Raw genomic sequence first — 144179 nt, forward strand, 5'->3', positions numbered from 1 at the left:
GTTAATGCTAGAGTCTTAAAGTAATTTCTGGATGGTGTTTTGATAGGGTTTTCAGCTGACCATGAAAGTGCCCTTTCTGTCTTTCTGCTATCTAGTAAGCGGACCTCGATTTTGCTAAACCTATTTTCATACTACGTTTGTCATTTCGTCTTAAATCACCGCCAATATATGTGGGGGCCTCTGTCTGCCTTTTGGGGAAATTTCTCTAGAGGTGAGCCAGGACTGTATTTTCCTCTGCCAGGATTAGTTAGTTCTCCGGCTGGCGCTGGGCATCTAGGGATAAAAAAAACGTAGGCATGCTACCCGGCTACTTCTAGTTGTGCGGCAGGTTTTAGTTCATGGTCACTATAGTTTCCATCTTCCAAGAGCTAGTTCTCATATATGCTGGGCTATGTTCTCTCGCCATTGAGAATCATGACAGTTTGACCGGCCCAAAAAGGGTTAAATTACTGCTGAGAAAGGAAAAAAAAAAAAAGAAGTCTGCTACAATTTTTTTTTTTTTTTCCCCTCTAGTTCTGAGTGTGCTCATAATTGAATCACTTGCTAGTCTGCCTATACTGCAGCCTCCCTCTCTTTCTCTCCTTCTAATCCTTGAATGGCTCTGTGTTCACCTGTTTGAAATGGATCTTCAGAGTGTAGCTACAGGTTTGAATAATCTTGCCACGAAAGTACAAAATTTGCAAGATTTTGTTGTTTATGCACCTATGTCTGAGCCTAGAATTCCTTTGCCCGAATTCTTCTCAGGGAATAGATCTCACTTTCAAAATTTTAAAAATAATTGCAAATTGTTTTTGTCCCTGAGGTCTCGCTCTGCCGGAGACCCTGCACAGCAGGTCAGGATTGTAATTTCCTTGCTCCGGGGCGACCCTCAAGACTGGGCTTTTGCATTGGCACCAGGGGATCCTGCGTTGCTCAATGTGGATGCGTTTTTTCTGGCCTTGGGGTTGCTTTATGAGGAACCTCATTTAGAGCTCCAGGCGGAAAAGGCCTTGATGTCCCTATCTCAGGGGCAAGATGAAGCTGAAATATACTGCCAAAAATTCCGCAAATGGTCTGTGCTTACTCAGTGGAATGAGTGCGCCCTGGCGGCGATTTTCAGAGAAGGTCTCTCTGATGCCATTAAGGATGTTATGGTGGGGTTCCCTGTGCCTGCGGGTCTGAATGAGTCCATGACGATGGCTATTCAGATCGATAGGCGTCTGCGGGAGCGCAAACCTGTGCACCATTTGGCGGTGTCTACTGAGAAAACGCCAGAAAATATGCAATGTGATAGAATTCTGTCCAGAAGCGAGCGGCAGAATTTTAGACGAAAAAATGGGTTGTGCTTCTATTGTGGTGATTCAACTCATGTTATATCAGCATGCTCTAAGCGTACTAAGAAGCCTGACAAGTCTGTTTCAATTAGCACTTTACAGTCTAAGTTTATTCTATCTGTGACCCTGATTTGTTCTTTATCATCTATTACCGCGGACGCCTATGTCGACTCTGGCGCCGCTTTGAGTCTTATGGATTGGTCCTTTGCCAAACGCTGTGGGTATGATTTGGAGCCATTGGAGGCTCCGATACCTCTGAAAGGGATTGACTCCACCCCATTGGCTAGTAATAAACCACAATACTGGACACAAGTGACTATGCGTGTTAATCCGGATCACCAGGAGATTATTCGCTTTCTGGTGCTGTATAATCTACATGATGTTTTGGTGCTAGGATTGCCATGGCTGCAATCTCATAACCCAGTCCTCGACTGGAAAGCTATGTCTGTGTTAAGCTGGGGATGTAAAGGGACTCATGGGGACGTACCTTTGGTTTCCATTTCATCATCTATTCCCTCTGAGATTCCTGAATTCTTGTCTGACTTTCGTGACGTTTTTGAAGAACCCAAGCTTGGTTCACTACCTCCGCACCGGGAGTGCGATTGTGCCATAGACTTGATTCCGGGTAGTAAATACCCTAAGGGTCGTTTATTTAATCTGTCTGTGCCTGAACACGCTGCTATGCGAGAATATATAAAGGAGTCCTTGGAAAAGGGACATATTCGTCCTTCGTCATCTCCCTTAGGAGCCGGTTTTTTCTTTGTGTCTAAGAAAGACGGCTCTTTGAGGCCGTGTATTGATTATCGACTTATGAATAAAATCACGGTTAAATATCAATATCCGTTACCACTGCTTACTGATTTGTTTGCTCGTATAAAGGGGGCCAAGTGGTTCTCTAAGATTGATCTCCGTGGGGCGTATAATTTGGTGCGAATCAAGCAAGGGGATGAGTGGAAAACCGCATTTAATACGCCCGAGGGCCATTTTGAGTATTTGGTGATGCCTTTTGGTCTTTCAAATGCCCCTTCAGTCTTCCAGTCCTTTATGCATGACATTTTCCGCGATTATTTGGATACATTTATGATTGTGTATCTGGATGATATTCTGATTTTTTCGGATGACTGGGACTCTCATGTCCAGCAGGTCAGGAGGGTTTTTCAGGTTTTGCGGTCTAATTCCTTGTGTGTGAAGGGTTCTAAATGCGTTTTTGGGGTTCAAAAGATTTCCTTCTTGGGATACATTTTTTCCCCCTCTTCCATCGAGATGGATCCTGTCAAGGTTCAGGCTATTTGTGATTGGACGCAACCCTCTTCTCTTAAGAGTCTGCAGAAATTTTTGGGCTTTGCTAACTTTTATCGCCGATTTATTGCTGGTTTTTCTGATATTGTTAAACCATTGACTGATTTGACTAAGAAGGGTGCTGATGTTGCTGATTGGTCCCCTGATGCTGTGGAGGCCTTTCGGGAGCTTAAGCGCCGCTTTTCTTCCGCCCCAGTGTTACGTCAGCCTGATGTTGCTCTTCCTTTTCAGGTTGAGGTCGACGCTTCTGAAATCGGAGCTGGGGCGGTGTTGTCGCAGAGAAGTTCCGACTGCTCCGTGATGAGACCTTGTGCTTTTTTTTCCCGTAAATTTTCGCCCGCCGAGCGGAATTATGATATTGGGAATCGGGAGCTTTTGGCCATGAAGTGGGCTTTTGAGGAGTGGCGTCACTGGCTTGAGGGGGCCAGACATCAGGTGGTGGTATTGACTGACCACAAAAATTTAATTTACCTTGAGTCTGCCAGGCGCCTGAATCCTAGACAGGCGCGCTGGTCGTTGTTTTTCTCTCGGTTTAATTTTGTGGTGTCATACCTACCGGGTTCTAAGAATGTTAAGGCGGATGCCCTTTCTAGGAGTTTTGAGCCTGACTCCCCTGGTAATTCTGAGCCCACAGGTATCCTTAAGGATGGAGTGATATTGTCTGCCGTTTCTCCAGACCTGCGGCGGGCCTTGCAGGAGTTTCAGGCGGATAGACCTGATCGTTGCCCACCTGGTAGACTGTTTGTTCCTGATGATTGGACCAGTAGAGTCATCTCTGAGGTTCATTCTTCTGCGTTGGCAGGTCATCCTGGAATTTTTGGTACCAGGGATTTGGTGGCAAGGTCCTTCTGGTGGCCTTCCCTGTCACGAGATGTGCGAGGCTTTGTGCAGTCTTGTGACGTTTGTGCTCGGGCCAAGCCTTGTTGTTCTCGGGCTAGTGGATTGTTGTTACCCTTGCCTATCCCGAAGAGACCTTGGACGCACATCTCGATGGATTTTATTTCGGATCTGCCTGTTTCTCAGAAGATGTCTGTCATCTGGGTGTCATCCGTTTCTCTAAGATGGTCCATCTGGTTCCCTTGCCTAAGTTGCCTTCTTCTTCCGAGTTGGTTCCTCTGTTTTTTCAAAATGTTGTTCGTTTGCATGGTATTCCGGAGAATATCGTTTCTGACAGAGGGACCCAATTCGTGTCTAGATTTTGGCGGGCATTCTGTGCTAGGATGGGCATAGATTTGTCTTTTTCGTCTGCTTTCCATCCTCAGACTAATGGCCAGACCGAGCGGACTAATCAGACCTTGGAGACATATTTGAGGTGTTTTGTGTCTGCGGATCAGGATGATTGGGTTGCTTTTTTGCCTTTGGCGGAGTTCGCCCTCAATAATCGGGCCAGCTCTGCCACCTTGGTGTCCCCGTTTTTCTGTAATTCGGGGTTTCATCCTCGATTTTCCTCCGGTCAAGTGGAATCTTCGGATTGTCCTGGAGTGGATGCTGTGGTGGAGAGGTTGCATCAGATTTGGGGGCAGGTGGTGGACAATTTGAAGTTGTCCCAGGAGAAGACTCAGCTTTTTGCCAACCGCCGTCGTCGTGTTGGTCCTCGGCTCTGTGTTGGGGACTTGGTGTGGTTGTCTTCTCGTTTTGTCCCTATGAGGGTCTCTTCTCCTAAGTTTAAGCCTCGGTTCATCGGCCCGTACAAGATATTGGAGATTCTTAACCCTGTGTCCTTCCGTTTGGACCTCCCTGCATCCTTTTCTATTCATAATGTTTTTCATCGGTCATTATTGCGCAGGTATGAGGTACCGGTTGTGCCTTCCGTTGAGCCTCCTGCTCCGGTGTTGGTTGAGGGTGAGTTGGAGTACGTTGTGGAAAAGATCTTAGACTCTCGTGTTTCCAGACGGAAACTCCAGTATCTGGTCAAATGGAAGGGATACGGTCAGGAGGATAATTCTTGGGTCACTGCCTCTGATGTTCATGCCTCCGATCTTGTCCGTGCCTTTCATAGGGCTCATTCTGATCGCCCTGGTGGTTCTGGTGAGGGTTCGGTGCCCCCTCCTTGAGGGGGGGGTACTGTTGTGAAATTGGATTCTGGGCTCCCCCGGTGGCCACTGGTGGAATTGAACTTGTGTGCATCATCCCCTCTGTTCACCTGCTCCCATCAGGATGTGGGAGTCGCTATATAACCTTGCTCCTCTGTCAGTTTCATGCCGGTCAACAATGTAATCAGAAGCCTTTCTGTGCATGTTCCTGCTACCAGACAACTCTCAGCTAAGTTGGACTTTTGTCCTTGTTTGTTTTTGCTTTTTTGTTCCAGTTCACAGCTGCTGTTTCGTTACTGTGTCTGGAAAGCTTTTGTGATCGGAAATTGCCACTCTGGTGTTATGAGTTAATGCTAGAGTCTTAAAGTAATTTCTGGATGGTGTTTTGATAGGGTTTTCAGCTGACCATGAAAGTGCCCTTTCTGTCTTTCTGCTATCTAGTAAGCGGACCTCGATTTTGCTAAACCTATTTTCATACTACGTTTGTCATTTCGTCTTAAATCACCGCCAATATATGTGGGGGCCTCTGTCTGCCTTTTGGGGAAATTTCTCTAGAGGTGAGCCAGGACTGTATTTTCCTCTGCCAGGATTAGTTAGTTCTCCGGCTGGCGCTGGGCATCTAGGGATAAAAAAAACGTAGGCATGCTACCCGGCTACTTCTAGTTGTGCGGCAGGTTTTAGTTCATGGTCACTATAGTTTCCATCTTCCAAGAGCTAGTTCTCATATATGCTGGGCTATGTTCTCTCGCCATTGAGAATCATGACACTGCTCCGGCTTTAAAAGCTGTTTTCCTACTCCCAGATAAGGAAGCCTTCGAGGCCTTGTGTAGGCAGACGATGACGCTGGCTCAACACCTGCAGCCTTAGGTGCTATTTTGCTTTTCCCACTACCACCAGATGCTCCACCACCACCACCACCATCAGTACCAGCTGGCAACGACCGCCCACAGCCTCTTCCACCAGACTTCCTCATTTTTGGGAAAATGTAACCAAAATAACAACCGTTATATGGTACAGTAAAACAAGGTAGAAGGTGTGTATAAACTTGTTGAGAATTTAAATCTCCCTTTTTATTTTGGGGAGACAGCACCACAACTCAGGCCCAGTGTATAACATAACACAATGTAAGTGGCAGAACGTGGCTGGCTGATATATGACAAACTAACAGAACTGACGTATATCCACTTTGTGACAATTTGAATCTCACTTTTTTTGGGGGGGAGACTGAACCCAAACTGAGGCACAGTGTATAAAACAACGCAATGTGAGTGGCAGCAAGTGGCTGGCTGATATACGACAAACTAAGAGGACTGAGGTATATCCACTTTGTAAGAATTTGAATCTCACTTTTTTGGGGGGGAGACTGAACCCAAACTCAGGCCCAGTGTATAACACAACACAATGTAAGTGGCAGAACGTGGCTGGCTGATATATGAAAAAATACAAGGACTGTAGTACAATTTCAATCTCCCTACAATGATCTCAGGACAAGTATGGCAGCAATAAAAAGGACTGCTGCACACAAAAGTGTGGACAAATAAACTAGATAACTGTGCAGAAAAGAGCAACAGGATTTTTCCTTTTAAAAAAGCAGTTGGTTTGCACAGCAGCGTGCAAACAGCAATGCAGCTATCAGGGAGCCTTATAAGGCAGCCTAATAAGCTACAGAGCTGATGCACAAAGATATAGCCTCCACTGTCCCTGTCCCTGCAAAAGAAAGGTGGTGTTGGACAGTGGAAATCGCTACAGCACAAGCAGTTTGGGGGTTAATCTCCCCTCCCTAACTATATCCCTTCTTCTGATGAAGCTGCAGCAACCTCTCTCTATGCTAAGATCGGCAGAAGTAAGATGGCGGTCGGCGTGCACGCCCCTTTATACCCCCTGTGACGCCGCAGAAAGCAAGCCAATCACTGTCATGCCCTTCTCTAAGATGGTGGGGACCGAGACCTATGTCATCACGCTGCCCACACTCTGCATCCTCCTTCATTGGCTGAGAAATGGCGCTGAATGCGTCATACAAAACGCGACTTTGGCGCGGAGATCGTCGACCCCACACTAGGATCGGGTCGGGTTTCATGAAACCCAACTTAGTCGAAAGTCGGCGATTTTTGAATTTGTCCGATCCGTTTCGCTCAACCCTAGTAGGGAGGAATGGGTTAAAATTCCTCCACTTGACATGCAGAGCTGAAACCTTTTGTTAGAGAGGAATGGGCTAATATTCCTCCATTTGATATACAGGACTAATCAACAATTATCGGAAACATTCTGATGCAGTTATTGCTGCACAAGGGGGTCACTGATGATCCTGAATGCAAAGGTTCACATGCGTTTGCTATGCACAGATGTGATATTGGATCATTTTCTTCTAGAAAAAAATGAGAACATCTAATATTTTTAACTCATTTGCGTGATCTGGTTCTTTTTATCTTCTATTAGGACATGTGAGAAAATCTAATGTGTGGTTTTAGATCGCATTTATGCAGAAATATGGAAAATTCTGAAGAATTCACAAACTTTCAAGCACCACTGTATGACTTGAGACATTATAGCAAACCATTGGGAGGAAAGAAAAATTATATTGTTTTGTAGCTTACATCTGATTGCCTAGATTGGACATAATGGTAGAAAACTCTCAATAATGAAAAGCAATATACCTGTGAATTTCCTGCCGGTACCCCCATTTAGCCCATCCAAACAAAGCTATGTTTCATTTGGCAGTGAAACAGTTAAGCCAATCGGCAGGGAAATGGTAGCTGGATCAGAGTTGCATGCCTCCGGGCTTGTATCACTTCCAAAACCATTATCTTGTTGGTACATGTTACTGACAGAGGGTTTTTTCTCCTTCGGTGTGGTTATGAAATTAAACAAGGATCTGAAATAATAAAATAAAATGTTTTACAGCTTTATGGCTGTTTACAGCTGTTTTGGGTGAGTCAGACCTGCATGTAAGAGGCTCGAAGGAGCTGGTGAGGAATCTTCCGCACCTCAGGTTTTTTTACCCACTGCGATAAGGAATTTTCCATGCTGCGAAATGACCTTCTGTGCAGATAATACTGTCGAGCCAGTCTCTTCCATGTCAGGGTAACGAGGAGACGTATCTCTAATATTGGTCTGGACCGCGCCGACAAAGAGAAGGTCCTTTTTGTATTAATCTGGAAGCTCTTCGCAAGGAGTCGAAGTTAATTATCAGTATTCACCAGATGCAAAATGCAGCCCCATGAATAATGCAACAAGGTCTTAAGGCGCGTGTTCTGTGGGTGCAAGGGCCGCGTGTGGGAGACGACTTGCTAAGGGTTTAACCATATCACATCCAGGCAAGCAAACTTTGCGTTTGGTCAAAGCTGCCAATAGACCTTTTAGGCCTAATGCACAGGAGAGCAAGTCCTGATGAACCACCAATTACACAATGTGGGCAAAAGTATTGGGACTCCTCCACAGAAACTTTTAATGACATCCCATTCTATAGGCATTAATATAGAATCAGTCCTCATTGTGTAATTGAAACAGCTTCTGCTCTTCTTGGAAGCCTACAGGATTTTGGAGGTGTTTATGGGGTATTAGTCCATTCATCCAGAAGGGCATTTGACAGGTCAGACCCTGATGTTGGAGGAAAGAGTTGGATCATAATCTCTGTAAATGGAAAAGAGCAGGGGTCCTAGGACTGAACCTTGCGAGACTTGTCCAGTCTGTTAGGTATGACAAGATGCAGGATAGGGCCAAGTCTGTGATGCCAAGGGATGAGAGGGTCTGTAATAATAGGGAATGGTCCACTGTGTCAAAGGCAGAGGACAGGTCCACGAGGAGGAGGACAGAGTAGTGTCGCTTGGCCTTGGCGGTTAATAGGTCACTGGTGACCTTAGTTAGGGCAGTTTCAGTGGAATAGTGTGACCGGAAGCCAGACTGTAAGCAGTCGAAGAGGGAGCAAGAAGAAAGGTGGGAGGACAGTTCAAGATGGACTTGTTGTTCCAGTAGTTTTGAGGCATAGGGGAGAAGTGATATAGGGCGATAGCTAGATGCAGAGGACGGGACAAGAGAGGGATTTTTGAGGATAGGTGTGATTGAGGCATGTTTAAAGCTTGAAGGGAAAACACCAGTTGTTAGTGATATGTTGAAGAGATGGGTTAGGGTTGGGATGAAAAACTGTGGTGAGGTTTGGGATGAAGTGGGAATGGGATCGGGTCAAGTTCACAGGTGGTGAGATGCGATCTTGAAAGTAGAGTGGAGAGTCGATCTTCTGTAATGGTGAAGAAGTTTGTTTTGGAGGAGGAGGGCTGAACAGTTGGGAGGAAGGGCTTTGGGGGTTGTTGACCAAAACTGTCTCTGATGTTATCAATCTTCTGCTTGAAAAATGAGGCAAAGTCTTCAGCTGAGATGAGTGAAGACGGAGGGGGTGCTGGGGCCGGAGGAGAGAATTGAAAGTGTTGAATAACTGTTTAGGGTTGTGAGACAGGGAGAATATGAGAGATGAGAAGTAGGTTTGTTTTGCTGCAGCGAGTGTGGTCTTGAAAGTAGTGAGGGACTGTTTGAATGCAATGAAGTGCTCATTGGAGTGGGATCTTTTCCATCTCCGCTCAGCAGCCCTGGAAGCTCGCCTCAGTTCTTTGGTCCGGCTGGTATGCCATGGATGTCTGTTGATTTTGCAAGCTTTGTTATGGGTGAGAGGGGCAAGAGATTCCAGAGCTACAGCTATTGTGATGTTATTTAAAGCAGAAGTGGAATCCACATAGTGTAGCGAACTTATGCCTGTAAGAGGGAGAAGGCATTCAGACAGTGAGTGTTTATCAAGGTGTTTAAGATTTCTGCAAGGGTGTGCAAGTTTGTGGGGTGGGGATTGTGGACAAGGAGTGGAGAGGTAAGAGAATGTGAGTAGATTGTGGTCCGAAAGAGGGAGAGGCGAGTTAGAAAGGTTAGATAGGGAGCAGAGGTGGGCAAAGATGAGGTCCAATGTGTGGCCATCTTTGTGAGTGGCTGCAGAAGACCATTGAGAGAGGCCGATGGAGGAAGTGAGAGATAGAAGCTTAGTGGCAGCTGAGAGGGAAGTGTCAATGGGAATGTTGAAGTTGCTCATGATGATAGTGGGGATGTCCGCGGAAAGGAAATGAAATAGCCAAGTGGTGAAGTGGTCAAAGAAGGTGGTGGCTGGCCCTGGGGGGCAGCAAATGACATCCAGTTGGAGGTTGGAGGGGGAATAGATGTGCACCTCAAAGGAAGGGAGGGTAACATAGGTTAGCAGTAGGATTGAGGTGAAGTAGCAGTTGGGGTGAAGTAGCAGTTATCCGACAGGAGAAAACCAACTCCTCCACCATGCTTGCTGCTGGGGCAGGGAGTGCGGGAAAGGTGGAATCCACCATACGAGAGTGCAGCAGGAGAGGCTGTGGCAGAGGGGGTATGCCAGGTTTTGGTGATGGAGGAAAGTTTGTGAGTAATGAAAAGATCATGGATGTGGGAAAGTTTGTTGCAGACAGAGCAAGCGTTCCATAGTGCTCCTGTTAGTGGGACTGGGGAAGCGGGGTCTGGGCGAATGGGTATAAGGTTAGAGAGGTTACAGAAAGTTGTGATAGAGCGTGGATGGGAGGTAGAAATGACTGTGGGAATGTGGTGAGGAGGACCAGGATTTGGAGCAATATCACCGGCAGTGAGGAGCAGAGAAAGTGTTAGCAGGTGGGAGCAGGAAAGAGCATGAGGGGGCTGTCTGTGTTTAGAGACAGAGGATTGTATGTTGAGGAACAGTTCAGAGGAGGAGGTGAGATGGATGGGGAGGATTGAAGAAGAGATGACCAGTTCCTTACTAGGTGTAGAGATTAAGGGGGTTAGTAGAAAGTGAAGAATTATAGGGGTGAGAGTGAAAACAAACAGAAACATTGTTCACAGTGACTGTATCCAGTTACCTTCAGTTACCTTCTGATTCAATTCTGGAATTACACTTCTTTGATACACTTCTGTGATACAGTAGGCAGGCTGACTCAGTTCTGATGACCCATCACACATTCTGTTTAGCTAGTGGCACTGGCGCCAAATAGGTTACTAATAGAGATGAGCGAACCTGAAGTTAAAAGTTCGGGGTTTGTACCGGTGCTAAACGCCAAACATGGAAGTCCATTGCAATGTTCTGAGTTTCGGGGGAAGAGAGAGAGAGATTTTTTTCTAGCTCCAATGTTCGAGTACCCATTTTTTTCAATGGGGTTTGGGTTCTGGTTGAAGTTCAGGTACAGTTCTGGTACCCAGACCAAACATTAAACTAAGGTTTGGTCAAGTACCAGAACCCAAACTTCCACGGGTCTGCTCATCCCTAGTTACTAATAACACCCCACGAGTCTCAATCCTTGCAAACAAATAGAGTTTCTTTTGCCAAAGGTGGTCAAATCTGGCAGAGTAAATAATTAACGAATCATATGGGATTAATGCAGCCTGCCAGCGCTTGCTACAGTACGTAGTATTTTATATGCTCCGATCTGACTATTCTGCATCTTTGTCTTGGCATCAGTCACGTACTTCGCTTGTGCCCAGTGCTGCCACAGCGTAATATTCAAGAGGCTTTCCCTTGCATCAGTGCACAGTGGAAGCCCGCATTAACAAACAGCAGAGGTAATGGAATTAATACAGTATATTATGTATTTTTGCTTAGAGTATATGGCTACGGAGAGTGCGGCATCTCGCCAGGTGGCACCTTGGCTCTTATAGTCTGCAGCAATCAGTTAAAACACAGGGGCAAGCTCATTTTCCACACAATCAAAGCCACAGCCGCTCATGCCGAGGCTGAGATCTGGGATGTGCTCGGTTCTGTGGGATTAGTGAACTGCTACAGTCAGGATTTCCTGATTTACAGTTTCTTCTCCACGCTCCCCTCCATATTCCGAGAGGGATTTCTGCTTAGAAACGCATTGTGCCTATGTTTATGCTAAGCTTTAAAAAAAAAGCCAACTACATTTAAGTAATTCATGAGGTAAGTGAGTATTTATGCAAATGGGGTCGATATATATTCTCCGGCATAATACATTACATAAATATGAATACAAAATGCTCATTTATGAGGTAAATACAGGTAATGAAATCCATAAATTATCCCTAATAATACAGAGTGCGGATCTTCAAAGGCACCAAGGCTTTAACTTTACTCGTCAAGACATTTAAAATAGGCGATCAATTAATTTCGGTTCAATTATTGCTCCGGTTATATGGCTTATAATTTAGGGACGCCTAATCATCGGTCTTTTCTTCGGGCCGGTTGCCCATACTCCTTTGCGGTTCATTTGTCTAACTTTGTAAAACAGCATTGGGATAATATGTGGGAACGTCACAATTGTGGATTCAATGGTACGGAGACGACCTACATGTTTACTCCTTACAGGTGTCTTATCTCAGTACTGAATGAATAAGTCAGTTGCATACTAAGAAATGAACTGTGAATTTGGACAGGACTGCTGATAACTCATTCCCGCCAACTATGAAGGACAGAAAAGATGAATACTTGGAGCAGCCTTTTAAGGCTTCCACTCAGTATGACAATGTCCTCCCACACAATATGATGTCCTATATGTGTCCCCACACAAATACAGTATATGCATCCACTTTGTCCCCTTTTACACAGTATGATGCCCCTTTCTGCACAGCTTGGTGCCCGCATAGTCCTTTCACGCTATGATATTTCTAATGCTCCCAGACAATATGATGCCCCTTCTTGCACAGCATGGTGCCCCTATAGTCCCTTCACACTATGATACTGTACCTCTAATGCTCCCACACAGTACGATGTCCCCTGTGCCTCCATACATTATAGTATCAATACAGTCTCTCCACACAGTATGATTCCCCAGTGTCCCCCCTCCACAATATGATGTCCCCAGTGCCCCCACACATTATAGCGCCAACACCGTCCCTCCACACAGTATGATTCCCCAGTGTCCTCCCACAATATGATTCCCCTTCTTGCACAGCTTGGTGCCCCCATAGTCCCTTCACACTATGATACCTCTAATGCTCCCACACAGTATGATGTCCCCTGTGCCTCCATACATTATAGTATCAATACAGTCCCTCGACACAGTATGATTCCCCAGTGTACCCCCTTCCACAATATGATGTCCCCAGTGCCCCCACACATTATAGTGCCAACACTGTCCCTCCACACAGTATGATTCCACAGTGTCCCCCCACAATATGATGTCTCCTGTGTCCCCACACATTATAGTGCCAACACCGTCCCTCCACACAGTATGATTCCCCAGTGTCCACCCACAATATGATGTCCCTAGTGCCCCCACACATTATAGTGCCAACACCGTCACTCCACACAGTATGATTCCCCAGTGTCCCCCCCCACAATGTGATGTCCCCAGTGCCACCAAGCTGTATAGTATCCCTACAGTCCATCTACACAAAATGATGCCCTCACAGTGCCCATCCCTCCAACCAATAATGCCCCCCACACAGTATCATGTCCCTGAAGAGGCTCATCACACTATATAATGCCCAATTATGACCTCAGATAGTATGATGCCTTCTACACAGTATGATACCCCCCACAGTATGATGCCCCCACAGAACCCCTCCACACAGTATGATGCCCCCACAGAACCCCTCCACACAGTATGATGTCCCCACAATGTCCCACATAGTACAATGCCCCCACAGTGCCTCACATGCCGACTATCTCCCGGGATAGTAGGACAGCCTCCAAATTCAGGAGAGATGGGAGTCATGGATACTATTTACAATGATGAGGCTATGCAGGGTTAAATAAAAACAAAAATCATCTCTGCTACATTGGTACAGTAACCAGAGACAGCAGTGACTGAGCATAACCCGGCACATCAGAAAGTGTCATATTTGACTGGGTCACGGTGCCACAGCATCGCATTTCCATACTGTACAATGTGCTCTGAGAAGATGCCCTTTTCACAGTTTTGATCTAAGCTTTAAGAGCAGAGAAATATTGCACAACGGATTTCAGGTGTAGCAGTGTTGAGTTTGTCAGTTGGTGCAATTGTATATATATATGACGATACAGTACGTGTGTTCTTTCTACATCAAGAAGTGCAATAATGAAGTAATCGTTCTGTAACGAGGTGCCGTAGCCACTGTTTAGGATGGTTACTGAAATTTCAAGGCAGTCCCGGCAAATTCAGTATAGCTGGCGAGTATCTGATAGCAACCAATCAGAGCTCAGATTTCATCTCATAAACAGCGCTGGGCAAATGAAAGCTGAACTCTGATTGGTTGCTATGGGCAATAAAAGACAATGTTTACTTTAGGCAGATTGATGAGGCCCAATGTGTATTGTTGACTTATTGTGGCCGTTAGTCCCACGCTATGACCTTCATGTCGGGCAACTGAAGTCGCCTACATGACTATACCAAGGCAAAAAACGTGACCGCAACTTATGAACGCGGCTTTATGGAGGCTTGTTAATTTAACCATGTTTGGGAGGGAGTGAGGGGAACGTCAGCTGCCATGAGGAGAAATATCATTTGGTATAGGGATGTAAATCACATTATTATTACATGGAAACAAAAGACATTTAAAGGGAAAGTGTCAATAGAAAATGACCTATGGCTTCAGATTTTTATTTTTTATGCCAAGTGTATCTTTTAAAAATAACATTTTTTTTTATTTTTTATTTTTTTTATACCACTATTTATATGTATATATATACTGTATGTATATATATATACATATATATACACTCACCGGCCACTTTATTAGGTACACCATGCTAGTAACGGGTTGGACCCCCTTTTGCCTTCAGAACTGCCTCAATTCTTCGTGGCATAGATTCAACAAGGTGCTGGAAGCATTCCTCAGAGATTTTGGTCCATATTGACATGATGGCATCACACAGTTGCCGCAGATTTGTCGGCTGCACATCCCAAAGATGCTCCATACAAGGCAGGATGGATCCATGCTTTCATGTTGTTTACGCCAAATTCTGACCCTACCATCCGAATGTCGCAGCAGAAATCGAGACTCATCAGACCAAGCAACGTTTTTCCAATCTTCTACTGTCCAATTTCGATGAGCTTGTACAAATTGTAGCCTCAGTTTCCTGTTCTTAGCTGAAAGGAGTGGTACCCGGTGTGGTCTTCTGCTGCTGTAGCCCATCTGCCTCAAAGTTCGACGCACTGTGCGTTCAGAGATGCTCTTAGGCCTACCTTGGTTGTAACGGGTGGCGATTTGAGTCACTGTTGCCTTTCTATCAGCTCGAACCAGTCTGCCCATTCTCCTCTGACCTCTGGCATCAACAAGGCATTTCCGCCCACAGAACTGCCGCTCACTGGATTTTTTTTCTTTTTCGGACCATTCTCTGTAAACCCTAGAGATGGTTGTGCGTGAAAATCCCAGTAGATCAGCAGTTTCTGAAATACTCAGACCAGCCCTTCTGGCACCAACAACCATGCCACGTTCAAAGGCACTCAAATCACCTTTCTTCCCCATACTGATGCTCGGTTTGAACTGCAGGAGATTGTCTTGACCATGTCTACATGCCTAAATGCACTGAGTTGCCGCCATGTGATTGGCTGATTAGAAATTAAGTGTTAACAAGAAGTTGGACAGGTGTACCTAATAAAGTGGCCGGTGAGTGTATATATATATATACAGACCGAAAGTTTGGACACACCTTCTCATTTAAAGATTTTTCTGTATTTTCATGACTATGACAATTGTAAATTCACACTGAAGGCACCAGAACTATGAATTAACACATGTGGAATTATATACTTAACAAAAAAAAGTGTGAAACAACTGAAATTATGTCTTATACTCTAGGTTCTTCAAAGTAGCCACCTTTTGCTTTGATGACTGCTTTGCACACTCTTGGCATTCTCTTGATGAGCTTCAAGAGGTAGTCACCGGGAATGGTTTTCTCTTCACAGGTGTGCCCTATCAGGTTTAATATGTGGGATTTCTTGCCTTATAAATGGGGTTGGGACCATCAGTTGTGTTGTGCAGAAATCTGGTGGATACACAGCTGATAGTCCTACTGAATAGACTGTTAGAATTTGTTAACACAAATTAAATTAAAGCAAGAAAAAAACAGCTAAGTAAAGAAAAACGAGTGGCCATCATTACTTTAAGAAATGAAGGTCAGTCAGTCCAAAAAATTGGGCAAACTTTGAAAGTGTCCCCAAGTGCAGTGGCAAAAACCATCAAGCGCTACAAAGAAACTGGCTCACATGAGGACCACCCCAGGAAAGGAAGATTAAGAGTCACCTCTGCTTCTGAGGATAAGTTTATCCGAGTCACCCGTCAGAAATCGCAGGTTAACAGCAGCTCACATTAGAGACCAGGTCAGGGCCACACAGAGTTCTAGCTGCAGACACATCTCTACAACAACTGTTAAGAGGAGACTTTGTGCAGCAAGCCTTCATGGTAAAATAGCTGCTAGGAAACCACTGCTAAGGACAGGCAACAAGCAGAAGAGACTTGTTTGGGCTAAAGAACACAAGGAATGGACATTAGATCAGTGGAAATCTGTGCTTTGGTCTGATGAGTCCAAATTTGAGTTCTTTGGTTCCAACCACCGTGTCTTTGTGTGACACAGAAAAGTTGAAAGGATGGACTCTACATGCCTGGTTCCCACCGTGAAGCATGGAGGAGGAGGTGTGATAGTGTGGGGGTGCTTTGCTGGTGACACTGTTGGGGATTTACTCAAAATTGAAGGCATACTGAACCAGCATGGCTACCACAGCATCTTGCAGCGGTGTGCTATTCCATCCGGTTTGCGTTTAGTTGGACCATCATTTATATTTCAACAGGACAATGACCCCAAACACACCTCCAGGCTGTGTAAGGGCTATTTGACCAAGAAGGAGAGTGATGGGGTGCTACGCCAGATGACCTGGCCTCCACAGTCACCAGACCTGAACCCAGTCGAGATGGTTTGGGGTGAGCTGGACCACAGAGTGAAGGCAAAAGGGCCAACAAGTGCTAAGCATCTCTGGGAACTCCTTCAAGATTGTTAGAAGACCATTCCCGGTGACTACCTCTTGAAGCTCATCAAGAGAATGACAAGAGTGTGCAAAGCAGTCATCAAAGCAAAAGGTGGCTACTTTGAAGAACCTAGAATATAAGACATAATTTCAGTTGTTTCACACTTTTTTGTTAAGTATATAATTCCACATGTGTTAATTCACAATTTTGATGCCTTCAGTGTGAATGTACAATTTTCATAGTCATGAAAATACAGAAAAATCTTTAAATGAGAAGGTGTGACCAAACTTTTGGTCTGTACTGTATATATATATATATATATATATATATATATATATATATATATATATATATATATATATATATATATATATATTAAATCTAGCAATTTCACCTACTTCCTGTTCTTTACATAGACATTAGTAGCAATAGAATAACTCATATCCTGTTTATATAGAAATATAAACAGGGCATGCCTTAATCTAGACAACAGTTATTATGAAGCAAGGAGGAGAAAGTGAGCTGTGACATCACTTATTGTGAATGGTAAATTTTATCTTATCTACTGTAGATAGAGGTGTTATAAGTCATTGCACAGGAGGAGGAAGAGGTGAGCTGTGACATGTTACCAGGATGGGGCCCAGGCTAAGGGACATATACCAGGATGGGGGATATATATACCAGGATGGGGCCCAGGATAATGGACCAATATACCAGGATAAGGGACATATTACCAGGATGGGGCCTTGGATAAGGGACATATACCAGGACAAGGGACGTATTACCAGGACGGGGCCCAGGATAAGCAACATATTACCAGGATGGGGCCCAGGATGAGGTACATATATCAGGACAAGGGACATATTTCCAGGATAGGGCCAAGAATAAGGGTCATATACCAGGACAAGGAAGATATTACCAGGATAGAGCCAAGGCTAAGGGACATACCAGGACAAAGGACATATTAGCAGGATGGGGCCCAGAATGAAGGACATATACCAGGACAAGGGACATATTACCAGGATAGGGCCAAGGCTAAGGGACATATACCAGGACAAGGGACATATTACCAGGATAGGGCCAAGGCTAATGGACATATACCAGGACAAGGGACATATTACCAGGACGGGGCCCGGGATAAGCAACATATTACCAGGATGGGGCCCAGGATGAGGGACATATATAAGGACAAGGGACATTTTTCCAGGCTAGGGCCATGAATAAGGGTCATATACCAGGACAAGGAAGATATTACCAGGATGGGGCCAAGGATAAGGGACATATTACCAGGATGGGGCCCTGAATAAGGGACATATACCAGGACAAGGGACATATAACCAGGATGGGGCCTAGAATGAAGGACATACACTCACCGGCCACTTTATTAGGTACACCTGTCCAACTTCTTGTTAACACTTAATTTCTAATCAGCCAATCACATGGCGGCAACTCAGTGCATTTAGGCATGTAGACATGGTCAAGACAATCTCCTGCAGTTCAAACCGAGCATCAGTATGGGGAAGAAAGGTGATTTGAGTGCCTTTGAACGTGGCATGGTTGTTGGTGCCAGAAGGGCTGGTCTGAGTATTTCAGAAACTGCTGATCTACTGGGATTTTCACGCACAACCATCTCTAGGGTTTACAGAGAATGGTCCGAAAAAGAAAAAAAATCCAGTGAGCGGCAGTTCTGTGGGCGGAAATGCCTTGTTGATGCCAGAGGTCAGAGTGCTCTAGTGAACATGATTTTAACATCCGTGCAAGTGAACTTATGTCACGGTTCCTGGCAAGGGGGTACAGTAGGCGTGTCCTGAAAAAGGCCTACCATCGGGCCAAACATGCTGACCGTGATAGTCTCCTTTATAGGAGTGATTCTGTGAAATCTAGCAGGGGTGACCAAATTAGATTTATAACTTCTTTTAGTTCTCAGCACGCCGATATGCGTGTGGCGATGAAGAGGGCCTGGCCTATTTTACAGGCCGACCCTATTCTTAAGAAATTTCTCCCTAAATATCCGCTTATGACATTCCGGCGTGCGAGAAATCTAAGAGATCGGCTTACCCATAGCCACTATGTTGGGCAGACTGTGCCGACGTTCTTCAGCGGCACTGCCGCACGGGGTGGTTGTATTCCCTGTGGCAGGTGTGTTGCGTGCCCCAATGTCGAGCGTTGTTCATCGTTCTCTAACTCTGACGGTAGCAGGGACTTTAGTATAAGGAAACGTATAACATGTACATCTAGATACGTTATTTATTATGCTACTTGTCCTTGTGGCCTTATATATGTTGGTTTAACCACAAGACAGTTAAAAGTCAGGGTTAGAGAACATGTTCTCGGCATTGAGGCGGCAGCTACATGTACTGATGGTACCATCCTTAAAACACTGCCAAGACATTTTAGGGACTTCCACTCCTGTGACGCAGCATCGCTGAGGGTGCGCGGGATAGATCTGCTCAACATTAATATCCGTGGAGGTGGTTTGTCCAAACGCCTTGCTCAACTCGAGTCAAGGTGGATTTGGACATTACGTACGGTCTCCCCTGATGGTTTAAATGAGAACATCTCATATGCCCCATTTTTGTGATCTGCGCATGTCTGTGCATCACCATACTAGGTGCGCTCCTTACGTTGATGTTTCTTTTAATTTTAGTTGTATATTAATTTGTCTTATTCGTTTTTAGCCTACGTATATGACGATTTGCTGTTATCGTGTGCCTATACGATGTTGCTGACTGAGTGCTCCGTGTCAATATTGTGAACTTGTTGCTACACTAACACTATTTGCTGCTATTATGAGTCTATACGATGCTGCTGATTGAGTGCTTCGTGTCAACAATTGGAGTTTTTGTTATACTAATACTATATGTGTGTTGTTTTGTTCCTACAGTTATGTTGTAGTTTGTGTGCTTTTTACAGAGAGGGTTACATGCGGGTACACCATGTACGTATTTAATTATATGTGCGGGAGTGTTTTTTGTTTCTAGTTGATCTATTAGATTGTATTTTTTATGTATTTATGCACTTATATATTTTTGTTCTATTTATTTATGGGTTTATTATTAGATTATTGCATGTATATGTTATGGGTTTATACATTGTTATATGATGTTTCTTTCTAATTATCTTTTTACTTATATGGTGAGATATGTGGACATTTATATGTATATATGTGTATATATGTGTGTATGTATATATATATATATATATGTGTATAGGTATGGGTGTGCCCGCATAATAAGCATCCACTGTTTAATTGCGCCCTGCTTGTTTATATATTTTTTTCCATACTTATGTATTTAGCGGCGCTGTGCTGAGGGTTTCTTCATGCACATGCGCCTTGGCTGCTGGTGAGCGTCCGACCTGCGGCTTGCCGTCCGTCATCGGTCACGTGGGGCCCCACGTACTTCCGGTGTCGGCGGCCATGTTGGAGGTGGCGTACGCTGGCCGCAGTTTTCTAAGGGCTGTAGGCGTTGATTACACATTTCCGGGTTCCAGTCGGCAATGTTTAAATACTCGTATTTATGTATTATTTGTACCCCCTGACGAAGGAGCGGTGCGCTCCGAAACGCGCGTTGGGGTCAGGCCTGCCTGTTCGTTCCCTGGACCACCTTGTTTGCTGTAAGTACACCGCTGCACTGTGCCGGGATGTTAGCGTTTCCTACATGAGGGCACTTGCCCTATATATATGGAATACATTGCTGTCCCCTATACTGGAAAGCTCTTCTCTAGCCTATTGCTAGTTCAGCATTGTGGTTCACGGACCGTTCTCAGGCCTGTTTTTTGCCATCATCATTGGTGCGTACTGGTATTTCCCCTCTGTACACCTGTTCGTGTCTGGTAATTTTATCTTTTGTATTCAATAAAGCATGTATTTTATGGGACCATATGGCTGCTTGTGTTTCTGTTTTTGTCTTTATATATTGATTGGCAGCTGGTCCCTATTATCCATATTAAGCATATATTTATTTGTAGAATGTGTTGATATTGTAAAACTTCTCTAAATATGCTGGCTTTAATATTTTCATGCAGAGGTCAGAGGAGAATGGGCAGACTGGTTCGAGCTGATAGAAAGGCAACAGTGACTCAAATCGCCACCCGTTACAACCAAGGTAGGCCTAAGAGCATCTCTGAACGCACAGTGCGTCGAACTTTGAGGCAGATGGGCTACAGCAGCAGAAGACCACACCGGGTACCACTCCTTTCAGCTAAGAACAGGAAACTGAGGCTACAATTTGTACAAGCTCATCGAAATTGGACAGTAGAAGATTGGAAAAACGTTGCTTGGTCTGATGAGTCTCGATTTCTGCTGCGACATTCGGATGGCAGGGTCAGAATTTGGCGTAAACAACATGAAAGCATGGATCCATCCTGCCTTGTATGGAGCATCTTTGGGATGTGCAGCCGACAAATCTGCGGCAACTGTGTGATGCCATCATGTCAATATGGACCAAAATCTCTGAGGAATGCTTCCAGCACCTTGTTGAATCTATGCCACGAAGAATTGAGGCAGTTCTGAAGGCAAAAGGGGGTCCAACCCGTTACTAGCATGGTGTACCTAATAAAGTGGCCGGTGAGTGTATACCAGGACAAGGGAAATATTACCAGGATAGGGCCAATGCTAAGGGACATATACCAGGACAAGGGACATATTACCAGGATAGGGCCAAGGCTAAGGGACATATACCAGGACAAAGGACATATTACCAGGATGGGGCCAAGGATAAGGGACATTTTACCAGGATGAGGTCAGGATAAGGGAAATATACCAGCAGTAACATACTCCATGATCGTATGCAGGGTTGGACTGGCCCACCAGAATTCTGGAGAATCCCCCGGTGGGGCCTGGCTTTTCTATCAGGAGAGTTCATAGTGCATACCTTGCAGTTGCTTTAAGGCTCTTGAGTAGGGGAGGACGGTGGGGCCACAGCAGGGTATTTAAAACCAGGCATTAGGCAATTATCTAAATCTTTTTCCTGGTGAAAAAAGCCAAAATTTATCTCCAAGGTCTAAGAGTCTGAAGTTATACATCTGTAACTTGAATATTTTGGAATTTAGGTACCTGAATTATCGAGATGGGGAAGCAAAAAATGAAATAATAAAAATGAAATCAATGCAGTAAATTATGTAAATATAAAAAAGTCAAATATTTTAGCAAATAAAAAAATACTCATATTTAAGGAAAACAAAAAATATCATAAGACAAACATCCAAATCAAATTAGAATATAAAATATAATTTATTTTCTACTAAGAATCAGCAAACGAAATGCTTTCGGGGAGTCGCTTCATCCGATAGATCCATCCAGTGTTACAGTAGGAGCATCTGTGCTCGGCCTCGTGGGAGAAGGCTTGCCTTTTAGTGCAATGAGTTGAAGATTTCTCAATCAAGAGTGTTGTGTGCCAGAGATGGTTATTCTGTAAATGGTTGTATACATTGTAATTAATGACATTTGCCTCTCTCCCCAGTTAGTTAAATAAGACGTCTCTCGAGTGGGTCTCTATGGCTCAGCTCTTTACTCCAGGGACGAAGGTAACAAAGACTATCACAATAGAGTTGGCAATTAAAGTGCATCCAATGCTTATTGTCATTAAATGTAGAAAGGACCAAGATAGATTGCACAGAGATGGGGAAGAGGCAATAGGTAACATAATAAAAAGTCCAAAATGTTGCAAAAAGATGCTTTTGATAATGTCAAGATTAGGAGTTTCTCCTTAGTGGTAGCTAAGAATTAATGGCGGACCGATATTACTATGACTGTGCCAGTGTACTATTCATTTCATAAGCACCATGTTTATAATGTGAGCTGGTGTTTTCCAACATGGAACCCTAACGTCATTTCAACCAGTGGCATAACTTGAAGTTTATGGGCCCCAATGCAAAAGCTCCCACAATTATTGCAAGTCTATAATAGCATTGGTCTTTTTGTATTGGCCAAATGGACTTTTCTGGCTCCTTCCTAGGCTACAGGGTCCAGGTTTGATTGTAACCCTTTCACCTATTGTAGATACGCCCTTGGTTGCAATCTATTCAGTAGTTTCCTAGAAAACATCAGAATCACTTGTTTTTCCTTTAACAGTAGGGACGGCTGCATATGGCTCAATTCAGGGGCAGACATAACATTGGTACAACCTGCGCAGCCGCACAGGGACCCAAGCGGTAATAGGGCCCAATTCCATCTCCAATGCTGGTGGAATTGTGCATTATGATGAGCTATTGAATTGCAAAGGGGCCATATATTATTCTTGCCCCGGGGCCTTCTACTGACTGTGTCTCAATGTATGGAAGGAGGAAAAACAGTCAACAATTCTCAGACAGAATACTGAAAGATTGATTGCTTTACCCACCCCAACAGCAGTGTCCTTTTTTTTATTGAGGGGGTGTTCCTAAAGTTTAAAAAGTTTGGAGGTCACCCAAAATGTTATCCTATGCATAGCAAAGATGGTCCACCCACATAATCATGCCCCATACATTAATTATATCCCCCAATGTGGCCCCGTTATGGTAATAATGTCTCCCTATTTGGCCCCATACACTAATTTACTCCTATGTATCCCATATGCAGTAATAATGTCAATCTATGGGTCCCCCATATAGTAATAACATCTTCCTATATGGCCTCCATGCAGTAATAATGTGACCAACATAGCAATAATGTCCCCTTATGTGGCACCCAAATCGTAATAATGTCCCCCTATGTGACCCCATAAATTAATAATATCACCCTAGGTGGCCCTATTATAGTAATAATGTCCCCCTATGTGGCCCCATACATTAATTCCTCCTATGTAGCCCACATATTGCAATAATGTCCCTCTATATGGCCCCCATACATTAATTTCCTACTATGTAGCCCACATATAGTAATAATGTCTTCCTATATGTCCCCCATATAGTGATACTGTCCCCCTATGTGGCTCCCATATAGTAATGCATATATTGCCTACATACTTTAATAATGCTCTACTATGTGGCCCCCCATATAGCAAAATTGCCCCCTATGTGGCCCCCATCTACAAGTACTGCCTCTAATATGCTGCTCACACTACTGTTTAGGGCTCATTCTCACATGCGAGAAACTCGGATGAGTCTCGCAAGTCAATACCCGGTGCTGCACCTGGCACTCGGATCGGAGTGTGCGGCCGCGTAGCAATACATGCAGCCGCATGCTCCGCTCCTGAGTGCCAGGTGCAGTGCCGGGTATTGACGTGCGAGACTCATCCGAGTTTCTCGCATGTGAGTATGAGCCTTTAGAAAACAACCAAATCTCTCACCTGTCCCCGCATCCATGTTGAACGGTTCTATCTTCCTCCTGCGCCCGGATGGCTCCCTCCAGTTGCTACATCCACTTCTTGGAAATAGACAATACCTGCATGTGTTGTGGCTGTCGAAGAGTCACGAGACATGCAGCCGTGGGGACTCGAACATATTATTCGAACATGCTGACAACACGAGGCACCCGAGCATGCTCCGATAACACCTTATCCGAGCACGTTCGCTCATCACTAGTGCCAAACCTATCACACATACTGCACCACCATTTCTTTCTTTTTTTTTTTTTTTTGCTGTATTGTATTCACAGTACCTGAGCAAATTACAATATTATTTGTTCTAACTGTTCTAAGTTTTCATTTTTCTTCCATTTTTTATTTCTTATTCTTATTTATAATTTTTAGTTGTTTTGTCAAACACAACAATATAATGAAAATATAAAAAGGAATAACATTTGTGATCAAAATTAATTAAATAATTAAAAAAAATTAGAAAATAACTTAAATATATAATTTAAATACAAAAAATGAAACAAATACAAAAAAGAAATAAACAAATTAAATAAAGAATCCATTCTTGAATAAATAAAAGTAAGAAAAGAAATAATATTACACAAGTAAAAATAAATAAGTCATTTAAACATATTAATTAAATACATTAAAAGTTTTGCTAATCTATATTAGGTTTTATATATAATCAATGTTATTTTGTATTTTCTTGAGATAGCCTACAAAATAACAAAATATTCAATCAAGTTTTATATATAGTTAACCCCTTTCTGACATCAGGTTTAATAATACGCCGATGTTGGACTCCCTCCCTTTGATGTTGGCTCCGGCGCTGAGCCCACATCTCTTTCGGCACATGTCAGCTGTTTTGAATAAATAAAATACATAAATAACAGCTGACATGTGCTTCTAAAAGCTGCGGGTGGAATCGCGATCCACCCGCAGCTGTTAGTTAAATGCCACTATCAAACTCTGACAGCGACATTTAACACGCTTCCGGCAACCTGAGATCACGAAAAATGAAGACGCTACGGGTAACGGAAAATAGCGCAGATTTTTTTTTTTTACAAACTTTGGAATTTCTTTTTACCACTTATGTAAAAAAGAACCTAGACAACTTTGGAGTCTATGAACTCGTAATGACGTGGAGAATCATAATGGCAGGTCAGTTTTAGCATTTAGTGAACACTCTAAAAAAAAATTAAAAAACAACTGTGGGATTGCACTTTTTTTGCAGTTTCACCGCACTTGGATTTTTTTTTCCCATTTTCCAGTACATGACATGTTAAAACCAATGATGTTGTTCAAAAGTACAACTCGTCCCGCAAAAAAAAAGCCATATTGACCACAAAATAAAAAAGTCATGGCTCTGGGAAGAAGGGAAGCAAAAATGAAAAAAAAAAAAAACGCTAAAATGAAAATACCTCCAGGGATTAAGAGGTTAATGTTATTATTATTATTATTATTATTATTATTATTATTATTATTATTATTATTATTATCTGGAGATAGTAGACAAATATTCAAACAACTTTTATGTATAATGTTATTTTTTTTATTATCTGGAGATAGTATAGAAAATATTCAAACAAGTTTTAGATGTAGTTAATATTATTTTTTTTGTTATTATCCGGAAGTAGCATACAAAATATTCAATCCTGTTAATAAATTGTGCAGGATATCTCAGCACGGTGGTAAGAGTAGAACGTTTCCATTTGAGAGGGTCTTCAATAATTCATTTACTGGTTAGGATAACCCAAAACATCAATACGTTCTCTACCCACTTCAGTTCCTTCCTCTTTCCCCTGGAGGAATAAATATTCACAGCTTAAAGACACTGTCCTACCTATTAACATCCCCCCCTTCATCCCATTACAGGCCCCACTATCAGGGGTCCCTATTTGTTTCGAGCCCATCCTACGGGATTGCAATCCATTTAAGCCGAGGTCACTGTTAAACCACCAGTCATTTTCCTAAACCTGTCGAAATTATTCTAGGAAATTTGACATGAGAAAACCTCGCAGGTAGAACTGACAGATCTTGTTAAGGCAAAGAGTGTGACGACGGAAACCTCAAGATTAGGAGGGAGGATGAATTGAGCCTTAGTCATAAAAAAAAATGCAAATTGATATATTGAAGAAGTCACAAGTGCATTTCTGAGGGTGCTTTTAAGGTGCTTTTAGCTGCATCTGGTTTTTGTTAGGATACAATTAGGATTAGTGTTTTTACTTCAGTAAATACATCTTCAGGCTCAAGAGCAATTTACCATGTTCTACATGAAATGGGTAATTTAAATGTATGTTGTACTAGGGTAGGATTTTCATGCAATCATCGCTGGATATTTTACTCTTCACTGCACTCAAATTGAAGGTTAAATGCGGTTTTTAAATATGTAACGGTTTTCTCGAAACCAAAAAGCAGAAGGATTATTCTACACCGGCTGATCGGAGGGTGGCCGTGCACACGCGATTTACATTGTCTGTACCTACAGATTGCTATATGTCTTATCTGTTTATGTTGTATTATGAAGGACAATCAGGGTTGTAGTAGATTGTTCTACTCTCTAGTAGTAGTTGTCTACTCTGTAGTGGAGTTCTAGTTCTCTTCACCTCTAAAGAGACAATTTGCTTATTTAATTTCCCAAAGGAGCCTTCATGGCTTATGAGTCTCCTCACTCTGACATGCCAGGCTTGGTTTGTCACTAAGGAGAAACCTTACCCCTTAGACACCAGTCCACAGCTTCTCACCTAGCCAAATCAGATGTCATACTTTGCACTGATGAGGAGCAACATACCGAAACACCGTGTTTGCAGATTGAGATTCTGATTTTGGATTTTATCCTAAGTCATGTGACAAGGCTCGCTAAAGCGTCGATAGTGACTATCCTACTTCTATTAGGTGGCGCTAGAGTTCTAGTCCTCTTCCTCTCTGAAGAGGCAATTTGCATATTTAATTGACCAGAGGAGCATGCATTTCTTATAAGTCTCCTCATTCTGACATGCCAGGCCTTGCTTGTCCCTCTCCACAAGGAGAAACGTTACCCCTTAGACACCATCCAGATTCTCTCACCTAACCAAATCAGATCCCACACTTTGCACTGATGAGGGGCAGTACCCCAAAACACTGTGTCTGCAAGTTGAAATTTTGGTTTGGCTTTTATCCTAAGTCATGTGACAAGGCTCATTAAAGCATTGATAGTGACTTTTAGGATTGTTGCGTCCAATAGGTGGTGCTAGAGTTTTAGTTCTCTTCTGCTCTCGAGAGTCAATTCACATGGGGAACATACACTACATGGACAAACTTATTGGGACACCTACAGAAGCTTGTATTCTAAATCCATAGACATTAATATGAAGTTGATCCTCACTTTACAACTAGAAAAGCTTTTACTCTCCTAGGAAGACTCACATGGGAAGACTTTCTACAAGATTTTGGAGGTGTTTGTGAGAATTTTTGCTCCATCATCCAGAAGAGGATTTGTGAGGTCAGACACTGATGTTGGAGGAATCTCCGATTTAGTTCATTCCAAAGGTGTTGAATGAGACTGAGCTCCGGGCTCTGAGCAGCTGGTCATGTTCTTCCAAACCAAACTTACCAACCACTACCACCATGTCTTTTTGAACCTTTGTGCACTGTCCACGGTCGTGAGGAACAGAAAATAGCCTTCCTGAAACTGTCACTATAAAGTTGTAACCTACAATAGTCTAAAAATGTCTTGTTATTTTAACACATTAATATTTCCCTTCACTGGAACTAAGGGGCTCAGGCCAACCCATGAAAAACATCCCCATTATCTGTTCTCCAACAAACTATATAGGTGGCACAAGGCAGTCAGGCAGGTAACGTTCTCCTGGCATTCACCAACCCAGGCTTGTCCATCACATGTCAAATAGAGAAGTGTGATCTGTCACTGCACAGAACATGCTTCCTGCAAAGTCCAGTGGTGGCAACTTTACTGCACTCAGCCCTGTGCTTGGTGATGTAAGGCTGCATGCGGCTGTTCGTCCATGAAGCTCGCGGCGGGACAAGGACTTTCTTAGGATGCTGTTCCCTCCTGAACGGTCTAGGGGAGTAGAGCCATCTGGTTCTGTTCCGGTCTGAACAACCCCTGCCTCTCTTCTTTCAGGAGGGGGGCCAACAGTCCATGGCTCCCAGTTCTTGCTTGGGTGGGAACTCAGACAGGTGTTGGGAGTAAGATTGGGTCTCCTTTGGTTTCGGCTAGAGGAGGCCCTCCCTCTGACCTTCTGGCTCAGAGGGATGGGGGAAGAGTTTTGGTGGCCCTTCTCCCTACGGAGTGGGCTGCGATAGACATCATCTTTGTGTTGTTTTTTTTTTTTTTGTGGCACTGTTCACATTTCCAGAGCACTTGGGTGAAGAGAGTTTTAAAAAAAAAAAAACAGAATATGTCATATATCTGTGTGTTCATCACCTACCTTCAGAACAGGGGTCTGTGAGAAATAATTTATAACTGCTCTCAGTGGGACCCTCCCCATCATACATCTCCCAGGATCGATCTCAGGCTTGTACTGGCCCACTGGAGAACAGGATAATCCTCCAGTGGGCCCCCTCTTGTATACTTGGCACAATATACTAGAATCACTAGGTACAAATGCGGCATCTTATTCATGTAACAGTCTACCCAGATCATTGTTATATAAATTTGTGATTGAGGATAATGTCACGTTTTCATGTAGCTGAAAAGTGGGGTCCTGGGGTTGATTACTAGTGGGCCTTTGGCACTGCAGTCTGTCACTCCACCCACGCATTTATTGACGCAGTTGCATCTCTCTCCCATATGGATCCATTGTAAAAAAAATAATAATAATAATATTGTGTAATATATGTTCAGATGAAATAAAAAAAAAAATGAAAAAGATATATATAAAAAATAAAATTATATAAAAAAATAAAAAGAATAAAAAAATATACAATGTGTCCATAAAGTCATGGTGCACTTTTGACCAATCGCAGGATCTATTTATAGTTTTACATTTTGTTGCCCTTTCTCTGGCCCAATTATATCAGACCTGTTCATGAGGAGAGATAGCAAGAACCAATCAAACAGCACAAACTCATTTAAGCTGTTGCTGAGCCTCCAGTCAGATTAACCCCTAATAAACTGAACTCTGATTAATACACTGCCAGGTCGGTGACATCATGCAACCACAAGCTGTGTGGTTTTTCCATGCCAGTCGAGATGTGGATGGTACAGAGGAAAGTTCAGTGTGTTCTGTGGCTCACTAAATTTGAATCCGTGACCAAAGTGCTACGCGAATATCGGCGCGTTTATAATGAAGCGCCACCACATAGGAATAGGGATAAGCAGTTAAAGGAAACCAGCAGTTTGGCGGAGAAACCCCGTGATAGACCCATATCTTGAAATGTTGGAATTGTATGTGTAACACCCCAGGTAACTGGTTGTTACAGTGATGTTACCTTCCTTTCGGGGAGGGTGATGTCACGCTTGGAGGCAAGGGAAATTCTTTCTATCAGGTAAGGCACTCACATTCAACACATCTGAATCTAGGCCAGGAAGGGGAGCTCAGGACCCGGATTCAGGGGAGCTTCCATAGACTTTATGTATCCTGGTCTGGAGGAGGAGTCAGCCAGTCTGAGAGAGGAGAAGGATGTCTGGAGCAGACGTAGGGGCAGAGCAGCCACATGGGAGCTGTGACCCCTGGAAAGGGAGATAACGTGAGGAGTTGAATAGTGGAGGAGCTTAGAGGGAAGAAGCACAAAGGAGGAAGAGGCTCAGCAGGGGAACAGCAGAAGGACACCCTGGGAGCTAGATAGCAGAAGCTGGGTACCGGGAGCCCAAGGTTGTGTTGTTCTCCAGGACACGCGACAGAACCAGAGGGCATAGGACTGTATGTCAATTGCCTTCACCGAGTCTGATGTGAAGCAGTAACTTGAGAGCCTGGGTCATGATAGAGATCCTATAAACAGGCTCGCACTGCCTATCGTACAGACATCTGTCTTAGGAAAGGAGAGAGAGGACTTTGCAACTAAGCTTCAAGCGGCAGGGACCTCGCCAACTAAAGTAGCGCAAGTAGGAAAGGCTTACGGATCTCACCTGGGAGAGGGATCTCTTGCCTCAAAGCCAGCCGGACCACAGCTACCTTGCACTTGGTACCCTGGACTGAGGACTGCTATCATCAGTAAACCAGGTAAAGACTGCAAACCTGTGTCCTTGTTCTTTACTATACCATCCACCACACCATCTGTGACTTACACCTGGGAAGCCCTGGGGATCCCGCTTCACCTGTGGGAAGCGTCACCATCTAGCCGCCATACCATCTCCCCAGAGCACCCCTTTAAGCGGCTTTGGTCCCAACTGACCGAACACCACATGTGGCGTCACGAACAATAGACTTTATTCACAATACCCTTTAAAAGACCTTTCCCCTTTAATTGGGTGCCCAGGGCCACGGACCGGGTCGCATCCACCGTGACATCCCCTTTAAGACCGGACCCGATGCAGAGTACCCCATATGCAGTGCCACAATTTCCAGAAAGTGTCATCTTTCAACAGGACAGCACTACTCCGCACTACGCCACCGTTGTGTTGTGAATTTGCTTTTTGCTCCCTCTAGTGGTTACTAGTTTTTTGACTCTGGTTTTTCTGTCATTCCTTTTATCCGCACCTGGGTCGTTAGTTAGGGGTGTTGCTATATAAGCTCCCTGGACCTTCAGTTCAATGCCTGGCAACGTAGTTATCAGAGCTAGTCTGCTGTGCTCTTGTCTACTGATCCTGGTTCCAGTTATATCAGCTAAGTCTGCCTTTTGCTTTTTGCTATTTGTTTTGGTTTTGTATTTTTGTCCAGCTTGTTCCAAAACTATATCCTGACCTTTGCTGGAAGCTCTAGGGGGGCTGGTGTTCTCCCCCCGGACCGTTAGACGGTTCGGGGGTTCTTGAATTTCCAGTGTGGATTTTGATAGGGTTTTTGTTGACCATATAAGTTACCTTTACTTTATTCTGCTATCAGTAAGCGGGCCTCTCTGTGCTAAACCTGGTTCATTTCTGTGTTTGTCATTTCCTCTTACCTCACCGTCATTATTTGTGGGGGGCTTCTATCCAGCTTTGGGGTCCCCTTCTCTGGAGGCAAGAAAGGTCTTTGTTTTCCTCTACTAGGGGTAGCTAGATTCTCCGGCTGGCGCGTGTCATCTAGAATCAACGTAGGAATGATCCCCGGCTACTTCTAGTGTTGGCGTTAGGAGTAGATATATGGTCAACCCAGTTACCACTGCCCTATGAGCTGGATTTTTGTATTCTGCAGACTTCCACGTTCCTCTGAGACCCTCGCCATTGGGGTCATAACAGTTTGCCAGGCCAGTATTAAATGTTTAATGCATTGCAGAAGAGGGATTATAAGAAAGAAGATTCTGAGTTTTTTTTTTTTTCTTCTTCCCCTTTACCTCAGAGTGGCTATGCTTGCTGCAGACATGAATGTCCAGACCTTGATTACAAGTGTGGACCAGCTGGCTACTCGTGTGCAGGGCATACAAGACTATGTTATCAGAAATCCTAGGTCAGAACCTAAAATACCGATTCCTGAACTGTTTTCCGGAGACAGGTTTAAGTTTAGGAATTTCGTGAATAATTGTAAATTGTTTTTGTCCCTGAGACCCTGTTCATCTGGAGATTCTGCTCAGCAAGTAAAAATTGTTATTTCGTTCTTACGGGGCGACCCTCAGGATTGGGCTTTTTCGCTGGCGCCAGGAGATCCGGCATTGGCTGATCTTGATGCGTTTTTTCTGGCGCTCGGTTTACTTTATGAGGAACCCAATCTTGAGATTCAGGCAGAAAAGGCCTTGCTGGCTATGTCTCAGGGGCAGGACGAGGCTGAAGTGTATTGCCAAAAATTTCGGAAATGGTCCGTGCTGACACATTGGAACGAGTGTGCACTGGCCGCTAATTTTAGAAATGGCCTTTCTGAAGCCATTAAGAATGTTATGGTGGGTTTTCCCATTCCCACAGGTCTGAATGATACTATGGCACTGGCTATTCAAATTGACCGGCGGTTGCGGGAGCGCAAAACCGCAAATTCCCTCATGGTGTTGTCTGAACAGACACCTGATTTAATGCAATGTGATAGAATCCTGACTAGAAATGAGCGGAAAATTCATAGACGCCGGAATGGCTTGTGCTACTACTGTGGTGATTCTACACATGTTATCTCAGCATGCTCTAAACGTATAGCTAAGGTTGTTAGTCCTGTCACCGTTGGTAATTTGCAACCTAAATTTATTCTGTCTGTAACTTTGATTTGCTCACTGTCATCTTATCCTGTCATGGCGTTTGTAGATTCAGGTGCTGCCCTGAGTCTCATGGATCTCTCATTTGCTAAGCGCTGTGGTTTTACTCTTGAACCATTAGAAAATCCTATTCCTCTTAGGGGTATTGATGCTACACCATTGGCTGCAAATAAACCGCAGTATTGGACACAGGTTACCATGTGCATGACTCCTGAACACCGCGAGGTGATACGTTTCCTGGTTTTACATAAAATGCATGATTTGGTTGTTTTAGGGCTGCCATGGTTACAGACCCATAATCCAGTCCTGGACTGGAAGGCTATGTCAGTCTCAAGTTGGGGCTGTCGTGGTATTCATGGGGATTCCCTGCCTGTGTCTATTGCTTCTTCTACGCCTTCGGAAGTTCCGGAGTTTTTGTCTGATTATCAGGACGTCTTCAGTGAGTCTGAGTCCAGTGCACTGCCTCCTCATAGGGACTGTGACTGTGCTATAGATTTGATCCCAGGCAGTAAATTTCCTAAGGGAAGACTGTTTAATCTGTCGGTACCTGAACATACCGCTATGCGTTCATATATCAAGGAGTCTCTGGAGAAAGGACATATTCGTCCGTCTTCTTCCCCTCTTGGTGCGGGATTCTTTTTTGTGGCAAAAAAGGACGGATCTTTGAGACCTTGTATTGATTATCGGCTTTTAAATAAGATCACTGTCAAATTTCAGTATCCTTTACCGCTGTTGTCTGACTTGTTTGCCCGGATTAAGGGTGCCAAGTGGTTCACCAAGATAGACCTTCATGGTGCGTACAACCTTGTGCGCATTAAGCAAGGTGATGAATGGAAAACCGCATTCAATACGCCCGAAGGTCATTTTGAGTACTTGGTGATGCCTTTTGGTCTCTCCAATGCGCCTTCAGTTTTTCAGTCCTTTATGCATGACATTTTCCGGAAGTATCTGGATAAATTTTTGATTGTTTATCTGGATGATATTTTGGTTTTTTCTGATAATTGGGATTCGCATGTGGAGCAGGTCAGGTTGGTCTTTAAAATTTTGCGTGAAAATTCTTTGTTTGTCAAGGGCTCAAAGTGTCTCTTTGGTGTACAGAAGGTTCCCTTTTTGGGGTTCATTTTTTCCCCTTCTGCTGTGGAGATGGACCCAGTCAAGGTCCGAGCTATTCTTGATTGGACTCAGCCCTCGTCAGTTAAGAGTCTTCAGAAGTTCTTGGGCTTCGCTAACTTCTACCGTCGTTTTATCGCTAATTTTTCTAGCATTGTGAAACCTTTGACGGATATGACCAAGAAGGGCTCCGATGTAGCTAACTGGGCTCCTGCTGCCGTGGAGGCTTTCCAGGAGTTGAAACGCCGGTTTACTTCGGCGCCTGTTTTGTGCCAGCCTGACGTCTCACTTCCCTTTCAGGTTGAGGTGGATGCTTCGGAGATTGGGGCAGGGGCCGTTTTGTCGCAGAGAGGCCCTGGTTGCTCTGTTATGAAACCTTGTGCCTTTTTCTCTAGGAAGTTTTCGCCTGCCGAGCGAAATTATGATGTGGGCAATCGGGAGTTGTTGGCCATGAAATGGGCATTTGAGGAGTGGCGTCATTGGCTCAAGGGTGCTAAGCATCGTGTGGTGGTCTTGACTGATCACAAAAATCTGATGTATCTCGAGTCTGCTAAACGCCTTAATCCGAGACAGGCCCGCTGGTCATTGTTTTTCTCCCGCTTTGATTTTGTTGTCTCGTATTTACCTGGTTCAAAGAATGTGAAGGCCGATGCTCTTTCTAGGAGCTTTGTGCCTGATGCTCCTGGAGTCGCTGATCCTGTTGGTATTCTTAAAGATGGAGTTATCTTGTCAGCTATTTCTCCGGATCTGCGACGTGTGTTGCAGAGATTTCAGGCTGATAGGCCTGAGTCTTGTCCACCTGACAGACTGTTTGTCCCGGATAAGTGGACCAGCAGAGTCATTTCCGAGGTTCATTCCTCGGTGTTGGCAGGTCACCCGGGAATTTTTGGCACCAGAGATCTGGTGGCCAGGTCCTTTTGGTGGCCTTCCTTGTCAAGGGATGTGCGGTCATTTGTGCAGTCCTGTGGGACTTGTGCTCGAGCTAAGCCTTGCTGTTCTCGTGCCAGCGGTTTGCTCTTGCCCTTGCCTGTCCCGAAGAGACCTTGGACACATATCTCCATGGATTTCATTTCTGTTCTTCCGCTATCTCAGGGCATGTCCGTTATCTGGGTGATATGTGATCGCTTCTCCAAGATGGTCCATTTGGTTCCTTTGCCTAAGCTGCCTTCCTCTTCCGATCTGGTTCCTGTGTTTTTCCAGAACGTGGTTCGTTTGCACGGCATCCCTGAGAATATTGTGTCTGACAGAGGATCCCAGTTCGTTTCCAGGTTCTGGCGATCCTTTTGTAGTAGGATGGGCATTGATTTGTCGTTTTCGTCTGCTTTCCATCCTCAGACTAATGGACAGACGGAGCGAACCAATCAGACTTTGGAGGCTTATTTGAGGTGTTTTGTCTCTGCTGATCAGGACGATTGGGTGACATTCTTGCCGTTGGCTGAGTTTGCCCTTAATAATCGGGCTAGTTCCGCCACCTTGGTTTCACCTTTTTTCTGCAACTCTGGTTTCCATCCTCGCTTTTCTTCGGGTCATATGGAGCCTTCTGACTATCCTGGGGTGGATTCTGTGGTGGATAGGTTGCAGCAGATCTGGAATCATGTGGTGGACAACTTGAAGTTGTCACAGGAGAAGGCTCAGCGCTTTGCCAACCGCCGCCGCGGTGTGGGTCCCCGACTACGCGTTGGGGATTTGGTATGGCTTTCTTCCCGCTTTGTTCCTATGAAGGTCTCCTCTCCCAAATTTAAACCTCGTTTTATTGGGCCTTACAAGATATTGGAAATCCTTAATCCTGTATCTTTTCGTCTGGATCTTCCTGTGTCGTTTGCTATTCACAATGTATTTCATAGGTCCTTGTTGCGGCGGTACATTGTGCCTGTAGTTCCTTCTGCTGAGCCTCCTGCTCCGGTGTTGGTTGAGGGCGAGTTGGAGTACGTGGTGGAGAAGATCTTGGATTCTCGCCTCTCCAGGCGGAGGCTTCAGTACCTGGTCAAGTGGAAGGGCTATGGTCAGGAGGATAATTCCTGGGTGGTCGCCTCTGATGTTCATGCGGCCGATTTAGTTCGTGCCTTTCATGCCGCTCATCCTGATCGCCCTGGTGGTCGTGGTGAGGGTTCGGTGACCCCTCACTAAGGGGGGGGTACTGTTGTGAATTTGCTTTTTGCTCCCTCTAGTGGTTACTAGTTTTTTGACTCTGGTTTTTCTGTCATTCCTTTTATCCGCACCTGGGTCGTTAGTTAGGGGTGTTGCTATATAAGCTCCCTGGACCTTCAGTTCAATGCCTGGCAACGTAGTTATCAGAGCTAGTCTGCTGTGCTCTTGTCTACTGATCCTGGTTCCAGTTATATCAGCTAAGTCTGCCTTTTGCTTTTTGCTATTTGTTTTGGTTTTGTATTTTTGTCCAGCTTGTTCCAAAACTATATCCTGACCTTTGCTGGAAGCTCTAGGGGGGCTGGTGTTCTCCCCCCGGACCGTTAGACGGTTCGGGGGTTCTTGAATTTCCAGTGTGGATTTTGATAGGGTTTTTGTTGACCATATAAGTTACCTTTACTTTATTCTGCTATCAGTAAGCGGGCCTCTCTGTGCTAAACCTGGTTCATTTCTGTGTTTGTCATTTCCTCTTACCTCACCGTCATTATTTGTGGGGGCTTCTATCCAGCTTTGGGGTCCCCTTCTCTGGAGGCAAGAAAGGTCTTTGTTTTCCTCTACTAGGGGTAGCTAGATTCTCCGGCTGGCGCGTGTCATCTAGAATCAACGTAGGAATGATCCCCGGCTACTTCTAGTGTTGGCGTTAGGAGTAGATATATGGTCAACCCAGTTACCACTGCCCTATGAGCTGGATTTTTGTATTCTGCAGACTTCCACGTTCCTCTGAGACCCTCGCCATTGGGGTCATAACACGTTGTTCGTGAGTTTCTGGATAGAACATTCAACTGGCGGTGGATAGGCAGGGGTTTTGTCAAGCCATGGCCACCATAATCCCTGGATCTGGTGCCCTTAGACTTTTACTTTTGGGGTTATGTGAAGCAACATGTGTACACTGAACGTATCAACGACATTAATAGCTTAAAACAAAGAATCACAGACGTTATTCACTCTGTTACCCCAGACGTCCTTACCCGTGTGTGGCAAGAACTTCACTATTGTTTGGATGTGTGTAGGGCAACAAATGGAGCCCACATCGAACTGCACTGAATATGTATGAAACTGGGAGAGTGTTTCTTATATTTGGAGCAGATTTCACATTTCTATTGTTTTTTTGCTGCTTTCCAGTGACTGGTCAAAAGTGCACCATGACTTTACGGACACACTGTATATAAAAAAAATAGAAAAAATATAAAAAGAATTAAAAATTATATATATATATATATATATATATATATATTTATTTATTTTAACCCCTTCCCGACCCATGACGCCACGTAGGCGTCATGAAAGTCGGTGCCAATCCGACCCATGACGCCTATGTGGCGTCATGGAATGATCGCGTCCCTGCAGATCGGGTGAAAGGGTTAACTCCAATTTCACCCGATCTGCAGGTACAGGGGGAGTGGTACTTCAGCCCAGGGGGGGTGGCTTCACCCCCCCCCCGTGGCTACGATCGCTCTGATTGGCTGTTGAAAGTGAAACAGCCAATCAGAGCGATTTGTAATATTTCACTATCAAAAGTGGTGAAATATTACAATCCAGCTATGGCCGATGCTGTAATATCATCGGCCATGGCTGGAAACCCTGATCTGTCCCCCCCACCACCACCGGTCTCCCCAGTCCTCCATCCTGTGCTCCGCTCCCCTCCGTCGTCCTGTCCGCTCCCCCGTCCTCCTGTCCGCTCCCCCCGTGCTCCGATCCCACCCCCCGTGCTCCGATCACCCCCCCGTGCTCCGATCCCCCCCCCTCATACTTACCGAGCCTCCCGGTGTCCGTCTGTCTCCTCCACGGGCGCCGCCATCTTCCAAAATGGCGGGCGCATGCGCAGTGCGCCCGCCGAATCTGCCGGCCGGCAGATTCGTTCCAGCTACATTTTGATCACTGTGATAAAACCTATCACAGTGATCAAAATAAAAAAAATAGTAAATGAAACCCCGCCTTTATCACCCCCATAGGTAGGGACAATAATAAAATAAAGAAAATATTTTTTTTTTCCACTAGGGTTAGAACTAGGGTTAGAACTAGGGTTAGGGATAGAGTTAGGGTTAGGGTTAGGGTTAGGGGTAGGGTTAGGGTTAGGGTTAGGGGTAGGGTTAGAACTAGGGTTAGCGTTAGAATTAGGCTATGTGCACACGGTGCGGATTTGGCTGCGGATCCACAGCGGATTGGCCACTGCGGATTCGTAGCAGTGTTCCATCAGGTTTACAGTACCATGTAAACCTATGGAAAACCAAATCCGCTGTGCCCATGGTGCAGAAAATACAGTGCGGAAATGCTGCGTTGTATTTTCTGCAGCATGTCAATTCTTTGTGCGGATTTCGCAGCGTTTTACACCTGTTCCTCAATAGGAATCCACAGGTGAAATCTGCATAAAAAACACTGGAAATCTGCGGTAAATCTGCAGGTAAAACGCAGTGCCTTTTACCTGCGGATTTTTCAAAAATGGTGCGGAAAAATCTCACACGAATCCGCAACGTGGGCACATAGCCTTAGGGTTGGAATTAGAGTTAGGGTTGGAATTAGGGCTACGGTTGGAAATAGGGTTAAGAATAGGCTTGTGGTTAGGGTTATGGTTAGGGGTGTGTTGGAGTTAAAGTTGTGGTTAGGGTTGGGGTTAGGGTTGTGATTAGTGTTAGGGTTGGGATTAGGGTTAGGTTTGTGGTTAGGGGTGTGTTGGGGTTAGGGTTGTGATTAGGGTTATGGCTAGAGTTGGTATTAGGGTTTGGGGTGTGTTGGGGTTAGTGTTGGAGTTAGAATTGAGGGGTTTCCACTGTTTAGCCACTGTTTAGGGGTCTCCAAACGCAACATGGCGCCACCATTGATTCCAGCCAATCTTGCGTTCAAAAAGTCATATGGTGCTCCCTCCCTTCCGAGCCCTGACGTGCACCCCAAACAGTGGTTTACCCCCACATATGGGGTACCAGCATACTCAGGACAAACTGGGCAACAATTATTGGGGTCCAATTTCTCCTGTTACCCTTGCGAAAATAAAAAATTGCTTGCTAAAACATAATTTTTGAGGAAAGAAAAATGATTTTTTTATTTTCACGGCTCTGCGTTGTAAACTTCTGTGAAGCACTTGGAGGTTCAAAGTGCTCACCACACATCTAGATTAGTTCATTGGGAGGTCTAGTTTCCAAAATGGGGTCACTTGTGGGGGTTTCTACTGTTTAGGCACATCAGGGGCTCTGCAAATGGAATGTGACACCCGCAGACCACTCCATCAAAGTCTGCATTTCAAAACATCACTACTTCCCTTCCGAGCCCCGACTTGTGCCCAAACAGTGGTTTACCCCCACATATGGGGTATCAGTGTACTCAGGACAAACTGGGCAACAATTATTGGGGTCCAATTTCTTCTGTTACCCTTGGGAAAATAAAAAATTGCTTGCTAAAACATAATTTTTGAGGAAAGAAAAATTATTTTTTATTTTCACGGCTCTGCGTTGTAAACTTCTGTGAAGCACTTAAGTGCTCACCACATATCTAGATAAGTTCCTTGTGGGGTCTAGTTTCCAAAATGGGGTCATTTGTGGGGGGTTTCTACTGTTTATCAGGGGCTCTGCAAACGTAACATGCTGCCCGCAGACGATTCCAACAAAGTCTGCATTCCAAAACGTCACTACTTCCCTCCCGAGGCCCGGCATGTGCCCAAACAGTGGTTTTCCCCCACATATGGGGTATCAGCGTACTCAGGAGAAACTGGACAACAACTCTTGGGGTGAAATTTCTCCTGTTACCCTTGGGAAAATTAAAAAATTCTGGGCTAAAAAAATATTTTTGAGGAAAGAAAACACATTTATTATTTTCACGGCTCTGCGTTATAAACTTCTGTGAAGCACTTGGGGGTTCAAAGTGCTCACCACACATCTAGATAAGTTCCCTTGGGGTTCTAATTTCCAAAATGGGGTTACTTGTGGGGAGTTTCTACTGTTTAGGCACATCAGGGGCTCTGCAAACGCAACGTGACGCCCGCAGAGCATTCCATCAAAGTCTGCATTTCAAAACGTCATTACTTCCCTTCCAAACCCCGACGTGTGCCCAAACAGTGGTTTACCCCCACATATGGGGTATCAGCGTACTCAAGAGAAACTGGACAACAACTTTTGGGGTCCAATTTCTCCTGTTACTCTTGGGAAAATTAAAAATTGTGGGCTAAAAAATCATTTTTGAGAAAAGAAAAATTATTTTTTATTTTCATGGCTCTGCGTTATAAACTTCTGTGAAGCACCTGGGGATTTAAAGTGCTCATTATGCATCTAGATAAGTTCCTTGGGGGGTCTAGTTTCCAAAATGGGGTCATTTGTGGGGGAGCTCCAATGTTTAGGCACACAGGGGCTCTCCAAACGCGACATGGTGTCCGCTAACGATTGGAGCTAATTTTCCATTCAAAAAGTCAAATGGTGCGCCTTCCCTTCCGAGCCTTGCCGTGCACCCAAACAGTGGTTTACCCCCACATATGAGGTATCGGCGTACTCAGGAGAAATTGCCCAACAAATTTTAGGATCCATTTTATCCTGTTGCCCATGTGAAAATGAAAAAATTGAGGCTAAAAGAAATTTTGTGTGAAAAAAAAGTACTTTTTCATTTTTACGGATCAATTTGTGAAGCACTTGAGGGTTTAAAGTGCTCACTATGCTTCTAGATAAGTTCCTTGGGGGGTCTAGTTTCCAAAATGGGGTCACTTGTGGGGGAGCTCCAATGTGTAGGCACACAGGGGCTTTCCAAACGCGACATGGTGTCCGCTAACGATGGAGATAATTTTTCATTCAAAAAGTCAAATGGCGCTCCTTCTCCCTTCTGAGCCTTACCATGTGCCCAAACAGTGGTTTACACCCACATGTGAGGTATCGGTGTACTCAGGAGAAATTTCCCAACATATTTTAGGTTCCATTTTATCCTGTTGCCCATGTGAAAATGAAAAAATTGAGGCTAAAATAATTTTTTTGTGAAAAAAAAGTACTTTTTCATTTTTACGGATCAATTTGTGAAGCACCTGGGGGTTTAAAGCGCTCACTATGCTTCTAGATAAGTTCCTTGGGGGGTCTAGTTTCCAAAATGGGGTCACTTGTGGGGGAGCTCCAATGTTTAGGCACACGGGGGCTCTCCAAACGCGACATGGTGTCCGCTAAAGATTGGAGCCAATTTTTCATTCAAAAAGTCAAATGGCGCTCCTTCCCTTCCAAGCCCTGCCGTGCGCCCAAACAGTGGTTTACCCCCACATATGAGTTATCAGTGTACTCAGGACAAATTGGACAACAACGTTCGTGGTCCAGTTTCTCCTTTTACCCTTGGGAAAATAAAAAAAATGTTGCTAAAAGATCATTTTTGTGACTACAAAGTTAAATGTTCATTTTTTCCTTCCATGTTGCTTCTGCTGCTGTGAAACACCTGAAGGGTTAATAAACTTCTTGAATGTGGTTTTGATCACCTTGAGGGGTGCAGTTTTTAGAATGGTGTCACTTTTGGGTATTTTCAGCCATATAGACCCCTCAAACTGGCTTCAAATGTGAGGTGGTCCCTAAAAAAAATGGTTTTGTAAATTTTGTTGTAAAAATGAGAAATCACTGGTCAAATTTTAACCCTTATAACTTCCTAGCAAAAAAAAATTTTGTTTCCAAAATTGTGCTGATGTAAAGTAGACATGTGGGAAATGTTATTTATTAACTATTTTGTGTCACATAACTCTCTGGTTTAACAGAATAAAAATTCAAAATGTGAAAATTGCGAAATTTTCAAAATTTTCGCCAAATTTCCGTTTTTTTAAAACAATCTCAGAACCGCTAGGATCCGTTGAAGCGTTCCTGAGTTATTACCTCATAAAGGGACACTGGTCAGAATTGCAAAAAACGGCCAGGTCATTAAGGTCAAAATAGGCTGGGTCATGAAGGGGTTAAAAAAAGCCAGCATGTATCACCTGTGCCAGTGAGGGCATTGTGGGAGTTGTAGTTTCCCAACAGCTGGAGAGGATCCAGGGGTTGGAGAGCAATGATGTAGTCAATGACCAAATATCCGTAAGGCGCCCAACTAATCTCTAATGTCTGTGGGCGTTCTTAAGTATTCCCCTTGGAGCTAATACAAATGGGAGCTATAATTTACAGTGCAGCCCTAGTACGGTAAGAGCAGCGCTCGTTATACTGGCGGGTGGGGGATGGGAAGACTGGATATAAATAGTGAAAGGCGCAATGAGAGAGAGCAATGTACAAGGAGTAGGTTTAATATATGACTAAATGACAGAAGTTAGGTTTCTCAGAATTACTTCTCGGATAAACAACTTTATGGCGGGGCACTTAATCTTACTTACCGGCGACATCTCATTTATTACAGAATTACAACTAACTTTAATGCAATTGATATCGCCATTAATTCACCTCCAAATCATCGGTGGCAGCTCGAGAGTCGCCGAGCCTATTATTTCTGGAACACAATGTATATGGGGTCTGGGAAAGAAGGAGCATCACTATAGGAAGTGCAGAGGAAGCTGTCGCACCTGGGAAGTGGGGTCCGAGGGGGCCCATAGTATAAGTGGCACATAAGTAGGGGGCCCTGCTGCAGATTTTGCATCCGTTTCCATAAGCTTCCTTGTATTGCATAATTGCATGTATAGCAATTCCCTTGCTTTATCGGACTGCAGCATTATTGCAAATGATCCAATGCAGGGCAGTATGCAGAGCGCCACTGATGGGCACAGTAGGTCCAGGCGGTTATAAAACGGTGAGAAATTAGTATTGGAAAATGAGCAGGGATTTTTCTGCATTTTAAGGGATTTTAATTTTTTCGATTACCTACTACAGTGAGGAAAATAAGTATATGATACACTGCCGATTTTTCAAGTTTCCCCAGCTACAAAGAATGGAGAGGACTGTACTTTTTATAGTAGGTACACTACTTCTGTGAGAGACAGAATCTAAAAATAAAATCAAGAAAATCACATTGTATGATTTTTACATAATTAATTTGCATTTTATTGCATGAAATAAGTATTTGATACATTAGAAAAACAGACCTTAATATTTGGTGCAGAAACCTTTGTTTGCAGTTACAGAGGTCAGACGTTTCCTGTAGTTCTTGACCAGGTTTCCACACACTGCAGTAGGGATTTTGGTCCCCTCCTCTATACAGATCTTCTCCAGATCTTTCAGGTTTTGTGGATGTCACTGGGCAACATTGATTTTCAGCTCCCTGCAAAGATTTTCTTTCGGGTTCAGGTCTGGAGACTGGCTAGACCACTGCAGGACCTTGTAATGCTTCTTATGGAGCCACTCCTTAGTTGCCCTGGCTATCTGTTTCGGGTCATTGTCATGCTGGAAGACCCAGCCACAGCCCATCTTCAATGCTCTTTCCAAGGGAAGGAGGTTGATAGCCAATATCTTGAAATACATGACCTCATCCATCCTCCCTTCAGTATGGTGCAGTTGTCCTGTCCCCTTTGGAGAACAGCACCCCCAAAGTATGATGTTTCTCCCACCATGCTTCACAGTTGGGACGGTGTTCTTGGAGTTGTACTCATCCTTCTTCTTCCTCAAAACACAGCAAGTGGTGTTGATACCAAAAAGTTCTATTTTGGTCTCATCTGACCACATGACTTTCTCCCATGCCTCCTCTGGATCATCCATATAGTCATTGGTGAACTTCACTTGGACATGTGCTGGTGTGAGCAGGGGGACCTTGCGTGACCTGCAGGATTTTAATCCATAACGGCGTAGTGTGTTACAAACAGTAATGTTTGAGACTGTGTTCCCAACTCTCTTCAGATCATTGACTAGGTCCTCCCTAGTTCTGGGCTGATTCCTGAGCTTTCTCAGAATCATCCTTACCCCACAAGTCGAGATCTTGCATGGAGTCCCAGACTGAGGAAGACTGACAGTCATCTTGTGTTTCTTCAATTTTCTAATAATTGTGCCAACAGTTGTTGCCTTCTCACCAAGCTGCTTTCCTATTGTCCTGTAGCCCATCCCAGCCTTGTGCAGGTCTACAATTTTAACCCTGGTGTCCTTAGACAGCTCTTTGGTCTTGGCCATGGTGGAGGGGTTTCAGTGTGATTGAGTATGTGGACAGGTGTCTTATATACAGTTGACAAGTTCAAATAAGTGAAATTAATACAGGTAATGAGTGCAGAGTAGGAGGACTTCTTAAAAAAAAAACTAACAGGTCTGTGAGATCCAGAATTCTTGCTCATTGGTCGGTGATCAAATACTTATTTCATGGAATAAAATGCAATTTAATTATGTAAAAATCATACACTGTGATTTTCTGATTTTTATTTTTAGATTCTGTCTCTCACAGTTGAAGTGTACCTACGATAAAAATCAGGCCCGGACTGGCCATCGGGCATTTCTGGCAAATGCCAGAAGGGCCGGTGGCAGTCGTGGGCAGCTCGCCAGCGCCGACTCCCCCGCCGCCGTCTCACCCCCCCGCCAGCACCGCCGCATTCAACTATACTGGCGTCTATGACGCCGGTACAGTTGAATGCAATGATGGAGGAGAGAGCGTCCGCTGTCGCTCCCTCTCCCATCATTCCCCGCTCTGCCTCTGACACTGCGGGTGCGTGATGACTTCATATCATCGCGCACCTGCTGTGTGACCGGGCAGACTGCAGCTGCTGAGACAGAAGCCGGGAGCAGCGCGGGGCACGAGGAGAGGTGAGGAGAGTGTTGTTTTTTTTAAAATACAGTACAGACCAAAAGTTTGGACACACCTTCTCATTTAAAGATTTTACTGTATTTTCATGACTATGAAAATTGTACATGCACACTGAAGGCATTAAAATTGTGAATGTACACATGTGGAATTATATACTTAACAAAAAAGTGTGAAACAACTGAAATTATGTCTTATATTCTAGGTTCTTCAAAGTAGCCACCTTTTGCTTTGATGACTGCTTTGCACACTCTTGGCGTTCTCTTGATGAGCTTCAAGAGGTAGTCACCAGGAATGGTTTTCACTTCACAGATGTGCCCTGTCAGGTTTAATAAGTGGGATTTCTTGCCTTATAAATGGAGTTGGGACCATCAGTTGTGTTGTGCAGAAGTCTGGTGGATACATAGCTGATAGTTCTACTGAATAGACTGTTAGAATTTTTATTATGGCAAGAAAAAAGCAGCTAAGCAAAGAAAAACGAGTGGCCATCATTACTTTAAGAAATGAGGGTCAGTCAGTCTGAAAAATTGGGAAAACTTTGAAAGTGTCCCCAAGTGCAGTGGCAAAAACCATCATGTGCTACAAAGAAACTGGCTCACATGAGGATGTCCCCAGGAAAGGAAGACCAAGAGTCACCTCTGCTTCTGAGGATAAGTTTATCCAAGACACCAGCCCCAGAAACCGCAGGTTAACAGCAGCTCAGATTAGAGACCAGATCAATACCACACAGAGCTGTAACAGCAGACACATCTCTACAACAACTATTAAGAGGAGACTTTGTTCAGCAGGCCTTCATGGTAAAATAGCTGCTAGGAAACCACTGCTAAGGACAAGCAACAAGCAGAAGAGACTTGTTTGGGCTAAAGAACACAAGGAATGGACATTAGATCAGTGGAAATTTGTGCTTTGGTCTGTTGAGTCCAAATTTGAGATCTTTGGTTCCAACCACCGTGTCTTTGTGCGACGCAGGAAAGGTGAACGGGTGGACTCTACATGCCTGGTTCCCACCGTGAAGCATGGAGGAGGTGTGATGGTGTGGGGGTGCTTTGCTGGGGACACTGTTGGGGATTTATTCAAGATTGAAGGCATACTGAACCAGCATGGCTACCACAGCATCTTGCAGCGTCATGCTATTCCATCCGCTTTGCGTTTAGTTGGACCATCATTTATTTTTCAACAGGACAATGACCCTAAACACACCTCCAGGCTGTGTAAGAGGTACTTGACCAAGAAGGAGAGTGATGGGATGCTACGCCAGATGACCTGGCCTCCACAGTCATCAGACCTGAACCCAATCGAGATGGTTTGGGGTGAGCTGGACCGCAGAGTGAAGGCAAAAGGGCCAACAAGTGCTAAGCATCTCTGGGAGTTCCTTCAAGATTGTTGGAAGACCATTCCCGGGGACTACCTCTTGAAGCTCATCAAGAGAATGACAAGAGTGTGCAAAGCAGTCATCAAAGCAAAAGGTGGCTACTTTGAAGAACCTAGAATATAAGACATAATTTCAGTTGTTTCACACTTTTTGGTTAAGTATATAATTCCACATGTGTTAGTTCATAGTTTTGATGCCTTCAGTGTGAATGTACAATTTTGGCTACGTTGACATTTGCGTTATGCGCCGCAGCGTCGGCGACGCAACGCACAACGCAAACAAAAACGCAGCAAAACGCATGCACAACGCTGCGTTTTGCGCCGCATGCGTCCTTTTTTTGATTGATTTTGGACGCAGCAAAAATGCAACTTGCTGCGTCCTCTGCGCCCGGACGCATGCGCCGCAGTGACGCATGCGGCGCAAAACGCAAGTGCGACGCATGTCCATGCGCCCCCATGTTAAATATAGGGGCGCATGACGCATGCGGCGACGCTGCGGCGCCAGACGCTGCGGCGCAGACCGCAAATGTGAACGTAGACTTTCATAGTCATGAAAATACAGTAAAATCTTTAAATGAGAAGGTGTGTCCAAACTTTTGGTCTGTACTGTATATCAATGAGTGATAACTGGATTGTGGGGCTAATGGGGGGGGGCTTTATTACATTCTATGGGGGCTGTGCTGTATTACATTCTATGGGGGCTGTGCTGTATTACATTCTATGGGGGGATTTATTGCATTCTATGGGGGCTGTGCTGCATTAAATTCTATGGGGGCTGTGCTGTATTACATTCTATGGAGGCTGTGCTGCATTACATTCTATGGGGGCTGTGCTGTATTACATTCTATGGGGGCTGTGCTGTATTACATTCTTTGGGGGCTGTGCTGTATTACATTCTATGGGGGCTGTGCTGTATTACATTCTATGGGGGCTGTACTGCATTACATTCTATGGGGGCTGCACTGCATTACATTCTATGGGGTCAGGCTGTATTACATTCTATGGGGGCTGTGCTGTATTACATTCTATGGGGGCTGCGCTGCATTACATTCTATGGGGGCTGCGCTGCATTACATTCTATGGGGGCTGCGCTGTATTACATTCTATGGGGGCTGTGCTGTATTACATTCTATGGGGGCTGTGCTGCATTGCATTCTATGGGGGCTGTGCTGTATTGCATTCTATGGGGACTGTGCTGCATTACATTCTATGGGGGCTGTGCTGTATTACATTCTATGGGGGCTGTGCTGTATTACATTCTATGGGGGCTGTGCTGCATTACATTCTATGGGGGCTGTGCTGCACTACATTCTATGCGGGTTGTGCTGCATTACATTCTATGGGGGCTGTGCTGCATTACATTCTATGGGGGCTGTGCTGCATTACATTCTATGGGGGCTGTGCTGCATTACTTTCTATGGGGACTGTGCTGTATTACATTCTATGGGGGCTGTGCTGCATTACATTCTATGGGGGCTGTGCTGCATTACATTCTATGGAGGCTGTTCTGCATTACATTCTATGGGGGCAGTGCTGTATTACATTCTATGGGGCTGTGCTGCATTACATTCTATGGGGGCTGGCTGCATTACATTCTATGGGGGCTGGCTGTATTACATTCTATGTGGGAGGGCTGTATTACATTCTATGGGGGAGGGCTGTATTACAGTCTATGTGGGAGGGCTGTATTACATTCTATGGGGGGCTGTATTACATTCTATGGGGGGCTGTATTATATTCTATGGAGGGGCTACATTATATTCTATGGGGGGCTGCATTATGCTCTATCAGGGGACTACCATATATTATATATATGCAGGGGCTGCATTATACTATATGAGGGGGCTGCATTATATTCTCTGGGGAGTTACATTATACTCATGGGGCTACAATATATTCTGTGGGGTGGCTGCATTATACTCTGGCGTGGCATCATTATACTATATGTGGGCTGCATTATACTGTATCGAGGACTATGGGGAATACATTATACTATATGAAGAACTATGGGGTGCATTATACTATGGGAAGTGAATTGTACTACATGGATGACAATGGTGGGGCATTATACTATATGGAGCACTATGAGGAATGTATTATACTATTTGGAGGACTGAGGAGTGTATTATACTATATGGAGGACTGTGGCAGTACATTATACTATATGGAGAACTGAGGAGTGTATTATACTATATGGGGGAATTGCAGTATATTTTAATATAGGGAGGACTATGAGGAGTGTATTATACTATATGGAGGACTTTGGGGAGTGTATTATACTATATGGAGGACTGAGGAGTGTATTATACTATATGGAGGACTGAGGAGTGTATTATACTATATGGAGAACTGAGGAGTGTATTATACTATATGGAGGACTGAGGTGCACATTATAATATATGGAGGACTATGGGGTGTATTATACTAAACAAGCAAAGTGTTGCCTATTCATCGAGTGATTGGATTGTTTATGTGGGAAGTGGAACAGAAATCCTTGTTCTCAGCAGCACATTGCCGGTGTAAACTGTAGTTGTGCTGCTGATAACATGATACTGTGTGGGGACAGATTGATCTAATTGTGATTGTTCTGTCCCCATCATTCTTTCTCAGTTGGTGTAAAGAGGCCGGGATACAAGCGAACAGCTTCACTATTGTCGATCACACTCGTTGAGTGGCCTGAGATCAGCGCATGTAAATACAGCAGAAATGCTTCGCAGGGAGACCAAGCAAGGATGAAGACAGTTGTAGTTAGCTTCCGGCGCCTGGGAATAGCGCTAACTCTACTGCTTTTCCCAGCCGCCAAAGCATTTAATTCTGGTGTGTGTAATGATTTTTAGGGTTGATGTCAGCTGCTATCAATCCCTGGTGTAAGTAAAGGAGAGGTGTCTATCAGACACCCCCACTACTAGCCCAGACCTGGCGAGACCCAGTGACTCTGAAGAGCGGTGACGGTAGTAACAATACCGCTCTTCACAGTCGCCGAGCTCAGCGCAAGACCCGGAATATCTGAAGAGCGGTGACATTACTGATGTCACCGCTCTTCAGAGTCACCGGGTCTCGTGCTGCGCAGTGGAACCAAAAGTGGCTGTAGGCAAAGTTTATGGAGCCTCAGAATGAGGTTCCACAGCCTTTGGTCGTCTCATCCCTCCAATATCGATTTGCCATTCAGTAGTCTAGGAAAGCTGGATGGAGTAAGCACTGTACTGGCACATGTGAACATCTGGTAGGGGCTTTCTGAGCTTAGATCTTAAAGGGATGGTTCTTTCACCTCTAGAGATATTTTTGTTCCTTAAATGTATGCATTTTTGGCTAAATATAATTTTGCATTTGGGTTTAATTAAAAATGTTGCCCCCTTTGGTCTTTAGTCTCTCCCCAAATATTGTAAAACCCCCTTTTAGGAATAAAGGTGCACTTTCACCTAGTTATTTCCATATATCCCATAGAGACTACTGCACGATGAGCATTAGAGACTTACTTCTTGGGATCAGGAAAGGTCCCAATGGTCAGACTTCCACTAATCAGGCATTTAAATGTTATTTGTAGGTGTTCTTTATGGACATTATAGGACCCCCATCCCCCACAGTAAAAGCTGCTTCTCCCATGCACATTACTGTACAGTGGAGTCTGGAAAAAGATCAAACGATCCCACCATTGGCCAATAGGTGGCACTGTGGAGTTTCCAATAAAGAAGTAAAGTCATTTTTTTTTCTCCTTTTTTCCTCTTCACATTCACTTTGTAAATCAGCCGCAAACAATACACAGACAATGTGAGGGAGTTTAGGGCCAAAGCTGTAAGGGCGGTCAGCACACGTGTAATACAGGGGACAGTTAACCTCTCATTCACCAGGCACCTGCTGACTCAAAAAAAATAATTATTATTTTATTTTTATAGCGCCAACATATTCCGCAGCTCTTTCCAATTAAGCGGGGGCATGTACGGACAATAAAGATGTAAATAAAATATATGACATGTAAAAGGGAACCCCGTCTAATAGATTTCCCATTGTTTATGAACAATATTCACGAGTTTCATTAATGTCAGGACAGGAAATCCAGCGTTCACCTTTGCCAGCCGAGTATTGACAACGTTATTGATCGCCACCAACACAACGCCTGATATTGCAATTTTCAGTAAAGAAAACGTTTAGTGACACAAAGAAGGTCAATCCGGAATCCAAGATGGTGTCAGAGGATGTTGGTTCTGCCATAAGGGAGAATAATGCTAATTACAGCCGAGCGGGAGCGTGGTGGGAACACCGCCCTCATACAGGAGCAAGTGTGGGCACAGGGGTGTGGGCTGCGGGAGCTGCAGAGTAAGGGTTAACCCTAGGGTGGGCACAGAACTCATGGACGGATGGATGGATAGAAATACAGATAGATAGATAGATAGATAGATAGATAGATAGATAGATAGATAGATAGATAGATAGATAGATAATAGATAGATAGATAGATAGATAGATAGATAGATAGAAAGATATAAATATAGATAGATAGATAGATAGATAGATAGATAGATAGATAGATAGATAGATAGATGATAGTTAATAGATAGATAATAGATAGATAGATAGATAGATAGATAGATAGATAGATAGATAGATAGATAGATAGATAGATAGAGGATGGATAGATAGATAATAGATAGATGATAGATAGATAGATAGATAGATAGATAGATAGATAGATAGAGGATGGATAGATAGATAATAGATAGATAGATAGATAGATAGATAGATAGATAGATATAATAGATACATAGATAATAGATAGATGATAGATAGATAAATAGATAGATAGATAGATAGATAGATGATAGTTAATAGATAGATAATAGATAGATATATAGATGATAGATAGACAGATAGATAATAGAGAGATAATAGATAGATAGATAGATAGATAGATAGATAATAGAGAGATAATAGATAGATAGATAGATAGATAGATAGATAGATAGATAGATAATAGATAGATATATAGATGATAGACAGATAGATAGATAGATAGATAGATAGATAGAGGATGGATAGATAGATGATAGATAGATAGATAGATAGATAGATAGATAGATAGATAGATAGATAGATAGATGATAGTTAATAGATAGATAATAGATAGATATATAGATGATAGATAGACAGATAGATAATAGAGAGATAATAGATAGATAGATAGATAGATAGATAGATAGACAGATAGATAATAGAGAGATAATAGATAGATAGATAGATAGATAGATAGATAGATAATAGATAGAAGATAGATAGATAGATAGATAGATAGATAGATAGATAATAGATAGATAGATAATAGATAGATATTTGGATATTTCCTTCGCACTCTTTGTGTACTGGGATGACCCCCAGCTAATTGTTGTAGATTCCCTGCAGTCCTAGGTAAGACTGTGCTCCCCCCATTAGTTTTGCCCCCCAGCTCTGGATATAATACCCATCTGATCTCGGCCCCTTGTATGTTGCCCCCCTGGCTGACGCTAGGAGGGTCTTGTTGTGTGGAGGAGTCTTCAGTTACTGTTTCTTGTCACGATTAAGTACAAAATAGTTAACTTAAATGTGAAAGTGCAAAGGGCAGAACCGAGCTCCAGCCGGACTGATCGGGTTACAGTGTGTGCGGAGAGGGGCAGGGAGGCTGCAGCCCCAGCACCGGAGCCCCCCACACTGCAGAGCATTGCCCCACAGCCATCACCCACTGTCTACAGCAGGACACTGGGGGGCTGCCCAGCTAGTTACCTGTGTGTCATATATATACATAGCGCCAACACACTCTGCAGCGCTGTACAGAGATTGGCATCCCTTCACCATCAATAATCATATCAATAATCAATATCTTATGAGTCCAATAATGCAGCATATAGCAGGAGGACTATGAAGCCTGTCATCCATAGAGGCTCAACATACAGAACACATCAAACACAGTGATATATATACACATGAGTGCAAACACTACACACAGGTATAGAGATGCAGCAGAGAAGCGACCATCACCGGGGGGAGCAGGTGTATGATGGACTCAGCTCTGCTACATCTACTCATATGTCCTACACATCTATTACCAGTCACATATACATCCATAGGTCTTAGATAATAGATAGATAGATAATAGATAGATAGATAGATAGATAGATAGATAGATAGATAGATAATAGATATTTCTGTGGCTGTGCTGTGTGCTCTCCTCGCCCCTCATGTGATGTATTCGAGCCCGCCGTGTGATGTAGCAGCGCTGGACGTGTGATGCAGCAGAGGCGGCCGTGTGATGAAGCAGAGCCGGCCGTGTGATGCAGCAGAGCCGGCCGTGTGATGCAGCAGAGCCGGCCGTGTGATGTAGCAGAGCCGGCCGTGTGATGTAGCAGAGCCGGCCGTGTGATGTAGCAATGCTGGCCGTGTGATGTATGGCCGTGTGATGTAGCAGAGCTGGCCGTGTGATGCAGCAGCGCCGGCCGTGTGATGTAGCAGAGCCGGCCGTGTGATGTAGCAGCACCGGACGTGTGATGTAGCAGCGCCGGACGTGTGATGTAGCAGAGCCGGCCGTGTGATGTAGCAGCGCCGGCCGTGTGATGCAGCAGCGCCGGCCGTGTGATGTAGCAGAGCCGGCCGTGTGATGTAGCAGCACCGGACGTGTGATGTAGCAGCGCCGGACGTGTGATGTAGCAGAGCCGGCCGTGTGATGTAGCAGCGCCGGACGTGTGATGTAGCAGCGCCGGCCGTGTGATGTAGCAGAGCCGGCCGTGTGATGGAGCAGCGCCGGACGTGTGATGGAGCAGCGCCGGACGTGTGATGCAGCAGAGCCGGCCGTGTGATGCAGCAGAGCCGGCCGTGTGATGCAGCAGAGCCGGCCGTGTGATGTAGCAGAGCCGGCCGTGTGATGTAGCAGAGCCGGCCGTGTGATGTAGCAATGCTGGCCGTGTGATGTATGGCCGTGTGATGCAGCAGCGCCGGCCGTGTGATGTAGCAGAGCCGGCCATGTGCTGTAGCAGTGGTGGCCGTGTGATGTAGCAGTGGCGTCCGTGTGATGTAGCAGAGCCGGCCGTGTGATGTAGCAGTGGCGGCCATGTGATGTAGCAGTGGCGGCCGTGTGATGTAGCAGAGCTGGCCGTGTGATGTAGCAGAGCCGGCCGTGTGATGTAGCAGTGGAGGCTGTGTGATGTAGCAGAGCTGGCCGTGAGATGTAGCAGAGCCGGCCGTGTGATGTAGCAGTGGCGGCTGTGTGATGTAGCAGAGCTGGCCGTGTGATGTAGCAGAGCCGGCCGTGTGATGCAGCAGAGCCGGCCGTGTGATGCAGCAGAGCCAACCGTGTGATGCAGCAGAGCCGGCCGTGTGATGTAGCAGAGCCGGCCGTGTGATGTAGCAGAGCCGGCCGTGTGATGTAGCAATGCTGGCCGTGTGATGTATGGCCGTGTGATGTAGCAGAGCTGGCCGTGTGATGTATGGCCGTGTGATGCAGCAGCGCCGGCCGTGTGATGTAGCAGAGCTGGCTGTGTGATGTAGCAGAGCCGGCCGTGTGCTGTAGCAGTGGTGGCCGTATGATGTAGCAGTGGCGGCTGTGTGATGTAGCAGAGCTGGCCGTGTGATGTAGCAGAGCCGGCCGTGTGATGTAGCAGTGGCGGCCGTGTGATGTAGCAGTGGCGGCCGTGTGATGTAGCAGTGGCGGCTGTGTGATGTAGCAGAGCTGGCCGTGTGATGTAGCAGGGCCGGCCGTGTGATGTAGCAGAGCTGGCCGTGTGATGTAGCAGAGCTGGCCGTGTGATGTAGCAGAGCTGGCCGTGTGATGTATGGCCGTGTGATGTAGCAGAGCTGGCCGTGTGATGTATGGCCGGGTGATGTAGCAGAGCCGGCCGTGTGATGTAGCAGAGCCGGCCGTGTGATGTATGGCCGTGTGATGTAGCAGAGCCGGCCGTGTGATGTAGCAGAGCCGGCCGTGTGATGTATGGCCGTGTGATGTAGCAGAGCCGGCCATGTGATGTATGGCCGTGTGATGTAGCAGAGCTGGCCGTGTGATGTAGCAGAGCTGGCCGTGTGATGTAGCAGGGCTGGCCGTGTGATGTATGGCCGTGTGATGTAGCAGAGCCGGTCGTATGATGTAGCAGAGCCTGCCGTGTGATGTAGCAGAGCCAGCCGTGTGATGTAGCAGAGCCGGCCGTGTGATGTATGGCCGTGTGATGTAGCAGAGCTGGCCGTGTGATGTAGCAGAGCCGGCCGTGTGATGTAGCAGAGCTGGCCGTGTGATGTATGGCCGTGTGATGTAGCAGAGCCGGCCGTGTGATGTAGCAGAGCCGGCCGTGTGATGTATGGCCGTGTGATGTAGCAGAGCCGGCCGTGTGATGTAGCAGAGATGGCCGTGTGATGTAGCAGAGCCGGCCGTGTGATGTAGCAGAGCCGGCCGTGTGATGTAGCAGAGCTGTGTGATGTAGCAGAGCCGGCCGTGTGATGTAGCAGAGCTGTGTGATGTAGCAGAGCCGTGTGATGTAGCAGAGCCGGCCGTGTGATGTAGCAGAGCTGTGTGATGTAGCAGAGCTGTGTGATGTAGCAGCGCCAGCCGTGTGATGTAGCAGAGCTGGCTGTGTGATGTAGCAGAGCTGTGTGATGTAGCAGCGCCAGCCGTGTGATGTAGCAGAGCTGGCCGTGTGATGTAGCAGAGCTGTGTGATGTAGCAGCGCCAGCCGTGTGATGTAGCAGAGCCGGCCGTGTGATGTAGCAGAGCTGTGTGATGTAGCAGAGCTGTGTGATGTAGCAGCGCCAGCCGTGTGATGTAGCAGAGCTGGCTGTGTGATGTAGCAGAGCTGTGTGATGTAGCAGCGCCAGCCGTGTGATGTAGCAGAGCTGGCCGTGTGATGTAGCAGAGCTGTGTGATGTAGCAGCGCCAGCCGTGTGATGTAGCAGAGCTGGCCGTGTGATGTAGCAGAGCTGTGTGATGTAGCAGCGCCAGCCGTGTGATGTAGCAGAGCTGGCCGTGTGATGTAGCAGAGCTGTGTGATGTAGCAGCGCCAGCCGTGTGATGTAGCAGCTCTGGCTGTGTGATGTAGCAGAGCTGGCTGTGTCCTGGGCCGCACTCTCCTCCCGCCATGTTCCCAGCGACAGCTCGGGATGACAGCAGTGTGATCCTCAGCAGGCACTTTCCTCCCGGCCTCGGATGATGGGAGTGCTGCTCCGCCTCCTCTCGCAGCGCTGGCTCCCTCCTCTACATCCATCCTCGCAGTCTTCCCTTCGCCGCAGCCGGGAGCGGAAGAGTTAAACCCCCCCGTCTGCTCCCGCCGGTAACCCTTTCGCTGCTGCGGCTCTTTCTCCCGCCCGTATCACATTATCCAGAACCGAAGCCTTGTTTACACGAGGAGCAGAAGAAAAAAAAGAAAAGCTCCCCGCTCCGCAAAGAGTTAACCGCGGCCGCCCCAGCTGACAGTCAGCTGATCGCCGGTGATTGACAGCTCCCCCCCTCCTTCTCCTGCTTGTAAAGTTTATATACTATTATGCTAATGAGGCCCGGGGATCCGCGCTCCCATTGGCCCGCCGTCCCCCGACCATTCGCCATTGGGCCGGTGACGTCAGAGCAGCTATAAAACGCAGCATTGCTTTTAAAGTGAATGATCCTTGAAAATCCCCGGTCTTCCTGACAGCGGTGCTCCCCTCTCCGGCTCCGGCTCCGCACTTTCTTCTATTTCTGGGACTTCTTTTTCCAAAAACAAAAAAACTTTTCAAGATGATTTGTTAAAGAGATCCCCTTTAAGAAAAAAAAAAAAAAAACAAACTTGTGGCCTGGCCGGGGGATGTGCACCGGGATTAGCGCTGGGGTGCACTAGTGATCTTCTTCCAAGCGACATTTTGGGGGCAAAGCTACCAAGCTGGCTCACCCAGTGGTGCCAGTCCCCAGCAGCCAGCCGAGCAGCCTGGTGTCCCCTCTGCAGCCCTTGTGGAGGACTGTGCCCAGCAGCAGGAGGATGGCATCAGAGCTGGCAATGAGCTCGTCCGACCTGCCCACCAGTCCCCTGGCCATGGAATATGTTAATGACTTCGATCTGATGAAGTTTGAAGTGAAAAAGGAACCGGTGGAGACCGATCGCATCATCAGCCAGTGCGGACGCCTGATCGCCGGGGGATCGCTGTCTTCCACCCCGATGAGCACGCCCTGCAGCTCGGTGCCCCCTTCCCCCAGTTTCTCAGCCCCCAGCCCCAGCTCCGGGAGTGATCAGAAGAGCCACCTGGAAGACTATTACTGGATGACCGGCTATCCCCAGCAGATCAACCCGGAGGCTTTGGGGTTCAGCCCTGAGGACGCTGTAGAAGCGCTGATCAGCAGCAGCGGTACTACACAGCACCAGCAGCAGCACCAGCAGCAGCACCCGCAGCACCAACAACAGCTCCAGGGCTACGATGGCTTTGCGAGGGGGCAGCAGTATGCATCCTCTGCTGGGATGCCCGGGGAAGACATGGGCTCTGCCGCTGCGGTGGTTTCTGCAGTCATAGCAGCTGCAGCAGCAGGGGGTGGCCACCACCACCATCACCACCACCACCATCCTGGAGGAGCACCCGGGGTGCAGCCTGCAGGAGGAGGAGGTGGTGGAGGAGGTGGCGGTGGAGGAAGCAGCAGCTCCCCAGCATCTTCTTCATCATCAGTGGTCGGGGGTCTGCACCAACAACCCCACCACCACCATCATCACCACCACCACCTGCACTTTGACGATCGCTTCTCGGATGAGCAGCTGGTCACCATGTCGGTGAGGGAGCTGAACCGACAGCTGAGGGGGGTGAGCAAGGAGGAGGTGATCCGGCTGAAGCAGAAGAGGAGGACCCTGAAGAACAGGGGGTATGCACAGTCCTGCAGGTTCAAGAGGGTGCAGCAGAGGCACGTCCTGGAGTCCGAGAAGAACCAGCTGCTGCAGCAGGTGGAGCACCTCAAGCAGGAGATCTCCAGGCTTCTCCGGGAGAGGGACGCCTACAAGGAGAAGTATGAGAAGCTTCTGGGAAGTGGCTTCAGAGAAAACGGATCCACCAACAGTGACAACCCTTCCTCTCCGGAGTATTTCATGTAAGTGTCAGCTCCTGACATTCACTTTTTCTTTCCTGCTCCAAACTTGTACCACCCAACTACTCTAGTTTAGGAGAAATGCTCTCCCACCTTCACAGAAAATGCTACCCAACTAAATGTAGACTTTGTTAAGGGGCATGCCACTTAACCCATGTTATTCCAGGGGAATTTTAAAAATAGACATACTTCCAGACATACCTGAGCTTGGAGTTCCCCAGTAGCCTTTGACCTAGAATATAGAAGTAGCTGTCATCTATCTCAAACCTTGCATTGGTGTCTTGATGGCCACTCCACTTGAGCCTGTTAGGACTTACCTAAGGATTTACTAGTTAGGACATGCCACCCTTTTCAAACTAGACTTTTGGTCTTGGTAGAGAACATGCCACCCAACTGACTTGTGGACCTAAGATTAATATGTCACTCAGTTATAGACATTCCAGCAAACCCATTGAGTATGGGAAGTTTTTAGTAGGACAGTTCACCTTATTTGAGAAGGGGACTTACCTGACGCTTTACTAGTTAGATCAAGATCATGCCAATCTTCTCACACTATCATTTGGTCTTGGTAGAGAAACATGCCACCCAATTATAGACATTCCAGCAAACCCATTGAGTGTGGGAAGTTTTTAGTAGGACAGATCACCTTATTTGAGGAGAAGGAGACTTACCTAAGGCTTTACTAGTTGGATCATGCCAACCTTCTCACACTATCATTTTGGTCTTGGTAGAGAAACATACCACCCAATTATAGACATTCCAGCAAATCCATTAACCATGGAAAGGCAGGTCGTCTTCTTTGGAGAGAAGGGATTTTACCTGAGGCATTACTAGTTAGGATATGCGACCCTTCTCACACTAGACTTTGGGTCTTGGAAGAGAACATGCCACCCAACTGACTGTGGACCTAGAAGAAACATGCCACTTAGTTATAGACATTCCAGCAAACCCATTAAGCTTGGGACTTTTTAGGATGACAGGTCACGTTCTTCGGGGACAATGGTCTTTATATGACATAGGGACCAAGGCAGAAGTAACACAACCATCTTCCGGTAGGCATGTTTTTTTCATGAAGGATCATTTGCCACCTCATTCACCCCAGATCAGTATTCTTGATAGGACATGCCACACCAATCACATCACTAGCGTGTTTCAAGTTTCCACATTACCACTTTTTTCTCTACTTTTTGCAACTTTCTATGCCCTCATCCTTGCCATGCGAGTAGGCTGAGGGCCCTTTGATAAGTCTTACCAACTTTTGACTTTATTTTTATGCCATATGGTAGCCTATACATGTGTGTGATAAAATACATCCGTTCTGTCCTCCTGTGTTTGGTGGACTGGTTGAGGGCACTTACGTATAAGCTTGGCCATACATTGGGCTTTCTAAAAAAAAATGGATATTCTTACCATTCATGTATCTAAATAATAGGTTCTGTCCACAATTTACCAATAGACCCATACATTTATTAGGATTTGTCTCAAATGATGAGATTGAACGTGATGTTGCGAAGACATCTCCAATGAAGTCCAAAACTTCAGATGGTCCTTCAAAGCATTTGTACTTGACCACTATGACCCTTTCATCCCATGTATGGCCAACTTTACTGGTTAGATCATCCTTTCCTCAAACAACCCCTTCCTTTTGTAGGAAAGTTAGAGAATCCTTTCACCCATGGTCTTCATTTTCCATCCCCCATGCTCTTGGGTTGACATTGTGTATGTGATGCATTTTATGCCATTAAGCATGTAGAAAAGTTTTCCCATGCATTTGTATTATGCACCCTATGCTATTACATTTTATATTACTTTGCTCCTTGGTGCACAAAGTGATATGGAGAAGTTATATTCCATCACTCCCATGCAAAAAATGGTCTACACCTTGAAGGAACCTTGGAAGAACTTGACTTTAATCTAAAACACATTTATTTATAGCACTACAGTCTTTTCTACTAGTAGTGGCCAATATTATATTGCTACTTTATTATTATATGGTTTGTGTAGGTGTTATAGAAGATTGTGGGGGGTCGTCTAGAGGAATTTTGACATAATATGGGAGATATGGACCTTGCATGAACTTCTCCGATCACTTTGTTCGCCCCATGCTTGCCTTGCACCCATAAAAAAAAAATGCACTCATATGAAGACTGCACTTTGAAATTTATCATCCACTTTACGCTTCCTATTTGTTTTGTTTTTAAGGTCATGAGTTTATGAGCTTGCTGTGTCAAAGCCAGAGCGAAAAACAGAGAATTGTTGCCATCCCGAGTTCTTCATATGAGCTTGCAATAAAAAAATACAAAAAAAAACACAAAAAAGTGAATTTTTAGAACTATCTCGCTGAATTCATCCATTTTTTTGAGAGTTGCTGAACTAAAACAAACAAAAAATATATAAGAGGAGATGGTGATGATGATGATGATGATATAAAGCAACCTGCCAAAATGAAGCCTGCATCAAACTTCATATGACTTTATGGCCCAAAATGAATGAGACTGGTCCGCCATTAAAAAATCCCATACTCATCTCATGCATTACGCTTGCTGTTGTGTCTTGGCAACAAAGAACTGTAATTGTTATAAGACTTTATGGAAAAGAGACATTATATTAATAAGAAGGCCTTGCATGCTGGACATGTACGGTATAATTATTATTTTTTGGTTATTTTTTGTTTTTTTTAATTTTTGCTTGGAAAAAAAACGGACTTCTGGAAAATATGGCATGACATTCATCTTTTTTTTTTTTTTTAATGTTTCGTCATCACTTTTTTGAGCTGCCAACAAAAAAGTGTGACCTCGTACCCCCTTTTAATAAAGTTTGCATCTGCTATAAGAAAAAAAAAATGAAACAAAAACTGCTTTTCGAAAATATGCAAAAGACGTCAATTTTTATTATTTTATTATTATTATTAATATTATTATTATTTCCACTGCACTGATTGCTTTTCCTTTCCAAGGTTGACAGAATGGAATTTCATTATGTAAATGTGTAAAAAAAAAAAAAAAAAAAATGGTAAAACATGAGAAATGTCTCCGTAACTAGTTTTGGGACTAAATGCTGTGAGCTAATAATTCAATTTTATTTTTTAAGTGGGGGGGGGGGGGATATGCACCCCTTTTTTTTTGCATTTGGTTTCTATCAGATGTGGAATTCTATGGGTTTTGTAGTAAATATTGTCTATTGCCCAGTTACAATGTATCCAACACTTTCTGCAATATCCTAGATTTATTGGAACGAGTTAGATCTCTTCTAGGTATGGAACATTTTGGGGGATGATTGATGCACTAAGTTGTCTGTTCTTGTGATTTTTTATTTTTTTTTAACTTATGTGCTTGCAACTTTAAACCCATGCTTTACCACCGACTGTATTAGAAAACCAAAGGCATTGAAAGGGTTAAGCATCCTTTAAAAAGTCAAATTTTTTCATTATTATTTTTTTTTATTTTCTCAGAATTGAAGTATTTGGGACTGAATTGCACTAAAGATATAACCTGCAAGCATATAATACAAATGCAAAAAAAAAAAACGCTAATACATAATGTATGCAGTTATAAACGAGAAGAAAAAAAAACGGCATTACTGCACAGTTAACAATGCAGTTTTTTTTTTTTTTTAATTTACAGTATAATATTGTGGTGCAGAACTGGATTTTCTGTAGTTTGACAAAATTCCACAAGTCTTAAGAGGCAATAACCAGGAAATTTAAAAAAATATATTATTATTATCAGGGACGGATACCATGTCTTTTACATATAGTTACCATAATAGATTTTTAAATACGTGTCAGCTATTATGTTATTTTTTTTTTTTCCTATCTATATTTTGCTGTGCAAAATTTGTTTTATACTTTGAGTTACTAACGACATGTGTTTGTATTTTGTGCTCTTGTCATTTCACTTCTATGGTCATATCAAAAGACAAAAAAAAATACAAAAAATAATCTACAATAATAAACTGCAGTTTTTGATTCTGTACTTGGCTTGGATGTATGTTTTCTGCAGGAGGTGAAGAAAAAATATATCAAGTGTCCTAGGTAGGATGCAATATATTATGGTTTGGAAGTTACATTTTATTTGTTTATTTTTTATTTATTTTTTATGTTGATTTTGGAAGTTACATTTTATTTCTTCATTTTTATTCATTTTTTTATATGTTGATTTTGGAAGTTACATTTTATTTGCTTATTTTTTATTTAGTTTTTTAATGTTGATTTGGAAGTTACATTTTGTTTCTTTATTTTTTATTTAGTTTTTTAATGTTGATTTGGAAGTTACATTTTATTTCTTAATTTTTCTTTTTTTTATATAAGTTGATTTGGAAATTTCCATTTTATTTCTTTATTTTTCTTTATTTTTTTTCATATATTTATTTGCAATTTTCCATTTTATTTGTTTATTTTTCATACTCTGATTTGGAAGTTACATTTTATTTGTCTTTATTTTTATGCTGCTACATTTTATTTGTTTAATTTTTCATTATTCCATATCCTTTTTATCTTGGTCTCATTTGCTCCTTGCTGTCTTGCTAACACTTTGCACCAGTCTTGTCATTTTCTACCTGCTCTCCTGACTTTACCTTGGTGCTCGACGTACGATACATATTTTTTAAAATATTTTTTTCATTAAATGTATTTAATTTTTTAATAAAAAAAATAAAAATAAAATCCGCTAATCGGCCAAGCGTATGCATCTGTAGGGTAGGTGACGATTTTTTTTTCTTTGCCAGTAGATAGAATATTTAGTGACAGCCTCTTAATTGCAATAGTAATTAGTGTCATGATCACCTATCAATCTCCTGACGTCGCAGAGCTTCCTGAAGAATTATTTGGCCTCCATACTTGCTGTGTGTAGATATTAGGTCCATTGCATTAGATCAGTTTAGGTCATCCTTGTGGATTTGTAAACCACAGTAGTAGCCATTGGTCCAGGGATTTGACCCGGAGCCGATGCCCTTTGACTCTTGACCCTTTGTATGGGTACGAAATATGTTTGGATATTGATTACTAATCCATATAACTAGTAAATTTGGGCTCATATCAAAGTAAATCTTTAATCGAAGCATCTATAGACATAGGCCTAAGCATTGGATAGGATGTATAAAATTATATATATATATATATATATATATATATATATGTCAGCAAGGGTTAAATAACGTAGTGTGGCTTCATCTGCTCCCGGGCCATAAAAAATTCTGATAATCCACATTTTTTGGAGCACATAGAAAGGGGGTAATGCGTCTTAGTGCGTGCAATGAAACAATGGCGGCGTTAACCCCTAACGTGCCCCAGAATAGAGTCCCAATATTAGGTAGTACATTCTCCCCCTTCCCCCATCATCTCTCTGGCTGGGATGGATTTGCAATCTCCTATCTTAAAAGTCCTTAGAATTGTAAAAAAAAAAATACCCTGTTCTTGTATTTAACCCTTTAAAACGCACATATGGGTAATTCTAGGGCCGCGATTGATTTTTGGGGAGAGTGGGTTTGCAGTCAAATCTTCTTTTATTATGACGAAGCAGCTTTGGGGAATCCAAGTATGTATTGTGCTAAAAAAAAAAAATGACTCGGTTATACGTAGATGTAGCAGAGCCGAGGATGCGGAATCTGTAGCGAGCATTCACTGCCCCCCAACTCGTATCTGCTATATCAGCGTAGATGAATGAATTCTGTACAGTCGTCCCGGCAGAGGACACTGCGTCTTCAATGACAAAACGGGAGACGATCGGTGTCCTGCGTTATACGTAACGACCCGCCCGACTTAATTCAAGTGTCGGGATTATCATCTAAAAAAATGGGATCAATGTGATAATATCAGAACTTATTTAGCGGTTTCTGAATTGTCACTTTGTCCTAAGGTTTATAGAATAACATAGGGAAAGGGATCGAATCAATTAACTGTTTCCTGTGCGCCGCTGTCTCCATAGGGGCCCTGGTCTTCATATATATTACTAGGCAGCAGAAAATCATTTTTGCATAGGACTGCATGCACAGGGATTTTATTTTTTGTAAACCTCCCCATACAGATGAATGGAGCTGTTGTAGAAGTTTCAGCACCGGATCTGCCTCTTGTGACTTTATGCCTCTTGTGACTACCCTTACGATTTCAGCTCCGAAGTGCTTTTTTTTCTCTTTTCTAGTTACCCTTACGATTTCAGCTCCGAATTGCTTTTTTTTCTCTTTCCTAGTTACCCTTACGATTTCAGCTCCGAAGTGCTTTTTTTTCTCTTTCCTAGTTACCCTTCCGATTTCAGCTCCGAAGTGCTTTTTTTTCTCTTTCCTAGTTACCCTTACGATTTCAGCTCCGAAGTGCTTTTCTTTCTCTTTCCTAGTTACTCTTACGATTTCAGCTCCGAAGTGCTTTTTTTTTCTCTTTCCTAGTTACCCTTAGGATTTCAGCTCCGAGGTGCTTTTTTTTTCTCTTTCCTAGTTACCCTTACGATTTCAGCTCCAAAGTGCTCTTTTTTTCTTTCCTAGTTACCCTTACAATTTCAACTCCGAAGTGCTTTTTTTTCTCTTTCCTAGTTACCCTTACGATTTCAGTTCCGAAGTGCTTTTCTTTCTCTTTCCTAGTTACCCTTACGATTTCAGCTCCAAAGTGCTTTTTTTCTCTTTCCTAGTTACCCTTACGATTTCAGCTCCGAAGTGCTTTTTTTTTTTCTCTTTCCTAGTTACCCTTAGGATTTCAGCTACGAATTGCTTTTCTTTCTCTTTCCTAGATACCCTTACGATTTCAGCTCCGAAGTGCTTTTCTTTCTCTTTCCTAGTTACCCTTACGATTTCAGCTCCGAAGTGCTTTTTTTTTCTCTTTCCTAGTTACCCTTAGGATTTCAGCTCCGAAGTGCTTTTTTTTTCTCTTTCCTAGTTACCCTTACGATTTCAGCTCCGAAGTGCTCTTTTTTTCTTTCCTAGTTACCCTTACAATTTCAACTCCGAAGTGCTTTTTTTTTCCTCTTTACTAGTTACCCTTACGATTTCAGCTCCGAATTGCTTTTTTTTTCTCTTTCCTAGTTACCGTTACGATTTTAGCTCCGAAGTGCATTTTTTTTCTCTTTCCTAGACAGGAGATATCAAGCAGGTGTAACAACAAGGTTTAATATTCACATACGTTTTCGACACATATAGGTTTAACATCAACACGAGAACGCCTTTCGAAAATATCCCGCAAGACATCTGTTACTTACCACAATATTTCATCTGTAGCCTTTTAATCCTTTGATGTCAAATCATTCATAATATTCGAGCAATGATATCCTTGAACGCAAATGCAGTATCAGATAATTCCCCCCCTGTTTCCTGTACTGGGTTAGTAAATTATGTATAGGGTACATTAGAATTATCTTTGTAAATGCCACAGATTGATATCCTCTAAGTCAAGCGTAATTAGAAAGGAAATCCTTTTAGTTATTTTTTTATATATATATATATATTTTTTTTTGCAGAAAATACCGTAACTTTAAAGTTGTTAATTTTAACTCCTATGAAGCAAACACCTGCAGAGAAAAAGCCTGGAGAGCGTCCAAGTTTATGCCACAGAAATAACATTTCTTATTTATTTTGTGCAAATAGACATATTTCTGTGCAGCTGCCGGGCAACTTCTTAAGAAATTGAAGTGAGAAAAAATACACTTTTTTTAAAAATATTTTACTATTTTATATTCTTTTATATATATATATATATATATATATATATATATATATATATATATATATATATATATATATATATATATATATATATATATATTTCAGTGTAAAAAAAAAAATCTAATGTGCATATATATTGTTTTTAATTATATACTGTATATAATTAAAATATACAGTATATACACATAGGATATATATTTATATATTTTTTTAGACTTTTTTAAACTTTTGTGTTAAAAAAAGTAATACAAAATGAAAAAAATATATATTTTTTATTAGATTTTTTCCTTTTTGTGTTAAAAAGTCTGCAAAAAAATTCAAGGTATAATTTTAATTTTTTTTAATTATTTTTTTTACGTTGAAGAAATTAATACAAAATACCATATTATATATATATATATATATATATATATATATATATATACAGTATATATATAGTATTACCTTTTTGACACAAAAAAATAAGCCAATAAATAAAATACACCATACCATAAGGAAATGAAATCATTTATTATTTTATTTATTATTTTACATAGGCTTTTATTGATGGTGTGACTTACAGTAGCTATAAATGAATCCAATATTTATTTTATACAGGGAAGCGTCTCGTCGACCCAGAGATAAATATTAATCAGATGACATGCAATGTGCAAAGAAATATGTAGCTGCCTAATCAGACAGTCAGTTTGTTTAATGCTTCATTCAATGCTCACTCTCAATCTGATATATATATATATATATTTTTATTATTTATTTATTTTTTCAATTCATTTAGTTGTTTTTTATTTATTTATTTTGCTATTTTTTTTCCTTTTTGTGTATAATTACTCTTATTAATCCATTAGAAAAATTGATAAGCAAATATATACAGCGACCTACCCCCGTCTCTGATAAGGAGCTCTCATTTATATAACTAACGTTGTATGGTCGGCCTAGAGAAGCGTGATTTACAACAAGTGCTCCTCTTATCGCATGGAAATAATAGCTGGCGGTAGATCATAGCGGAGGATAATCGGAATACCTGCACTCAGGTGAATTATCCACTACATCATAAAAAAAATTAATAAAAAAAATAAATATATATATATATAATTACTATTATTTGTAATATTATTATTCAGATTCTTTTTATGTTATATTTATTTTTATTGCTACAATATAAAAAAAAAGTTGTAATAAATATAAAGAAAGACTGTCCAGTCAGTATAGAGTGTTTTCTCGAAAACCATGGCTAAGTCATGACTTTTAAGCAAGCCAATGGGTAGATTTTCTTTTTTCTTGTATTATTATTATTTTTTATACATTTTTGTTCTTTTTCAATATATCTTACCCTAGAAATCCAACGGTAGGAACCAGAAGATTGGGGTCATGTCATCTTCTTGGCCTACTACACGCATAAACGTCCCACAGCCAAAGTCCAAAAATTTCCATAAAAAGTTAAAAAAAATGCTCCCCTCCGCTTTCTCTGATGTTTCTCCAATGTGTGTATCAAGTGTCCATAGCACATGGTTTATTTAAATTAAACATTGATTTATTTAGAGGAGAGAGGAACGACGTCTGCCATGTTTGATCTGGATTGTGATATGGGATTGTACAGTGGATGGGGGGGATGCATCCTAAAGTGTGATGATGCTGTGACCTTCTTCATGGTTTCCATTGGTGAAAACAGGTGTGATCTATTATTTATTATTATAGCGCCATTTATTCCATGGAGGGGTATACATAATAAAGACAAGTGCAAAAATCTTGAACAATGTAAGTCACAACTGGTACAGGAGGAGAGAGGACCCTGCCCGCGAGGCATCACAGTCTGCAATATATATGTCACAGTACCCTATACAATATACTAGCACTGTATTTTGCATGGAGGCCTCACTGTTAATCCAAAGTTCTAGAGTTAATATATATATATATATATATATATATATATATATATATATATATATACGGTATATGTATATATATATATATATATATATATATATATATATGTTTTTATCTCATCTTCTCATCTTATATGTGTGTGTATGTATATATATATATATATATATATATATATACATATATATATATATATAATGAAATAAAAAATCTAAAAAATAATTATATGTATAAATATATACACACATATATATTTATGTATGTAAAATAATGTTCATATATACCGTAATTTATTTTATTTTTTTAATTGTAATTTAATATAAAAGTATATATATATATATATATATATATATATATATATATACATATTTATATATGCATATATTTGTTTGTTTTACTACATATAAAAATGTTTTTATATATTTTTCTCCATGTATTATTTATTATAAAAATTAAAAAAAATTATAAATATATATATATATATATAATTTTTTTTATTTGTTATATATATTTAATTATCAATGTGATTAAACAGTTCTGTATGTTCATTACCTTTTTTTTTTATTTACATACTAGGCGTTCTCTTCAAGCTATCTCAAGTATTTATTCATACCATTAGCGTGATTTTAATCTAAAAAGGAAATGGGGGTTGACACTACACCCTGGCATTGGGCCTAGGGACCACATAGCTGTAGCTTAATCAGTAAATCACATTTCCTTTTAGTCTAGGGTTGTTGACTATGTAGAGATGTGTGTGTGTGAGTGTGTATGTATATATATATATATATATATGTATACACACACACATATATATATATATATATATATATATATATGTACATATACTGTATATATACATACCCAAGTATATACGTATATATATATATATATATATATACCGCCCTTTCTTTTGATTGCGTCCTCACCGTCAGACCGGCAGGGCACACGTTGGCGAGGTCGCGCTGTCAAACACTAAAGAGCACATATGTCTCTTGATAATTATTAATCTGCAGACAACTTTCTCTTATCATTTCAGATGGAAATGTGGCGTCTTTAACGCTGATCCCTTCTTCAGAAATTTTTTTATTCTCAACCATTTACAATATCACTTTTACTTTTTGCGCTATATACATCCTTGTAAAATGTAATTGTGCCATGTTTTATGTACGGGGGTGGCTAGTTGGAGAACATAATTTCTTTTAACAGGAAATTTACTTTTATTGGCATGTGACAATAAAACGGAGAAGGTTACCGCGAATATTTTAATGAAATTATTTTATTATTTCGCATTTTATCACTTACCACTTATACTGAAAAATAAAAGTCCAGACACGGTGAAATGGGTGTTTTTTTTCTTCCTACAAATCCAGTTTCAGAGTTGCAATAAGCAGAGTTAGTGACCCTATTCAACAATGGAGGAGAAATGTGAAAATATTGATTTATTATTTTTTATTTATTTAATTATTTAATATTTATTGTTTAATTTTCTCGTAATGAATAATAACATGAAAATAGTTATTTCTTTTTTATATATATAATTATTTAATATTTATTATTTTATTTTCATTTATTTATTAACAGCCTAAAATATATATAAAAAAATTATATATATATATATATATATATATATATATATATATATATATATATATATATATATTTTTTTTTTTTATTTAATGGTTTAATATTTATTATTTAATTTTTTAGTAATTTTTAACAACGGGGAAATATATATATATATATATATATATATTTATTTAATGATTTAATATTGTTGAATTTCCTCGTAATTATTAACAACTTGAAAATATTTATTTTTACATTTATTTAATGATTTAATATTTAATTTTACATCAACATTAACTAGAAAAAATTCTGGCGAGCTTAAAAATATCTTCACTTGAGTTAGAAATATAGATTTATACATATAATATAAAGCCTTTAATAAAATCATAAAACAGGGATATTTTTATTTTTTGGCCCGCCGATGAGGTGGTATATAATCAGTATGGTGGTGATATAAAATTTTTAATATTATTTTTTGCAAGCCTATACCCCTTTAACCCCTTCACTCCAGTTCAATTTTCCATTTTTCGCTTTCGTTTTTTCCTCCCCATAAATCATCCATAAACTGCAGGGAAACATGCGGGCTCAGCATGTGAGCTCGCGTCAAAGGCAGGGACACGGTCGTGAAGGAGTTAATGACACTAGATAAGGGGGCAGATTCTCAATAATCAGCATAGACTCCTATTAGTCTTAATGGGAATATAGAATATAAAAACGTAAGAGTAAGAAAATTTAGGATGAATTCACACTTGGCGGATTTGTTACAGAAACTTCTACAACAGGAAATCTGTTTCCGTTCCTCTGAAGGGGGCAAGTGCATACATTTCTGAACCCCCCCCCAAAAAAAAAAAAAAAAAAATCTGCAATAAATCACTGCAAACCCATTTAATAAAAAAATGCAAAAAAATAATTAAAATATAGTATAATTATAATTAATAACATAATAAAAATATCCGTAATATTTTTCTTTTTTGCTTTTTTTTTATAGCATTGTCCCTACTTTATTTTCTTTCTATTTTTTTTTCATTATTAAAAGTAATTTTTTTCTACATTGCAAATTTGCCGACCACTTTGATCCTTCTGATTGGTGCATCATGTTGGGCAGTTGTCGATATTTACTAATATTTTATTTCTTAATGTTTTTTTGATTGCTATCATTGTCCGGTTTAGCACTGACAAAAAAAAATAATAATTACAATGTTAAATATTTGCGAAATGGTAAAATTGTTTTTTTTTTAGTTTACCACCCAATCATGTCTTCAGAACTTTTTTGAAGGGGTTGGAATTCCGAAACAATACGGAAATATTGCATGCCAGATTATTGGAATTTGTCTTTAAGTTTCTTTGAATCTCATGTTGACCGCATGTGTCCCAAAGTCGTCAGGCATTTCAACAAATTTAATTCTAGGAGGCTCTACAACCTGTTTTTAAGGACAGGGGTGGAATTCAATTACCGTAACCCTGACCCCTATTAGTATAAGCTCTTAAAGTCTTTCAAAAACCTTTTTTGATTTTTTTTTTCTACAAGATGCAAATTGTATCTACCGTCTCTCTTATTATGTTCCCTTTGAACGATTTCCAAATCTATCACTTATTAGGAGAAGCGTGGCCTCCCAAGAAATGTAACGTATAGCCTAATTCTAGCACCTAGTCTACGTCATCCAGTTGAGACGTAGACCCGAATGTTCCCTCTTTTAACCATTCGGTTCTTGATGCCTCGCAGGCAGTAAAAGCGCACCATGAAATGAGGAGAGAGGTATATGATGACTTGTTAATTAAATGCCTGATGCTGACTAGCTTCAGTTGGGGAATAGCGAATCTCAGGAGGAACATTTCAAGGAAATAACATCTTCCAGAGAGTGGAAGAGTGTTTGGATAGGATGGGAAGGTAATCGTCTCTATTCAGTCTTTCACGCCACCTATTTGCTTTTCTCACCCTCCAAAGGCCTGTAATCTGATCTTCACCATGTCGCAGTATCAAGCCGAGAATGAGATGATTTTAGATCTGCAGGATGCGGGAAAGGAGCATAAGGTGGAGAGTGAGACATCTCCATGCCAAGAACATGTTTGCTAGTAGATCCATAGAGCAGCTCCCTACTCTTGCTGCCCCCAGAAGACCTTCATCAAAGACCTCTTAGTACCCTGCTCTTCACCAACGAGCGAGGCAAGAACCCCAAAGTGACTAGTTAGAGTGTAGGCTTCTTTTTTTAGGGGGTGGGGAGGATTTGGAGAAGACTTCGGTTTGGCTAAATATCCTTAGTGACTATCTTTGATTGGTGGCAGCTTTTTGCTTCTTGGAACAGAGATAGTTTGCATATCTATTCCCCAGGAAAAATTGCCTGGCCTGTAAGGTTAAAGAGGTTGACCACTACTTTAACACCGATGTCAATGATCGGCCAGGCACCACCACCGATCAGCTGTTATTGGTGGAGACGGCAATCGGCTGGAAGTATTCCCATGCCGAGTTTCTCCGTTTACTTGTAGTGGCCAGGGTTTGGTACTGGACATCCGCCTCTTTTTCAAAGCAATAGGAGTCGGATAGTGGAGTACATTGTGGTGGCCGCTATCAGAAGATGACCAGCTCTGCAAGTACTTCCGGTGGGCGGCCACCGCCGCCGGCACTGATAACAGCTGATCGGCTAGGGTGCCGAGTGTCGGTCCCCGGCCGATCAGACATTGATGACCTAGCCTAAGGATAGTTCATCAATGTAAAAGTAGTGGACAACCTCTTTAAGTTCCCACAATGATTTTTTTTTTGCAGGGAAAAAAAAGCCACCTCTTACAGCTGTAGGATTTATCAAAGTACCATACCCACTGTGCATTTTTTCTTTAACTCTGACTTCTTGAAATCCACAACATGACAATTTCTCTTGCAGGTACGCTCAGTTTTCAGTGCAGGTATTCAGCATAGATTTACATTAGATAGGTTAGGTAACAAAACGCAACAGAGTTTTGTCAAAGCCATATACAAAGCAACTTTATATAAATCATGACATATCAAAAAGAAATAAAAATCGCAAGGTTAAAAATGGATGTTAAAAAAAACACACAAGTGACTGAATTTACCAGAAAGGTGCCGAAATCTGCAACATAAAAACCTCAGCAAATTCTCATCATGGGAACTTAGGCTTAGTCTCCCTATGGCAGCTGTTGGTGTCTGCAAGGTTCCGGCTTTTAGCCTAAACTTAAAAGAGATGTCCACTTTGCATTTTGTTGGAAGGGTTTCCTGACAATAAGTTGAGCATAGAATGTCTGGCTAGTGGGGAACCCAGTGAGGTTATATTCCCCTGCAGTGCCTCTAAAGGAGAAATGAAGGATTACACTGTTACGATTGATATCAGTGGACTGTCCATATTTGTTCTATCATCCAGAGTGACACTCCTCGCCACTAGTGTTGAGCGATACCTTCCGATATTCGAAAGTATCGGTATCGGATTGGATCGGCCGATACCGGCAAAATATCGAATCTCGCCGATACCGATACCCGATACCAATACAAGTCAATGGGACACAAATATCGGAAGGTATCCTGGATGGTTCCCAGGGTCTGAAGGAGAAGAATCTCTCCTTCAGGCCCTGGGATCCATATTCATGTAAAAAATAAAGAATTAAAATAAAAAATATGGATATACTCACCCCTCCGGCGGCCCCTGGACCTTAGCGATGTAACCGGCAGCCTCCGTTCCTAAGAATGCAGAGTGAAGGACCTTCGATGACGTCGCGGCTTGTGATTGGTCGCGTGACCGCTCATGTGACCGCTCACGCGACCAATCACAAGCCGCGACGTCATCGCAGGTCCTAAACTCACTGCATTCTTAGGAACGGAGGCTGCCGGTTACATCGCTAAGGTCCAGGGGCCGCCGGAGGGGTGAGTATATCCATATTTTTTATTTTAATTCTTTATTTTTTACATGAATATGGATCCCAGGGCCTGAAGGAGAGTCTCCTCTCCTCCAGACCCTGGGAACCATACACTGGGAACTTCCGATTCCGATTTCCGGTATCACAAAAATATCGGAACTCGGTATCGGAATTCCGATACAGCAAATATCGGCCGATACCCAATACTTGCGGTATCGGAATGCTCAACACTACTCGCCACTCCAATTAGGATGAAGGTCCTGAAAAGTGGTCTTTTAGCTGTTTTTACAGATAAACTCTTTCAGGTGGTATTGAAAGACTTGGTAAAATTTGCTCTGTGTCAGCAAGAAGGAGTTGCGTGACCTACTTCAGGATGCCTCTAGTCGAATTGTTGCCTATTGGTGAATGTTTTTTTTCTTCGGCTCAGTTTCAAGTCATGGTGACTTGATGAATGAACGCTCTGTGGGAAGATCAATCTTGTGCAACGCTAGATAGGTCCACCAGGGTCTTCCCACCGGTCTCTTGATTGTATCAAGCCATCGGGTTGCTGCTCTTCCTATTCGCCTAGTTCCTTCTATTCTCCTGATCATAATATCCTTCTCCAGTGATTACTCTTTTCATGGCTAGGTGATCCTTGATTTGAGTGACATGTCTGGCTTGATTTTTTTCAAAACTGATTTGTTTGTTCTTCTTGCCCTGATCCATGGTATTGATAGCATCCATCTCCAGCACCACATTTCGAAGGTGTTAATTCTTCTTCTGTCTTGTTCATAAGCTTTTGTTTTTCAACCCAACTTGGAAAATGTTCTTTCTTGTCTCAAAATGTTGGGTATAATGTTTTTATTTAGTCTCTGGAAACCTGGCATGTTTTTTTAGATCATAGGTTCTTCAAAGACTGATAGATAGCAACAAGTCACATCAATATTCAACCAGACACTGGATATTTCGTGGAAGTTGTTGGGTTCCCATTTCAAAATCTGAGAGTGAAGAAAGTTTATTATTTCCCAGTAGAATAGGTAGTCCAGACTAAATCTAGGCTAGTCTAGTCTGAACAGACCAGTGATAGTGATTTCTGACATTTAAGGTTGTCCTAGAAATATGTCATCACACTCATGAACCATGTCTATACTTACTTAGAAGGGGATGCCTGTGGACATTTCACTGACTTGTGACCAAGAACATAGAATATTTGAAGTTAATTTCTGACATTAAAGAACTTCCAGAAAAACTGGGATATGTCTTCATGTTTTTCATAGTTTCTTAATAATATCCCAGTCTCCAGTTGAGAGATCATAGGGGTCTGATGTATTGAACAGATGTGAATCCAGATGTATGGTGGCAGTGAAGGCAGCTGGCAAATCAGCTCCGCTAACAAGTGTTGACTGCAACGTATATACAGTGGAAATAATAAAAGCAGAAATGGATACAGTAACCAAGCTGTGATCTACAGGGACGGCAGAGCTTACTAGATCCAGCACAGCAGAGAAAAATGCATTTTATCGGTAATTAACACATTATGACTGTCCATCTAAAGGGTTAAATGACAGTCATCTGCAAAAATGGTTAGCGATGTTTTACACCTCTTTCCCCACCCTTCATTCAAGGGCCTTTTTTAATTTAGCTTTGTCAAAAAAAACTATCAGCTCAATGTGTAAAATTAGTACAGCTGTGCCAATTTGTTACATTTGTTGTCGTTTTAGTTTTTTTTTTCATATGCGTAAATTACTTGGACGCTTCGTGATTGACATACGATGGGGCGTAACTTATTCCATCCCTTTGTTGATCATCTTACACTACTAATATCCCCCATATAATACAATAATCCCATATAACGGCAAATAATGTCTTAAGAAAAAGGATTAAAAACAGTCACCAAGTCCCAGAGTGCAGTGACATCCCACAGAAAAAGTGATGGTGCGGCAGAAGACCAGAAAGTCTTGTCTGTAGTTTTAGAGTTACTGCCTGACAATGATTTATTGCTATTTTTTTGCTGTTTTATGTTTATTATTATTATTTGATTTTATTATATCCGCTTTAAATATTTTGAACCCTGGATAAACAGAATGAATTTGATTCATTCAGAAATATACCGTACTATACTCTCATATTCACATGGGATAATCCTCCGTCCGCACATTTGGAAATGGCTCACACTTTCCTTCTCTTACCCCTCACACCTCTTTTTCTTTTCTCTCTTTCTCCTCTTTTTACATTTTCTGAGTGGATTTTAGGGATTAAAAGGAAAATAAACAGATTTGTTGACAGAGCCTAATACTTTCTATTTATTTCAAATATGAGTATTGGAATCCAGAACTATTAATATAAGATCGGGGACAGAACATGTCACATTCATTTATTTATTTATTTGGGATCTTATAAATCTATCGCTGCCAGACCTTCATTATTCAGATCTACTGAGACCACAGGTACAAAGATTTTATGTACGTTACATCATTTTTAATTGAATATTTAGATCACCCACACCATCTTTCGTTTCTCTTTCATCCCTCTGCCACCTCTTTTTTCTTTTTTTCTTTATATTTCTTTCTTCCTTTGTTTCTTTCACCACTCTTTCTTTCTTTTTCTTTATTTCTTCCTTTCTTTTTCTTTCACTCTTTCTTTCTTTCCATTTTCTTTCACATTCTTTCTTTCTTTCTTTTTCTTCCTTTCTTTTTTCCTTCTTTCTTTCCATCTTCCTCTTTCTTTCTTTCTTTCTTTCTTTCTTTCTTTCTTTCTTTCTTTCTTTCTTTCTTTCTTTCTTTCTTTCTTTCTTTCTTTCTTTCTTTCTTTCTCTCTCATCCTTCCTTCTATCTATCTATCTATCTATCTATCTATCTATCTATCTATCTATCTATTTAGAAAAAAAGGGGAACAGCACAATATTATACTTATCTTCAGGTGCAAGGCCCCCAAACAATCCATCCAATGATCGTCCACACTTCATAAAAATTCAAAAAAGAGGCAGCACTCCATTATTTCGGTGAAAAAAAGTGCAAAGGCTCATTCAGAGCCAAAACGTTGCCCAGACATATGGGTTGATTAAATCCTACACGTTTTTTCACCGAAATAATGGAGTGCTGCCTCTTTTTTTTAATTTTTATCTATCTATTTCTCTGTCTTTTATAAATATTTCTTTCTTTCTTTCCTTCCTTCCCTCTTTCCTTTTTCCTCTAATATTCTTTTGATTTCTCATCATTCACTTGCAGCACAAACATTAGGGCTCATTCAAATACAGTGATTTTACTCCTACGAATAAAAATGTATCAGTGTTTTGTATCAGATTTTCTTCAGTCTTTGAGCAGTGTCAGTTTTCATTCATTATTTTCTTGTACACAAGAAAAAAATGAAATTTTCTCAAGTTTCTCCTGTCAAACAGTCAGGGAAAAATGGACAGCACACGATTGTCATCCTAGAGCTGCACAGACCCATAGACGTACAATTGCGAGTGTTATCTGTAAGACGGATCATAATTGGACATGTCTGTGTTTGGGTGAGGACCATTCAGTCTGCAAAAAAGATGGACATTGACTACAATAGGTGCAAGTTCTATCCATGAAAATATCGGATACAACTCATATGTGAAAAACTAACCTTAATGACCCCTTAAGCATATATTTGTTTCACAACTATATAAGATGCCTTTACATCCACAGAGCAGATATGGTTCAGTGTAGGAGAAAACACTTTAACTGCACTATGGTCACTGAGAAATAAAATGTTGTTTTGTAGAGTTTCTGTCGGAGCTTTGGCATTTATATTGGGAGATCATTTTGGTATATGTGCCCAATCAACTTTTAAGGGTAATTGAATTTTTTTGAAAAATTTTGACATGTCCTAGAAACTTTTCAAAAGTTTTGGTTAGTGGTAGCTCTGGTGTTGAAACCCCCACTGATTACAGAAACAAAGGACCAGAAACAATCAGCCAAAATACTGAAGACAGGGTTAAGATATAGTCTAGGGCTCCACCTCCAGTCTGGGAGGAGAGCTACATTTGACTGAGACATTCTCCTTCTTGACTGAGACCTTCTTTTCCTACACTGAGCCCTTCTCCTCCTTGGCATAGCCCTTCTCCTCCTTGATTGAGCCCTTTTCCTCCTTGACTGAGCCATTCTCCTCCTTGACTGAACCCTTCTTCGCCTTGACTGAGCCCTTCTCCTCCTTGACTGAGCCCTTCTTCTTCTTGATTGAGGCCTTCTTCTCTTTGATTTAGCTCTTCTCTTCCTTGACAGAACCCTTCTCCTTCTTGACTGAGCCCTTCTCCTTTTTGACTGAGCCCTTCTTTTCCTTGATTGAACACTTCTTCTCCTTGACTGACCCCTTCTCCTCCTCCATTTACTCTCGTCAATGACTGTAGATTGACCACTTGTTGCAATCTGTCAAGACGGGTTGATCGCAATCCCAATGCAACGCATTGTTCTCGGCAGCACATGTCCTCCTTACCCAAGACGACAAGCTTCCAAGATCAATGGTCTTAAAAATCATTTCACCTGATGAATCAGGTGAATCGTTCATCGAGAGATCAGTGACCTTCTTATACACCTCCATTTTTAAGAAACAAATCCTCACAATAACCAGCTAGTGTAAAGTCACCTTTTAATGATCAATGGGGAGTCTCAGCACTCAGAACCCCACCGATAAAAAACTTCTGACACGTCAAGAGTTTTCTAAAAGTAAAGTTTAAACACAATGTGAACAGAGCTTTACCAAGGGGATAAAAAGTCAAGAAAAAGGCAGAGAAAACAGAAATCCCAGTCTTTGTAGGAGGAAGAGTGGCAAAACTGGTAAAAATTTGCTTTTGGAATAATGGTGTAAGTGAGGAGTAGAAATGAGGCAACCGGAGCTGGGAGGTCCTATGAAATTGCAGACACTTTTATAGTATGTGAAGTCTCATATAAGACTCGTAGAGTAGCTTGGTCCTAGGGTCTTGGTTGATTGACCTTAAAATACCGTCCTGTAGTTGGATGACTTGGGGGAGTCATTGGGCAACTTTGAAGTCTACTTTGTTTGCAGTCACTTATTGTAAAATGTTGATATCACCCTAATACTGTCGAGAATATGAAAGTATAGATGAATTAAACAGATTTCTGTACGGTTTTCGGGGATTGAAGGTCTAGTAAAGTGAGAGACTAATTTCAGCTCCTCGTCAACATAACGGTAACAGGAGCAAACTAGGAATTTTTTTGGACTCTATTCAGGTGTGAAAATTGAATAGCGTCTCTTTTTTTTCCCTCCCTCATGAAACTGAATGCATTAATAACAGGATGGATTCATCCCTGGCATGAAAGTAGAGGTCATATTGAGGAAAATGACACCGAATGTCTAAAAATGTCATCTACTTTAAGAGATCCTGGGCACCAGGCCAAGAGTAGCATTTAAGGCAGCCCTGAACGTATGCTCCAAAAATAACAGCCGCTAGGATCTGGAGAGAGAAAATCTTGAAGTGACACCTTAAGGTAGAGCTAGATATCATTTGCAGCCTATCGTTTCTCCATAAACATATTCATATGGCTTTAGTTTAATCAACCGGAGGTGTTGTGGTCTTAATCAAAATGCAGCATAGGATGGCGTACTCCCAACATGCGGGGCTTGTTCAACACTAATTATCAGACTGATGTAAAACCCAACCATGAAAGATGAAGTGTCTGTAGCATCTTTCTGATGAAGAATGACCTGTCGAATATTTATTATGTAGGTCCATACGAGATCATGGCTCCGCCAAGTATATGTTACCATGAGCCTCAATCGTTACATAAGAGGAATATTGTACTGTAGATGGTTACGGTACTGTAGCTGTATGGTGCACATGTCCACAACCCCAGCATCAAAGCAGATGTATTTGTACAATTCTCATAATCTAGCTATCCATATTTCCACCCTTTTATCTATCTTTTTCTTTTTCTTTCTTTTTTTAATATCCTTTTCTCTCCCTTCCTTCTATCTATCTATCTATCTATCTATCTATCTATCTATCTATCTACCTTTTTTTCCATCTTTCTTTCTTTCTATTTTCTTTTTCTATTTCTTTTTCTCTTTCTTTTATTTTATGTCTTTCATTTTCTTTCCATCTTCCTTTCTTTTCTCTCTTTTTCTCATCCTTCATTTCTTCCATCCTTCCTTTCTTGCTCTATCTGTCTATCTCTCTATCCACCATTTTATCCATCTTTCTTTCTTTCTTTCTTTCTTTCTTTCTTTCTTTCTTTCTTTCTTTCTTTCTTTCTTTCTTTCTTTCTTTCTTTCTTTCTTTCTTTCTTTCTTTCTTCCTTCCTTTCTTTCTTTCTTTCTTTCTTTCTTTTTCTCTTTCTTTCTTCCTTTCTTTCTCGCTCTTTCTTTCTTTCATTCTTTATCTTTCTTCCTCTCTCTCTTCCTTCTTTCCTTTCTTTTTTCATTCCTGTTGTTCAAACTTATATCTATCTATAAATGTATGGGGATGTCCCAAAAGTCTCTCGACAGCAGATGTAGCGATAAGCTGTCATTATTTATTTTTTTGTCTTGATATTACTATTATTGCACATTAAAATAATTCTTGATATAAATTATTATTATTATTATTATTATCATTATTATTACCACCTGTGTCTAGAAGCAATGTATATATGACCATGTTGCATTGTTTCTCCCTTCTTGCCTCCATATATAATATTGCTCTCACACATGATACATGACGCATTAGATAAGATATTGTGCCGCCGCTGTCCCTCATGCAGTCCTGTGTAACAGCAGTTAGGGCAGGCAGTGAAGCGGTTAACGTAGATTTATTCCGTGCCTGGTGCGTGGTATAAATGTTTTATAATACAAGACAAGATACAATCAGTGTATTTAGTTGCTGTAAGTGTGAGATCTCTCTGTATTAAGTCGTGAATATTCATGAACTCTTGTTTCTTTTGATATATCCGCTCGCCCAGGTACACTCGGGAATCCTCCACATCGGTGATGTGAAAATCGTTCATGCCTGAAGTTCAAAAGGTACGTGTTCACTTTATATTCCGAGCCTGGAAAGAGAAACAAATAAGAAGGGCGGCCGGCACACGTCTCTCAACAAATGGCTATCTAGTGCACTAAAGTGTTGTGCCGAGAGCAGGCGAGAGCGCACCGCAGACGGGTGTCACCGCAGACGCCAATGTCACGGGAGCAAAATGTGCCCCAGTGTCTGCGATACACAGCGTGGGCTTTTATGTCTAGATTTTGCGTTACATTTATTACTGGATTTTGGGAGTTAAAAGGATAAAAAGAGACTTATCGGCAGATGATGATCACTTATGGTATATTTTTTTCAAATTTCGGGCAAGGAAATCCAGATGCATCACACACAAGCTCCGGACAGACGACGGAACATTGATTTCTTTTTTTTTTTGTAAATTAATTACTAATCTTCTTCCATCGAGGCCTCCATTATGCCATGTCTGCCACATGTCTATAGGTGGAAAAAAATCAGAGGTCTATAGGCGGAAAAAAAATCAGAGGCCTATACTGTTTACATGGTGATAGATAGATAAATAGATGATAGATAGATAGATAGATAGATAGATAGATAGATAGATAGATAGATAGATAGATAGATAGATAGGTAATAGATAGATAATAGATAGATGATAGATAGATAAATAATAAATAGATGATAGAAAGATAATAGATAGATGATAGATAGATAGATAGATAGATAGATAGATAGATAGATAGATAGTAGATAAATAATAGATAGATAGATAGATAGATAGGTAGATAGATAATAGATAGATGGATGGATAGATAGATAGATAATAGATGGATGGATAGATAGATAATGGATAGAAAATAGATAGATAGATAGATAGATAGATAGATAGATAGATAATAGAAAGATAGATAGATAATAGATAGATGGATGGATAGATAGATAGATAGATAATAGATAGATAGATAGATAGATAGATAGATAGATAGATAGATAGATGATAGATAGATAATAGATAGATATTAGATAGATAATAGACAGATAATAGATAGTAGATAGATGATAGATAGATAGATGATAGATAGATAATAGATAGATATTAGATAGATAATAGACAGATAATAGATAGTAGATAGATGATAGATAGATAGATAGATAGATAGATAGATAGATAGATAGATAGATAGATAATAGATAGATAGATATTAGATAGATAATAGACAGATAATAGATAGATAGATAGATAGATAGATAGATAGATAGATAGATAGATAGATAATAGATAGATAGATAATAGATAGATAGATGATAGATAGATAGATAGATAGATAGATAGATAATAGATAGATAGATAATAGATAGATAGATAGATAGATAGATAGATAGATAGATAGATGATAGATAGATAATAGATAGATATTAGATAGATAATAGACAGATAATAGATAGTAGATAGATGATAGATAGATAGATGATAGATAGATAATAGATAGATATTAGATAGATAATAGACAGATAATAGATAGTAGATAGATGATAGATAGATAGATAGATAGATAGATAGATAGATAGATAGATAGATAATAGATAGATAGATATTAGATAGATAATAGACAGATAATAGATAGATAGATAGATAGATAGATAGATAGATAGATAGATAGATAGATAGATAGATAGATAGATAATAGATAGATAGATAATAGATAGATAGATGATAGATAGATAGATAGATAGATAGATAGATAGATAGATAATAGATAGATAGATAATAGATAGATAGATGAATAGAAAATAAAGCAGTATGAGTCCAATGTAGCGGTTGGCCTGCTCATTGTATCTAGATCAGTTATCCTCATCTGCATTATTACAGGTTCAGCCCCATAAGCAGACACTGTACGGTCCAGGACGCTGCGGTGCGGGTCAGCGGGGTTTTTTCAGATTGATTGCTAAAAATTGATTGTTAATTGGTTCCTCTTTCTGAATGGCCTTGTGGCTTTGCAGGTTCAGCCACAGAACTCCGTGGTCATTAACAAACCACATCAATTAACAATCAGTTTAAAAAAAAACCCTGCGCCATCATGGCCGCGTCTCAGTCATCTGATGGCCCCGACGTAAATCATAACTGAAATGAATGTGCTTTTGTCGGTCTCTGAATGCTCTTTTATACAGGGGTTGATATTTCCCCTTTCTTTATCATAGTGCCCCCCTTGTGATATCTTAGTATTAGTATGCATCCTGAATGGTTGTTCTCCATGGTCCATTGTGTCTGATTTTCCTGGCATGTAATGGAAGTCTTTTAGTCTTACTCGTCTCCATTTATAGTCTGCAGTGGAGGCACAGTATTTTAGTTCTGCTGCTCCCCTAAGTATGACATTTTTAGTTTTTTATATAAATGCACCATACGGTTCCAGAGATGTGGACTAATTTATTTAGTGCAAATGTTATAGTATTTGCAAAGGGCGTGGCTCACAGGATAATTATGTAAAGCAGCCTAAAGACACGCCCCAGAGGATCCTGTGACCCACGCCCACTTAGTAAAGACCCCCTTAGTAATTATGATTACATAACAAAAACTCACTGACAGATTCCTTTAAAACAGCTGCCCCAAATTTTACCCTTGATTTTCCATATATGCAGCTGGAGAAGAGCAGAATATGTTATGTTGTTTCCTTTTTTGGCATCGTAGTTATTTAATTAGTGAATATTAATTAATTTAACTGAAGTTGTAAAAGAACCAACAAATGACACTACTCACTCCAAAAACCTATGTGGCCAAGGTTTTTACCATAGCGTGAACCTCGCTTATGACAGATATATACAGCGGGTGAAATAAGTATTGAACATGTCACTCACCAATTTTGTAAGAAAATATATTTCTAAACATTTATTTCACCCGCTGTATATACACTCGTGAATTTGCTTGAGACAGGTTCACAATATGAAGATAGACACAGATCATAGTAGATCATAGAGAAATCGATATAAAAAGGCAAAAATCACAGCACCAGATATGTATATATATATATATACTGTATATTTATATATATATATATATATATATATATATACAGTGGGGCAAAAAAGTATTTAGTCAGTCAGCAATAGTGCAAGTTCCACCACTTAAAAAGATGAGAGGCGTCTGTAATTTACATCATAGGTAGACCTCAACTATGGGAGACAAACTGAGAAACAAAAATCCAGAAAATCACATTGTCTGTTTTTTTATCATTTTATTTGCATATTATGGTGGAAAATAAGTATTTGGTCAGAAACAAACAATAAAGATTTCTGGCTCTCACAGACCTGTAACTTCTTCTTTAAGAGTCTCCTCTTTCCTCCACTCATTACCTGTAGTAATGGCACCTGTTTAAGCTTGTTATCAGTATAAAAAGACACCTGTGCAGCATTTTTGGTGGCTGATAGTCAGACACTGATATAAAATGCAAGAAAACCTTGCAGTTTGTTAACTCATCAGTAGTGTTGATCGAGCAGTGAAATGCTTGTGTTCTCGGTACTGGAATCGAGCACGTTGGACTCTTGGACGTGCTCAACTCGAGTAGCGAGCCTAATGGAAGTGAGTGGCAAACTAGAGCATTTTTCCAAAGGAAGGAAACCTTCTCTATGCTCTCAGATAATTCACTTATGGGCATCCGAGCAGTTGAGCACCATGCGATACTCGGCACAGCTCGCTACCCAATTAAGCCCCCGATGCTCGACCGAATTTCAAGCAGTGCCGAGCATGCTCGCCCATCACTAGTCATCATCAGTTGTATTACTAGGGACATGGCCCCGTAAGCAGGTAATGCAAGGATAAAGAATAAGCCTAGCAATCAAGAAGGGTCATGAAGGCTTATAGGATGCATCCAGAAATCAGGCAAGACCATGAAGTTAGTAATCCATAAAGCGAAGACTTAGTATATAAGGATACCTCGCACTCTTGATAATAAGTAAATGTACCTATGCTGTTAGCTAGTCTTCCTGATTCCCCCATAAACACGCACTCTCGGATCTGCTAGGGAGGATGATTTATATCAACCATTATCACAGTGGCTTATCGCTACATCTGCCGTCGAGAGAGAGATGGGACACTGAGCAAATTAAGCCATGAAGACTGATCTACTGTGGCTTCTGTATACCCCGATCTCTTTGACTTATAGGCCTCTCACTTTATACTTACATAGGGTGAGGCCTGTCAATCATGGGGAATGGGGCAGGGAGAAGACACCAAAAGTCGGCTTTGGACTAACTACAGGATTTCCAAAGTTTGTTTTCTCTAAAACTCTAGTAAGCAGGCGTATACACAAAGGCTTAAGGGATACTTTTAATTAGTGATGGGGCCATAGAGGGTTAAAGGGTGCTTTTGATTAATCTGGCCACAGAGGGTTAAGAAACACGTCCAGCAAATAAAGCTGGCACCAAAGGGTTAAGGGAAAGTTTCAGTATATAAAGCTGGCTACAAAAGGTTAAGGGGCACTTGGGAAGTAAACACTGCCACAAAGGGTTAATTGACATTTCTAAAAATTAAACTTACTCATGGAGAGTTAAGTGACACTTCTCGTAAGTAAGGCTGGCCACAATGGGTTAAAGGACACTTCTAGTAAGACTGGCCACTGTTGGGTGCCCAGGTTCTCCCGCTGCACAGGGTAGAGCATTGCCTGCATCAGCTGTATCCCATTCAGCTTCGGCCGCTGCTGAGCATAGACATCTGTCCCAGCATCTTGCTCAGGCTCGTGCTGTTCGTCTTGTTACTGCTGGCTCTTCAGCCAAGTCTATGGTAACCAGTAGTGATGAGCGAGTGTACTCATTGCTCGAGTTTTCCTGAGCACGCTGGGTGGTCTCCAAGTATTTGTGACTGCTCGGAGATTTAGTTTTTGTTGACACAGCTGCATGATTTACGGCTACTAGCCAGCCTGAGTACATGTGGGGGTTGCCTGGTTGCTAGGGAATCCCCACATGTATTCAAGCTGTCTAGCAGCCGTACATCATGCAGTTATGACAACAAAAACTAAATTTCCGAGCAGTCACAAATACTCGGAGACCACCCAGCGTGCTCAGGAAAACTCGAGCAATGAGTACTCTCGCTCATCACTAGTAACCAGCGTTGGGCAGCGATGAACAGACGCTCTGGAGGCTAAGTCCAGAAATCACCCTACTGAGCATGCTCGCGATGTGGCGGTGTCTCATTGGTGGTCGGTCCTCAGCTGCTCTGGCGATGTGGCAGCTCTGGGTTGGTCCACAAGCAAGGTCCTGTCCGACTGGACATGAGCTGAACATATAAAAGGGTCTCAGAGACGCACACGGATGCACTAGTATCAATCTCATTATGTGTGTATGGGACATATCACCAGTGTGGTCTTTATCAGCTTGTATTCAGGGTCGGCGGAAAGCTGTTAGAATTCCGGTTCTCCGGAGATTGTCTGTGTGAATTCAGGGCTGACGTCTAGCCATTAGAATTTCAGCACCTCCGGAGAGGAGTTGGTTGAGTGCTTTAGCTGACTTTGTGTCCACTGTTTGCTTTTTACTCTGTGAGCAGGCTTCGTTGCCCTCTGAGGTTAACAGGGGTTGTATCTAGCGTCATACCTATTCCGTTTCTGTGTGCGAGTGACACAGCTCTGTTGCAGAGCATCTGTTCCATTTTTGTGTGCGAGTGACACAGCTCTATAGCAGAGCATCTGTTCCATTTCTGTATGCGAGTGACACAGCTCTATAGCAGAGCATCTGTTCCATTTCTGTATGCGAGTGACACAGCTCTGTTGCAGAGCATCTGTTCCATTTCTGTGTGCAAGTGACACAGCTCTGTTGCAGAGCATCTATTCCGTTACTGTGTACGAGTGACACAGCTTCATGTGCTGTTCACTGAGTGGCATTTAACAGGCAATCGCTCGCTGTGTGTTCCATCATTGTTCACACTAGCTGCTGTTTTACATCTCTGCACGGTGGACCCTGGGTTGCGATTGCACTTTACTATTAAATTTAGTCCAATCCGCCAACCCTAACAGCCACAATGGGTTAATGGACACTTCTAGTAAGACTGACTGCAAAGAGTTAAGGGATAGTGATGTTGCTCGGGTTTTCCAGAGCACGCTCAGGTGGTCTCCGAGTATTTGTAACTGCTCGGAGATTTCGTTTTCCTTGCCTCAGCTGCATGATTTACAGCTGATAGACAGCTTGAATACATGTGGGGATTCCCTAGCAACCAGGCAACCCCAACATGTACTCAGGCTGGCTAGCAGCTGTAAATCATGCAGCTGCGTCAACAAAAACTAAATCTCCGAGCAGTTACAAATACTCAGAGACCACCTGAGCGTGCTCTGGAAAACCCGAGCAACGAGTATACTCGCTCATCACTATTAAGGGACACTTCAATAAGTAAGGCAGCCCCAAAAAGGTTAATGGACACTGTAAGTGAGTAAGGCTGACCTCAAAGAGTTAAGGGACAGTCTTACTAAAAGCATACATTAAACCTTTAATGTCAGCCTTACTTACAAGAGGTATCCCTTAACTCTTTGTGGCCAGTCTGACTTACTAAAAGGGTCCATTAACCCTTTTTGGTCAGCCATACTTATGGAAGTGTCCCTTAGCCCTTTGTCGTCATTCCTAATAGAAGTATCACTTCTAGTAAGTAAAGGCTGGTCACAAAAAGGTTAAGTAAGACTGACCTTAACGGGGTAATGGACAGTCATGAGTAAAAGGGCACTTCTCGTAAGACAGACTACAAATGGTTAAGAGAGACTTCTGGTAAGGAATCTTTCCAGTCACAGCTTTCTGTGTAGAATTTCTACATCAGATGTCATCAGTGGATGAAGGTGAGGGGAAGGAGATAAACCTCTGTTCAGAAGACTAGAATCTAGAGGGAAGTGGAAGCTCCAGAAATGGTGGCTTTGTTTCCTGAAATCATCTGATGCGTTGATACTGGAGAGCGCTGAGACTTACTGTACTAGGGAATTATTAATGACCATCATCCATATGTGCCGGGATAATAAATGCGGGTGACAAGTAAAGGCAAAACATGCAATGAAACAGTATCACATCTTACATAGTATAATTGTACTTGTGAGAACGCCAGCTTGGATTAAGGCATCTCTGAACGTTACTCCATCCACTTCTGAAATATCACGTAAAGATATCTGACGACAAATGGAGGCTACATCTTTGACTCCATGCTCTCTGATCTTCTTGTCCAAGCTGTTATATGAATGTGAAGGGGTCGTGTCTTCAGACAACAAGAATCCATATTTGGTCAACAGGCTCCTCATGGGCGTTGCCCATTTCTACTAATGTGTTGTCATTGGTCAGCAGTGATTTGTAACCTAATATGATCTGACCCGTTAGTCTACATTTTCTTTGTCCCAGGTGTTTAGATAGTATCTAATAAAGCATTTAAGTCATTTTGAAAATCACGTTTTTCGTGTGTAATGAGTAGGCAGTAGATTTAGGAGCTGAGTAAACGCCTCTGTTATAATCTGAAGTCTATAATCTTCGGCTCATCACCGGAGTGGCGTTTGCGTTCCTGTTGTCGGATACAGACTATCGATCTGGCTTCTCTGATGAGACGACTGTGGGCAATGATGGTGCCTGTGCAGAATCTCACAGGAATGGCAGGACATGAGCGAAGAGTGACCTGTCAGTCAAATATCGGAGTGGGTGGAGGAAGAGGGAGGAGCTAATGAAAAGACAGATTAAAAGTGTTACAAACTCGCCAGTAAGTCCATCAGAACAAGCTCACTGACTGATTCTCAGTTAACTCATTTTGCAGCCAACATTCAGCACTGCAACACAGAGGATATCGAAGGCAAACAGTGCAAAATTGTTAATGAAATGCAGTTGCAAAATTGATTTATAGATAACTTGTAGTTTTTATTAGTATTATTTTCCCATCATGAAGAACATATGATTTTTGAATATTTTTTTTCATGAAATTTTCTTAAAAGCAATGTGACCCCCCAAAAACACACAGAAATCCTGCCATTTATATTTTGTAGTCACAGTGATTACTGTGAGGAATATATAGCATCATATTTTAATAATTTGAAATGTTGTAGAATCGGCGATGCTAAACATGTTCATGTTTCATGCGAACTTTTTTTAAATATATATATATATATATACAGGTCCTTCTCAAAAAATTAGCATATAGTGTTACATTTCATTATTTACCATAATGTAATGATTACAATTAAACTTTCATATACTATAGATTCATTATCCACCAACTGAAATTTGTCAGGTCTTTTATTGTTTTAATACTGATGATTTTGGCATACAACTCCTGATAACCCAAAAAACCTGTCTCAATAAATTAGCATATTTCACCCGACCAATCAAATAAAAGTGTTTTTTAATACCAAACAAAAAAACCATCAAATAATAATGTTCAGTTATGCACTCAATACTTGGTCGGGAATCCTTTGGCAGAAATGACTGCTTCAATGCGGCGTGGCATGGAGGCAATCAGCCTGTGACACTGCTGAGATGTTATGGAGGCCCAGGATGCTTCAATAGCGGCCTTAAGCTCATCCAGAGTGTTGGGTCTTGCGTCTCTCAACTTTCTCTTCACAATATCCCACAGATTCTCTATGGGGTTCAGGTCAGGAGGAGGCCAATTGAGCACAGTAATACCATGGTCAGTAAACCATTTACCAGTGGTTTTGGCACTGTGAGCAGGTGCCAGGTCGTGCTGAAAAATGAAATCTTCATCTCCATAAAGCATTTCAGCCGATGGAAGCATGAAGTGCTCCAAAATCTCCTGATAGCTAGCTGCATTGACCCTGCCCTTGATGAAACACAGTGGACCAACACCAGCAGCTGACATGGCACCCCACACCATCACTGACTGTGGGTACTTGACACTGGACTTCAGGCATTTTGGCATTTCCTTCTCCCCAGTCTTCCTCCAGACTCTAGCACCTTGATTTCCGAATGACATGCAAAATTTGCTTTCATCAGAAAAAAGTACTTGGGACCACTTAGCAACAGTCCAGTGCTGCTTCTCTGTAGCCCAGGTCAGGCGCTTCTGCCGCTGTTTATGGTTCAAAAGTGGCTTTACCTGGGGAATGCGGCACCTGTAGCCCATTTCCTGCACACGCCTGTGCACGGTGGCTCTGGATGTTTCCACACCAGACTCAGTCCACTGCTTCCTCAGGTTCCGGTCACCTCTTCTCGTTGTACAGCGTTTTCTGCCACATTGTTTCCTTCCAACAGACTTACCATTGAGGTGCCTTGATACAGCACTCTGGGAACAGCCTATTTGTTGAGAAATTTCTTTCTGGGTCTTACCCTCTTGCTTGAGGGTGTCAATGATGGCCTTCTTGACATCTGTCAGGTCGCTAGTCTTACCCATGATGGGGGTTTTGAGTAATGAACCAGGCAGGGAGTTTTTAAAAGCCTCAGGTATCTTTTGCATGTGTTTAGAGTTAATTAGTTGACTCAGAAGATTAGGGTAATAGGTCATTTAGAGAACCTTTTCTTGATATGCTAATTTATTGAGACAGGTTTTTTGGGTTATCAGGAGTTGTATGCCAAAATCATCAGTATTAAAACAATAAAAGACCTGACAAATTTCAGTTGGTGGATAATGAATCTATAGTATATGAAAGTTTAATTGTAATCATTACATTATGGTAAATAATGAAATGTAACACTATATGCTAATTTTTTGAGAAGGACCTGTATATATATATATATATATATATATATATATATATATATATATATATATATATATATATATATATATATATATATATATTAGAATTTTGTCTTTTCCTACAAGGAGAAATGAGCTTGCGACCAGTGTACAATTAATCCCTGTTCCTTCTATGCTTAGGAGTCCAGTGGGCAGTCCTTAATGACTGACAGCTATCTCTATATACATGGATGGCTGTCAGTCACTAAATAGCACCGCCCACTGGACTACTATATCCCTGTTTTTGATCAGAGTGTCATCAGAGTACGGTCAGTGTGTCAGTTTTTACTATCAAGGGCTATGGTCCTACAAAAAATTTTTTGCTGAGTTTTCAGAGCAGAAACTGAGCAGAAACTCAAAGTTTGTTAGGCGTTTTGTAATTTGGAGGAGGATTTGGAGAGATTCCGCTCAGTCAGGTTCCTCTCCAAAAACTCCCTGAAAACACCAGAGTTTCTTGGATGAAAAAAAAAAAAACTGTTAGATGTTTTTCAAGCTCCTCATATCAAGGGATCTGTGAAAAATGGACAACACGTAGGAGGGATCCATAGACTTGATTTGATGGGATTGATCAAAGTCAAACATGTTTTCATGATTTTGTGCTGCCCACTTGGTCAGCAAAAATACACAGACATGTGAGCATAGTCACAGACAGGGCCGTATTTGCCACTAGGCACTCGAGGGCACGTGCCTAGGGCGGGGCGATGCGGGGGGCGGCACCTAAGCAGGGTTTTTTTTTGTTTTTGTTTTTTTTTAGTCCGGTCCGGCCGTGGTCACCTTAAGAGCCGCCGCAACAACAACAGCCCCCCCCCCCGGCGCCGCTGCTGCTGCTGCTGCCTACTTGCTGGCCCAGCCCCCCTTGAAGACATCATGCGGATGCGGCGGTATTGACTGTCATACTCACCTCACTGCTGCTCCAGCGGTGCCGGCCGGTCTGCTCTCAGCCATTGCACATGTGAGCGCCGCGGTCACATGGTACCGCCTCATTAAGGTGATGAATCACCTTAATGAGGCGGTACCACCTGACCGCGGCGCTCACACAGGACGAGGGACGGTGCTGCGCAGGGACACAGAGGTCGTGGAGGATTCCGTTTTTCTGCGCCGCGGTGTGAAGTGTGAGCAGGTGAGGTGAGTATGATATTGATAGCCAGGGAGGACGGGGGGAGCCGGGGACGGGGAGGATGAAGGAGGACCGTGTCGGACGGCCCGACGGGGAGCCGAGCCTCGGAGGCGGAGCCGTACAAGATGGGACTGAGCGTCGGGGAGCCGATGAGCCTCAGCCACGCATAAAGCCAGGCGGCCCAGGGGGGATGAGCCACGCATACGGCGGGGACGGTTGGGGGGGGGGGCGGCTGTGAGATGAGCCAGTGCAGTGCGGTGCCTGAGCCACCCACGCATGATACAGGGAGGGGGAGATGAGCCACGCACACGGAGGAGGGGGGAGGGGGGGGGATATGGGAGATGAGCCAGTGCCTGAGCCACCCAGCATATACAGGGAGGGGGAGATGAGCCACGCATGGGGGGGGGATATGGGAGATGAGCCACGCATGGGGGGGGGATATGGGAGATGAGCCAGTGCCTGAGCCGCCCAGCATATACAGGGAGGGGGAGATGAGCCACGCATGGGGGGGGGGGATATGGGAGATGAGCCAGTGCCTGAGCCGCCCAGCATATACAGGGAGGGGGAGATGAGCCACGCATGGGGGGGGGATATGGGAGATGAGCCAGTGCCTGAGCCGCCCAGCATATACAGGGAGGGGGTGATGAGCCACGCATGGGGGGGGGGGATATGGGAGATGAGCCAGTGCCTGAGCCACCCAGCATATACAGGGAGGGGGAGATGAGCCACGCATGGGGGGGGGGATATGGAAGATGAGCCAGTGCCTGAGCCACCCATGCATATGCAGGGAGGGGGAGATGAGCCACGCATACGGGGGGGGGCTGGGAGATGAGCCAGTGCCTGAGCCACCCATGCATATGCAGGGAGGGGGAGGGTGGGCCATTATACAGTATGCATGGAGCATCATATGTGGCCATTCTACAGTATGGAGCATCATGTGCGGTCATTATACAGTATGGAACATCATGTGTGGTCATTATACAGTATGGAGCATCATGTGCAGTCATACAGTATTAGGCATCATGTGTGGTCATTATACAGTATGGAGCATCATGTGCGGCCATTATACACTATTGAGCATCATGTGTGGCCATTATACAGTATGGAGCATCATGTGTGGCCATTATACAGTATGGAGCATCATGTGTGGCCATTATACAGTATGGAGCATCATGTGTAGCCATTATACAGTATGGAGCATCATGTGTAGCCATTATACAGTATGGAGCATCATGTGTGGCCATTATACAGTATGGAGCATCATGTGCGGTCATTATACAGTATGGAGCATCATGTGTGGCCATTATACAGTATGGGGCATCATGTGTGGCCATTATACAGTATGGGGCATCATGTGTGGCCATTATACAGTATGGAGCATCATGTGTGGCCATTATACAGTATGGAGCATCATGTGTGGCCATTATACAGTATGGAGCATCATGTGTGGCCATTATACAGTATGGAGCATCATGTGTGGCTATTATACACTATAGAGCATCATGTGTGGCCATTATACAGTATGGAGCATCATGTGTGGCCATTTTTTTTTCTGTTTATAATTATTGTATATAAAACAGTGTGATCAGCAGTGCTAAATGGCTGTGGTTGGGACGTGGATATGGGTGTGACTAGTTGTGAAATGGGTGTGGTCAGAGGCGTGGCCTAAAATTTGCCGCTACGCGCGCCGCACACTTTCTGCCTCCTTCCCTTCTTCAAAAGTTGGGGGGTATGGTACCGCATTTGCCAGATCATGACAAGTGCCGCAAATCCCATAGGGAACGAATGAGGCCGAACGCAGTGTTGCCGTAAGTGATCCGTTATGCGGCACATGCAGAAAAACTGCCGGATCTGCTGCAAAAGGCGACTTTCGCATCAGCGATTCTTGCTAAAATCACTGCCGATAGTGTCATACTCACCAAAGGGGGAGGCAGTGCTAAAAGTGCCTAGGGCAGCAGAAACTCTAAATACGGCCCTGGTCACAGAGCACCCTGTACGCGCTGTCAGGATTCATCGGCACCGGGAGTGGTTTGGCGCATGACCACAAGTATGTGATTTGCATAGCACCGACAATCCTTATAGTGAGCACACTGCACGCGGCCGGTACTCACAAGTCTGCAGTCACATGGACTTGAGCTCAATGCCTGGACAACCTCCTTAATAGAACTTTTAAGAGTCATAGCTGCATGTTGACAGTTTTAAGCTTTGATGCCATATTTGTAGCTGTTTTTCTGGCCAAATGAATGATTGTGCATGTCAAAAGTCAACATGCCCCATTCTTGCTTCCAGCAGACATGGACATTTTGAATGATTGGCTGAATGACCTGCATAAGCCACACATGACATTGTACTAGGAAAAATATTTAAATAGTGGTCGTTATTTAGCCTTGTACTCGCCCAAGTTTTGTATCGTCCCTTTGGGTAAATAATGGCAGGATTTTCTTTTTCCAGTGATTCCTTAGAAAGCTGCACATTGCACTGTATTCTCACTGCCAGTGAAACTGCCTGAAACTGATTTAGACCGGCTATGCCGGTCCTTGACTACACATTTATTAAAAGCACAAATTGAGACGAAACACTTACCAGGAAGATAAATCAGATTTATTCATACTGTTGATCAAATGAACACTTTCATCAGAACATTTATGCAAACTCATAGTTTAGATATATGGCGGATTGAGACAGAAGAGTTGAGGTGATCTGTCTCGGTGACAACCTGGAGCACGATGCTAGCGGAGTTGCAGAATTTGAGATAGAATCGCTGATCATAATGTAATTTCTGTGTTGCGCTGATCGGTGAGACGGCTTTCATGGCAATTAAGTTTTAAGGATTAGTGATGAGCGAGTATACTCATTGCTCGGGTTTTCCAGAGCACGCTCGGGTGGTCTCCGAGTATTTGTTAGTATTCGGGGATTTAGTTTTCATCGCGGCAGCTGAATGATTTACAGCTATTAGCCAGCTTGATTACATGTGGTGATTCCCTAGCAACCAGGCAACCCCCACATGTACTCAGCCTGGCTAATAGCTGTAAATCACTCAGTTGAGGCGATGAAAACTTAATCTCTGAACACTAACAAATACTTGGAGAACACCCGAGTGTGCTCGGGAAAACGCGAGCAATGAGTATATTCGCTCATCACTATTAAGGATTTATTACTGGAGGTCCCATAGATGCTGTAGTGCTTACTAATAGTAACGAGGATGAATTTTACATCTTTAGAATTAGTATTTGATCACTTTTTTGGTCTTTTTTGGTCTTTCTACACTTTCATGCACTACTGCACCCTCTTTTCCCATTCAGGAGGGACCCATTCTTTACTCCAATCTTTTAATTAATGAATAGGATATCCCATGACATGTAAAGGGTTGGAGGCCCCAGAGAGATCTCACATTGTGGCCTAGGCCCTCCTGTATGAACTTAATTTCTTGGTCTAAAATATTCTGTGTTAATTAAAGGGTAACCGAATTATTACACAATTATTCGACATGTCATAGCCTGTGTTCAATACCATTGATCCACAATGATTTGAATCCTGAGACCCCCAACAATTTCTTGAACCAAGAAAAATACGTTTTCAGCTCATTCTTGCTCATGAGCAAAGCAGTGTACGATCCAATTATCTTTCAATCGAATACCAACATCACTCTTCTTGAGGGATCGATGGGGGTCTCAGGGTTCAGACCCACATAGATCAATACTATAGGGACTACAACATTTCAAAAATTGTTTAAAAATGTAGTAACCTTTAAATTTAAGAGGGAGGTCTCATTCTTAGAACTCATGTTCATATGGTTTATTGGGGCATAGGACCTCATAGATGGGATAGTGCCTGTTGCAATTATTCCTCAAAGTGGGGAGCTACTAAAGAACCCCATGCACATTAGAGAGCTATCGCCTCTGACAATCTCATAGTCAAGAACTCTTGGCTCGGCCCAGTTTTCCCATGTTGTGTATAAAAAAGCCATTGCCTGCCTCCTCTGGCAGCAGCTTTTCTCAAGGAGAACCAAAGGATCGTCCATTGGAAATCCAACAGATCTAATCCTTCTTTCCTCTGACATTATCTTGCAGGGGAGAGTTTGTGGAGCCCCATACACATTTGGTTAGCACTGTTGCTTTGGAGGTCTGAGGCCCTGGGTTCAAATCCCACACGGAGTTTGTATGTTCTTGTGGGGACAAGTTTTACTTGGCTTTTGACAAGACAAAATTTCAATTCTAAACCCCAATAGGGACTGTAATGACAATGCCTGTAAAGTGCTGTAGTATTAGACAGCTATCTAAAGTGTATGGAGGCATTAAGTAAGAATGCCTGTAGCTCTAGTGGAGCCAGTATGTCCATGTATACATGGTCATCTATTTATGGGTATTTGTAGGAGAAATCTGGTGATAACAGGTAATAGCTACTAGAGTAGTAGCAGAAACCAGACCTGTGCTCATCAGCTGATGCTTGTTCCAGGAGCTGGATTTATGCCTTTCAGCGGATTGCTAGTGGTTCCAGGAATTGAATCTGTGCTAATCAGCTGATTTGCACAGATCCAGCTCCTGGAACTAGGATTCAGATCTGTGTTGATCAGCTGATTGTCAGTCATTCTAGAAACCAGATCTGTGCTGATCAGCTGATTCCCAGTGGTTTCAGGAGCCAGATCTGTGCTGATCAGCTGATTGTCAGTGGTTCCAGGAGCCAGATCTGTGCTGATCAGCTGATTCCCAGTGGTTTCAGGAGCCAGATCTGTGCTAATTAGCTGATTCCCAGTGGTTCCAGGAGCCAGATCTGTGCTGATCAGCTGATTGACAGCGGTTCTAGGAGCCGGATCTGTGTTGATCTGCTGATTGTCAGTGGTTCCAGGAGCCAGATCTGTGCTGGTCGGCTTATTGCCAGTGGTTTCAGGAGCCAGATCTGTGCTAATAAGCTGATTATCAGTGGTTCCAGGAGCCGGATCTGTGCTGATCAGCTGATTGTCAGTGGTTCCAGGAGCCAAATCTGTGCTAATCAGCTGATTATCAGTGGTTCCAGGAGCAAAATCTGTGCTAATCAGCTGATTATCAGTGGTTCCAGGAGCCAGATCTGTTCTGATCAGCTGATTATCAGTGGTTCCAGGAGCCAGATCTGTGCTAATCAGCTGATTATCAGTGGTTCCAGGAGCCAGGTCTGTGCTGATCAGCTGATTATCAGTGGTTTCAGGAGCCAGATCTGTGCTGATCAGCTGTTTACCAGTGATTTCAAGAGCTGGATCTGGTCACATCAGCTCATTTACAGCAGTTACAATAGTTGGATCTGTGCTGATTGCCATTGGTTTCAAGATCCCTTAATGCACCACCACTAATTTGCCCAATCCACCCCCATTTACCATTTCTTTCTACCCTGTTGATGGAGCGTCGCTATACGGCAGTTCTCATGAAATCACATCCACTTTCCTTGGACAGTTAAACTGCAGAATTTAGGTGCAAAAAAGTGGAAGAAATTACGCAGCATTTATGCTACATGTGAACACGGTCTAAATTGTTAAGCAAATGTGATGTCATGAAATTACCTCCGCTCTCTGTTCATTTAAAGACGCTGCTGAACTCTGGTGCATTTTCACTCTATAGGCTTCTTCTGAAAAAAATGTATAAAAAAAATGCTGTTGCATTTTTAAGCACAGAATGAAAGCTTTTCTGTGGTATTTATAAAGTGTTAGAAGCTCTTCTTCATATCTGCCCCAAAATCGCACCAAATAAGGGGGAAAACACATAAAAGAAAAGCAGCAAACACGCAGTTAGGCGCCACTATTCTACCACTGCACGGGATAGATCCCAAGCCTTGTCTGCATCTGCGATCTCCCATCCAGCTTTGACCGCTGCTGAGCATAGACGTCGGACCCAGCATCTTGCTCGGGCTCGTTCTATTCGTCTGGTTACTGCTGGTTCTTCAGCCAAGCCTATGGTAACCAGCGGTAGGCAGCAATGAGCGAACACTCTGGAGACTAAGTCCAGAAATCACCCTACTGAGCATGCTCGTGATGTAGCGATGTCTCATTGGTTGTCGGTCGTCAGCTGCTCTGGTGATGTGCAGCTCCGGATTGGTCCACGGGCAAGGTCCTGTTTGACTGGACTTGAGCTGTACGTATAAAAGGTTCTCAGAGGTGCACGCCGGGGTGCTAGTATCAACCTTTTTCCATGTGTGAATGAACTTTGCAGCTGTGTGGTTTGTGACAGCATGTGCTCAAGGTCGGCTGTATAGGCACTAGAATTTCGGCACCTCCGGAGAGGAGTTCATTTGAGTGGATTTAGGGCTGGCGTAAGGCCCTAGAATTCCAGCACCTCCAGGGAGGAGTTGTTTGAGTGCAGTTGCTGACTGTTTGACCACTGTTTGCTACCTGCTTCGTTAGTGAGCTTCGATCCTCTGTGAAGTTAACAGGGATCGTGTCTAGCGTCATATCTATCCTTACTGTGTGCGAGTGACACAGCTCTATTGCAGAGCATCTGCTCCGTTACTGTATGCGAGCGACACAGCTCAGTTGCAGAGCATCTGCTCTGTTACTGTGTGCGAGTGACACAGCTCTATTGCAGATCATCAGCTTCGGTACTGTGTGCGAGTGACAATACTGTGTGTGCTGTTCACTGAGTGACGTCTAACTCAGTGTGTGCAAGCAATCGCTCACTGCGTTCTCCGCCATTGTTCACATTAGCTGAAGTTTTACATCTCTGCACGGTGGACCCCGGGTTGCAATTGCACTTCCTCATTAAATTTATTTAGTGTAATCCACCAACCCTAACACACAATAATTGGACAAGATTGTTATTGGGTTGTCTGGTGCAGACACCTGCACAAAAAATGCAAAAAGAATGCAGCATGAAAGCTGTGTGTGAACACGGCCTCAGCATTACAGGTTTTTACATTTTTATGGGTTTAATAGAGAAATATCAGTTACACCATTTTCATGTAATTTACCGGTCCCATAAATAATGTGATCGCTGTATTGTGCGGGTCGTTACTATTACAGGAGCACCAAATATGTCCGTGCTATTTGCTGATTTTTGATTTTTATTATATTTTAAAAATGCATTAGAAGTAACAATATTTTTTTCACTATCAAGTGTTTTTCATTATTTTTTTTTTAGTAATCTTATAGGATGAAAAAAATCTTGTATATTTTAAAATACATACAAATCTACTGCCACTGCTATACATAATGTATCTCTATGTGTCATTGTAATCTGTCTGTGAAGTCAGGTTTTGCAGTACAGATCAAGTGCACAAAATTCTCCCCTTTATCTCATCAGAGCTTGTGGCTAAAGTAACTTAAGCGCCTGCCTGTAATGTTGAGTTGTAGGTTCAAGACCTGGTGAGACACACAAAAATAGAGAAAATTACATTATTGTAATTGCTGCTTATTATTTTTACTACAATTATAAGAACAAAAAAAATCTTTTTCATCATGTCAGTATACAGAGACCATAGAAATACATTGTTATATATACAATGTATCTCTATGGACATGTATAATTTGCTCTTGGGTTCACTGCCTGCAATAGAGGTCAAGCTGACCAAATTCTCCTTTCTACATCATTGTACCTTGTGGTGCATTGGTAGAGCTACAACTTTCAAACATGTAGATGGGATGTTTAAGTCCCGAATGACCATATCATAGGAGAAGAAGAAGCAGTGAATAAATAATTTAATTTATGCACTCAGCAGCTCCACCCCAAGAAGAGGAGAAGCTACTGAGCAATGAAGACGTCGGAGAGAGGTGAGAGTAAAAGAAGCAAGGACAAAAGCCTTGACATGATGGGACGAGGGACTTAGCCCTCAAATTGGGACAGTCCCACTGAAACCGGGATGGTTGGGAGCTATGTTTGTACTTATTTCCTGTGGTTTCAGATCTGTGATGATCCATCCAATCACCAGTGGCTCCAGTGGCCAGATCTATGATGATCCATCCGATCACCAGTGGTTCCAGTAGCCAGATCTGTGATGATCCATCTGATCACCAGTGGTTCCAGTAGCCAGATCAACGACAGTTATCCGATCACCAGTGGTTCCAGTAGCCAGATCTGTGATGATCCATCCAATCACCAGTGTTTCCAGTAGCCAGATCAACGACAATTATCCAATCACCAGTGGTTCCAGTAGCCAGATCTGTGATGATCCATCCGATCACTAGTGGTTCCAGTAGCCAGATCGGCGATGATTATCTTATCACCAGTGGTTCCAGGACCTGGATCATCTGAGCAGTAGTTCCAGGAGCCGGGCTTGCACAAATTGCCTTGGGATGGGGGGCTGTCTTTATAAATTTATTTGGTTGGTGTATATAATTGATCTACCTGCTTCGAAACACAACTCCAATAACAATAGGTTGTCTGCCAAGATTTGCTGGACCATAGTAATACTGGCCATACGGCAATGTCCTGAGATAATGACACAAGAGTAACAACATTGAACCTTGGCACGACTTCCCGCCTGGTAAAAGAACTACAAGTCTTAATTATAGTAAACTGGTAATATGCATTTTATTATTCTTTGGCAAGTGACGCTCCTTTGCTCTTTTGGCTGCCGTCGGAACGCGATCCCATGAGACAGCAAAATCTACACATCGAAATGCTGAAATCCTCCCAATAAATCAATGTCTGATGTATAGAAGAGTCTGGATGTAATAGAATAATCAAAGAATGAATGCAACTTTTACTGGCTGCACTTCATCAAAGTGCGAATAGGAGCACAACACTGTGTATAGCCGAGGCTATCTACTTATATGCACTTTATTATGTGACTTGTCAAATATTGCATACATGTATATTGTAATCATCTTTACAAATTTGTCTGGCACTTTATTGTCTTTATCAACTTATTATGGATGTGTTGTTAAATACTCTGCTTGGTCACAATTTACATACATTGCTTGAGAAAGGCTCACACTGAGCCGAAACGTCTTATGGGCTATTATATAGCATATTTTTCTACACAACAAGGGTAGGTGTCCATGGTCAGTAAACGCTGCGGGTTGGACTCTGCGTCCTTGTGCAGCATATCCAGATGTTACAGCATAGTGGGTGGGATTTCAAGTAATCCTGTGCCCACTATGCGTGCACCGCGCCCGCGGCTTCCCTGCGGAGATGGACATGCAGCACGTCTTTCCAAACCACAGCATGTCAATTTATTTCGCGAGTCTCCACAAGAGAAATTTCACCAATAGAATGTATTGGACGCGGTGAATCCGCACAGTTCAGTGAACACAGTGGATTCACCTGTGTTCAGTAGATGGCAGCGAACATGTGCTGTTTCCAAAGTGCTGCCAGCTCCTGATCGTCTGCACATACCCCAAGGAGAGCTGCTTCCATCTTTTTTTGATTGACAGATAGATATGAGATAGATGATAGATAGATAGATAGATAGATAGATAGATAGATAGATAATACATAGATGATAGATGATAGATAAAAAAATAATAGATAGATAGATGATAGATAAATGATAAATAGATAGATGATAGATAGATGATAGATAGATAAATGATAATAGATAGATAGATAGATAGATAGATGATAGATAGATAGATGATAGATAGATAAATGATAATAGATAGATAGATAGATAGATAGATGATCAATAGATAATAGATAGATAATAGATAGATAATAGATATATAGATAATATATAGATGATAGATATTTAGATAATAAATAGATAATAGATATAAATAGATAATAGATAGATAGATAGATAGATAGATAATAGATAGATGATAGATAGATAGATAGATAGATAGATAGATAGATAGATAGATAGATAATAGATATAAATAGATAATAGATAGATAGATAATAGATAGATATATAATAGATAGATATATAATAGATATAAATAGATAATAGATAGATAGATAGATAATAGATAGATATATAATAGATAGATAAATGATAATAGATATATAGATAGATGATAATAGGTAGATTATAGATAGATAATAGATATAGATAGATAGATGATAGATAGATAATAGATAGATAATAGATATAAATAGATAATTATTATTATTATTTATTTATATAGCACTATTAATTCCATGGTGCTGTACATGAGAAAGGGGTTACATGCAGGGTTATAAATATCGTTTACAGTAAACAAGTTTAGAGTGACAGACTGGTACAGAGGGGAGAGTACCCTGTCCTTGCGGGCTGATAATAGATAGATGATAGATAGATAATAGATAGATAGATAATATATAGATAGATAGATAGATAGATAGATAGATAGATAGATAGATAGATAATAGATAGATAGATAGATAGATAGATAGATAGATAATAGATAGATAGATAGATAGATAGATAGATAATAGATAGATAGATAGATAATATATAGATAGATAGATAGATAGATAATAGATAGACACATAGATAGATAGATAGATAGATAGATAGATAGATAGATGATAGATAATAGATAGATCGATGATAGACTGTGTGACCTATGACGTATGTAAACACTGAATGTGAGATACAGATAGATGTTTTCTGTCCGGTATTCGTCTCCCCTCATCTCGTGATCAGTAGATGATTGTCAGCTCTGTCCTCAGTATGATGCTTTATGGTCTCGGGCGGCTGTGAAGCCGCTAATAATAAGCCGGAGACGGTGGATACATTGTAACCATCCTTATGATCCGGTAATATACGCCTCGTTGAGTTTGGCGCCGGTTGTGGCACCTTAGTTACTTTCTGGCCGCCTTTGGGCCATGGATGGGGAAGATGCATCCTTTCTCTAACAATACGGCTCGTTTGCACAGAAATGTTTATGCCCGGTGGTTGTCAGGTGGCGGTTTTACAGGCTTTGCCTAACCCAGAGGTAAAATATAAAGGCTTGTCTTCTCCTCTCCGGCCCCGTTGTCACGAGCAGGGTCCCTCCCTTGTTAACTTGATAAATAATTTGACTAGGGGGAAGCTGCCGGATTTTATGCACGCTGTCTATTTTCCACTCGCTGCAAATAAATTTTCCTCACTCCGAGGGCACTAAAATCCCAAACATGCGGTATTTTCCCCACTTTGCAGCCGACGGTATAAAATATTTATTTCATCTTCTCTCTCTAATTTAATAAAAGACAGCAAATGCTTCACAATTAGTTTTGAATGAAGAGTTTTATCATGTACATTTTTATTCCTAGGATAATTTTCTGCTTGTTGTGTTTTATTGCCGCTTCTAAAGGTAGATGCACCAGGGTGTATGAGAGTATTCATGGCTTCCGCGGACCGTAGACTCTCTTTTTTTTCTTCTGTCAGATCTTCGTTCTGTTCATAATCAATGGTTAGAGAGATGCATGACCCTACGGGATTGGTTTCTCCGATAAATAATTCTATATTATTTTATTTTGTATGTTTAATATTAGATTTTATTATAGCATTCTTTATTATTAGGATCAGTCAGCGGTGGCAAACACTTTGGACAGACGCTGCCAAAGTTTTCGGATTTTTTTTTTCTTTCTCTCAATGGCCAGGGTACTATTATGGCTGAGAATACCCAAAATAAATTCAGATACATTTTTGTCAATTACCAATTATTTTAAAAATACCATCATAATTTAATTTCAATTTCACTGGGTAATTTTCTGCCTCCAAGGAGATTCAGACTAAATAGATATGGGATAGATAACTATTAGATAGATAGATGTCGTACAGCACAGACAATCAGGTGGAACTGTTGGAGCCAGTGTAAAAACAAAGGCAGGTAATGCAGCAGCCATGTTGTGGTGAATCTGGATAGTGAGATAACGTCACATCTCACAGCTAAGCCATAGAGATCGGAAGAGAAAGTCATAAAATGGTAAAGAAACATTACAGATGACAATTTGTTTACCCATAGACATGTATGTTCAGGTCACTTTGAAATTAATAACACTGTGTTTGCATTAAAAAGGTTGACTACAGTCAGGGTTGGACTGGCCCACTGGAGAATTGGATAATCCTCCAGTGGGCCCTGGTCTATCCTTCTATCCTGGGCCTGTTGAGTAGGGGAGAAACCAATGCCTATCGGCAGCCCGGTGATGCCACCATCTTTTGGATTTCAGCAGTATCTTCATCCTGAGGATACATATGCAGTTGAATAAAGTGGCGGAGGAGAGAGTCGATGGCTCCCTCCTCTGCCATTCAGCTTGTGTGTCTGAGATTGGACATGGCAGTTGCAAAGATGTCACTCTGGGGTCGTCACACTGTGCTTGTGTAGGAGAATTCAATGTCAAGGTATCATGTTCTATGGTGGGGGCATCATACTTAAAGGGAGCCATGAAAGGGGTCTCATAGTTGGTGAAAATACTAAGGGCTTCTCTGTTCAAATAACTTTGATGACTCATCACTTGGATAGGTCATCGATATTGGATCAGTGGGAGTCCGATACACAGCACCCCTACCAATCATCTGTAGTAGGCTCTAAATATTTATGGGGCTACACTGCTCAGTTCTCTCCAATGTGTCATTTTGCATTATAACTAGAGAAAAATTTCTGGCCAGGCACTGTATCATGCCGAATTCTAGCAGTGTGTAGCATACTTACTGTTAGGATTTAGCTCTGTTTGCTGGTTTGACCAGTTATCACATGATCATTCATTTGCGATTTGCAAATTTGTGGTCATGTGCGGACTTACTTCTCTACCTTCTTCTTTCAATGCTTTAGCATTAGCATTAAGAGAAGCAGGAAGATTAGCTCGTCACCACGGGAACAAAGGGATGCAAATTGCATATGAGAGATCACGTGATGAACAAGCAAGCAGAGCTGAATCCTAACATTGCGCATCTTGGGGCAATATTGCCTGACAAAAATTAGCCCTGGTTCGAAAAACCCCTTTAGTGATAATGCATTGGTTTTGTGTATATGAAAGGTGGGCCCTCAGAATCAAGTCCTCTGGTGGGCCAATGTTCTCGAGTCTGAAGTCTGACAATGAATACAGCCTTTTCAGGTTAGTTGGCGGTTTTGCTGTACTTTCGATTTACGGTGAATCAAGTTTTTTTTAAAAAAATTCAGGGAGGCTGGCAAATTAGAATTTTTACATTTTTGCTCATCTCTCTTCAGCGACTTTTCTATCCATCATAAAACGTCTTATGTGTTTCAGTCACTATTACGGATGGGCGGCGGTATCGCCGCAGCGGCGAAGCCGCTCGGCGCTAAGCCCTGCCCCCTTAATGGGACGCGATCATGCCGGATGTGTTAACTCTTCACATCCAGGATGATCGCTCTCTCCCATAGGGCCCTGTGATATGCCTTGCGGGGACGCTGCGTCCCCGCAAGGTGTACGGGCATGCTGCGATCTGAAAAGACGCGCAGCATGTCCGTAGTCGCAGGGCCGCCGCGTGCGGGTTTCCACGCATAGTGGAGACGGGATTTCATAAAATCCCCTCCACTATGCTGGAACATCTGGACGCTGCTTGTTTGACGCTGCAGCTCTGCGCAGCGTCAAAAAAGCAGCGTTTCCTGACCGTGGAAACATACCCTTAGGTGTCGACAGATGTCCTAGAGTAAACTAGTCTCCAATATATTGTAGCACAGCATGGAGATGAGATATTCTGTTCTCTTGGTGTCTTTAGCTGCTATGAAGTTTTAAATTTTTGCTCATCTCTGTTCAGCGACTTTGCTATCCATAATAAAACGTCTTATGTGTTTTGGTCACTATTAGGTGTCGACAGATATCTTAGAGTAAACTAGTCTCTGATACATTGTAGCACAGAATGGAGACGAGATATTCTGTTCTCTTGGTGTCTTTAGCTGCTATATTTAGTTCTCTAAGGATTTTCAAGATGATATACATTGTAGCAAATCTTCAGCAGTGAGAAATATTTGTCCTGTATGGATTTTTAGCCACTGAATGTCAAAACTGTGCCGATTCACTGACTGCAAGCAGAAACCTTTAAAATTGGAAAATAGCTCCAAATTCTGAACATTAACCCCTTTAGATGGCATTGGCTGGCACGCGAATCTAACAGTTTAATCCCTTAGATGCCATTGGCTGGCACCTGAGTAAAACAACTGGGATCGAAGCCAGCAGCAGTTTAACCCCTTAGATGCTGTTTTAAATGTGATTTAAATGGTCGGAAATGGGTTGGCTGTGGCTTGTAATTGTGACCTGGAGAATAATATTGCCAGGCCATTTTTACCATGAGAAAACAAGAAAAAAATGGCGGAATTGCGTTCTTTTCCCCATTTTACCACATTAGGATTTTTCTCAGCGCATGATACGGTAAAAAAATTGAATGGTGTCGTTCAAAACAGAAAAAGTCCTACAAAAGAAGCACTTGTACAGCTATTGTTTCGACGTAATAATAAAACAGTTACGACTTGGAAAAAGGAAAGAAAAAAAAAATTAAAAGACGAAAACAGAGACCAAGATTCAGCTCTCTGCACTAGCCGTCCTTCTAAATACCCTGGCAAATGTAGATTGACTTGTTGGCATCCTCAATTTATATAATTTGTAAATGATTTGGAGTAGGAAATCACTAAAAAAGAAGAAATAAAATAAGACATTCTGTTAGGCGCCAGGATTCTCCCACTGAACGGGGTAGTTCCCAAGCCTTGTCTGCCTCCCATTCTGCTGCGGCCACAGTGGGAGCTGCTCAGCAAAGATATCAGTTTCAGCATCTTGCCCAGACTCATGCTGTTTGTCTAGTTATTGCAGGCCCTCCAGCCAAAGCTATAGTAACTAGAAATAGGCAGCGGCAAATAGGCGTTTCAGAGGCTAAGTCCAGAAATCACCCTACTGAGCATGCTCGTGAGGTGGCAACCTCTCATTGGTGCTCTGTTGTCAGCTGCTCGGGTGACGTGGCCGTTCTGAATTGGTTCACGAGCAAGGTTCTGTCTGACTGGACTTGAACAGGAACATATAAAAGGTTTCCTGGAGCGCGTGTCGGTGAGCTAAGATAATTTATAACATATGTGTGTGTGGAACATAACAGTAGTGTGGACTTGTCTGTGTGTGCTCAGGGCAGGCGTATAGCCTTTAGAATTCCGGCACCTCCGGAGAGGAGTTTGCATGCGTGCACATGCTGTGATTGTGTCCACTACCTGTTTCCTTGCCCTGTGAGGGTAGCTTTCTCCTGTGAGATTAACAGTGATCATGTTTAGCGCCATACCTGCTCTGTTACTGTGTGCCAGTGACACAGCCCTACTGCAGAGCATCTTTTCCGCTACTGTGTGCGAGTGACGCAGCTCTAGTGCAGAGCATCTATTCTGTTGCTTTGTGCGACTGACACAACCTCGTGTTCTATACACTGAGTAACGTTTAAAGGGTACTCCTCCGTAGTACATGCCTGCACAAGGCCAGCTATTGCTCGCTGTGTGTTCTGCCATTGTTCACATAAACTGCAGTTTTCCATCTCTGCACTGTGGACCCAGGTTGCGATCGCACTTCATCATAATTTATATTTAGTGTGATCCGCCAACCCTAACACATGCAATTTTCATTTAAAAGTTTTTTTCCTGATTTAGTAAAAATAATAATAATATTAATAATATCAGCAATAGTAATAATAATAATACCTACAATAGTAATAATATCAGCTATAATAACAACAGTAATAATAGTAATCATAATAATAATAATAATAATAATAATACCAGCTATAATAATAATGTCAGCTATAATAATAATATTAATATCAGCTATAATAGTAACAGCAATAATAGTAGTAATAATAGTAATAATAGCAGCTGTCATAATAATAGTAATAATAATAATTATTATTATTATAAAATCTAATGTTATAAATGTAATTTTAATAGACTAAGTATTTCCTAAATTATTTTCATGCTTTGAGTATCCATATCATCAATGTTTTTGTCACTGATATCTGAAGGGTTACTCCCAAAATTGTAAGTTATTCCATATTTACATAGGATAGGACATATCTTACTGATTGCTGGGGGTTCAGCCTCTGGGACCCCAAGATCCTCTGTAACCTGGAAATTTATTTCTGCAGAACTCCATATAGAATTGGGGTGTATGTGCGTATGCTTGACTTCCTCGCCATCTATTGTCTATGGCAATGCTGCAGATGGCTGACTCCACTATTTCCAGCAGTCCCATAGACAATAGATGGAGTGAATGTCAAGAATGTGCACATCCCCCCTATTCAAGATGGGGCTGTGCAGAGGTCAGAATTGGAGCTCTACAGCTCCATTATCTGGATTGTTGGGGTTCCAGTGGTAAGATTTCCTATGACTAGTAAGTTATGGATAGGGGATAACTTACTATTTCGGAAATAACCCTTTAATTTTGTTGTAATAATCATTACTTCTTTATTTAATGTTGCATATTGTACTATGAGTGCTACATCAATTCTTTTCACTAATTTGGCAGTTCACCTTGTCCTTTAAGGTCATAGATTTCCTCCAGAATTTGTTCTATAAATGTGAACTGACCTGAAAAAAAAACCTATTGGGACAGTGAAAATAATATTTTGGAACAATGAAAAAAATTGCAAGTGAATAAATAAATAGCAATTGCTTTGCCTAAAATATTGTCCGTATATTCTCACATGTTTATGAATGATTATGGTGATTCCAAATCTGAGAATTTTGCTTTTGCTCCAGAGCCGAATTACCTGTTATTAGGGATGCCCCTGGCTGTGTTACAACCTTGTTTTCTATGGAGAGGTAATGGGGCGACCATAGAAGTACATGAGACTCTCCTGTGTGTCCGGTTTCATATACAGACATACGTAAGAGGTTTTTTTTTTTGGCTTGACATGTGGCATAGTCACTATGTACAGAGGTGTTCTCATTACTGGCAGTACTTCTAGGAAAGCATATCTCTCTCTCTACGTAGAGTCTGATGGAGCCACAATGGCGGTGCATGGAGGGTGTACAAAGTGTATGGAGGTTATGTTATGATTCTCCAGGTCATTACGAGTTCATAGACACCAAACATGTCTAGGTTCTCTTTTATCTAAGTGGTGAAAAAAAATCCAAACTTTGTAAAAAAAATTTAAAAAAATGGTGTCACTTTCTGAGACCCGCAGCGTCTCCATTTTTCGTGATCTGGGGTTGGGTGAGGGCTTATTTTTTGCATGCCGAGCTGATGTTTTTAATGATACCATTTTTGCAGATACGTTCTTTTGATCGCCCGCTATTGCATTTTAATAAAATTTTGTGGCGACCAAAAAAACATAATTCTGGGGTTTTGACTTATTTTTTTGCTTCGCCATTTAGTTCTTTTTAAATCTCAATAGATCGGGCGATTCTGAATGCGTCGATACCAAATATGTGTATGTTTGATTTTTTTTATTGTTTTATTTTGAATGGGGCGAAACGGGGGTGATTTAAACTTTTATATATTTTTTATTTTTTTAATATTTTTAAAAACATTTTATTTACTTTTGGCATGCTTCAATAGTCTCCATGGGAGGCTGGAAGCTGCAACTGTCCAATCGCCTCTGCTACATACAGGAGATGATCAGATCGCCTGTGTGTAGCAGGCGATCATAGCAATCCAGCTAAGGCTGCTTTCACACTAGCGTCGGTACGGGCCCGTCGCAGTGCGTCGGGGCGACGTACCGACGCATGCTGTGAAATAAATGTCCGACGTGGGCAGCGGAAGCAGTCTTAGGACGCTTCCGCTGCCCCATTGCAAGGTCCGGGGAGGAGGGGGCCGAGTTTCGGCCGCGCACGCGCGGTCGAAAATGGCAGACTCGACGCACAAAAAAAAGTTACATGTAACTTTTTTTGTGCCGGCGGTCCGCCAAAACACGACGCAACCGTCGCACGACGGTTCCAACGTGTGGCAATACGTCGCAATGCGTCGGTAATGTAAGTCTATGGGGAAAAAACGCATCCTGCAGACAACTTTGCAGGATGCGTTTTTTCTCCTGAATGACGCATTGCGACGTATTGCAAACGACGCTAGTGTGAAAGTAGCCTAAGACAACCATCTCCCTTCACAATGCCCGTTGCACATGCTCATTAGATGCTTCGATACAATAGATAGGGTCAGAGTCTGTGCATTGCTGCTAATGTTCATGTGAATTTCTTGAAAGAACTGGATGTTATAGTCTAATAAAGCCCCGGTAGCCGGTGTGAAAATGACAAGATTTCTAATTTAACTATAACTAACTATGGGGCGGCTGATTGAAGAGAATAGATCAACAAATCATGTTTCCAGGCGATTATTTTTTTATTTTAGATGGAAATGCTCTTTACTCCGTGCCAATGATAGCGGTAGCTTTACCCTGTCAGTAGGAAGATCTCCATGTCTGTGATGTCCTGCTCCTCATGTTGCCTTTACGTAATTCTCTTGAATCTTAGCACCGTGATGCTATTTTGGAGAGGTCATTTTCAGAGGGAGTTAAAGTGCTAAGTACGTCAGGAGCGGCGGAAGAGTTGGGATAGGATAGAATAGCCCCATACTACGTTTACAAGCTGTGCTCCCGGCTGACCCAGTGTATCACCTTCCCCAGGGGTGAGAATGGTTGAGAACCATCTATACCATCTGCTGCGATCCTCCAAACACGGAATTAACCTCTTCAGACTTGTAGGGACCCCGAGCTTATGACCCTTCACTTTCTTACAGCTTGGAATAATTATAATTAACCCACTTTCTGATTTTAACACTTTGTATTACTGTCTCCTTTTTGGTGCAGTTTTACTTTATATTTTCAGCAGGGGATGATCTAAGCACATGGGCCCATAGCCAATAACTGTAGTCATGGCCCAGCTTGAGTTATGCATTTTAGGAGGCATTAACATTTGCATTTTTATTGCAAAATTGCCAAATACTCATTTTCCCATTTTCCACCAATTACGGGGCAGAGGGAGTAAGCCGTTGCCAAATAAAGGATGGGGCATGTCCAAATTCAACATGCTTGATCATTCCCCCCCCCACACCCTGCAACATTTAATGTATATTAGATGGTTAATCGGTCCCAACAAAATTCAGGTTCGGCCAAACTCAGTCTAATATTAATGACTCTGCAACCAGGTTTTTTCTAGCTAATCTGAATACAGTATAATATAGGGATAGAGACCCTGATTCCAGCAGTGTATCACTTAGTTAACTGGGTACAGAAGTTGTGACACAATCAGCGATTTTAGATGTAGATGGCTGACCCCAATCACACATCAGCTTTCTGTGTACATTGTCTATTGACAGTAAGCTGCTAATCAGAGGAGGGGGCGTGGTCGGACCAAGGCTCACATGAGCATCAGTCCGGTCAGAGATAATCTCATGGGCATAAAACATTAATTGTTTTGAAACAACAGCACACAGCCTAATAAGTGACACATCCCTGAAATCAGTGTCTCAGCCCCTACCTCATCACATTGTATGGCCAAAACCTACTGACAGATGCCCTTTAAGAAGCACTCTTACTGCTCATGGACATTAAGTCTACACTCTATTCCCAAATGTTTAGTCCACCAATGTGTCATTTTTTAATAGATACACTAAGATCATAGCAAGCTCTCAGCAGTCACAACTGGGATCAGGTTCCTTTATTAACCGATTCCTGACACTGCCTTAAAGGGATTCTATCAGCAGATTTTTGTTATGTAATCTAACAGCAGCACAATGTAGAGACAGTGACCCTGATTTTAGCGATGTATCACTTAGTTTACTGAGTGCAGCAGTTGTCATACAATCACAGTTTTCTGCAGATCTAGTAGAGCTTTGAATACTGAGCCCTGTAGAACCCCGCCCAAACCTCTGATTGGCTGATTTCTGTGTATACTGTGCTTAGGCAGATAGTTACCAATCAGTGCTGGGAGCGTGGTTGGACCAGGAGGCACAAGACACCTAGTCCTGTAGTGATAATCTCCTGCTTATAAAACACTGATTATATTAAAACAGCAAAACACAGTCTAGAAAGTGGCACATCATTGGATTCGGGATCTCAACCCCTATATTATAGTGGTCTCAGATTACATTAAAAAAATGGTGATAGATTCCCTTTAATTCACTTATTCTGTGGTAGTGGGGGTGTTTACTTTAATTGGTGCAAATACAACTTTGGGAAATCTTTGTTCCTGGAGGTATAGCTTTTGTACCCACTCCCAAATTTTCTATCTATGTCCCTGTTAGGATTCCTTACTTTTACAACACAGCAGTCGTGGGGCCATGAGCTATCCCAACTCAATGAGAAACACCTTAAAAGTAGAAGTTGGAGGATGGGATATCTGGCCAAGCTATTTTTTCATCTGGCACAAGGAGCTTGGTGTTCTATTCTTTTTTTTTTTTTGCATAATCTGAAACTCTAGTTTCACAGCAGGAACATATTTCTACTGTCCTTGAGTATATTTTTACAGAACAGAGTCATCAGATTGTCTCATTTTTCTAGGGTAAACACATACAAAATGGCTACTGATTTTTTGTAATCCAATCCCATTTACTAATATCATCACCTGATGCTGAACTCTCTCCAATTTCATTACGCTTTTTTTCCAAAATTACATTCAAGGTGATTTCGTTCACAGATGTGTGAGGTGCCAATATGATACCATCTGCGAATACCAAACATTGTCTAACGCCAGGACGCCTTCTCGTATCAGCTCAGATGGCCACCTGGCTTGTTATATACACCTTCAGCAGACTAGGACTGGCCAGTAATAGACATATTGGGTCTCATCCATCAATCGTCTGTCAAAAAAACATGGAAAAAATACATCTAGCTGATACAAGACCCATGGCTGGAGATGACCACTGCGTTTTGACCTACAGTATTAATATTGACTCTCTACTGGTAGACGTTACAGTGAGAATATGGCTTCGGAAGGTCGTCAGCTAAAAACATTGAGGGAAGTAAGTGGTGGATATTGTTTAAGAAGAATATCTGTTTGGTATTCCTCAGGGAAGCAGATAAATCAATACTATTTAGGGATGAAGCCAGTAGGGAGGCAATTGATATTGGTTAAGGTCATTTGTGGGACAAGGTAATTTGGTTTTATAAGTGGAATTTTGTTCTCCGATATTTGTGTTTACTTATGACTGATATGAAACCTGTTCCTAATGGAGTGAAATATTTGACCTTTACTAACCCAGTGGATATAAATAGATATGGTCCATCCATTTCTCACTATCCAATACAAGAGCACCATATATCGTCTCAAAGTAGGAAAGTGTCCTTTGGCCATGGACCCATCTTCATAGTATCCTATATTTGGTATCTAGAATGAAAGGTGTCATGTCAGCATTTAGGGGGAAAGTATTGAGTTAATGGTCAATGTCATCCAATTGTTCAGTTTCCAGTACTTGGTGACAGTCGTAAGATGCCAAGGATCATCTTATTAGACCTCCTAGAAGCATGAGTTCTAGATCTATTGATTCAGTAGACTGAAGTACACTGTTCTTGTGACCCAGTGAACTGAACAAGAATGGACCAAAATTATATCAAAGGTAGTCTAGCGTCATCATAGCGAGTCATTGACTGTCTCAAGCCATGAATCTCGGCACGTCTAGAGCCAAGAGAAAAGGTATGGCAGGACTCATCTGTACATGCCTGTAATCTCTCAAGATTCAACAGATTGGTATGATTCTTTATAAAGACCAAAGTAGAATTGTCCAAGACCGAATCTAGAAGATAGGACAGTTAAACCTGATCAATCCTTGGCCAATAATCATTGAAAGCCAAAATGCTCTGGTTCTCTCCTTGTTCTTTTCAATGTTGATTCATGGTAAATTATATGAAAATAACACACATATCCAATTAAAAATGATCGGATGACTGGACATCTTGGTTGAATGGATTCAATGTGTTCATATCACCTTAAAGCACCTGTGTCCATGTTCTCCTTTAGTTCTTCCATGGTCACAAATGGAATGGCAAGGCGAATGCTTGACCTGGTCCACCATTCCACTCTTCTTTGTTGCAGTCTTGCATCTAGTGGAGAATCAAGGTAGAACTGGGGGCACAGGTTGCCTATTCTGCTGATTGTTGAAGGTTTTAGCAAGTGAACAATCATAATATATGATATCAGCACTTTTGTTTCTAATAACTAAATTTCTTTTTTTCCTTCCATTTGCAGGTGAAGTAAAGTCGGTGAGCTTCGGTGAGCTTGCCCATCCTGCTCCTCCGTTGACTTCAGACCCTCTTCATTTTAGACTTTCCCACAGAGGACTGCTGTTAATCTTCTTTCCAGTGGACATGCAGAATCATGAACCTCATCATTGTAAATACCATTGACACTGGTGGGACTTTTGATTGCATGCTTTTCTTAGGATCTTTCTAATGCTTTCTAATGACGACCACCCTATGTATGAAGTGCTTCTGGTCAATCATTACTCTCGATATGCAACAGGTTCGGTAAAGGAGCCACCCGTCCTTCACCTTTCGGGTCAATGACTATTCCAGTGGATTCTGTCTTGAGAATGGATAGAACTTCACTACGTTGTTCCAAAATGTCCTCAGGTGACCATGTGGCGTAAGCTTAACATGACGTAAACTCAAAGCTTCTGACTGTAGGATATTTCCATATACACAACTAACCCTCAGGATCTTTTCTTTACATTGCTGGTACCTCCTTCAGTCTACAATTCACAACCACTCCCAGGATTTCCACCCAAGACATGGACAAATCATCTTCCCAACAAACTTCTACTATTCATCTTTTATACTTTTCCAATGGATCAAAAAAAAAAGACGATGGTTGATGAATGACGGCAAAAAAATGTTTTGGTGACTACGCTCAACGGTGAAAAGCAATGAAGCATTCTTTGTATATACTTCTGTACAAATTATCATTGTATATATATATGTAAAAGTAAATAGCTTCCCTGCTGGGGGAGATTGAAAGTGTAATGAAGCCCCCCAGGGCAAGGAAGAGGGGGCCACGCATGGTGCATACATCTGTGCTGGTCCTAACGTATCCATCTGTGATGATAGGGGAAATCCTTATACAGTTTAATGTATAGAACTCAGCTCTCACCAGCATTTCATTGACTTCCATTGAACATTAATGTATAAAATGATATAATTTAGTATAGTTTCTTTAACCGATTCCCTATCCGCCATGTACATTAGATGCACAAGAACATGTATACACTTCGTGCTGCCATAGTCTATTGCCCCAGATTAGTACCCTGCATGTTTATTCTACTCGGGCCAATACCCTACCCCATGTTTTTTGATTGGGTAAATATGGCTGGTAGACCTAAAAAAAAATAAATACGGGGAAAGGTTCGGCTGCCCCCAAAAACAGTGCAGCCCCTAGGCATGTGCCTCCATAGGATTATATGATAGATTCAGCCCTGTAGGGGCAAAAATATTTAGTCTATTATTAGAGTATTACATCAGGTAACACATGTCAGTACCACCGTTCCATTGTCCCATTGAGAAATTGATAGCAAAGAAGGGGGCAGATATGAAATCTGGTGTTCGAAAAAAAAGCGTCGTAACCGATATTAACCCAATCCTAAACTCTGGTTACCTTCTGGTTACAAGCGCTCTGGTTTCATATCCGTCCTCTGATCTGACTTATAAGAATAAGTATTTCGTCTGTCTTTACTTTTTTAGTCTTACCTTTCTTATTAATTTCCGTTAGACACCAGTTGGAAAGAAAACAATCAATAAAAACACTTAAAAAGACTAATGTGATATTGAATTGACTCTTACAGGAAAAAAATATGTAGGTGTAAATGGCGTAACGTGGCATAGGCTATAATCCTAGAAAGATGGAGTTGCCGGGAGGCCTAAGTTTAACGAATGGGGGTTGTTTCAGCATCAGTTGGATTTGCCAGTAGTGTCCAATTAGTAGGGGGTCTCACGGCAAGAATGAAGTGGTGGCAATCATAGGAATGTGCCAAGACACTCGTCTTGTTTAATTGACTATTATGGACTGACCATGCCGTCTACGAAAAAGTCACTTTTTTTGCAATCACTGAGGCCCTATTGTGAGAAAATAAAAATGTTAAGCTGTTAAAGGGAATTTGCTGGCACAAAAGTACTGTTCAAACCAAGTACAGGCATTAGGGGAACCCTTGGCGTGGCTGAACAGTTTAATATACCTTCCTACCATCTATCTCCTCACTTTTCTTGAGAGTTGGCCATCTAAAGCCACCTTTTGTTGGCCAAACCCTTGGGCAACAGTCTAAAGCGTATGGGTGCCCCAGACAGATGATTAACGGGGGAGTTAAGAATCAGGCATGTCTGATTTTGGACTAATGATCCTTTTAGTTTCCCTGAATAAGCTGCTGCCATAGATGTCTCGCAGGTACTTTCTCATAGAGAACACAGGAGTGCTTGGCTGAGCGAAGGCTCCGATATGTGGGATAGACGGCCGAGTTGGCTGCCCGACGAACGATCAGCCAAATCAGTGTGTTTGGCTGACACCCATTTATACAGGGGGCTTAAGAAGAGCATGCGGAAATAGATACAAAAGAAGTAGATAGGAAGGCGCACTGAAATGTTTGGCCACGCCAAGGGTGCACTAGGTGCTGGTGCTTGGTGATTTTGTGCTCACTGACTCCCCTAAAAGAGGTTGTCCACTGCTTTAACATTAACAACCTATCCTTAGTATAGGTAATCAATGTCTATTCGGTGGGGGTCCTACACCTGGCGCTCTGCCAATCATCTGTTCTCCATTCCAACAGCGCCTTGAAGTTCTCAGTTATGGAGTTACTCCATCTACTGATTTTGGCCATGGCCAAGAATTGCACATCCACCCCTTATTCATTTAAAGGATAAGAATATAAGAACAGGTCATCAATGCTAGAGTAGTGGACAACCCAGAACCTGTCATCAGTTTGACCCTCCAAGGATGAATAGAAGACCTGGAGACGTTGCCTACAGATACTCGTGTGCATAGAATAATCTCAGCATAATTCTTAAAATGAAGTTTTATTCTGCTACCAACCTTTCCCACAAGTTTCCTAAAGGCGGTCCATAACTTCTACAAAACCACCTCTCCTTTGCTTTTGAGTGAAAGCTTGTAGCGTCCAATGAGGAGCCTGCTACAGTCATCCATCAAGAACAAAGGGGAGGTGTTGTGCAGCGCTCACTCCAGAGGCTGGACAGCTCATGGAAAGTAAGGAAACTTTGCAAATTATTAGGGGGATTTGTCTTCAGTCCTGTAAAAAACAAACTCTGGCTTTTCCCCAGTCTTTTTTCCTGCCTTAAGCTTCATTGATATCAGAACGTACTGATGTGAAGTACAGATGATGGCAGTGATGGGTCAGTTCCTGTCTCCTACTTCTGAGTGTTCTGCTTATCAAGACAATCTCCTGCACCAGCTTATCCCCAGAGGTGCAGATGACCCTATGTTCCCCATTCGAGAAAATTGGTCCAATTATGCTAATCAGACTCTGATCAGAGTTTGATCATAGTGTGATCTGAGTGTAATCCAATTTTTTTGGGGAAAAAAGTTTCTCCATCTTCATCATTCAGTCTATCTGTTAAAATCGGATCACACTCAGTGGAAAGCATTGGATTGTACTCGAGACTCATAGCCATCAATGGGTGAGTTCCATCTGATTATTGGACGCAACTGCAATTTTTTTCCTTGGATCCATTCGGTCCGGAACAGAAATTGAACAATTGAACAGCCCTATAGAGTAACATGGGATGAGCCAAAATAAGTGATAGCACTCGTCCGATATTTACAGTCATGTGCAAGAGCTCTTAGTGAGACACAGGAGCAGATCTGACCCATCACTGCCATCATCTGTACTCTAAATGAATAAAGGCAGCAAATAAACTTGGAAATTACTTACATGTAATTTGTTTTTAACAGGAATGAAGACAATTCCCCTAATAAAATCATTTTTAAAGTTTTAAAGTTCTGAACAAAACTCCTTCACTTTAAATAACTATTCTCCAGAATTCAGCAAAATAAAATCTCCAACCTGGAAAAAAATGATTTACCCGATGTATCCTAACGGGCTGGAAAAATACAAGGGACGAATAGATTGATGTCCCTTTAAGATATTGACAATGCAAAAATCTCCGAATTTCACGATAGATTGTTATGTCTTAGATCATGGGATTCTGGAGGAACGAGTGAGAACAGTGCCTGACGCAGCGTGTACGGAACGTCCCAATGTTTTCTATGTCCCTGGCATGAAGATAAATTGTATGATCCAATAGATTGGAACATTGTGTGTAATAAATTCTCAGCATGTCATGTTGCTTTAAAATATATGCAATGTATGCAAATCAAAGAGCATAACGTAGATCCGAAATCTATACCTATACTATATGTTCCTATATGTACCGAGTCACTAGGACCTCTGATACTAACCAGTAGAAGGTACCCTAAAAGTATTAGGAGGTGCATAAACAATTCATACCTCCGCGTTACATAGAAAAGTGCAATATTTTTATAGGAAACCGATCTGACCTCATGATGACAACTGGTCGTGGCGCGATTCGGAGAATAAAATGTCATCATTTCGTGCCAGGGCTGAATTTACTAAGTAGCATATTGTAAAAAAAAAAAAGAATTGGGAAAAAAAAAGTTTCTGCCACCACTATATTTGCTTCAATGGAACGTGACAGGGAAGGAATGTAAGAATTTTTGGATTTTATCCAAAATTACAGGAGCACTACAGGCAAAAAAAATGAGAATACATAAATGAAATGTACACTTAATGCTGACTAAACTTTTCCCATGTATCAGACATTTGCCAGGAAACCTTTAATTGCTGCTTCTGTCTCTTTCGATTATTGCTTCCATCTTTTTAGCTTTTTTTTTAGTCCTGCTCGATGCATAAAGCTGGGACTGGCATAGAAGTGTAGAATGAAGCTCCTGGTGATCCCTTGCTGACAACCCCTACATCCCGATCTCCACCTTGTGTCCGAGCTCCTAAAAAGATTAATTTAAGTCTCCAAATTATCCAACTTAAAGGGAGTCTCTCAGCAGGTTTTTGCTATATAATCTGACAACTGAATGATGTAGATGCTGAGACCCTGATTCCAGCGATGTGTCACTTACTGGGCTGCTTGGTACAGTTTTGATATAATCCCTGTTTTCCCTGCTATAAATGTAGCAGTGGTCAGAATGCTGAGCTCCATATAACCACGCCCACACCCCTGATTGGCAGCTTTCTGTGTACACTATTCACTTCTTCCAATCAGAGGTTGAGGGTGGAGTTACACACTTTAATAGGTCTGAATCTAATCTGCTGGCCAAAAGAAATTTCTAGAGATCTTTTCATCTATGTTGATGGCCTATTACTTTAGGTATGATCCTAGAAGTGAGACTATCATTGATCTTAGCCTAGAAAAAGTTTCCTTAATTTTCCTCTGCCCATTGGCACTTTTCCGAAAAGTTGAAAAGATAGATAGAATGGCCAGTCAAGGTTTCCTTTAATTTGTTTTTCGCCATTTTTGTCATCAAAAGTGATGGAACGCTTATCCAAAATTTTATGAACGGGACCTAAATCGAATAATGGAGCAAACCTTATTGTTCTCAGTCAGTCTCTTTGCTTCACACCACTTACATGCCAATTTGATTGGTTAAAAATGGTCAATTTGGTGGTTTAATGGCTTGTCCAAACTCCATAATTTCCATTAATTAAAGGTTATGGTTAAAAGTTGTGGCAAAGTAGGGAAACCATGATGTCAAGACTCAATGAGTCAACTCCTTCTGTAAGCTAGTCTTCCAGTCCAAGATCTGTACAATTTGGCCACAATATTTTATGGGTCATTGGGATGAATCTAGATTGTCATGTGAATTTCCAGAAGTTGTGTTTCCAGCTACTTCTCGTACATACCTCTCTTACAGGAGATATTTTACGAGACACGAGGGAAGCATCTTTTTTTTGCCCCTGATCGACCTCTCACGTCTTCCTTATTATAAGATATCACTGACCGGCTATGTTTGTGTAATATATTATTTATTAATGGATACAATGATCTCTGTGTCTGGCACAAGGAAATGGATTATGCTTATGTTACCATGAGTTAAAATATAATTACTAATTTATCATTTATTTATTAAATTTTGTCTAGCAAAGTTCCACTTGCTCCATAAATGCGTTTATTAATATCACTCGTCTTGTCTCTGTTTTTCTCGGGTCTTCTTTTCCATGATTATTATCCTACATGTGTCCTGAAAAACACTGATTTATTCTTCCGTACCTCAACCTAAAAATTCTTCTTGGCTCTTAAGAACATTGCGAAAACTAAGTGACCACGAAATCAAAGACGATCTTCTCCAACAACCAAGTAGATTCTATGAATCATTTTTTATGTTCTTCCATCACATTGGAGCAACCTATGGTTATAATTAATTTGGACCCCCATAATGTGATTTAGATGTCCCCAAAATGTCAGACACCCGGTACATTCCTTAGCGAACCACATGCTTTAAAATTAGCCATAAAGGCTCCTCTGCCAAAAAAAGAAGGCAACCAGTGTTATAACTGGTACATGGGAAGTGGGGGCTTCTTGCTTCTTATATTGGGACCCAGGAGCCTGAAGTTATGTCAAGGACCCCAAGGTAAAATTTGTAAGAAGCCACCACTTACCGTATGCCATTTCTAATACTGGTATCTTCTCATGTGACAGAGGAGCCTTTAGGACCTTGAGACAACATATTGGTAAGACATGGGTAAGGTGGGTAAGACAGAGGGGTCTTTAGGCACTTGAGACAACAGTTGGGTAAAAGATGGGTAAGATGAGTAAGACACTGGGGCCTTTAAGCTCTTGAGATGACAGATAGGTAACACATGAGTAAGATGGGTAAGATAGAGAAGCCTTTAGGACCTTGAAACAACAAATGGGTAAGACATGGATGAAATGGGTAAGACAGAGGGGCCTTTAGGCCCTTGAGACAACAACAGATGGGTAAGACTGTTACCTCGACACCTCCTTATAGCTACAGTCCTGCACTACCCTCTAGAGTTGACTTGTAGGATCCGATCCATCCACCACTTCACTAGTCTGTGATCGCTGGACAGGAACCCCTGAGAACCGCCTCTTACTTGATGGCATCCCAACCTCTTCTTATGATTAGACATGTGCATCATGCCACAATGATGACATCTTGCTAGGCTGCCTAATTAAAAGAGGAGTCGGGGTTGGCTTTAGGAAGGAGGCAAATCGATTCACACAAACTCATGCAAGCGCTGCGGAATATGTTGGCACTCTATAAATAAAATTATTATGTGAGTTTCCTTTGTTAGGACTTTTAACAAATATTTGTGTCACCAAAAAGGACATCTTTCATATAGGCAGGCTGATGATCTCTTTCTTAGAGTGCACTGCTTACACTGAGCATACGTGTCACGCTGGTGGGTGTGGACCCACTGCGCCACCAACACGGGAGGGCCTACAGTGTCATTACTAAGTCACCACTTGATTCTTCACTAGAACCTCTGATGTTGTGGTTATACTTGAGCTGCAGGTGGTCACCAGACACCAGGTACCACTCCAGTAGGGACGGAGGAGCAGACTCGAAGTCCAAGGCTGGACCAGATCCTGACGCGGGTTCTGGCTCACAAACAGGAGGGACATTGGTGCTGGTTCAGACAGTGCGGGTTCTGGATTACAGACTGGATGGACACTGGCCCTAGGACACAGAGGAAATGGTTGGGTGGTGGTGAGTGTGTTGGCGTGCCTGCTACGGGGGGAAGCAGCATGCAGGAACGTTGGTGTTACAATTAGGGTTGAGCGAAACGGATCGGACAAATTCAAAAATCGCTGACTTTCGGCAAAGTCGTGTTTCATGAAACCCTACCCGATCCTAGTGTGGGATCGGCCATGAGGTCGCCGATCTGCGCGCAAAAGTCGCGTTTCATATGACGCTTTCAGCGCCATTTTTCAGCCAATGAAGGAGGACGCAGAGTGTTGGCAGCGTGATGACATAGGTCTCGGTCCCCACCATCTTAGAGAAGGGCATGACAGTGATTGGCTTGCTTTCTGCGGCATCACAGGGGCTATAAAGGGGCGTGCACGCCGACCGCCATCTTACTTCTGCCGATCTTAGCATAGGGAGAGGTTGCTGCAGCTTAATCAGAAGAAGGGATATAGTTAGGGAGGGAAGATTAATCCCCAAACCGCTTGTGATGTAGCGATTTCCACTGTCTAACACCACCTTTTTTTTGCAGGGACAGTGGAGGGTATATTTTTGTGCATCAGCTCTGTAGCTTATTAGGCTGCCTTATAAGGCTCCCTGATAGCTGCATTGCTGTTTGCACCGCTGCTGTGCAAACCAACTGCTTTTTTAAAAGCAAAAATCCTGTTGCTCCTTTCTGTTATCTTGTTTATTTGTCCACACTTTTGCGTGCAGCAGTCCTTTTTATTGCTGCCATACTTGTCCTGAGATCATTGTAGGGAGATTGAAATTGTACTACAGTCCTTGTATTTTTTCATATATCTTCCAGCCACTTTCTGCCACTGACATTGTGTTGTTTTATACACTGGGCCTGAGTTTTGGTTCAGTCTCCCCCCAAAAAAAGTGAGATTCAAATTCTCACAAAGTGGATATACTTCAGTCCTGTTAGTTTGTCGTATATTAGCCAGCCACTTTCTGCCACTTACATTGTTGTTGTTTTATGCACAGGGCCTGAGTTTTGGTTCAGTCTCCCAAAAAAAAAGTGAGATTCAAATTCTCACAAAGTGGATATACTTCAGTCCTGTTAGTTTGTTGTATATCAGCCATCCACTTTCTGCCACTTACATTGTATTGTTTTATGCACAGGGCCTGGGTTTTGGTTCAGTCCCCCCCCCAAAAAATGGGAAATTTAAATTCTCAACAAGTTCATATACACGTTCTACCTTGTTTTACAGTACCATATAACGGTTGTTATTTTGGTTAGATTTTCCAAAAAATGAGGAAGTCTGGTGGAAGAGCCTGTGGGCGGTGGTTGCCAGCTGGTACTGATGGTGGTGGTGGTGCATCTGGTGGTAGTGGCAAAAGCACAATAGCACCTAAGGCTGGAGGTGTTGAGCCAACATCATCGTCTGGCTACACAAGGCCTCGAAGGCTCCCTTATCTGGGAGTAGGAAAACAGCTTTTAAAGCCGGAGCAGCAGGAAAAAGTTTTGGCTTTCCTTGCTGACTCAGCCTCTAGCTCTTTCGCCTCCTCTTCAGAAAGTTCCAAATATAAAAGCAGCGAGTCGTCAGTGGAGGCTCCCGGTCAGGAAAAGACGTTTCCTTGTGTCTTTCACCCAAACCAAAAGTGAAGGATGCGTCAGGCGACACTACAGGTTACTCTATGGAGCTCTTTACACATACCGTGCCTGGGTTAGAAAGGGAAATTGTTAACTGACCATTACAAGATGAATCGGACATGGAGTGCACTGATGCACAGCCACAGCTAGATTATTATGTTGTTCCATTGACTCAGATCACTACATTGCCCTTGCAGTGTACTGAGCCAGAATCTGACCCTGATGAGACTATGGTGCCCCGTCCTGAACGCTATAGCACCTTACACGGTGACACAGAGGAAGGTCCACATGACATTGAAGAGGAGGTGATAGATGACCCAGTTGTTGACCCAGATTGGCAGCCATTGGGGAAAGAGGGTGCCGCTGCCAGTAGCTCAGAAGCGGAGGAGGATGATCGGCAGCAGCCATCTACATCGCAACAGCTGTCATCTGGCAGGCCTGTATCAGGCCAAAAACGTTTGTCAAAAACAAAAACAGTTTTAGGACAGCGTGGCCATCTGGTGAAAGTAGCACAGCGTGCAATGCCTGAAAAGGTATTCCATAGTAGGAAGAGTGTAGTGTGGCAATTTTTTAACCAAGATCCGAATGATCAGTCAAAAGTAGTGTTGAGCGATACCGTCCGATACTTGAAAGTATCGGTATCGGAAAGTATCGGCCGATACCGGCAAAGTATCGGATCTAATCCGATACCGATACCCGATACCAATACAAGTCAATAGGACTCAAGTATCGGACGGTATCCCTGATGGTTCCCAGGGTCTGAAGGAGAGGAAACTCTCCTTCAGGCCCTGGGATCCATATTAATGTGTAAAATAAAGAATTAAAATAAAAAATATTGCTATACTCACCTCTCCGACGCAGCCTGGACCTCACCGAGGGAACCGGCAGCGTTCTTTGCTTAAAATGCGCGCTTTTACTTCCTTCCGTGACGTCACGGCTTGTGATTGGTCGCGTGCCGCCCATGTGGCCGCGACGCGACCAATCACAGCAAGCCGTGACGTAATTTTCAGGTCCTCAATGCCTAATTCTAGGCATTCATGATTTTAAAATTACGTTCCGGCTTGTGATTGGTCGCGTCGCGGTCACATGGGCGACGCGACCAATCACAAGCCGTGACGTCACGGGAGGCAGGAGACGCGCGCATTTTTAAAATTACGTCACGGCTTGTGATTGGTTGCGTGCCGCCCATGTGACCGCGACGCGACCAATCACAGCAAGCCGTGACGTAATTTCAGGTCCTGAATGCAGAAATAGGCATCAGGACCTGAAATTACGTCACGGCTTGCTGTGATTGGTCGCGTCACGGTCACATGGGCGGCACGCAACCAATCACAAGCCGTGACGTAATTTTAAAAATGCGCGCGTCTCCTGCCTCCCGTGACGTCACGGCTTGTGATTGGTCGCGTCGCCCATGTGACCGCGACGCGACCAATCACAAGCCGGAACGTAATTTTAAATTCCTGAATGCCTAGAATTAGGCATTGAGGACCTGAAAATTATGTCACGGCTTGCTGTGATTGGTCGCGTCGCGGCCACATGGGCGGCACGCGACCAATCACAAGCCGTGACGTCACGGAAGGAAGTAAAAGCGCGCATTTTAAGCAAACAACGCTGCCGGTTCCCTCGGTGAGGTCCAGGCTGCGTCGGAGAGGTGAGTATAGCAATATTTTTTATTTTAATTCTTTATTTTACACATTAATGTTGTTTCGATACCGATTCCCAATACCACAAAAGTATCAGATCTCGGTATCGGAATTCCGATACCCGCAAGTATCGGCCGATACCCGATACTTGCGGTATCGGAATGCTCAACGCTAGTCAAAAGTTATCTGTAAGAAATGCTCAAAGACCTTTAGCAGAGGGAAGAATCTTCAAAATTTAAGTACAACGTGCATGCGTAGACATTTAACCAGCATGCACTTGTAAGCCTGGACTAACTACCAAATGTCCCGTACCGTTGGTGCACCTGCTCAGAATGAAGGTAGTCAGCAACGCTACATTGCTTCCCTCACTGTAAGCCCACCGGTTCGGACACCACCAGCAGCAAATGTGGAGGTATCGTCGCAAGGCCAAAGCAGTCAGGGAATCACAAGGTTATTGGTAGGAAACACTGTATATAGGCCAACATCACGAATACCATCACCACCAACTCTCTCTCAATCCGCCATGTCCACCACCACCACCGCTAGTTCCACCATATGCAGCTCTCCAGTCCAGCTCACCCTACAAGAGACTCTCGTTAGGAAAAGAAAGTACTCATCCTCTCATCTGCGTACACAGGGTTTGAACACCCACATTGCTATACTAATCTCGTTAGAGATGATGCCCTACCGGTTGGTTGAAAGCGAAGCTTTCAAAGACCTGATGGCCTACGCAGTACCACGCTATGACCTACCCAGTCGGCACTTCTTTGCGAGAAAAGCCATCCCAGCCCTCCACCAGCATGTCAAAGACCGCATTGTCCATGCACTGAGGCAATCAGTCAGTGGAAAGGTGCACCTCACAACAGATGCATGGACCAGTAGGCATGGCCAGGGACGTTAAGTGTCCATTACGGCGCACTGGGTTAATGTGGTGGATACAGGGTCCACAGGGGACAGCCATAGTGGTACAGTTCTGCCTAGCCCACGGTCTAGAAAACAGTTGGCTGTAGGCGTTCGCCACCCCTCCTCCTCCTCCTCCAGAAGCGAAAGCTCATCCACAGAGCGCAGTCGCATGACCACTCCATCCGCTGCTGCCAGTGTTGCACACGAGGTCTCCCATTATCGAACAGCTAGTGGTAAGCGTCAGCAGTCTGTGTTACAAATGAAGTGTTTGGGCGACAACAGACACACCGCGGAAGTACTGGCCGAGTACTTGCAGTAACAAACTCGGTCATGGCTGGGCAGTGTACATCTTGAGGCAGGCAAGGTAATCATTGATAACGGAAGGAATTTTATGGCTGCCATAGCCCTTTCAGAACTGAAACACATACTTTGCCTGGCTCACACTTTGAACCTGGTGGTGCAGTGCTTCCTCAAAAATTATCCGGAGTTACCAGCCCTGCTCCTGAAGGTGCGAAGACTTTGCTCGCACATCCACCGGTCGCCCGTACACTCCATCCGTATGCTGAACCATCAGCGATCACTGAATCTTCCCCAGCACCGCCTGATAATCGACGTTGCAACAAGGTGGAACTCCACACTGCACATGGTTCAGAGGCTGTGCGAACAGAGGCGTGCTGTAATTAATTTGTGGGAGGATACACATACACGGGCAGGCACTTGGATGGCAGACATGGAGTTGTCTGGTGTGCAGTGGTCGAAGCTACAAGACCTCTGTCAAGTCCTTCAGTGTTTTGAGGAATGCACATGGCTGGTAAGTGCAGGCGACGCCATCATAAGCATGAGCATCCCACTAATTCGTCTGCTGATGCAAAGTTTGACGCACATTAAGGAGCAGGCGTCTGCAGCCGAAGAGGGGGCAATAGAAACTAGTGGCGTTGCAAGGTCAGGTACAGGGTTTTTGCGGGACACAAGTGATGTTGATTTGCAAGAAAGTGCTCCTCAACCCAGCACAAGCAGTGAATTGACTCCTGGAACATTGGCCCACATGGCTGAGTATGCCTTGCGTATCCTAAAAAGGGACCCCCGCATTATCAAAATGATGACCGATGACTATTACTGGTTGGCCTGCCTCCTGGATCCACGATATAAAGGAAAATTACAAAATATCATGCCACATGAGAACCTTGAGCAAATATTGGCTACCAAACAAGCAACTCTTGTAGACCGTTTGGTTCAGGCATTCCCTACACACAGCGGCGGTGATGGTTCTCACACAAGCCGTAGGGGGCAATATGGCAGAGGTGTTAGAGGTGCACAAATCAGAAGTGGCGTTGGACAGAGGGGTTTTATGACCAGGTTGTGGAGTGAATTCGCAATGACCGCTGACATGACAGGTACTGCTGCATCGATTCAAAGTGACAGGAGACAGCATTTGTCCAGTATGGTTACAAACTACTTTTCCTCCCTTATCGATGTTCTCCCTCACAGGTCATTCCCCTTTGATTACTGGGCATCTAAAACAGACACCTGTCCTGAATTGGCAGAATATGCATTACAGGAGCTCGCTTGCCCTGCTGCTAGTGTGCTATGAGAAAGAGTCTTCAGTGCTGCTGGTTCAATACTGACCGAAAAAAGGACACGTCTGGCTACCCAAAATGTTGATGATCTAACCTTCATTAAAATAAACCAATCATGGATTTCAAATTATTTTGCCCCACCTTCCCCTGCTGACACATAGCTTGCCTGAAAAATGTCTTGCTTTTGGCCTCCTCTTACTGACTTTTCCAATTCCTCCATTTGCAGCTGCTGAATGTCCACCATAGGCCATTTTTATACCTCCCTAAATGGGCTAACTCCCCTCACAGGGCCGTGGTCACCACCTGGCGCAAGCACCCGTGCGAGTGCCGTTTGCCTGGACAGGTGGGTGGGCCCACTCTTGGGCGACGGCACTGTCACAGGGTCCCTCATAGTACAATGAAGTGTCTCTGACAGTGGTGGTGCACAACCAACGTCAGACACACCGTCGTAATATGAGGGGCCCTGTGCCAGTACCGCCGCCCACGAGAGAGTGTTCCCCCCTAGCTCGAACAGTGCTCTACCACTTGCAATACTTACCTCTCCCTGCACCACCACTGTGTAGTCTGTGCTGTTAAATCCTTTAATGGCACTGCCAATACAAATTTGTTGAAAGGATAGATGATAGTTCAAATATACAGGGTCCCTGGCCTGTATTTAGACCAGTTAATAGTTTGCGCCTACTACCACTGTCTGCTACTCAGCAGAGGAGCCCACCCCTGTACCTAGCTATGCCACCTGTTTATTTATGAACAATTTTTTGGCAGACATTTAGCCCACTTTATTATTTGGGCCTACTAACTTAGTCTGCTACTCATTACAATTTTCCGACACTGAGCAAACTAATGTCGCCTGTTTATTTAAGAACAATTTTTTGGCAGACATTTAGCCCACTTTATTATTTGGGCCTACTAACTGTGTCTGCCACTCATTACAGTTTTCCTCCACTGAACAAAGCAATGCCGCCTGTTTAGTCCTGTTACCAATTTTGAACTGCATTTAGCCTACTTTATTATTTGGGCCTACCAACTGTGTCTGGCACTCATTACAGTTTTCCTCCACTGAACAAAGCAATGCCATCTGTTTAGTCCTGTTACCACATTTGAACTGCATTTAGCCTACTTTATTATTTGGGCCTACTAACTGCGTCTGCCACTCATTACAGTTTTCCTCCACTGAACATAGCAATGCCGCCTGTTTAGTCCTGTTACCAATTTTGAACTGCATTTAGCCTACTTTATTATTTGGGCCTACTAACTGTGTCTGCCACTCATTACAGTTTTCCTCCACTGAACTATTATTATAAAGTAAATTAAGATTGACAAGCTTAAGTAATAAGAATTCATGTTTTTGGCATTAAAATGGACACTGTAGGTGTTTTCCTGTCCTCCACTCACTGCCGACTTTGATTCCCCCTTGACTTGCATTGGGTTTCGTGTTTCAGTCGGCCCCCGACTTTTCGCAATAATCGGCCCATTTCACCCGACCCGACTTTTGATAAAGTCGCGAAACCCGACTCGATACGAAATAAAGTAAAAGTCGCTCAACTCTAGTTACAATGTATACACTGTGAGTAGCTGTATCTGAGACTGCTCATGTACATCCATAAATCCAGCCATATAGTGATTTAAAAATAAAAACTTAGACAAAACTTTTAATGTATGGTCCTATAATCATTTCCCACTGGTACTGAAAAAATGACCTCATTTACATTGTTCACATGACAGCTGCAGCCAGTCAGAGGCATTTGTGTTATTCTGATCATGCCGAGGCAAGTGATTGGCTGCAGTGGTCACATGAACGATCTAGGTGATGTCATCACTACAGGGCTGGCTACAGTTTGGTAGCTCTTAAAAGGTGAGGAATTTATTTGCTGAGCACTTAAAGTAAAGTAGTTCCTGGATGACCCAATTAACTACAGTTAGATACATGAACATTTATGACCCTAAGGAAAAAAAATGGTAAGGGCTCATGCACATGGCAGTCCTGGAATCCCTGTAGCTAAGTACTAGGCTTTAGGGATCCCATATTATCTCTAAAATTACACCTCTCCTGAAAACCTCTGTATGCTTCCACATACAATCAATGGACACAATGGGAAATGGTAGGGTCCCAAAATCTCCTTTGGGTTCAGTCTTGCAGCCATTTATTAGAGACGATCGAGTCTTTTAAAGCTCGCATTCTCCAGCTTTTATTAATTTTTCCCAAAATTCAATTTACTACAAATTGCAGGTATGGCAAAGCCTTCAATTGACTGGCAAAGATGTGTGTGTAACACTCTTAATTTCCTAGGACTGTGTCAAACACTTTTCAATCTATTTAACGCAAACATAAACTTAGTAATATCGATGTTATCTCAACATTTATGGCCATGGGTAAATAGTAGTGATGAGCGAGTGTTCTGCGATAGGGTGTTATCCGACCATGCTCGTGTACTAACCGAGTGTCTTCGGCGTGCTCGAAAAATATGTTCGAGTCCCTGCGGCTGTTCGACAGCCGCAACACATGCAGGGATTGCCTAAGGCTACTTTCACACTGGTCCGTCGGTACGGGCCGTCGCAATGCGTCGGGCCGACGTACCGACGGACGCTGTGAAATATCTGCAAGACGTGGGCAGCGGATGCAGTTTTACAATGCATCTGCTGCCCATTCTGCAGTCCGGGGAGGGGGGGGCGGAGTTTCGGACACGCATGCGCGGTCAAAAATGGCAGATGCGACACACAAAAAAAGTTACATGGAACTTTTTTGTGCCGACGGTCCGCCAAAACACGACGCATCCGTCGCATGACGGATGCGACGTTTGGCAATCCGTCACAATGTGTCGCTAATGAAAGTCTATGGAGAAAAAACGCATCCTGCGAGCAACTTTGCAGGATGCGTTTTTTCTCCAAAACGACGCATTGCGACGTCCGTCACACAACGCTAGTGTGAAAGTAGCCTAACAAACAGAAAATCCCTGCATGTGTTACAGTTGTCAAACAGCCAAGAGACATGCAGTCACGGGGACTCAAATATATTTTCCGAGCACGCTGAAGACACTCGGTTAGCACCCGAGCATGCTCAGATAACATGACCTTATACAAGCACGTTCGCTCATCACTAGTAAATAGATAATTGTTCTTCATTGCTGGGATGTTTGTGTGCCAAGGCTTTCCTTTCGCTATATAGCTTCACCACAAATAGGCCGCTGCATTCCTTGCCTCTGCTTTTATACAGCCTCTTCTGTACCATGCAATGTGATCAAGACTGTTGAATGTCACAGATTATATAGTACAATAATTATGGGTGTTTCCATTCTATTTTTGCTAATACATGGATGGTGTTAGCCTTTATCTCAAATCATGAATCTAAAAGGCAAGGTCTGCAATCGAAAATATTGTGGCATTATTTAGAGGAAATATCAATGGTCCTATCCAATCCTACCAAACTCCTATGATCTTATGAGATATTATTAATGTTCTTGTCCAACATTTTGAATATATTTTACATTGTCCCTATAACTCCATTTTTTTTTCTACCCTGGTCAATAACAATATAAACTATGACGAGGCCACGTAACAGACACTGCATGCACATTATGCTTGTAGGTTTCCATCAAGACTGTTTTTACATGCAAACACCTCTCTTCCGGTAACTGATTTACAGATTTTATGAATAAAATTGACGTAAAATCTCCCTGTGTCCTGTTATTATTATTTTTTTTATTATTATTTTTATGTTTATTTACTAGTTACCTCTATTTCTCTACGTGTTACATTTTTTCTTTTTTAATGTAATGAATATTTCCTTTGAATTAGACCAGCACACCTCCGAAGATTGCTGTTGTTATTGATTTTGCACATTTGTTAACGGTTTTACACCTTCGCAGCGAAAACACGGTATTTAAAAATTGCTTTTGCTGTGTTTCAATCATATCTGCAAACAAATTGATCTATAAATCATATCTTGAATAGGAATGAGCCAATGAATCAAAGATGAAAATAAAAGTGACAGGCAAATCAAATCTTTAAAAAAAAATGGAGACGGCAATGTGTCATATTAGATACTTTTATTAATCGAGCTATAGTCACACAGTCAGAGAGATTGCCCTTGCCATCACAGCGCTAACATGCAAGCATTAAAGGGGTTTCCACTTTTCAGGACTCTCGTTTTTTTCTCCTTAAGTGCATGTTAAAAAACTAAAGCTAAAAATCATTTTTGCAATTGGGTTTCATTAAAAAATTTGCATCGTTTGCCTTCTGTATCATCGTTTGCCTTCTGTAGCCACTGTGTTGCTCTCTCGTTTGCCGGCTGCAGAATGATTTAACTGAGAATCCATCAGTGAGATTGTTCTGACACTCTTAGGCCATGTGCACACGTTCAGCATTTTTCGCGTTTTTTTCGTGTTTTTTCGCTATAAAAACGTGATAAAAACGCGAAAAAAACGCTTACATATGCCTCCTATTATTTACAGGGTATTCCGCATTTTTTGTGCAAATGTTGCGATTTTTTCTGCAAAAAAATCGCATCGCGGAAAAAAAAGCAACATGTTCATTAAAAATGCGGAATTGCGGGGATTCCGCACACCTAGGAGTGCATTGATCTGCTTACTTCCCGCACGGGGCTGTGCACACCATGCGGGAAGTAAGCAGATTATGTGCGGTTGGTACCCAGGGTGGAGGAGAGGAGACTCTCCTCCATGGACTGGGCACCATATAATTGGTCAAAAAAAAAGAATTAAAATACAAAATAGTCCTATACTCACCCTCTGATGGCCCCCGAAGTGTTCCCGCCTCTCCGGTGCATGCTCTCTCTTCGGTTCCTATAGATGGTGTGGTTCAGGACCTGTGATGACGTCACTGTCTTGTGATTGGTCGCGTGACCGCTCATGTGACTCACGCGACCAATCCCAAGCCGTGACGTCATCACAGGTCCTGAACCACACCGGCATCTATAGGAACGGACGCCGCTGAGGAGATCGTCTGGGTGAGTATAACCATTTTTTATTTTTTTTATTATTTTTAAACATTCTATCTTTTACTATAGATGCTGCATAAGCAGCATCTATAGTAACAAGTTGGTCACACTTGTCAAACAGTATGTTTCACAAGTGTGACCAACTTGTCAGTCAGTTTTCCAAGCGATGCTACAGATCGCTTGGAAAACTTTAGCATTCTGCAAGCTAATTACGCTTGCAGAATGCTAAAAAAACGCGAAAAAAACGGGAAAAAAACGCAAAAAAAAATGCTGATTTCGTGCAGAAAATGTCCGTTTTTCTTCAGGAAATTTCTGCAAGAAATCCGGACGTGTGCACATACCCTTAAAGTCTTACGGGAGAGTTTTTAACTCTTTCATCTGTCTTTTTCTGAGTGCCTCTCAGCTGATTAATGACCACAGTCTACATTATGGTTCAATGTGCAAGGAAAGAAATAGCTTGTAAAAGCCTAACGGTGCAAAATGTTTAATAAAACCCAATTGCTAAAATGATTTTTAGCTTCAAATACATGCATTTAGGGTACATAAATAAAAAACTGTTCCCAAAGGTGGACAACCCTTTTAACAAGCTTTGGGAACTTCATATATAAAATTAATGCAGAAGGAATACTTCAATGTGGTCTATGAAGGGGTATATGTGGAACAACAGGTGAGCCTAAAAGGTTTTGGCTGGTTCATGCCCTTAAGAAAAAAGTAAAAAAGTTGTAAAGCTCGTTCAACTTCCCTTTAATGTCTCTTGCCGGAGAGAAGAGAAAGCATCAGTGGGATCTATGGGACCACCATTACTCGCAGAGCTCATCCAAGGGTGTGAAGACCTTATTTATCTTCCCTTACTTGGTATATGTAGAAAAAATGGGACACGGGAAAAAATGTTGAAGAATTGGGGCAAGAGTAAAAAATAAAAAATCATACGACTTCCCAGTTGAAACTTGTCCAAGCTAGCAAGCAATTTTTTCGCTCATGACATTGAACAAATCCAAAGCATTTTGTGCAAGTCTACCTTTCCTTTACTGGCGTATGTAAAAAATATGGAGCCCTATAACAAAAAAAAAAAAATCACAGACCTGCTCTTCAGAGTTTGCTAGTGCCCCTTCAAGACGAAGACATTCAGAAAGTATGGAGCGGGTTCACCTCCATTTTTCCTGGTGTATGGAGAAGAAATGGGGCACAAGTAAAAATATTGGAGGAGTCATTCATGACTTTGAACATATCCAAAGAGTATACCGTCGGTTGACCTTCCCTTTCCTGGTATATTTAGAAGCAATAGCGCTCCGATGAGAAGAAAAAGGTCTTCTCTACTCTTTGTACTGGTCTTGCCACCACAATACTACATCAAACATGACTTATAGAGTGTAGAGTTGATTCACTCGTGCACCTCTCCAGTCTGTCCTTCACTCTGCTGCCCCACTAATCCTCCTCTACCCTCTACCCACTCCCAATTCCTTCACTGGTTTCCGATTCCCCAGCGATTCCAGTTTAAACTAACATTGACCACAAAGCCATCCATAATCTGTCTCCACCATACATCTCCTAACTAGTCTCTCAACACTTACCCACCTGTAATTTCCGATCCTTACAAGACCGCCTTCTCTCTGCTCTCGAACGTTTCTTCACCCAATCGCCTTCAAGATTTTTTCCGAGCATCCCCCGTTCTCTGGAGTTCAGTACCTGATTGTTTTACATTTTTGGAATCTTCAGATGGAACCTGAAAACTCTCGAAAGTCTACAGCCTGCAATAACCCCGTTGCCACCTCACCTCCACCGGAACTTTTCCAACACCCCCGACCTATTGAAATAAGAATTCACATTGCCCTTTTGTTTCATGCAGGAGAGAAGAAAATATAAAATCGGCCAATGCATGGAGATTTTATAGAAGACAAGTGTCTTTATAAGAAAAATTTGCCTTGCATACACACTCTCAACCAAGTGGACATGTGCTCTGTATGGGAATGCAGCGCCCCCACTGCCGCAGGGCCGAGGGGTACCCGGTACCGGGCCTCTGAGTCTCTGCTCTGGGGTTGTCACGGTGGCTAGGCCCGGTCCGTGACCCTGCTGAGGGGCGCCCAATAAAAGGTGTGGGTAGTGATGATGTTGTAGTGGTGCGGTGCAGGTCGCAGTAGGACAAGGACACCAGGTTGCAGTCTCTTTACCTCTTTACTGAAGGCTTCAGGATCCTCAGTCCGGAATACGGTTAACCAGGCTACGCAAGTCCGGCCGGTCCGATGGCACCTCCAGAGTTCCCTTTGCAGGTGGAAATCTGTGCCTACCTTCTAGCACTTGTGTGTTGTGGTCCTCCCCTGCTGTGCTTACGGGATAGTCCCCACAACTGTTGTGTCTGTTTCTTAAGTTCCCTCACAACTCGATTATGATGTTCTTCTTCGTCCCCCAGATGATATGGCTAGGACGCACCCGTATGACGGGTAGGCTCGGAGCTCTTCCTGGACCCTAGTGTCGCCCCTCTCCTGTTGTTGCCCCCTATGTCTTCTTAGGTGATTTGGGTGAGACAGCCCGCCTATAACTGACTGTCCTGCCGTAGGTTTGAAGTTAGGCCTGGAGCTCTATACTTCCTCGGCGTTCCGGCCACCGGCTGCGCGCCTCAGTAGGATGTTGCCTCGTCTTACAGCACGACTCCTACTGGTGTTTCTTCTTGTTGCGTTGATCTCGTTTCTCACTCAGCACAATAAACCTCGCTTCTTGTCCTTTCTTAGGGCACCGCCGCTATCTCGTGCAGGCGCGGTCCCGTAACGTTCTCTCTGTTCACTAGGCCTCTGTCAGGATCCCACCCCTGACAAAGACCCCCCTGAATCTTCCCCAGCAACACCCTCTGCCACAGGATGTTGCCTGTCTCCAACCCAGTCAGCTTCTCTCTAACTTCCTGTCTAACCCCCAGTTTTACCAGATTGTGAAGAGTGGCCTAATACATAGTACCCTTAGCTCCCCCTGGAGGCCAGACTGTGAAGTGTATTGGTGTCTGTGATACCTACTCAGGTGAACCCCTTCAGTGCCATCAGACGTACCATAGCCCCCCTTGGCGGCGGAGCATCAGTACTGCAACGACCAGGACTCTGGGGCGCTGCACTCCCCCCCGGTTAAATCCAGTACTCCTGGACTGGGAAGAAAACAACAATACATGTCAGCAAAAAGACATACAATTTTGAAATGTAATAACAATAAGTAAGTTTGAACAGAGCTTCCCTTTATGGGAGGTGAGGACACTTGAACGTTACAAACTTGGTTAAATATTTTAAATAACATACTATAAATAACTTCTCTTACCCAACCGGGTATTCTACTAAGTGCAAATTTTTGAACAATAATTTAACATTGCCTTTAAGGACGTACACACTGAATCCACTAAAGACCTTCTTATAAAACACTATAAGGCTAATCAACTTTTCCTTCATTTTCCATCCTTACATCTGCAGGACCGCCTGTCTATCTGCCCCAGGCCTACTGCCTCTCGTTCTGTTGCAGGACCGCCCCTTTCCGCCCGGGCCTACTGCCTTTCTGCTACTATACACAGTATAGAACGTATCATCCATCTCTCAGTTCAGGATCACCGAGCCATCTCTGCATGGCTCCTAGGAAGACTCACCGCCTAACCCCGTACGGGTTCGCTTCCTGTCCTCATTCTCTAACACATTATTAAACATTCCTTACAATTAACTAGCTAACTACATATAACTGCTACATGTCAGCATTATTGCTTCTTCTGTCAAAGTATCATCATTCTCTAAGTGCTATCGATGAACGTCCCCTTTAAGAAGGGACCAAGTCTCTAAGAGGTAGTGCAACTTCTCACGCTGCAAGTCCGTATGCAGTAAGGACTCCGGTGCTGTTTCCAGGAACAGTTTCTTCGCAAAGAGTCCTTTCTTTTGTAAAACCAGTAGAGGGCACCTTTAAGAAGGTGCAAACTATTTACAAAACAGTTCGTAAATCATTCACCGTCCATGATTCGGTAGTCTTTATAACATGGGTGAACAGGGAGCAAAAAGGAAAATAAGAGCAAAAATAAAAGCAATAGGGATCCCGGGTAAACGAAGGGATCCCTTTAAGAGTTAACCCAAGTTGGGTTATAGCAGCAGAAACAAGCAAGAAGACAAACAATTAAATTAACTATATACATATCCATGGCATCGAGGTTTACTCTTGCTCTGGCGGCCGTAGCTCCGCATAGACCTCGCTTGGCAAGGTGATCGGCGAGATCGGGGCCTTAAAGAAGTACTCCATACCCGTGGCCCGATCCCAGGGTGTAAGGCGCCGGAGTCTATAGGTCCCAGGGAGAGGGGGTACCGTGACGGGGCCTATCAGCAAGTCCTCTGCTGGCGAGGCAGGGTCGTTCTTCATACCTGCTTCAGATGCGGTCCCTCTGGTGCCGATCTGCTCTGTCTCCGCTGGGGTCTGGAACGCTAGTTGCAGGGCCTTGCGCTGCGGCGTTGTCATCTCCGTTTGCAGCATCTCGCTTTCCGGCAGGGCCTTGCTTTCTGGCTTCGGAGAGCTGGAACTTCTTTCTTGCTCCGGACCAGACGAGGCTGCCGACAGACGTCTGATGAGGCTCCCGATGAAGGTCTTCTTATACCCGGCCTCAGTGCTCAGCTGCGTCCGCCGAAGTTGGTCGCTGAGCTCATCCACTCCGGCCCCACGCTCCGGCTCCAGGTGGCTGGCCATGGTGTCCTCCATGTCGCTGACTTCTTCTTCCTGGTCCTTTTCCCGCTCTCTTCTTCGTGGGCTGTTTCGATTTCTTTGTCTCTGCCCACCATTGAGGATCAGGAGGCGGATCTCGGCTGCTGACGGACACGTCCTCAAAGGGCCGAAATATTTAGACTGGGCGGCCATTGTCTTTCGCGCTCCTCAGCTTGTCTACGCCCACTCCACGCCCCTCTTCTCCTGCGCTCTCCTCAGCGCTGTAATGGCGGCGGTTTTGGCGGGAACTTCTGGCGGCAAGTGGCAATACACAGTCTTTGCAATAAGTCACAGTCCAAGCACAATAAATCACAGTTCCAAGGCACACATGACCCGATTCTTCAGGCTTAAGTAGATCCTGTTCGTGACGCCAAGTTTGCAGCGCCCCCACTGCCGCAGGACCGAGGGGTACCCGGTACCGGGCCTCTGAGTCTCTGCTCTGGGGTTGTCACGGTGGCTAGGCCCGGTCCGTGACCCTGCTGAGGGGCGCCCAATAAAAGGTGTGGGTAGTGATGATGTTGTAGTGGTGCGGTGCAGGTCGCAGTAAATAACAAGGACACCAGGTTGCAGTCTCTTTACCTCTTTACTGAAGGCTTCAGGATCCTCAGTCCGGAATATGGTTAACCAGGCTACGCAAGTCCGGCCGGTCCGATGGCACCTCCAGAGTTCCCTTTGCAGGTGGAAATCTGTGCCTACCTTCTAGCGCTTGTGTGTTGTGGTCCTCCCCTGCTGTGCTTACGGGATAGTCCCCACAACTGTTGTGTCTGTTTCTTAAGTTCCCTCACAACTCGATTATGATGTTCTTCTTCGTCCCCCAGATGATATGGCTAGGACGCACCCATATGACGGGTAGGCTCGGAGCTCTTCCGGGACCCTAGTGTCGCCCCTCTCCTGTTGTTGCCCCCTATGTCTTCTTAGGTGATTTGGGTGAGACAGCCCGCCTATAACTGACTGTCCTGCCGTAGGTTTGAAGTTAGGCCTGGAGCTCTATACTTCCTCGGCGTTCCGGCCACCGGCTGCGCGCCTCAGTAGGATGTTGCCTCGTCTTACAGCACGACTCCTACTGGTGTTTCTCCTTGTTGCGTTGATCTCGTTTCTCACTCAGCACAATAAACCTCGCTTCTTGTCCTTTCTTAGGGCACCGCCGCTATCTCGTGCAGGCGCGGTCCCATAACGTTCTCTCTGTTCGCTAGGCCTCTGTCAGGATCCCACCCCTGACAGAGACCCCCCTGAATCTTCCCCAGCAACACCCTCTGCCACAGGATGTTGCCTGGCTCCAACCCAGTCAGCTTCTCTCCTAACTTCCTGTCTAACCCCCAGTTTTACCAGATTATGAGGAGTGGCCTAATACATAGTACCCTTAGCTCCCCCTGGAGGCCAGACTGTGAAGTGTATTGGTGTCTGTGATACCTGGTCAGGTGAACCCCTTCAGTGCCATCAGACGTACCATAGCCCCCCTTAGCGGCGGAGCATCAGTACTGCAACGACCAGGAATCTGGGGCGTTGCAGGAAGAGGAGAGTAAACCACCATCAGAATCCTCTGTCTTTTATCTCCAGGAAGAAGAAAAGAATCAGGCTCTAAAATTTCCACTGGATGATCCTTCTCTCCATTGACATTGTCTATATGTGGCTAATTGCTTCTGCCAAAATTGTTGAGATTAGTCCACACTAGGGTGGAGATTAGGGAATATTTAGAAAGAAAAAGTCAAAATAAATAATACAGTATTATAAGTATTTAGTCAGATTAATTTCTTTGTCTATTCTATCTGCTCGGTCTTTGAGAAATTTCACATATTGTACCACTGATCTGTGCTGGAAACAAGTGCGGGATAATCACATTTTCTAGATTGTATAAATATCAGACTAAAGGAATTTCACTGTACAATACCGAGGATATTGGAGGGTTAATGTTGAATTATATTGGAGTTCTATTCTAAGATGAACATCCCAGGGCTTGGACTCATTACAACAGTATTAGTCACATGTCGGGTCGCCTGAAGGTCAAAATACTCCCCGAAATTCTGAGTAAATGTTGAGATAATGGATAATGGAGTTGACATGCTATTAAAAAATCTAAGCCTTGTTTTTCTTGAGTTAAACCTGTCAGTCTGTGGCTGGCAGGAGAGCCAACACTCGGTGAAGAATAGATCGGTTTCCTAATTTTAAAGGAGGATGAATACATGTGCATGACTAAATTATACTCCCTCAATCTTCAGAACATTACCAAAACAAGAAACCCACTCGCCGGCCGCGGGGAGTGGACCTGAGGAATTTCCTTAACACTTCCTGAGTTCTAGGTTGTAAACTATGTGTGTATATATTTGTTATATATACTGTGTGTATATATATATATATATATATATATATATATATATATTTGTATATATTAGAGGTGAGCAAGTATATTCGAGTGGAATTCAATTCTGCCTTAACTTTTTTAAGATCCGCATTTGCAAAAATGTAGATTTTTTTTTCCCCTTACGAGCAGGTTCTGCACAGTGGTAGCTGCTGGTTTTCATTTTTCTGAACCCTAGAGGACAATTAAAATTTGATAAAACAAAAATCCTTACACTCACCTTACTGCTCACCTCTTCAGCCCTTCAGCTCCTCACCGTCACCCATCCAGTCCTCGTCGCATCTTTAAAGATTCCGTTTGACTTGGAATCTTTGGGCATCTCAAGCTGTGCCAGGACTTATGATTTTCATGGTGCTAGGAGGGTTCTCGCATACGCTCGGGAATATCATGAACACGTTGTGACATCATGACACTGCGACCTCCGCCCAGAACCATCCAAGCATCCTGAAAACCAAAAGGACCACCTCTTTGAGAAGACCACCTCCAAATATGGGACAAATTTTCACATTGTCATAGAGGTCACTAGGGGATCAGGACAGAGTGAATTACAGTACAGCTAAATATTGTGACTCACAAGTGATGTCCTTTCTGATGGAGTCATTCACTCTTCTTTACTTTTCCACCTGACCCAGACCACTATGACGACTTCTTTCAGCCATTACTCATCTATAGAGATTGCAGCACTGACACATTTAACGTTTCACATTTCCAGCACCATTCCCACCTGTTCTCAACCCTAATTCTGTGCCCATTGCTTCATAATTTGTCCCTATTAGTGCACTTGTGCTTTGGCACATTTCCCTGAAATACTGTATTCATAAATATTCATGCCATTAATATAATTACGACCCAAAAATTGTGCTTTGTTCCCACTAGAAAAGTAATAATGCCACCTGAGTGTCTTTCAAAAAGTAATAATGCCCATAGAAATAGTAATAATGTCCGAATTTCGTCTTTGCAATGGGACTTCCTATGTGCATCGTTGGTCCCTATCATATGCAGATCTTCTTTGTTCCAGAAACTGGTCTCATGTCTTCTGCCTTCAGATGATACAATGGAGGAGCATCCAGTGCAAACTAATTGTAGATACCCCAATCTATAAAATAATGAGTCCTGGTGACGAGTTCCCTTTAAGTTTGCTGAGTTCGTAGATAAGAGGCAAAGAGCCAGCAAACACCTTCCTGCTCTGTCTCCTCTACATAAAGATTCTGTGCATATGCTGGAATGAAGCTTACGGAGTGCGGAATCAAATCAGTATTATTATTTTTATCTAATATCCGGATGACTTCTTTGTTTTCCTCTCACTGTAGGAGAACATTTTCCAGGCTGGATAGGGCATTTTATTATGCATGAGTCTGGATATTAATGTGGGTAGATGTACAAAGTATCAGAAAACACACAATTACAATCAAATTAAGAAGCAGAGAAGCAGCGCCAGGGTTTTCTAGTTCACGCTGAATACATTATGTACCTCTATAAGCTGGTTAGTGGATCCTGCTGTAGAGTAGATGGGAGCGCATCCAGGTTTGTGCTGTAGGCTCAGTTCTACTTCTCACATCGAGACCAAAATCTTGGTGGTCTCATTTTTTTTACATACTGTATGTACTGATGTACTGATTTATATCACAATGGTAATTATTTAGGAATGGTGTTGTTACCCACCTATTCCAGATCCAGGCTATGTTCCCCTCACTCTTTTCTGCTGAAATCTCCATGTTGGGCTTTGCCGATGGCCCAGCATGCTTCCATGTAGATCATCTACCTAGGTCTATATAAGGCCCACCAAGACTCACCCCTATGTCTTGGTATTAAGACTTTCTAGTTGCTCTGTTGTTTTGTCTGATAATTGTCCCCATTCTTTCAGAACCTCTAATACCTGTTCCAAGTCTTCCAGGATCTCTTCTACCTGTCCCTAGTCTCCAGGACATCTGCTACCTGTTCCCGGTCTTCCAGGACCTCTACTCCCTGTTTTCGGTCTCGTGTCCTTCAGTGGCTTCCAGAACGTGTCCTGTCTGCCTGCGGCTTCCAGGACCTCTGCTCACTGTTCCAGGTCTTCCAGGAACTCTTCTCAGTCTTCAAGGACATCTGCTGCCTGTTCTCGTTCTTCTAGGACCTCTACTACTTGTTCTCGGTCTCCTGTTCTCCTGTTTCTTCCAGGATGTGTCCTATCCGCCTGCAGCTTCCAGGACCTCTGCTACGTTTCTGCGGTCTCCTGGACCTCTGATACCTGTTTCCCACGTGCTTCAGCTGCCTACTGTACTGGTGTCAGTGGCCCGTGTGCCCATCCAGACCTTGGGCTTTGAGGATCCACCTTGTGAGCCTGACAGGTATTAATGTACAGGGGAAGATTTTATTACACACTTATTATTAAGGGGAAGTACACTATTCTTCAATACACTTACAGTTAGAAATGGAGACGTTACCGCAGTAGGATAACATGGGGGTTGTCCTGAGCAAAAAATTCTGAGAGGCATGTATACAAAAGAGTAGCAGCGATGTTGCTACCGCTGAAGAACAGGTGGCAGTGCATATCTCCCAGACTTCTAGATCAGTGCGAATGTGAACTCTGTTGGTGTCAAATGATACAAATGTATCCATTGGGTGAACAGCAGCTTGCATCTGTTCACACTGCATTCTGTTAAAAGACACTTGTCAAGTTTTTTTTGGTTTCTTTCTAGTAGTATAAATTATTCCTTGCCCGCCTTGCCCTAGGGGGCTGGTACATATACTTCATTGTTGCCATATAGTAGATTTAAGGTGTACCTCCTCATAACTAAAATCAATTCCAGTGCTAGTTTATCTTACTTCAACCACATATCATAACATAAGAGGGCTAATATTTTGGTAACCACCATATTTTTCATTCCCATCAGTTTTGATCCTTGGAGGACTTTCCCTAATTTGTTTATGATGGCCGTGAAAACAGAAGAAGCTTTGGTCTGTGCCGGCAAACTGGGTAGCTGTCACGGTTCCACCCATCCACTGGGATGCAGTTACTGACAGCTTGGCAGTCCAATCTGGTATAGGGGTGTGCTGAAGCTGTCAGTACTGTGATTGACAGCTTGGCCATCCAATCTGGTACAAGGGCATGCTGAGCTGTCAGTGTGTTGATTGACAGCTCGACTATCCAATCTGAGACTCTGAGGCCTCGGCTGTCTCAGGTATTCATTATTCCAGTTAATGGCCATGCTTCTTAACTGAGCTGAGTTTCCCAGAACACTGCCAAACATACATTTATCTTGTGAGGTTTGTGCTGTGCTCTCTGTGCCTTGAGTTCTATATGTTTGATCTGTTGCCTGACCTTGGACTTTGTTCTGACTACCCGCCTGTTTAACCCCTTCAGCTCTGATCCATTATCCTCCCTGTAGTCTGATCTCGGAATGTTACCTGACTATGCGTTTGTCTCTTCCTTCTGTTTATGACGTACCCTCCTGGCTTCTGACCTTGGACTCCTTGACCACTCTGACTCTCGGCTTGGCCTTGCGAAGTGACTAGCGTCACAGTAGCTTCAAGCATCCACTGGATTTGGATAGCGATCCATAGTTATCTGGGTAAATTCCGTATTTGCCAACTCTACTGAAACATCAGTGAGACTATTGTCAAAAGAGGAGACCTCCTGGACTCCCGTGACAGTTGACCAATCTTTTGGGCACTGGAAACCTGAAAAGCAGCGCAACTGTACTCAAAACCCATCTTCAGGGGCAGGTAAAAGGGCATGAAGGAGAAGGGAAGATGGTGGTCTAGAATGATGACAAATCTTTAATATTTTTCTTTCCTTAAAATTCACCTGGATGGCCATCACCAAAAGTTGGACATTATGGTAAATACACTCTGGGCTAATCAACCTAAGGATGGCATAAACTGGGGACTAATGTAACTCCGTTGGCAACAAACCCACCTACACCTGGATCCAACCCTGTTCTTGGTTCATTCTGTCCATGTAAATGGGTCAACCAAATCTGTTCCACTTCCCTTGGAGCCTTGACCAGTGGCAAGAGCTGGGGTACAACCACAGGTAACCAAACATATTAGTAATGTAGTGCAATATATGCAAACGTCTTGGTAGCCGTGGTACTTGAAGGACACTTAAGTCTTTGTTCTCCTTCACAGTCATTTTCAGCAGTATACCAGTTAATAGGGAGCTACACACAACACATACATCGGGCTTACATTTAATGTTTTAATGTTCTTTCGGTAAAGACAATAATGGGTGATCTGAAAGCAAAAAACAATTAACTGAGCAAATTGCATTACACTTTCTACAAAGTACTTCACCTGACAGCACTTCCATGGTAAACATCAGCTAATGGTGCCGGGGTCCTGGGACAGTGAAGGGAAGTACATCTGTGCAATTTCACAGAAACTCCAGATATGGATGAGGGGAATGCGAGAGGAATAGCTGGAATGGGTTTGGCATTTTACCAAGGGTTTTGCCGCCCTACAGAACCAAGCAGCAGAGACAGAAATAGATCTACCTGACAGTTTTGCATTTCATCCAGCTGCCTGGAAGCTAAAGTGTTCTGCGCAAGACCCTATAAACATGCAAATGAGGGGCGACCCTACACGCTGCTGACTTAATGGAGTACTGGTGTGTGCAATATGGCTGTAAGGTGGGAGGCAAGAAAAAGCATTGGTTCTTACCTGTAAAGTATATGACCACTTAAAGGAATAGTAAACCTAGGAATAAATATTTAAATCAAACTTGTAATATGGTCATCATCACTGGGTGATAGCCTTCAGCATTCTCTGCATGAACGTGAAGCAATCAGTCTTGTAGATATCGTGCACAGAACACAGGTTAGTTTCCTCCTGATCAGCTCCATCTTAGGCTGGTAGACAATGAATGTCCAGCCTTAGACATGGGGTGTGGCTTAAGGATCATTGTCCAATTACAGACAGGGCATATGGGAGAGGCTTCTGCTGCAGCCAGTTATCTTACAGCCACACAAAGTACAATCATAGAATGTAAAAGTTGGATGGAACCTCAAGGGTCATCGTGTTCAACCCTCTGCTCAATGCAGGACTCGCTGAACCATCTCAGACAGATGTCTGTCCAGCCTCTGTTTGAAGATTTCCATTGAAGGAGAACTCAACACCTCTCATGGCAGCCTGTTCTACTCATTGATCACCCTCACTGTCAAAAAGTTTTTTCTAATATCTAATCTGTATCTTCTCCCTTTCAGTTTCATTCCATTGCTTCTCGTGTTTCCATGCGCAAATGAGATTAAGGATGATCCCTCTACACTGTGACATCCCTTCAGATATTTGTAGACAGCTATTGTCTCCTCTTAGCCTTTCTTTTGGCAGCTAAACGTTCCCAGATCCTTTAACCATTCCTTGTAGGACATACTTCGCAGTATGTTTACCATCCTGGTAGTTCTTCTCTGAACTTGCTCCAGTTTTTCGATGTGTTGCCCAGAACTGCACACAGTATTCCAGATGAGGTCTGACCAAGGAGGAGTAGAGGGGAATAATGGCTTCACATGATCTAGACTGTATGCTTCTCTTAATACATCTTAGAACTGTGTTTGCCATTTTTGCTGCTGCATCACACTGTTGACTCATGTGCAGTCTGTGATCTGTTGGTATACCCATCTTTTTCACACGTGCTGTTGCTTAGTTCTATTCCCCCCATTCTATAGATTTGACTTTTATTTTTCTTGCTCAGATGTAGAATTTTGCATTTCTCCCTGTTAAGACCATTCTATTTCAATGAGAAGGAGGAGTAGGTACATGGTTGATTTTCTGAGGATATTTCTTTAGAAATTTTTCAGTTTAATTGCAAAATAAGACCAAATAAGACAAAGAGGATTTTAAAGGGAACCTGTCACCCCCCCAGGGCCTATTAAGGTTAAAGAGCCACCAATGCTTCATTCTGTGAAGGTGGCTCTTATGTTTTTGATCCCTAATAACACTGAAATATTCACTTTTTAAACTCATACCTGTATTGAGTCCGGGGGGGGTACGTTTTCTCCCCCTGACTCAACCGCCTCGCAGCCGTCCATCATCCCCTCAGTGCACCTGGCGCCGCCTCCTCTGTGTTTCCTCACGTCACCGACGCCTGCGCTGTGCTCTCATTTTTCGGGCATGCGCCGTGTGCACTGCCCTGGAACTCACATTAGCTGATGTACTGATATCGCGCCTGCATGTAGGGGAGGCCTGATTTATTCACATTGCGGGGCTGAGAATCGGGCGCTGTGCACAGGCACGATCTACTTACATCACTTGATGTAAGTTCCAGGGCAGCATGCACGGCGCATGCCCGAGAAATAATTGCAGAGCGCAGGCGCCGGTGACTGCACAAGACATAGAGGAGGCGGTGCCTGGTGGGATGATGGACGGCTGCGAGGCGGTTGAGTCAGGGGGAGAAAACGTACCCCTCAGACTCAATACAGGTATGGCGCGCAATTTATAAAAGTGAACATTTCAGCGTTATTATGGAGCAAAAACATAATAGCCGCCATCACAGAATGCAGTCTTAGAGCTGCAGAAGGTGGCTCTTTTACCTTAATAGACTCTGTGGGGTTGACAGTGTCCCTTTAAGGGAGGAAGTGCTGGGATGATTTTTTTCTATATGTGTGCATATTTTCTGTGTTTAGTTTTTCTATAAAATGATCAGCATTCTTAGATATGAGAAATTAAAGCAAAAAGTACCGGGAAAAAAAAAGAAATTAAAATTTGTTCAAAAAATAAATATATTTTCTAAAAAAAAAAATAAAAAAAGGACATTTTGTTTTAGAAAAATGGAATAAATGTTGTCAACCTTTATCTGATGACAAAGTGTGTTGTAATGATTTCCATATGATTTCCAACAGCTGTCTCCCCTCATGCTAAATTTATCTCCCCAAGAACCAAGGGATAGGTCAGCTGAAAACAAACTATCCGATTCCTATCCAATTTTGCCAACTTAATTTTTTGGGACGGGTAATCAAAAAATCATGGAAACCCAACCATGTCTACAGTCCATAATTCTGATATAAAGTCATTACTGTGAATGATAAAATGGTGGAAATTACAGATATATTAATCTGAACAGGTTAAAAATCAAAATTTTTTAGAATGGACAGGTGAAAATTTTTTGGGGGGGTTGGCAGCCCAGTCCCAATCGTCCCTGATATTGTCCACCATTTATACTCATAAATGGGCGATGTTCCTGACTATACAAATATTATCCCTCATTATGGGAAATGTATACAAATCACCTCACCAATTTAGATGCCTTTTCAGCCTTTCCTATGTTTTTACCAAATTTATATTTAACGCGTTTCACAAACACGAAGCTGAGTAATCTCTTCTCTCGGTTCTCCTCTCCGTAACTTGGGTCACCCATCTTGCTGTTTGTTTACAATAATGGCGGAAGAAAAGATCTCTATGTTCCCTACGTTCAGCCGTTCCCATCAACCTCTGTAATTTCTCCTCATTACTCTCCCCAGACATCCATACATATATTTTAGACTCACTGTCTAAAACCCATTGCTGCGGGGTGATATTAATTTAAAACCTGAGGAGTTAAAAGCTTGTCTGCAACTCCTTAGAAGAAATGTGTTCGGCGCACACAAGAAATGTACTCCTGCCAGCCATCGGCAGACTTGCTGTCTTTTCAGATGCTCTCTGCTGATAGAACGCAGTGGTGCTTAGAAGGAATATGCATCTGACTGTGTAAACTAAGCATTCCCATTTAGCCGGGCTCAAATATCTCAGCTGAATCCACATGAACACATCTTAAGCATTGAGCGTTCCCGGGCCATTGTAGCAATGAATAGAGAGATTAGAAACCTGGAGATAATTTGCTAATGAATATCAATTTCACATTTTGGCATCTGTGACCCGCAATTCATTTGCTAATAAAATCGAAATTTGGCAAAATGTCTTTGGCATTGGTCCTTGCCCGCAGGGAAATCC

At 42.8% G+C, this 144179-nt stretch overlaps 1 protein-coding gene across 2 annotated transcripts; it reads left to right on the forward strand.

The window, feature by feature from the left end:
• Positions 1 to 54948: 54948 nt before the first annotated feature.
• Positions 54949 to 117012, forward strand: MAF (MAF bZIP transcription factor). Of its 2 annotated transcripts, XM_077288362.1 has the most exons (3): positions 54949 to 56407; positions 78259 to 78319; positions 111059 to 117012. In XM_077288362.1, the coding sequence occupies exons 1-2, from the start codon at positions 55320 to 55322 to the stop codon at positions 78290 to 78292; spliced, it is 1122 nt and encodes a 373-aa protein (XP_077144477.1). In that variant the 5' UTR covers positions 54949 to 55319; the 3' UTR covers positions 78293 to 78319; positions 111059 to 117012. The 2 variants fall into 2 exon arrangements, with proteins under 2 accessions (XP_077144477.1, XP_077144478.1); XM_077288363.1 differs by lacking the exons at positions 78259 to 78319; positions 111059 to 117012 and adding an exon at positions 58607 to 60378 and having other exon boundaries at positions 54950 to 56407.
• Positions 117013 to 144179: the final 27167 nt, after the last annotated feature.

The sequence above is a fragment of the Ranitomeya variabilis genome, chromosome 2, assembly GCF_051348905.1.
Source record: "Ranitomeya variabilis isolate aRanVar5 chromosome 2, aRanVar5.hap1, whole genome shotgun sequence".
Taxonomy (NCBI): domain Eukaryota; kingdom Metazoa; phylum Chordata; class Amphibia; order Anura; family Dendrobatidae; genus Ranitomeya; species Ranitomeya variabilis.

Bases quoted from the DNA above. Each gene is read 5' to 3' on its own strand.
- MAF (XM_077288362.1), top strand. From the start codon at position 55,320: ATGGCATCAGAGCTGGCAATGAGCTCGTCCGACCTGCCCACCAGTCCC. The intron at 56,408-78,258 runs GTAAGTGTCAGC...CCGCTCGCCCAG, and splicing joins TCCTCTCCGGAGTATTTCAT to GTACACTCGGGAATCCTCCA.